The sequence below is a fragment of the Bufo bufo genome, chromosome 8, assembly GCF_905171765.1.
Source record: "Bufo bufo chromosome 8, aBufBuf1.1, whole genome shotgun sequence".
Lineage (NCBI taxonomy): Eukaryota > Metazoa > Chordata > Amphibia > Anura > Bufonidae > Bufo > Bufo bufo.
This window is the reverse complement of record NC_053396.1, coordinates 136,028,127-136,157,726: the sequence shown is the minus strand read 5'-3', so window position 1 is coordinate 136,157,726 and position 129,600 is coordinate 136,028,127. Positions and strand designations below refer to the sequence as shown.

General features: G+C 43.7%; 1 protein-coding gene and 1 long non-coding RNA gene across 2 annotated transcripts; one reads left to right on the top strand and one right to left on the bottom strand.

Annotated features, from left to right (window-relative positions):
• The first annotated feature begins 35,337 nt into the window (after nt 1-35,337).
• Nucleotides 35,338-36,503, top strand: LOC120977113. The gene is made up of 2 exons (XR_005773823.1): nt 35,338-35,877; nt 35,940-36,503. It is a non-coding gene; the product is annotated as an uncharacterized LOC120977113 (long non-coding RNA).
• Nucleotides 36,504-37,840: 1,337 nt separating this feature from the next.
• On the bottom strand, nt 37,841-125,447 carry RNF128 (ring finger protein 128). The gene is made up of 7 exons (XM_040404885.1): nt 124,892-125,447; nt 93,975-94,222; nt 55,803-55,874; nt 44,258-44,340; nt 41,062-41,158; nt 40,775-40,940; nt 37,841-38,597 (listed from the first exon to the last, which is right to left on the bottom strand). Exons 1-7 carry the CDS (start codon nt 125,343-125,345, stop codon nt 38,476-38,478), a joined length of 1,242 nt encoding a protein of 413 aa, XP_040260819.1. The 5' UTR covers nt 125,346-125,447; the 3' UTR covers nt 37,841-38,475.
• Between the last annotated feature and the right edge of the window lie 4,153 nt (nt 125,448-129,600).

Here is a 129,600-nt window from a genome sequence, read left to right as displayed (position 1 = left end):
AGACTTCGCGAAGCAATATCTTCAGTTCATTGGAGACAATACATTCTAATACTGTACGGAGCTCCTGCTCCGTACAGTATTAGAACAAAGTTTTATGCGAAACGACTTCGGATTTTTCATCCGAAGTCGATTCACTCATCCCTAGTTATTTTCCATTCTCTGAATAGTTTTTCCATATTCATGTCATTCCTTTTCTAATACTGCCATCTACTGTACATTTATCTGATTGCAGGCTGTCTTACAGAGTAAGGTTACTTTTATATCTGTGTTGTGCTATCCGGTATTGAGATCCTGCACAGGCTCTCAAAACCGCAGCACAACGCTTCAGTTTTGTCCCCATTTATTGTCAATGGGGACAAAACTGAACAAACCGGAACAGAGTGCACCAGAATGCGTTCCGCTCCAGTTTTCTGCGTTCCCATGCTGGACACAAAACTGCTGCAAGCAGAGTTTTTTATGGGGGCATGGGAAACTGAAGAAGCCAGTTCCAGCACCAAAAACCATTTAAGTCAATAGTGCCGGATCAGTTTTTTTCAGACGGTTCCTTCCTTTTTAAATATAATATAACCGGATCCATTCTGAATAGATGCAGCCGGTTGTATTATTATAATGGAATATACTGTGGTTTTGAGATCCCATGCCAGATCTCAAAACCGGACAGCAAAAACGCAGATGTGAAAGTAGCCTAACTGTAACCTCAGATAAAGGAAACATAAAGCTTTCCCCAAATTGTTGCACATTCGGGTTTTGTACTTGAATGGGGCTGAGCTGCGCTTAGGCCGCGTGACCAATGGTCAAGAAGCAAGAAGGTCGCAGCTCTAACAGGAGCGCTGGGGCTTTCTCAAACAGCTGATTGGTGGGGGTCCCAGGTGTTGGACCCTCACAGATCAGATGCTGATGAACTATCCAGGATAGGTCAACACTTAAAAAGAGTCGGATATCCCCTCTAACAAACATCTTCCCTACCTGTTTCTACCCTTAACCACTTAAAGGGAACCTGTCATCGGGATTTTGGGTATAGAGCTGAGGACATGGGTTGCTGGATGGCCGCTAGCACATCCGCAATACCCAGTCCCCATAGCTCTGTGTGCTTTTATTGTGGGAAAAAAGCGATTTGATACATATGCAAATTAACATAAAAGAGTCATATCTTACTTGTGTGACCAGAGAAGAGTCATATTTTCAAGCTCTGACTCATCTCAGGGTAATTTGCATATGTATCAAATCGGTTTTTATACACAATAAAAGCACACAGAGCTATGGGGACTGGGTATTGCGGATGTGCTAGCGGCCATCCAGCAACCCATGTCCTCAGCTCTATACCCAAAATCCCGGTGACAGGTTCCCTTTAAGGACCACAGGTTTATACCCCCCTAGTGACCAGGCCCTTTTTTACAAATCGGCACTCCACAACTTTAGCGGTTTATTGCTCGGTCATGCAACTTACCACCCAAATGAATTTTACCTCCTTTTCTTCTCACTAATAGAGCTTTCATTTGGTGGTATTTCATTGCTGCTGACATTTTTACTTTTTTTGTTAATCGAAATTTAACGATTTTTTTGCAAAAAATGTCATTTTTCACTTTCAGTTCTAAATTTTTGCAAAAAAAAACGACATCCATATATAAATTTTTCTCTAAATTTATTGTTCTACATGTCTTTGATAAAAAAAAAAATGTTTGGGTAAAAAAAAATGGTTTGGATAAAAGTTATAGCGTTTACAAACTATGGTACAAAAATGTGAATTTCCGCTTTTTGAAGCAGCTCTGACTTTCTGAGCACCTGTCATGTTTCCTGAGGTTCTACAATGGCCAGACAGTACAAACACCCCACAAATGACCCCATTTCGGAAAGTAGACACCCTAAGGTATTCGCTGATGGGCATAGTGAGTTCATAGAACTTTTTATTTTTTGTCACAAGTTAGCGGAAAATGATGATTTATTTTTTTTATTTATTTTTTCTTACAAAGTCTCATATTCCACTAACTTGTGACAAAAAATAAAAACTTCTATGAACTCACTATGCCCATCAGCGAATACCTTGGGGTGTCTTCTTTCCAAAATGGGGTCACTTGTGGGGTAGTTATACTGCCCTGGCATTCTAGGGGCTCGAATGTGTGGTAAGTAGTTTGAAATCAAAATCTGTAAAAAATGGCCGGTGAAATCCAAAAGGTGCTCTTTGGAATGTGGGCCCCTTTGCCCACCTAGGCTGCAAAAAAGTGTCACACATCTGGTATCTCCATACTCAGGAGAAGTTGGGCAATGTGTTTTGGGGTGTTATTTTACATATACCCATGCTGGGTGAGATAAATATCTTGGTCAAATGCCAACTTTGTATAAAAAAATGGGAAAAGTTGTCTTTTGCCAAGTTATTTCTCTCACCCAGCATGGGTATATGTAAAATGACACCCCAAAACACATTGCCCAACTTCTCCTGAGTACGGAGATACCACATGTGTGACACTTTTTTGCAGCCTAGATGCGCAAAGGGGCCCACATTCCTTTTATGAGGGCATTTTTAGACATTTGGATCCCAGACTTCTTCTCACGCTTTAGGGCCCCTAAAATGCCAGGGCAGTATAAATCCCCCACATGTGACCCCATTTTGGAAAGAAGACACCCCAAGGTATTTAATGAGGGGCATGGCGAGTTCATAGAATAATTTTTTTTTGGCACAAGTTAGCGGAAATAGATTATTTATTTTTTTCTCACAAAGTCTCCCTTTCCGCTAACTTGGGACAAAAATTTCAATCTTTCATGGACTCAATATGCCCCTCAGCGAATATGTTGGGGTGTCTTCTTTCCGAAATCGGGTCACATGTGGGGTATTTATACTGCCCTGGCATTCTAGGGGCCCTAAAGCGTGAGAAGAAGTCTGGAATATAAATGTCTAAAAACTTTTACGCATTTGGATTCCGTGAAGGGTATGGTGAGTTCATGTGAGATTTTATTTTTTGACACAAGTTAGTGGAATATGAGACTTTGTAAGAAAAATAAATAAATTTCCGCTAACTTGGGCCAAAAAAATGTCTGAATGGAGCCTTACAGGGGAGTGATCAATGACAGGGGGATGATCAATGACAGGGGGGTGATCAGGGAGTCTATATGGGGTGATCACCCCCCTGTCATTGATCACCCCCCTGTCAGGCTCCATTCAGATGTCCGTATGTGTTTTGCGGATCCGATTCATGTGTCCGTGGATCCGTAAAAAACATACGGACATCTGAATGCAGCCTTACAGGGGGGTGATCAATGACAGGGGGGTGATCAGGGAGTCTATATGGGGTGATCACCCCCCTGTCATTGATCACCCCCCTATAAGGCTCCATTCAGATGTCCGTATGTGTTTTGCGGATCCGATCCATGTATCAGTGGATCCGTAAAAATCATACGGACATCTGAATGGAGCCTTACAAGGGGATGATCAATGACAGGGGGGTGATTAGGGAGTCTATATGGGGTGATCACCCCTATCATTGATCACCCCCCTGTAAGGCTCCATTCAGACGTCTGTATGTGTTTTGCGGATCCGATCCATGTATCCGTGGATCCGTAAAAAACATACGGACATCTGAATGCAGCCTTACAGGGGGGTGATCAATGACAGGGGGGTGATCAATGACAGGGGGGTGATCAGGGAGTCTATATGGGGTGATCAGGGGCTAATAAGGGGTTAATAAGTGACAGGGGGGGGTGTAGTGTAGTGTGGTGCTTGGTGCTACATATTGCTGAGCTACCTGTGTCCTCTGGTGGTCGATCCAAACAAAAGGGACCACCAGAGGACCAGGTAGCAGGTATATTAGACGCTGTTATCAAAACAGCGTCTAATATACCTGTTAGGGGTTAAAAAAATCACATCTATAGCCTGCCAGCGAACGATCGCCGCTGGCAGGCTGGAGATCCACTCGCTTACCTTCCGATCCTGTGAACGCGCCCGCCTGTGTGCGTGCGTTCACAGGAAATCTCGGCTCACGCGAGATGACGCCAATCGGCGTTAGCGTAGCCTGGGAGAGCCGCCGCAATGACGCCTTTCGGCGTTACATGTGCGGCAAGCGGTTAAATAAACTTCCCACCCTGACGACTCTTTTACATTACCATTGAGTAAACTATTCCTGCTTCTCCACCAAGCGCCATCATACTTATTAACTCCAAAAATGTTGAAGCAAAATAGATCCAGGTGGAAAAAGGGCCCTTTGCTATATTAGTGGCCCTGTGCACTCAACTCAAACATAGTTTCCCAATTTCTGCCCCACACAGTACTAAGGCTCTCTTAAAGAGGTTGTCCAGTCATTACTAATGTGATGGCCTATCCTCAGGATTGGCAAGGGGTCTGTGTCACGAGTAATGGGGAGGGGATAACACCAAATGACACACAGAAGGAACAGACCGGAGTCTAGGCCTCAAAGCTAATTGAGAGGGATGGTGATCTCCTAGGAATTCCTAGACCTCTCCCTGACCCCTGCCAGTATGAGTAGACCCTGAAGGTGGAGATACTCATACACCGGAACCTAGGCTCTGAAGACCCTGGAAGGCCCTAGGAATGATGGCAGGGAATGAGACTACTAGTTCCTTCCCAGATGAAGGAACCAGCGTCTCCCTGAGGCCTAGACAACAACACACACACAAGCGAACAACAAAATGCAAGACAAAACACACTTAGCTTTAAGCAGAATAGAGGAGCAGGAGTTCCAAAGGAACAACACACCAGCTCAACCAACTCCAGGAGAAAATATCAACCGCATGGTAAGCAGTGAGGATCAGAACTAAATAGGACTTCAGTAATGTCTACATGCTGCACCTGACAAGAGGTGTGGTCATTACCAAACACAACACTGAAAGGAGAAAACAGAGAGACTGTCAGATACCCTCACATGCCGCCAGTCTCTCCGATTATCTCACCTCTGTCATGGGAGGGATTGTGACAGTAGCCCCCCCCCCCCTCCCTCTACGGTTGACCTCCGGACACCCAGGGCCGACTTTATCAGGATACGCCCTGTGAAAGGTCTTCACAAGGCGACTGGCATTAACGTCGGTCGCAGGAACCCACATTCTTTCCTCTGGACCATAACTTTTCCAGTTCATGAGATACTGAAGAGATTGACGGAGAAATCGTGAGTTCACTGTCCTGGCAATCTGAAATTCAAGATTACCGTCCACCAATACGTAAGGAGGACGGTTCGACATATCTTTTCAGTAATAATTTAAGAAAAACATTATGAATTTTTAAAGCCTGCGTAAGTTCAAGACGAAAAGCAACCAGATTAATAATGGAAGAGATCTTATATGGCCCAATAAACCTTGGCCCCAACTTCCAAGAAGGTACCTTCAACCTAATGTTTCTTGTGGACAGCCACACAGAATCACCCACTCTCAGGTCCGTACCACTCATACGTCTCTTGTCAGCCATACGTTTATACTTTTTGCCCATTTTTTTTTTATTTGCTTCGAATTTTCCGTCAAATAGATGACAACGAAGAGGAAAATCTTTCCTCTTCCTGTATACCAGAAGTCACAGTACCAGAAAATGTGCCAAACTGCGGATGGAACCCATATTCTCTGAAAAACGGCGACTTATCAGTGGACTCCTGCCTACGGTTATTTATGGCAAACTTGGCCATCGACAAAAATGAAAAACACTCCTCCTGATTCTCTGAGACAAAACATCTCAAATAAGTCTCCAGATTCCTGTTAGTGCGCTCAGTCTGTCCGTTCGACTGAGGATGAAAGGCCGAAGAGAAGGACAATTGTACCCCCAGGCGAGTACAGAACGCCTTCCAGAATCTGGAAACAGAGTCCCCCTATCAGACACCACATCAGAGGGGATACCTTGTAGTTTCACTATGTAATTGACAAACACTTGTGTGAGAGTGTTAGCATTAGGTAGACCTGATAATGCTATAAAGTGCGACATCTTGCTGAAGCGATCAGCAACCACCAGAATCACAGTTTTCCCTGAGGAATTCGGCAAATCTGTGATAAAGTCCATGGACAAATGAGTCCACGGTCAAGACGGGATAGACAAGGGAAGCAGAGATCCTGAAGGCCGCGTATGTGTCACCTTGGCACGCGCACAAGTCTCACAAGCTGACACATAGCCCTCAACACATTTACGCAATCCTGGCCACCGGAAATCTCTGGGAAATTAGATCAACCGTAGATCTGCTCCCAGGGTGTCCCGTAAGAACAGTACTGTGATGTTCCTGAAACACCTTGTGCCGTAGTTCCGAAGGAACAAACAACTTCCCTGGAGGACGAGAATCAGGTGTATCTCTCTGTGCCTCCAACACCTCTGCCTCGAGTTCAGGATGAATGATGGATACAACCAACTCATCAGCTAATATCGGGCCAGGATCCTCCGACTCCCCCCCCGGGAAAGCTACGTGACAAATCATCTGCTTTGACCTTAACCCCAGGGCGTTAGATAACAATGAAATTAAATCTGGTAAAAAAACAGCAAACATCTGGCCTGCCTTGGGTACAGCTGACTCCAGATAGGCCATATTTTTTTTACCGTAATGGGATAAATCGCTCCTTCCAACCAATTACGCCATTCCTCAAAAGCCAACTTAATGGCCAGCAACTCTCTATTACCTACATAATAATTTCTTTCAGCAATAGAGAGTTTTTTTTAGAGAGAAAAGCACATGGGCGCCATTTGCTAGGAGAAGGAATCTGCGACAAGACTGCTCCAACCCCTACCTCGGATGTGTCAACTTCCACAATGAATGGCTGTGACACATCAGGTTGCACCAATATAGGAGCAGAAGCAAAACATTCCTGCACAGATGAAAAGACCAGACTGAGAAATCCGCACCTTTCTTAGTCATATCTGTTAATGGTTTAACAACAGTCGAATAATTCAAGATAAATTTACGGTAGTAGTTGTTGAACCCCAAAAATCGCATGAGCGCTTTCAACTTTTTCCGGATCCATGCGAAAACCCGAAGATGAGAGTAGGTAACCCAGGAATTGCACTTCCGGAACAGCAAATACACACTTCCCCATCTTAGCATACAATTTATACACCCTTAGGATCTGTAAGATCTATCGGGGGAATAAATTAAAATATCATCCAGATACACCACCACAAACCTGCCTATCAGATGATGAAAGATGTAATTGATGAAATGTTGAAAAACAGCAGGAGCATTGGTCAACCCAAAAGGCATGACCAAATTCTCAAAATGACCCTCAGGGGTATTAAAGTCTGTCTTCCATTCGTCCTCCTCCTTGATCCTTACCAGATTATATGCCCCCCTCAAATCCAATTTAGAGAACACCTTGGCACCGACAATCTGATTTGAACAAATCTGGGATCAAAGGAAGGGGATAGGGATCACGGACAGTAATGCGATTAAGCTCACGGAAATCCAGACATGGTCTAAGAGTTCCTTTCTTTTTCTTAACAAAGAAAATCCCTGCATCAACTGGGGATTTGGAAGGTCTAATATGTCCCTTAGCCAAACTCTAGGTGATATACTCTCACATGGCTACTCTTTCAGGTTCAGAAAGATTATACAACTGAAACTTGGGCAATCTAGCTCCAGGAATAAGGTTAATGGGGCAATCATACTCCCGATGTGGAGGTAATTCCTGGTCTCCACTTTCAGAGAATACATCTGAAAAATCCAAAATAAAAGAAGGTACAATTTTAGTGGTTACAACAGAAAGCGACGTGCTAAGACAGTTGTCTATGCAAAAATCACTCCAATCAAGAATCTGTCTCACTTGCCAATCAATGGTAGGATTATGTTTGGATAACCACGGTAAACCTAGCACCAGAAGAGCAGGCAGACCCTCCAGCACAAAACATGAAATGGATTCTTGATGAGAATCTGGCACCTTTAGGCGAATGTCCTGCACTATTTGTGACAGTGGAGCGGAATCAATCACAAACACCGAAATATTTTTGTCAAATGCGCTTGTTGTCAAACCATGCATACGGACAACCCCTACCCCACTGTCAATAAATACTTCAATTCCCACAGTTTTGGAGTCTAGCGCCACCTTGGCAGGCAGGAGATATCGGGTGCTACCGGTAAATGACAAAATTACATTCTCAGATTCCCCACCCACACTACCAAGAGTGAGAAGAGGACTAAACACATTTGTTTTCTTTCTCTCCTTGACGTTTAACATAAGGACATACGTTAACAAAAAGTCCCCCTTTACCACAGAAAAAGCAGTCTTTTCTTAACCCTAACATTTTTATCACCAGGTCCAGGAGTGACTTCTCCCAACTGCATTTGCTCATCATCAGACATGAGCTCAAGTGCCTCCCTACCCAAAGTGTCGGAAGAGGCCGCTTCCCCATATGATAGTTGTTCCTGAGCGAGAGGAACCTTAGAACTCTCCCTCAGGCGTCTATCAATATGTACCGCCAGAGACATGGCCGCCTTCAATGACTGGATATTCGTGAAATGCCAATGCGTCCTTCAGGTTCTCGGATAACCCTTGATAGAATTTACTACGGAGGGCTGGGTCATTCCAGTCAGTATCAGTTGCCCGTCTCCTAAATTCAGAGCAATAGATCTCCGCAGAACGCTCTCCCTGCCGTAAGCCACGCAACTTAGCCTCGGACAGGGAGACCCGATCTGGGTCATCATAGATAAGACCTAGAGCTCTACCGACCGGAGGGACTGTGATCCTGTCGGCAGCGAAAAAGCCCAAGACTGAGCGTCACCTTTCAGCAATGAAATAATAATCCCCACTCTTTGACTCTCATCCCCAGAAGAGTTAGGATGTAGTCTAAAATATAGTTTGCACGACTCCCTGAACCGAACAAAGTTGTCACTTCCCCCGGAAAACCTATCCGGGAGAGCGACCTTAGGCTCCGGGCAGGCCTGGTTCCCGCTGCTGGAAGCCGCCGCCTGTGATCTCTGAAACAGCAAGACGGGCGTGCGGAGGTCAGCCACCTCCAAAGACAATCCCTGCATAACATCGACCAGTGCAGAAACGGTATACATTGCTGCACTGACACAAACAAAATTACTTTTTTTGGGCGGTGTATAATGTCACGAGTAATGGGGAGGGGATAACACCAAATGACACACAGAAGGAATAGACCAGAGTCTAGGCCTTATAGCTAAGGGAGAGGGATGGTGGCCTCCTAGGAATCCCTAGATCTCTCCCTGACTCCTGCCAGTATGAGTAGACCATGAAGGTGGAATTACTCATACACCGGAACCTAGGCTCTGAAGACCCTGGAAGGCCCTAGGAAAGATGGCAGGGAATGAGATTAAGGAACCAGCGTCTCCCTGAGGCCTAGACAACAACACACACACAAGGATCAGAACTAAATAGGACCTCAGTAATGACTACAAGCTGCACCTGACAAGAGTTGTGGTCATTACCAAACACAACACTGAAAGGAGAAAACAGAGACTGTCAGATACCCTCACGTGCCACTCGTCTCTCCGATCTTCTCAACTCTGTCATGGGAGGGACCGTGACAGTCTGACACCCCGCACCCCCGCCGATCAGCTGTTCAGGTATAGTTCCGTCCCCAGAAGTCAGAATCGGAATTACACAGTTGGCTGTTAAAGGATAAATGTCATATTTTTTTTATTTGCTAGTTTATTAGAGCTAGGCATGTATACCTGAATTAGTCTGTCAATGATTGTCAAAAGATCTGTAATTACCTTATAATAACAGCTTTCATTAATGTCTCCTGTCCCTTTACACTGCTCCCTTAAAAGACAGTTGCTAGGGCTTGTCTGTCTCCGGCTAGGAAGACAGAGGGGCGGTCCTTCACACTGCATACCTGCATTAGGCTTCAGAGTGAGGAGGCGTGTCTCTTAGTAGTGACTGCTGCAGTCCCAGGAGAGACCAGAGTGGCGGTGCTGGAGCGGGACATTCCAAAAGGTGAATGTAACAGCGGCTGCTGTGCGTCGCTGTTCCCCTGCTTACCGCCACGGTCCCGGTCGCCGTGTTCAGTGGTGATCTGCTGCCAGTGCTTCCCATTCACCGCTGCAGTCCTGGGCTCTGTCTGTGTAGGTACTGTTGTTCCTGCGATCTGCTCCACAGTTTCCTCTCAGCCCTGGCCACAGCATGCTTGCTACTTTTTTCCTGCAGCACTTCCTTAAGGGCCAGCGCGCGTCTCTTCCTGTGCTTTATGGGTTGGTTCATGTGATCTCGCTGACCAATCTTAGCCCTCCTGCACATATTCAAGTGGCTCAGCCCCCTTCCCAGATGCCTCATTGTCAAGGTCCTTGTGTCCTGCTAAGGTTCCTGATATCCACTTGTGTTCCTGACTCGTACCTGTATTCCTGGACTCTGCTACCTGTTTGATCCCTGCCTGCTTGCCTTGACTCTCCTGTTGCCGACCCAGATTGCGTGACCTGTACCTAGCTGTGCCACCTGCCCTGACCTATTGCCTGTGTGACTTTTCCTCTGTCTCCTCCTTCGGTCCTGCACAGGTCAGGCTGTGCAAAAGATTATTGCTGTATTGATATGCTGAAAAATCTTTTTATTTCTGTGAGTATAATAAAACAGAATGTTTTAACTGTGCCAAGGTACTCTCACTATTGTGCGGTTTATGACATCTTGCAGAGAAGCCTATGACGATCCAGCATAGAGGTGTGGGTGCTTTTAAGCCTTACAAAGATGACATGCTGAGTCTTTCAATCTGCGTAGAAGCACACTGCGATTCAATCGAAGGGTGTCTGTCTTGAGCCAGATAAAGTGAATACCTGCATTTGCGGAAAAATGCTCTGTGTGTATGAGGAGCAGCGTGGTCCCACTATACTGACATTGGTCCCACTGGACCAGCTGCCTCGTGTGGCTATCCTCCTCAAGAGGTAGCGACCTGGTGTTCCCCTCGGGAAAATCTATCCCCACCATCAGGGGTACTGTGAAGATCGAGGGGTTCACTTAGACAACGCTGTTAGAGGAGGTAGGACACGTGGCACAGTGGGTTTACACCCGTTGGTTCATGACAGTGAATACATGTTTTTTTGTGTAACAGTATTTTTTAAAGCAGACTGCTCAGTGTTGAGATTTGAGGTTTTAGTTAACAAAATATCTTAGTCACCATAAATTATGTTCTCTTTTACTTACAGAATGTAAAGAGCAGAAGCTGGAAGTCTCATCATATGGTTTGACCATAGAACCCAAGAAATACAACCCTGGGCAGCACATGGATAGTCAATGGAAATAAAACCAGGAACACAAAGCTATGGGGCATAGAGAAGGTTATTTCATGTATAGTTTTATTATTGAGAGGACAGTTGTCTTGATGTAAATTCTAAATCAAAGTGGGAAGGTAAAAAAAACTGTAAGGCCTCTTTCACACGAGCGTGTCCGGATGCGTTGCGGAAAACCCGCGCGAGTAGGTACGCAATTGCAGTCATTGTGCCGTGCCCGCCTTACACCAACATGTGTCCCGTAACATCACACGTGCCCAATTGCGTTCTGTTGTTCAGTTTTTATCGCGCGGGTGCAATGCGTTTTGCACGCGCGTGATAAAAAACTGAATGTGGTACCCAGACCCTAACTTCTTCACAGAATACAGAATGCTTAGTACTATAGGGCTGGAGGGGTTAAAAAATAATAATTTAACTCACTTTAATCCACTTGTTCGCGCAGCCCGGCTTCTCTTCTGTCTTCATCTTTGAGGAATAGGACCTGTGGTGACGTCACTGCGCTTATCACATGGTCCATCACCATGGTGATGGATCATGTGACGGACCATGTGATGAGCGTAGTGACGTCATCAAAGGTCCTATTCCTCAAAGATGAAGACAGAAGAGAAGCCGGGCTGCGCGAACAAGTGGATTAAGGTGAGTTAAATTATTATTATTATTTTTTTAACCCCTCCAGCTCTATTGCACTAAGCATTTTGTATTCAGAATGCTATTATATTCCCTTATAACCATGTTATAAGGGAAAATAATAAAGATCGGGTCCCCATCCTGATCGTCTCCTAGCAACCGTGCGTGAAAATCGCACCTTATCCCGATTTTCACGCAGCCCCATTCACTTCTATGGGGCCTGCGTTGCGTGAAAAACGCACAAAATAAGCTTGCTGCGTTTTTCACGCAACGCACAAGTGATGCGTGAAAATTACTGCACATGTGCACAGCCTCATAGAAATGAATGGGTCCGGATTCAGTGCGGGTGCAATGCATTCATCTCACGCATTGTACCCGCGCGGAAAACCCGCCCGTGTGAAAGGGGCCTAAAAATTATTTCCCCGGGTCAACTATTATTAATCAATGGGAAGGTGAAAAAACCTCATTGAGCCATCTGACAATTCAGGTTAAAACAAGGAAAATGTCCTTACTGACTCCACGTATGGCAGTCAGATTGTATTATTGATTAAGGCAAAATTGGGTAATGGGCAACTGAGTTGATCCAGAGGAAAACAGAAAGCAAATATATTCCCTAGAAGATCAAATGCCCATTTATATACTTATAAAATAAACAGGCAGATAGTTGTCGACCTGCATTATCAGAAGTTACAGCAGGTATGTATGGAGGTTCTCTGGCTTCCTCTATGCTCACAGGACACACTAGGAGTATTCATTATTGGGGATAGATAGATAGATAGATAGATAGATAGATAGATAGATAGATAGATAGATAGATAGATAGATAGATAGATAGTGGCACTGTTCAGCCACTTTATTATAGATGTCCATCTAGCAGCTAATAGCTGATCTTGTCTTCATTTCAGATTGTGTCCACAGGATCCCATGGATGGCCAGTTTAGTGGTAGATGCAAATGAACACATGACATAATAGCATTCCATGACATCACAATGAGTGGCCTTGTATTAGAACACCACACACTATTGGGGCTGCCCATTCCTTTGCAGGAGGACGATCTGCATGGTCAGAGGTTACATGCAGGTATGTATGAAAGTTCTCCAGCTTCCTCAGTGCTCACAGGACACACTAAGGCGACTGGTTATTTTGGAAAGATAGATAGATACAGGCTCGGACTGTGGCACATTGCAAAGTACATTGACTGCACTATGTGCAGATATTCTTTTGACAGCTGCTCATTTCTTTAAATGGACTAGAAGATTCCTGAGAGACTACTCAGATGTTGTTTTTTATGTATATACTAGTGTTGATCGAGCATGCTCGGCCGAACACTAGTTCGGCTCGAGCAGTGGTATTCACCCGAATACCGCATGTGCTCGAGCGCAATGCTCGAGTCTCCTCCCCGCATGTTTCTTGGCTGCTACGCAGCCAATAAACGTGCAGGTAAGTACTGCCCTTCACTGTAATGCCGTAGCCATGTTGGTTACTGGCATTACAGTGATTGGCTGGCCGGAACGCGTCATCGGGTGCTATATAGCACCCGATGATGCATGTTCAGCTCAGTCTTAGTCAGGGAGAGCTGTGCTGAGGAAGGGACAGACAGTGTAAGGAGTTATATAGGAATTTTTTTAATTAGAAAAACTTTTCAGAGACCCAAAAGTCCTTTTAAGGACTATTGTTGTGTGTGGCAGCAGCAATATATATTTTTAGCGCATTCTGCGCTAAATTGCTAAAACCTAACAGACCCAAAAGTCCTTTTAAGGAATATTGTTGTGTATGGCAGCAATATCTATTTTTAGCGTGCAATAGTTAAGCCGCTGCAGACAGCGACATTAGCTGCGCCACATCTCCAGCGTAAAGTGTGCGCATCCAAAAAATATCTGTGACATCCAGCATACTTTTTCCATAGACAGTGTCCGCTGTGGATAGTGACATTACCTGCGCCACATCTCCTGTGTAAAGTGTGCGCATCCAAAAAATAGCTGTGACATCCAGTGTACTTTTTCAATAGACGGTGTCTGCTGCGGACAGTGACATTACCAGTGCCACATCTGCAGTGTAACATGTGCACTAAAAAAATGTATCTGTAACATACAGTGTACTTTTTCCGTCGACGGTGTCTGCTGTGGACAGTGACATTACCAGCGCCACATCTGCAGTGTAACGTGTGCGCTGAAAAAAAATTATCTGTGACATCCAATGTACTTTTTCTATAGACGGTGTTCGCTTCTCACAGTGACATTACCAGTGCCACATCTGCAGTGTAACTTGTGCGCTGAAAAGATTTATCTGTGACATACAGTGTACTTTTTTCGTAGATGCTGCGGACAGTGACATTACCGGTGGTACCTCTCCTGTATAACGTTTCCTCATCCCAAATACCTGTGACATTCCCTGTAATTTTTTATTAGCCGCTGGTGACAGCATTGACATTATCTGCGGGATATCTCCTGTGTGACGTTTACACATCCCAAATACTTTTTAAATTTGTTTGCGCCTACACTTCCAAATCCTGCGCTATTGTACGTGTGACAGAATTTCAAGCATATATAACATTTAATATGAAGAAGGCAAGCAGTAAGGGACGGGGCAGTGGCCGTGATGCTGATGGTGCATGCAGAGGCCATGGCCCTGGGCACAGTGAAACAGTGCCTGCTGCCAGACCACAAGAAAAACAATCACGATACCTAGCTTTATGTCCCAGTTTACATGGCGGTGCAGGACACCACTCTCGAAGTCAGACCAGTGCGACCAGGTGGGCGGTTGGATTGCAACAGATGATGCTTCCAGTCGGTTAAGCACCACCCTGTCTTCCATCAAGTCCAGTCTCAATAGCCAAGAGTCTGCTCAACACAATCCTCAACCTGATCCTTCTTCCTCCCACCATGGAGAGTCTGGGCAAACAAGTGATCCCACACTCGGATTTTCCAAAGGAGCTCTTTTCAGCGCCATTCCTTGATTTGGCCCTCTCGCCAAGCACGCTTGAAGAGGGACAGATCTTGTGCCCTGATTCCCAAACTCTTGAGCATCCACAGTCACAAGAAGATGGCGGTGGGGAACGGCAATTACTGTTTAATGAGGTGGATGATGATGAGACACAGTTGCCAATAAGTCAACGGCAATTACTGTCTCAAGAGGTTGATGAAGAGGATAAGACACAGTTGTCAGTCACTGAGGTTGTGGTTAGTTCAACAAGTCAGGAGGATGAGCAGAGTGAGGAAGTGGAAGAGGAGGTGGTGGACGATGAAGTCACTGACCCAACGTGGAAAGGTGGAAAGCCGAGCAAGGACAGCAGTATAGAGGGGGAGGGATCTGCTGCACTGCAACAGGCTGGAAGAGGCAGTGGGGTGGCAAAAGTGTGTAGGCGGGCCACACCAAACAGGCCTGCAACTGTTCCACGGAGCACCCCCTTGTGGAAATCTCCCTTGCCAAGGGGTAGGTGTTCCGCAGTATGGCGCTTTTTTGAGGAAAGTGCGGACGACAAAAGAATAGTAGTTTGCAATCTGTGCCGTACCAAAATGAGTCGGGGCGTGAACACTAGCAACCTCTCCACCACCAGCATTATCCGCCACATGTCATCCAAGCACCGTAATAAGGCCTCATGCACACGACAGTTGTTTTTTGCGTCCGCAAATTGTGCGTCCGTCAAAAAAAACAGATGCGGCATCCGTTTTTTTGGGAGGATCCGTTTTTTTCCACAGATCCCTTGTAATAAATGCCTATCCTTGTCTGCAAATGTGAAAAAAGTAGGACATGCACTATTTTGTTTGCTGAAGGGAAACACGGACAACGGACGCGGAACACAAACGAATGAACTATCAGCATTTTTTTGCTGACCCATTGAAATGAATGGGTCCCCATCCTATCCGCAAAAAAAACGGAACGGAGGCCGAGAAAAACAACTGTCGTGTGCATGAGGCCTAAGTGGGACGAATGCCTGTGTCCACAATCTGTGTCTGCGGGTCACACCACTGCTTCCTCTTCCCCTGTGTTACGTGCTGGCCAATCCCCTGTTTAAGGCGCAGGCCCGGATGCCTCCCACCCTGCACTTGGACCTTCGCAAGCACCATCAGCGACCACATCCACTTCCGTGTCCCAGCGCAGCGTACAAATGTCCTTACCCCAGGCATTTGAACGCAAACGCAAATACCCAGCCACCCACCCACAGGTCATAGCACTAAATGCGCAACTTTCTAAATTACTGGCCCTGGAAATGTTGCCATTTAGGCTTGTGGATACTGAGGCCTTCCGCAGCTTGATGTCGGCGGCCGTCCCGCGTTACGCAGTCCCCAGCTGCCACTATTGTTCAAGGTGTGCCGTGCCCGCCTTACACCAACATGTGTCCCGTAACATCACACGTGCCCTGACCAATGCAGTTACTGGGAAGCTCCACTTAACCACGGACACATGGATAAGTGCATTCGGCCAGGGACGCTACATTTCCCTGACGGCACACTGGGTGAACGTTGTGGAGGCCGGGAGCGAGTCGTACCCTGGGATGCCACAGGTGCTACCAACGTCAAGAATTACGGGCCCTACATTGATCAGGGTTTCCGCCAGCACCTACGTTAGTGGCTCCACTCCCCACTTCTACTCCTCCTCTTCCACCTCCGAATTATCCGCGTGCAGCACCAGTCAGCCATCAGTCGGTAGCTGTAAGCAGTGTAGCACTGCAGTGGGGAAGCGGCAACAGGCTGAAGCTGATATGCTTAGGAGACAAACAGCACACCGCCGCAGAGCTGTGGCAGAGTATAAGAGACCAGACTGAGCTGTGGCTCTCGCCAATCAACCTAGAACCAGGCATGGTTGTGTCTGATAATGGCCGTAACTTGGTGGTGGCTTTGGAGATCGGCAAGCTCACACACATCCTATGCCTAGATCGGCAAGCTCACCTGCATGCCCTCACCTATAATCCTTTCCAGGGTCAGCTCACCTGCGGGAGCTCACCTACAATATTTTACAGGGTCAGCTGACCTACAGGCCCTCGCATATAATTTTTTAGAGGGTCAGCTCACCTGTAGGCCCTCGCATATACAGTGGGATGCGAAGGTTTGGGCAACCTTGTTAATCGTCATGATTTTCCTGTATAAATCGTTGGTTGTTACGATAAAAAATGTCAGTTAAATATATCATATAGGAGACACACACAGTCATATTTGAGAAGTGAAATGAAGTTTATTGGATTTACAAAAAGTGTGCTATAATTGTTTAAACAAAATTAGGCAGGTGCATAAATTTAGGCACCACAAAAAAGAAATAAAATCAATATTTAGTAGATCCTCCTTTTGCAGAATTTACAGCCTCTCAACGCTTCCTGTAGGTTCCAATGAGAGTCTGGATTCTGGTTGAAGGTATTTTGGACCATTCCTCTTTACAAAACATCTTTTTTTCATTCAGGTTTGATGGCTTCTGAGCATGGACAGCTCTCTTTAAGTCAAACCACAGATTTTCAATTATATTCAGGTCTGGGGACTGAGATGGCCATTCCAAAACGTTGTACTTGTCCCTCTGCATAAATGCCTTAGTGGATTTTGAGCAGTGTTTAGGGTCGTTGTCTTGTTGAAAGATCCAGCCCCAGCGCAGCTTCAGCTTTGTCACTGATTCCTGGACATTGGTCTCCAGAATCTGCTGATACTGAGTGGAATCCATGCGTTCCTCAACTTTGACAAGATTCCCAGTCCCTGCACTGGCCACACAGCCCCACAGCATGATGGAACCACCACCATATTTTACTGTAGGTAGCAGGTGTTTTTCTTGGAATGCTGTGTTCTTTTTCCTCCATGCATAACGCCCCTTGTTATGGCCAAATAACTAAATTTTAGTCAGTCCACAGCACCTTATTCCAAAATGAAGCTGGCTTGTCCAAATGTGCTTTAGCCCACCTCAAGCAGCACTTTTTTGTGCTGTGGACGGAGAAAAGGCTTCCTTTGCATCACTCTCTCATACAGCATCTCCTTGTGTAAAGTGCGCCGAATGGTTGAACGATGCACAGTGACTCCATCTGCAGCAAGATGATGTTGTAGATCTTTGGTGCTGGTCTGTGGGTTGACTCTGACTGTTCTCACCATTCGTCGCTTCTGTCTGTCCGAGATTTTTCTTGGTCTGCCACTTCGAGCCTTAACTTGAACTGAGCCTGTGGTCTTCCATTTCCTCAATATGTTCCTAACTGTGGAAACAGACATCTGAAATCTCTGAGACAGCTTTCTGTATCCTTCCCCTAAACCATGATGGTGAACAATCTTTGTCTTCAGGTCATTTGAGAGTTGTTTTGAGACCCCCATGTTGCTACTCTTCAGAGAAAATTAAAAGAGGAGGGAAACTTACAATTGACCCCCTTAAATACTCTTTCTCATAATTGGATTCACCTGTGTATGTAGGTCAGGGGTCACTGAGCTTACCAAGCCAATTTGAGTTCCAAGAATTAGTTCTAAAGGTTTTGGAATCAATAAAATGACAACAGTGCCCAAATTTATGCACCTTCCTAATTTTGTTTAAACAATGATAGCACACTTTCTGTAAATCCAATAAACTTCATTTCACTTCTCAAATATCACTGTGTGTGTCTCCTATATGATATATTTAACTGACATTTTTTATCGTAACAACCAATGATTTATACAGGAAAATCATGACGATTAACAAGGTTGCCCAAACATTCGCATCCCACTGTAATTTTTACAGGGTCAGCTCACCTGCAGGCCCTCAGATATAATGTTTTACAGGGTCAGGTCACCAGCAGGCCATCAATCATAATTTTTCAACGGTGCCCTCCTTTATGTGTAATAAAGGGTGTATTGGAGTTCCGGTTCCTTGTAATTTTTGGCAGCACTTTCCCCCTAGTGCATAGGCTTTATGAGTGTAGGAATCCCACTACCTGAACAATTGTACCACAATGGGAATGAGGCCCTCCTTTATGTGATATACAGGTTGTATTGGAGTGCCTCTTTCTTGTAATTTTTGGCAGCACTTGCACTTTATATACAAGTAAATATACAGGAAAGAATGTTTCCCAACAATTTTTCCTCTAAAATCGATTTTATCTTTGGTTTGGTGCATATTATTGTCAGTCTGTAAAAGTGGTGTACTACTTGGACAACATCGTTCCCAGCAGCAACCTGGGAGTCCAAGATGCATCCAGACATCCTCCCCATGCTGTTCCCAAACCATTTCAGTGGTGTTTTCATCAATTTCGGACCTTTTCGTATGAACCAGACACCCTCCCCTCTTTAGAGCAGGGGGTGCCTGGTTTAATGCTCGGGTTCTCCCATTGAATTCCATGCATTCCGAGGTGTTTAGCCCAAGCACCCAAGCACTTTGGTGCTCGATCAACACTAGTATATACACTCACCTAAAGAATTATTAGGAACACCATACTAATACGTTGGACCCCCTTTTGCCTTCAGAACTGCCTTAATTCTACGTGGCATTGATTCCACAAGGTGCTGATAGCATTCTTTAGAAATGTTGGCCCATATTGATAGGATAGCATCTTGCAGTTGATGGAGATTTGAGGGATGCACATCCAGGGCACGAAGCTCCCGTTCCACCACATCCCAAAGATGCTCTATTGGGTTGAGATCTGCTGACTGTGGGGGCCATTTTAGTACAATTAACTCATTGTCATGTTCAAGAAACCAATTTGAAATGATTCGAGCTTTGTGACATGGTGCATTATCCTGCTGGAAGTAGCCATCAGAGGATGAGTACATGGTGGTCATGGAGGGATGGACATGGTCAGAAACAATGCTCAGGTAGCCCGTGGCATTTAAACGATGCCCAATTGGCACTAAGGGGCCTAAAGTGTGCCCAGAAAACATCCCCCACAACCATTACACCACCACCACAAGCCTGCACAGTGGTAACAAGGCATGATGGATACATGTTCTCATTCTGTTTACGCCAAATTCGGACTCTACCATTTGAATGTCTCAACAGAAATCGAGACTCATCAGACCAGGCAACATTTTTCCAGTCTTCAAGAGTCCAATTTTGGTGAGCTCCTGCAAATTGTAGCCTCTTTTTGCTATTTGTAGTGGAGATGAGTGGTACCCGGTGGGGTCTTCTGCTGTTGTAGCCCATCCGCCTCAAGGTTGTGCTTGTTGTGGCTTCACAAATGCTTTGCTGCATACCTCGGTTGTAACGAGTGGTTATTTCAGTCAACGTTGCTCTTCTATCAGCTTGAATCAGTCGGCCCATTCTCCTCTGACCTCTAGCATCCACAAGGCATTTTTGCCCACAGGACTGCCGCATACTGGATGTTTTTCCCTTTTCACACCATTCTTTGTAAACCCTAGAAATGGTTGTGCGTGACAATCCCAGTAACTAAGCAGATTGTGAAATACTCAGACCGGCCTGTCTGGCACCAACAACCATGCCACGCTCAAAATTGCTTAAATCACCTTTCTTTCCCATTCTGACATTCAGTTTGGAGTTCAGGAGATTGTCTTGACCAGGACCACACCCCTAAATGCATTGAAGCAACTGCCATGTGATTGCTTGACTAGATAATTGCATTAATGAGAAATAGAACAGGTGTTCCTAATAATTCTTTAGGTGAGTGTATATTGTGTTACATTGGTGGGATGTCAAGCATGGTTGTATGTATGATGTTGTGCCTCAAAAAGCAATGATATTCTTCTAGGTAACTGTTGCAGAAGAGGTATGGAGGACAGGCTGGGTCACAAAAGAGCTTGGTGAGGGATGGAGCATGATGACGTTCGTGTACTTCACCACCCTGATATTTTTAGGAGGCAGCAGGAAACCCATATAAAATGGAGGAGGGAATGTGTCATCAGGAAATGACCTATGTTTTTAATTACATTTTTATGTTAAACAGTTATTATTTCCATATCACAATCTATATTTTAAAAAATGTATACAATCCTGCAGTTTTCACACTGGCCACTGTTAAGACTTCCTGCCTTTGAGAGCAGCTACAAGGGCCATAGAGACAATGGGGTAATTTACTATCAGATATATGCAGATTGCAGCGCAAAGGTTTTTTACGCCGCAACCTGTGACTTTTCCCCTCTCACGCCAGGTCTAAAAAAAGTGGCGTGGTGTGGGTGGGCTGGCCCCGTCTCATCATTTTCTACACCTGTTTTAGGCATAGGAAATGGTCTAAGTTTAAGCCAGCAAGGGAGCTGGCATAGATTTAGTTTTGCGGTTTATGTACAGAAGTTATGTAAAGGCCAGTGCCTCTACATAACTTCAGAGGATCCCCCGCAAGTGCAGGGGTTAAGACCGGCATCTAAACTGCCGGTTTTAAAAAAATAACCCACAATGTACTGGAGGGGACCTTATTGACTTCTATGGGAGATTTTTGTAGGCATGCTCTGTGACCTGTGCAGCAGTCTGGAGGGAGCAGATAAGCTGTGATATCACCTTTTCTGAAGAGTGGATGCTGTGTTATCTATATAGAGGTGTTCCTTTTCATTGTAATTCTGCCTGTGGTGATAATGATCATAGCTACTGAAAAGCTATCTGTACAGATCAAGAAATTATGATCTATTATTAGGCCTACTGGCCAGTGTGAAAATTGCAGGATAATATACATTAATCTAAAAAAACTAACAAAACTGCCAACAATTGTGTATGTTAATTTGCAAATACACCACATCAAAAAAACACTGAAAACCAGTGTCACTATTCTCACCTATTGGAAAACAATATGACCATATAGAATGTATTAAAAAAAAATGCCTTTGGCAACATATCATACAGCTAAACCTACAAAAATTGCCAGTCCGCATAATTGTCATCAAAATTACTTTGTTAAACAATACATAAAGAGAATTAGAAAGGTTTAAAAACAACAATGTAGGCAAGATGGTGACATCACTGGAGGGGACCACATGGGCAATATCATTTGTGTTAGGTGCTTACGGTAGTACAGTGAAGAGCCCTGGGATGCAGGGAAAGAAATGCAGTCGGTTATGGTGTGCCGAAACCGAGGATGAAGTAGGCCTGAGAAAGAAGAGGGCCCACCCAATGAAAAGACATAGAAGAAATGAGTTATAAATGAGTGGAGTGGTGGGAGGGACAAAGATCAGACCTCAGACGGTGCAGGAGCCAGGTAAGGGGGGTGCCCTAAATAGGCTGGAGGCGGACCTCAGCCCCTCCCACAAATCCAGGCAAATACTTGTGTTAGGTGCTTACGGTAGTACAGTGAAGAGCCCTGGGATGCAGGGAAAGAAATGCAGTCGGTTGTGGTGTGCCGAAACCGAGGATGAGGTAGGCCTGAGAAAGAAGAGGGCAAAAATGGAAATAAACCAGTTTATTGTAGCCAATTAATACATGAATAGCTCAACCCGACATGCTTTGGAAAGCCACTCTCAACTCTTGTGCTGGATTGGGAATGTATCGTGCATAAGCGGATGACTTCCAGCGCCCCAATTTCTTGATGACATGAGTAGGGATGTTGGCACTGGAGGCCGTGGATGCAGCTCCGATGCGAAAGGAGTGCCCTGAGTAGTTGGCTGCGTTGAGGCCCAGTTGGGTGAGAAATGACCTGACATGGGTCATGAACGTGGTGGTGGTGAGTACCGACCCATGAAGTTGAAGTAGCGGTTGAGAGGGTAGAAACTTGTGAAGCTGACTGTAGGTGTCCAGAACCCTTACTGGACACCATTTGTTGTGCGTGGGGTAATATGAAATGTTGACGGGTGAATGCTGACTATTCTTGGAGTGAGGTATGGTCAGGATGTAATGATCCAGGTGTTTTGTCAGGTGGGAGGCAAGAAGACAAGGTGAGGTTTGGGTCGTGGAGGTTGTAGTGAATTCCCCGGGTCTCAGGAACCCGTAGAAGGCTAAGTAAATTGCAGTTTTGATGACGGAGTTGGTATCTGTTTCAAAAGGCGTGGCGTCCAGCAAGTCGGATAATGCTTTGAAGATATGACTGTTGATGGGTAGCCTCTGAGCTGGACGTGCGGGTTCTGTCTTCTGAATGCCTCTGAGTATTGTTTTGATCTGGTGTGAGGCCATGAAGCTGATGTTGTTGGGATGCATGATTAGCATATGATGTTGAATGCCAGTAAGATATAGTTTGATGGTGTTGTATGACATTTTGAGTTTGAGGTGGCAGAAAGAAGCAAACCCCAAAAGAGACGTCATGACGAAAGGGTGCGTGATGTTGTGTTCCAACAGGAACCTGTTGAATAGTGTGAATGCTCTGTTGTATGTTCTATGTGTATTGTCTGACAGCGCTAAGTGGGACAAAGACTGGCTATGCCGCATGATGACCTCTAGTCCAGAATGAATTGTTGAAATGATGGAGTGCTGGAGGCCGTGGGTGATGCTGATGGGAGAGCCTGATGAAAAGCCTGAAATTTGAAGCGAGACAAATTGTCAGCTGCCGAATTGCACACCCCTGGGACATGGAAACAATGCAAGAAGAAATTATTGCAGGCGGCCAGCCAAGTAAGTCTTCGCATAAACCTCATGATTGTGAGGGATTTAGAACGACCTTTGTTGATGATCTGGCAGGTTGCTTGGTTGTCTGAGTAGCACCGGACCGACATGTTCTCCCATAAATGACCCCACGCCACGGCAGCCGCTACGATGGGATAGATCTCAAAAAGCGCTGAGGTAGTGGAGAATCCTTCCAGACCCTGGACCGCAGGAGGTTAGCTGCCCCACAGCCAATCGTTCCCAAATATGGCCGCAAAGCCTGTGGTAGATGCCGCATCTGACCAGATAGAGGGGGAAGAGTCCGACAGCTGAGGGAGAAACAAGCTCCTGCCATTCCAGGTGGACAGAAATCTCCTCCACATGCCCAGATCCGCCGCAGCGTGGGCATCCAGGGACAATCTGTGCGAGTCGTGTAGGAACAAGGGGAAGAGGTGCAGAAGCCGTGATATGAATGAGCGACCCTGGGGTATGATGCGCATGGCAAAGTTCAGGGAGCCCAACAGGGACTGTAGTTCTTTGCGGTTGCAGGTGCCGATTTGAAGATAGTCGTCTATGTGGGTGAGAATATCCTGGATCTTCCCGGATGGCAAACTGGCTTGCATTGAGGCTGAATCCAACTGGATACCCAGGAAGGTGATGATCGTGTCTGGCCCCTCTGTCTTCTTGGTGGAGAGGGGTACCCCCAGTTCCTTGAACAGCTCGATGGTGGCTCTGAGGCTGGAGGGGGGGGAAGTGTTTTCCTCCACCAGTAGGAAATCATCAAGGTAATGTAATACCAACGGGCACCTTGCTACATTCAAAAGCAACCAGCATAATGCTTCTGCAAATATGTCGAAGATGGCCGGGCTACTCTTGGAACCGAAAGTCAACCGGGAGAAAAAATAATAGTCCCCGGACCACTTGATGCCGTGAAGGTGCCACAGTGTAGGGTGAATCGGTAGCAATTTGAAGGCGTTGGCGATGTCGGTTTGCTGAGCCATGCCCCCACCCCTGCTTGTATGATGGCGTGATCTATGGTGGTGTATTGCAGAGAGAATTCCTCCGAGGGAATGAGGGAGTTGAGACTGGGGTTGGCTGAACCGTGTGGCGCCGATAGGTCGATGATGAGCCTCTGTTTCTGGGAAGATTTTCCAGTGACGATGCCAATGGGGTTGGTGCGCCATGTGGCGAATAGGGGGGTTTTGAAAGGTCCTAACACAATGCCCTCCGTTACTTCTTGGGCTATGAGGGCGTCAATGGCGGTGGGGTTGTGTAGAGCGGATAAAAGAGTGGGACATTCCAGGGTGCCCGTTGGCATGTACAGGATGCCCGCGTGAAAGCCTTCTGTCAACCCTGAAACAAGGAAATCTGAGAGATGCCTGGATGGGTGTTGTGACATGAACGCGGTAAAAACTGGCATGTTGATGGTTGTCAGATACGGTTTTGCAAACATTTTATTTGGGCACATGGACTTGGCATGCGCCCGGAAACATTTGGTACATATATGTAACAACTTACACCCGCTGTAATTGCAGGACCCCTCATTGAAATTATTGCAAATCTGGGATTTGCCCAGAAACTTGATCGGCCGACCCAGCTTGTCCTGGGCTGACCTTTCCGGGACCCCGGAGGGACCGGCTGTTTGTGAGAGGGCCTGTCTGTCCGACGTGTTCGGGCAGAAATTGGTGGTGTGGGCCGTGGAGGAGCAGTGTGCACAGGCTGGGGTCCTAAGGCCTGCGAAGTGGCGACAGAATATGACCGTGTCGATCCTCGCCCAGTTGGAGCGGACTCCGTACTGGGAGAAAGCCCCCGCCACTTTCGCCGAAAAAGACCTGTGATAGTCATAGAACGCTGACCCTCCGTATTTGTTGCCCAGGTCCACCAGTTTGTGCATGTAGAGGTCGAATTCCTCCCTTCTGTTGGGGTAGACCGCACAGATGACCTCTCTATAGATTCCGAAAGCCAAAACGAATTCGGGAATGGTCAACTTCCTATTGAGACGGGCATCCCTGGACTTGACCACTACTGAAACCGCGTCATAGGCATAAGTTGTGTTCTCGACCACGTCCTGGGAGGCAATCAGAAGGGAGGCCAGGTTTACATCCTTACCTTCCAGGATATCCCTTTTCAAGTGCTCTGGTATCATGTGCGCCGGGTTGACTTCCTGGTCCTCCAGGCTAACGGACGGCGTGATCACCGGTAATCCAGCCGGTGCCGGTGACGCCGCCGGTGGCGGACCTGCCAAGGAAAGGGTCGTGGTGACCGATTCTAGCCTCTCCAACCTGGCGTTGACTGTAGACATGGATGTCATCAGAGAGGCCAGCATGGCATGAATGTCCCCGGTGCTGGACTGGCTAGGTCCTTCCCCTGCCTCCCTATTATCGGTTGATGCGCGTAGCAGCCGGAACAGCTCCGCTTTCCTTGCCGTGGCGGGAAGGGAACGTGCCGTTTCCTCAACTCCGCCGTAATGCGCGGAATTGTCCAGGATCTGATGGATGCTGGACTGGCTAGATCGTCTCCCAGGGTAGCAGTGACGGATCTAGCAGGGGTGCCAGGCAGGGAGAAGTTTTCTAACCCATCCAGAGACATACTAAAATAAAACAGTTGATTAGCTTGGGGAAACACAGGATCGTGCTGGCAAGCTAGCTAGGCCGGACGGCGAAAAAATTATACTTGCATGGTGACAGATGAGGCCCTGCTAATTTGCCAATCGGCTTGAGAGGCTCTACCTATGAGTTGGCGCGAGGGGTTAATGAGGCCACTTGTTGCAGTGGCAGGAGCGTTGGCCTCTCGGTGACTGTAAGACAGGACTAGGGGAAGGGAGTGACAGGTGAGGCCCTCTCTATGCAACACGCGAGGCGGCTTACTAACAAGTGGCGCGATGGGCGGCTGCCTCTGAACGTTTGAGGCGGGGTGTCGGCCTCGCGGGACCACTAACTGATGGCGAAGCCAAGAAGGGGGTAACCTAGTGGGATGATGGTGCCCCTAAAGCCAGCACGCTGACCCTAACGGGACCATCCGAAATGTAAGGAGAACCTTTGTTAATGAGCAGGTGAACGTACCTGGTAGCAAGAAAAATTTCTCCGGATACACGCTGTGCAAAATATATTATAGGTTGACCGCCTAAAAAGGGGAGGGCAGACATAAAATAGTATGATGAAATGTGAAATGTATTTTGCACATATAGCATGACCCAAGAGGATCATGACGGTTGCCTGCGAAATGACAGCTTGCACATGGTGTGAAAAAGAGAGACCTGCGGCGTGGCCGTATGCCCATGCAACGTGGGAACGTGCGGCTTGACATGAAAGTTTTTTTTTTTTTTTTCATGACATGCGGCGGAATACCAATAACCTCCTTTCCTCTGTGTTGTTTTTATTATTTTTTTATTTTTTTTTGACATGCGCAGGATACCAAATAATATCCTTTCCCTTTATTTATTTATTTATTTTTCTCTTGGGTTCCAGTTTAATGTGGGGGGCTGCTGGGGTGATTATGATATGGAGGGTGCATGTTTGGGGCGTGCTGGATGTCCCCCTTGACTGTGCAGCCTGCGCAGGAGGGGGTATGCTGAGGAAACCGCCCATCCCGGAGTACCGCCGGCCAGCCGCACCAGACTACCCGACGGCGGCCCCCCCACATCAGATGCACCGCGGACGGCCGCCGGGACACCGCGCATGTGCCGACATATCGCCGCGCATGCGCAGTACCCCGGCCGCGCGTGCGCAGACCAGGCACCGGGACGCGGCCGGCCACCATCGGCCGCGCGGCAGGAGGAGCGGCGGAACAGACCGGAGGCGGTGGGGAGGGGATGCCTGGAGCAGTGGCGTGCCCAGCGAAACTGACATGGAGGGAGGGTGTGTGCCGTGCACCCCGCCTCTGCGCTATTGGCAGCTGCAACCTGAAGCATGAGGGGGGGGGGGGCATGAATGTAAAATGATTGTGGGGTGATGGAATGAACAACATGGGGGATGAGCCCGGAAACCACTGCTTGCAGCGCCGGGGTGTTTGACCGGAGGGGTGGTACGGTGTATGTAGATTTATGCCTGAACAAGACATGACAGAAATGAGTTGCTGGTGACTTATGCGAGAAAGCCGTGACATTAGTGCAGCGTTTATGAAATGAAATGAACAGAAATGGGGGATTAGCCCAGAAACTACTGCCCGCATGCTGCAGGGGTGTTGACCGGAATAGTGGTACGGTGTGGACAAATTTGTGCATGAACAAGCGTGACAGAAATGAAATACTGGTGACTTGTACGAGAAAACCGTGACATTGGTGCGGCGATTTGGTGAAATGAAATGAACCGGTACAGGGGCAACCGTGAGGCCCCGGCTGCACCGTATGAATGACTCACAGTTTAACGGGCAAACGCGACCCACAGTGAACCGAGTGAAAGCCGGAAAATAGAACAGAAATGCTCCAAATCCAGAAACAGACGGCAACGAAAAACTCTCAGAAATTCAGCGGCTCGCAGGTAACTCTTCAGAAACTCCACAAGCGACTTCCTCTCTCAAAGCTCAGACCTCAGACGGTGCAGGAGCCAGGTAAGGGGGGTGCCCTAAATAGGCTGGAGGCGGACCTCAGCCCCTCCCACAAATCCAGGCAAATGCCTTAATACATATCAGTAAGTTATCAAAATACCAGAAAAAAAGTGCAAGTGCAAATACTGGCTATAGTAACATTGAAAAAAACTGAGGTTACCCATAGTGTCTCTAACAGCATGTCCTCTCTGTATCATCTCTAACATCATGTCCTCTCTGTATCTAAAATTGAACCTGCATCGATCAGGTAGTATAAGGGTTACGCCCCCTTTACAAGTGACAGACCAAACTCTGACAGACCAAACTCCCCGTTTAACGCACCACAAACAACCGCAAACAGTCCATTTGCACAACCGCAAACTCCCCATTTGCACAAGGTTGGATACCAAGCTAGCCATGTCCCGTTCCTTGTCCTCACTGACGTCAGTGAAGGTCTCTTCCTCCACCCAGCCACGTACAACACCAAGGGTCCCTGAAAGGGGACAACAAGCCCCCTGGGATGCCTGCTGTGGTTGGTCTTTCACCTCCTCAAAGCCACCTTCCTCCTCTGACTCCTCTTCTTCAGACTCCTCTCTCTGCGTTGCCGCAGGTCCAGCAATCGACGACGACACGGCCTGATCTAGCACTCTTCGCAGGGCACGCTCCAGAAAAAACGCATATGGGATGAGGTCGATGATGTTGCCTTCGGTTTGACTGACCAGGTTTGTCACCTCCGCAAAAGGACGCATGAGCCTACAGCCATTGTGCATGAGCGTTCAGTAACGCGGCCAAAAAATACCCAGCTCCGCAGAGGCTGTCCTCTTTTTTTTTAAATTAAAAAAGTCTGTTCTTACCAGTTTATTCTCTGTTTTGTCCCATATCAGGGGCCGGTGTGGTGTATGGAATAGATTTTAGGAACCAGGAGATGGAAAAAGATGCTTGGGCGGTCCTCTTACTTCCAATTTGGGGCACTGCGCGTGCGCCGTGCAATGTACTGTGCTACCCGATATGAGTGGTATGTTAAGTAGTACTATTCCTATCAGTTTAATCCCTGTTACGTCCCCTATCAGGGGACGGTGTATGGAATAGATTTTAGGAACCGGGAGATGGAAAAAGATGCTTGGTCGGTCCTCTTACTTCTAATTTGGGGCACTGCGTGTGCGCCGTGCAATGTACTGTGCTACCCGATATGAGTGGTATGTTAAGTAGTACTATTTCTATCAGTTTAATCCCTGGTAGGGGACGTGTATGGAATAGATTTTAGGAATCGGGAGACGGAAAAAGATGCTTGGTTGGTCCTCTCAGTTCCAATTTGGGGCACTGCGCGTGCACCGTGTAATATACTGTGCTACCAGATATGAGTGGTGTGTTAAGTAGTACTATTCCTATCAGTTTAATCCCTGTTACGTCCCCTATCAGGGGACGTGTATGGAATAGAGTTTAGACAACCGCAAAGAGTTGTCAATAGTTGACACACTCATGACATAAATTTTATTCCTCTATGCGTCAATCTTGGTGTAGTGATGACTGTGCTCGTGCGCACGTTTGGGAGATTGCAGTCGATGGCGGTTTTTCAAAGCCTATGGTCGTGCTGAGGTAGTTCAGTGACAGTTAAATGACCCAAATTGGGATAGCTCAGGCCACAGGTCAAGCCTGAGTAGTCAAGGGGTTCATCGCTCCTCAGAGTGTCGATATCTGCAGTTAAGGCGAGGTAGTCTGCTACCTGTCGGTCGAGTCGTTCTCTGAGGGTGGACCCCGAAGTGCGGTGGCGATGCGTAGGACTTAAAAAGCTCCGCATGTCCTCTATCAACAACACGTCTGTAAAGCGTCCTGTCCTTGCCGGCGTGGTCGTGGTAGGAGGAGGATTACTTTCACCTCTTCCCCTGTTAGATTCCCGTTGTGCTGTGACCACCCTTATACGCTGTGTAAAGCATACTTTTTAACTTGTTTTGGAACTGTTGCATCCTTTCCGACTTCCGGTAATTCGGTAACATTTCAGGCACTTTCTGCTTATACCGGGGGTCTAGTAGCGTGGCCACCCAGTACAGGTCGTTCTCCTTCAGCCTTTTTATACAAGGGTCCCTCAACAGGCATGACAGCAGGAAAGACCCCATTTGCACAAGGTTGGATGCCGAGCTACTCATGTCCCGTTCCTCGTCCTCACTGATCTCATTGAAGGTCTGTTCTTCCCCCCAGCCACGTACAACACCACGGGTACCAGATAGGTGACGACGAGCACCCTGGGATGCCTGCTGTGGTTGGTCTTCCTCCTCCTCAAAGCCACATTCCTCCTCTGACTCCTCTTCCTCAGACTCCTCTTCCAGCGTTGCCGCAGGTCCAGCAAGCGTAGCTGATAAGGCTGTTTCTAGTGGTGATGGTGACCACAACTCTTCCCCTTCCTCTTCACACTCATCTACGGCCTGATCCAGCACTCTTCGCAGGGCACGCTCCAGGAAATAAGCAAATGGGATGATATCGCTGATGGTGCCTTTGGTGCGACTGACTAGGTTTGTCACCTCCTCAAAAGGATGCATGAGCCTACAGGCATTGCATATGAGCGTCCAGTAATGTGGCAAAAAAATACCCAGCTCCGCAGACGCTGTCCTAGCACCCCGGTCATACAAATACTTGTTGACGGCTTTTTCTTGTTGGAGCAGGCGGTCGAACATTAGGAGTGTTGAATTTAAATGTGTCGGGCTGTCGCAAATCAAGCGCCTCACTGGCATGTTGTTTCGCTGCTGAATATCTGAAAAGTGCGCCATGGCCGTGTAGGAGTTGGTGCGGAGTCAGCCACTGATCCACCTGTGCGTTCAGGGCAGACAGGAGTGCTGGTCCGGTGTGACTCTGCTTTCAGGCAAGTCAACCCCAAGACGGCGTGACACTGTCGTATCCGGGATGTGGAATAGCAGCTGGGGGGGTGCAGTTGATGTGGAGCAAGACGCAGCAGCAGAAGAGGACTCAGCCGAGGAGGTTATGGAAGAGGATGGAGTAGGAGGAGTAGAGGAGGTGGCAGCAGGCCTGCCTTCAAGTAGTGGCGGTGTCACCAACTCCTCTGCAGAGCACTCAACACTTGGACCACAGTGATAGTGTGAATAAAATTTAATTAAATCACAATCATATAACACGTGTATAATATATAATAAAACTACAATTCGCATATAAAATCTATCAGGTTAAAATGAATGTTAAATTCCACACAATGGAGTTGCTGGATAAAATCGGTCCCTTGTATTCACAAAAAAACGCTGGATTACAGATGTATCTGAATCATATGGCTTGTTGGTAATATTATACTTCAAAGTTCAGTGCGCACACGCCAGTTGTTAATGTGGTTTCCAGCTCTTACACACTGATCCAGTATTAGTATAGTCTGGCAATTCACATATGGACAATACGGTTCCACCTAAAAAAAATCCTGCTCATATAAGGTCACGTACCTCAGTGTCCTTGAGCACGAGTTATATAAGGTTAGGTAATAGTACTTGTTAAAGTGTCATGCCCATCACATGGATTTCACAAACAGAGTCTTCCTACCTTCCCATTAATGGATCCCGTAGGCGTCTTTATGGACGTGAGAAGTGGGTAAGCGGCGTGGGACACTGCCGGCGTCTCGCTTGTAGCTCCTGTGGTTTGCTGACCCCAGGTCTCGCGGGATTTCGGGCGTGATCGATATAGGTAGATACGTGTTCCGACGCACGCGGGCTGGCGCAGTGACGTCATCTCACTGCGCCGGCCCACGTGTCCCTGATGGTGGTGCGCGCCACAGTGTGGGCGGTGCGGGCCGCCGGACATAAATATCCGGCGGCCCCTGTACTGGGGAAGAAGAGCTGAGCCGCCCCCCCGGAAGAGGATCTCCCCTGGACAACGAGCAATACCCGGAGGGCTGAGTACCACTACACCACCAACGATTAACCCTTATTTTCCCCATACCACCAACGATCCTATTCCCCATACCACTATTTTCCCCATACCACTATCCAACCAACGATCCTATTCCCCATACCGCTATCCCACCAACGATCCTATTAACCTCTACCAGCCCATATTCTCCCCTACCTCTAACCACTATCCCACATCTCCCTTGAACCAGCAATCCCCTTTCCTATTGTAGGAACATCCCTGCTCCCCTTTACCCCTGCTGCAACCCTGTGTCTGTGGCCTGCATTTACCCTTGCAGCGCCAAGTTTTTTTTTTTTTTTTTTATAAATTCTTTATTATTTTTCTGAACCGAAAAAATGTGAATTACATTACACAGTTTAAAAATAACAAATAATCATACATCAATCCACATAGTTGGCCCCGTTATTCCCACCCCCCCCCCCCCAACCCCTTGATTCACTGCTGCGGGATCCAACCGTCTCCCATTGTTTCTCATGATCAGTACATAAGGGGTCAGGCTGTTTGGGGCAAAGAGGAGGCAAAGAAGAGGCGTCAAAGACCCACCCCTTCCAGGACTAGTCTGTTTTTCTTACCATTCTTCTATAAACCTCAATGGTTTCTATCCGGGCCCTCCACTCAGAGTAAGTAGGACTATTTTTTGTGCCCCAATATTTAAGGATCAAGGCCTTTGCGGCCACAAAGATCTCCAAGGAGATTTTAATCTGATAGGGCGTTAAATCCACATGGGAGATAAGACCTAATATTGCTTGCTCAAAGCAGCAGTTCAGTTTAATCTTATATCTACTGTATAGTTCTTCATATATTCTGGTCCAGAATCCATTTATTTCTGGGCAATCCCATAGCAGCGCCAAGGGTTTTAGTCCAGGTTGGGTGGGTTGCTAGTGTGTGTGTGTGTGTGTAAGTGTATTATAGATAGTGTGTGGGGTTGAATTTGTGGATTAAATAGTGTATTTATGGTGCTGTATTGTGTACTGTAGGTTGATAATAAATAGTGTATTTTTTATATTATACCTACTGTGTAACGTGTGTTTATTACCGGTAGTTAGCTCAGTTAGGCGCTTGCAGCTAGTTTAGTGATCAGCGTAAGGTAAAGGGAAAGTATTGTGTTATTTATTTATAAAGGTATAAATAGGTGGAGTCATCACTAGACTATTCCTCCTATTTATGAATATTAATTATTGATATTTGCATAAATATTGGTAATTAATATTCCCCCTTTACATGGTGGAAACTGCAAAAACTCTTGTGGTTGCCTTGATTCATTCTCATCTTGACACATTACTAATCGGTCTCCCTCTCACTAAACTCTTCCCCTTTTCAGTCTGTCCTAAATGCTGCAGCCAGGCTCATCTGTCCATCCAACCGATACGCTGATGCTACTAGTCTGTGCCAGTCACTTCACTGGATGCCCATCCACCACAGAATGCAGTACAAACTTCTCACCCTCACCCACAAAGCTCTCCACAGTGCAGTGCTGCACCTCCATATATCTCCTGCCTTATCTCCATCTACCACCCTACTCGTGCTCTCTGTTCTGTTAGCGACCTAATATAAATAACCTCCATAATTCGTACCTCTCACTCCCGTCTTCAAGACTTTTCTCCAGATGCACCTACTCTCTGGAATACTCTGCCCCGGAATAATAGGTCAATTCACAACTTCTCCGAACGTGCCTTAAAAACACATCTTTTAAGGAAGGCTTATCAAGCTACCTAAAATGACTTTTCCCAGACTAAACCTCTCCCCAACCAACTCCTATGGCCTAAACTCTATCCCCTAGCAGCACCCTTACCCAAAGCAGATTGGCCGGCACCACTCCTGTCAGTTCAATAATGGCTCAAATCCTACTTATCACAATCAACTACCTAATGTGTCACCCACAATCTATTAGGAATTGTGGGTGACACGTAAGGTAGTTGATTGTGATAAGTAGGATTTGAGCCATTATTGAACTGACAGGAGTGGTGCCGGCCAATCTGCTTCAGGTAAGGGTACTGCTAGGGCAGGCATCCTCAAACTGCGGCCCTCCAGCTGTTGCAAAACTACAACTCCCAGCATGCCTGAACAGCCTACAGGTATCAGCCTACAGCAGGGCATTTTGGGAGTTGTAGTTTTACAACAGCTGGAGGGCTGCAGTTTGAGGATGCCTGTGCTAGGGGATAGAGTTTAGGCCATAGGAGTTGGCCTAAACTCTTGTGAGCAGGGCCTTGACTCCTAGTGTTTCAGTTGCATATTAACCAGTTACTTTTGTTTTGTACATAAACCCTATGAATTTTTAAAGCGTTACGGAATAAGGTGGCGCTATATAAATACATTTTATTATTATTATAGTGCATCTCCGTCCAGGATGGAAATGAAGCGTAAAATTTGTTGATAGTTGCCTTCATTTGACTTCTGATGGCCACCAGAAGGAGATGGCATAGAACAAGCTGCAGCGATCTTGAGAAAATGAAACATATGGTAGATCTAATATTCTAAAGGGAATCTAAAAAAAATGAGATTTTAAATCTGATTGGATCCCATGGGCATCTTCTTCACATTTACTTTGAACTAGTGATGGCAACTACAACCTCCAATTAATGCCTAAATTATGGTGCAAGTTATTTTTGCACAAAAAGTAGCTACCTGAATGCAGGGGCGTAGCTAATGGCTCATGGGCCCTGGTTCAAGAGTTCAGCTTGGGGCCCCCCTTCCCTCAGTGCTTTGTGGCCAGGGGCAGGAAGCATAAGGCCTTAGTGCTGCCCGAGGCAAAAATTTAAACGGCACCCCCTTGAGCCAGAGGTGTAACTTGACCAGCATGCACCTTCTATAATACTGATGTCTTCTTATGCACAAGGGTCTTTGGGCCCCCTCAGGCTCCTGGGCCCGGTAGCGACTGCTACCTCTGCACCCGCTATAGCTACGCCCCTGCCTGAATGTGCAGTTTCACACCATGGTAGTGTGGCTTAGAAGGAGGGTGTAGCCTTCTGGTGTAAATTATAGATTTGCAATTTATGGCGCACAGACAGGCAAACCCTCCGTATCCTTTTTTTCCCCTTTAACATGCCTGCAATGAAGTGGACACTGGAAGTTGTATCTGCTAAACCCTATACGGAGACAGAGGGGTTGTACGAAGCCGAGATATGCTTTACATGCAGACAATGTAAAAATAAAGCAACTACACATCAGAACCATTTGAATATGATTTATTTACACAAGTATTTGACAATACAAATCTTGAGACATATTTACAGAATTTTAAAATTTTCCAGGTACAGGTTTGCTAGAAAGTTAAAATGTCACTATTTTGTCATTCACATGCATTTCTTTTCACATTAAATTATACACAAGTTTACTGCAATAAAAAACATAAAGTGCGTTTTTTTCCTGTAGATTTACACCCGATGGAGAACATCTGAGCTCAGCGTTCGCGCCACAAAAAGGTGGTTAGTAAATGTAAAATATATTAAATGTGCTGACAAGATTATGGCTCTAATAATCCTGTATTCTAATTTCCTCATTCAAAATTAACCATAAAAAGACATTAAAATCTGTTACATTTTCCCGGTCAACACCAAGTTGGGTCAAGTACATCGGTATTGCTGAACAATGGATAGAACCCCGACCCCCATTCATACTAAGGCCTCATGCACACGACCGTTTGTATTTTTCGGTCCGCAAAAAATACGTACGATGTCAGTGTGCATTCCGTATTTTACGGAACGGAACAGCTGCCCCCTAATAGAACAGAAATTAATGGTTCCATATATACGGTCTGGAAAAAAAAACGGAACGGACACTGAAAGAAAATACGTTCGTGTGCATGAGGCCTAACCCAGTGTTTCGGAAAGCTACCAAGAAATACAGAGCACCCTTAGTGTATCCCCCTCAACGGACATCCACAGATATATAGGGGACCACGATGCAGATCATTGTAATTTATTTTAAAGAATTCTGTAAATATAATATAGATTTTCTCCTCCTGACTAACATAAAGGTTACAAATTAGGCCACACAGACATTAACTAAAATTATCCAGGACTGGAAAAAAATAAATTGTTTTTCTCCCCCCAAAAAAGTACCAGTTTCACCCATAGGTTGTATCTGCTATTGAATCAAATCCCTATTCCAGTCAATGAGACAGACCTGCAACAGAGACACTCTAGAGACAAGATTGTGGGAAAGACAGATTTTTAAAATCCAACACAGCCCCTTAAGTTTTCTCATTTAAGCATGTGCGGAATAATTCATTTTTGAGAAGTGACAATATATGGTGCTCGTACACACACATTATCATCGTGCCCTGTAAGTGAAGAGGTTGTCACTGTGGTTCCCAAGGCATCCTATTCCCTAGCTTACTACTCGGACACAGGGAAAAGATGGCATGTAAAGAGATTTTATTCTACAATAATATGGAAACATCATAAATATCTAGTTTAATAGTTACATTGCATTAGATCAGAAAATAATTATTTTCATCTGCTCAATCTATTACTATAGTCAAAAATATTCCCTTTATGATACATTCATGGCAGAAATCTGTGGGGTTGTTTGTGCAGCAGGTACATGGATTTTATAAGTCGCAGAAATTTTTGCAACAAATCTGACATGTGTAAGTACACCGCTAAGCTGACCATACCCGTTGGCTGATGTTTGTTTGGCTGACAACCAGGACCCCCTCCCATCAGCTGTTTGATTGTGGCTGAGCTGCAATACCAAGCACAGCCACTATACAATGTACGGCGCTGTGCTTGGTGAGCAAGGAGAAGGCGGCCGCGCTCACAGGAGCGCCAATGCCTTCTCAAACAGCTGATCAGCAGGGGTCCTGGGTGTCGGACCCCCACCAATCAGTGATAACTAATCCAGAGAATAGCTCATCAGTTAAAAGTGTCGGAAAACCCCTTTCATCTAATATGTATGGCTAACTTTGAATTCCCCTTGTGCTATAATTTAATTCTTGTGCCTATGCAAATTTGCCTTAAGATAATAGAGAAAACTTAAATTGCACTTAAAGGGGTAATGTAGTATCATTACTAACAATCTGGGTATGTTTCGGTAAAGTCTAGATGAGTATCCATGAAAGTCAGCAGTAATGATTGTAGGCTGAATGAACATGGTTAAGTTAACCGCTCAGATAGCATGTCTATTGCAAGCTGCCAACCAATCAGAATAGGTCCTAGGACATGTACACATGTAGGACATGTACTGTGTGCCATTGTATTAGCAAGTAGCAATAGAATTTGTACCACGTACACACACTTCTAAATTACTTCTGTGTCTGGCAATTACGCATTATCCTTTTGTATTGCTGAATTTGATAGGAACAGATACTTTGCATCTTTGCAGTAGAATATTACCTAGTCTAGCAACATCTACTTCAAATGCTTTTACAGGTATCTCCCATAAACTTAGACCCCGCGGTGGACTTGTCTCACATTTTTCAGTTTCTGAGCTGAAAATCTGCAACAAATACACACATAGCAGATTTTTCCGCTGTGGATTGGAGGGCATGCTATGGATTTTCAAGTCCACAATATGACTTATTATATCACAGATTTACCTTGGATTTCACACAATGCAAAAGGGTGAAATCTGTGCAAATCGGTGGCGAAATCCACAGGAAGCCTCAAGTCACCCTTTGGATACGGTCTCACATAGCGGCCATAAAACAGTATGGCCATTAAAGGGGTTGTCCGGCCTTGGAGCCGACAAACCCCTTGTGTCCTCACCTATCCCCGGAACATAAAAATCCCCCCTCAACTGTCTACAGTGCCTCTGCTGCTCTGTTTCTGGCCCCCAACTCTCTCCGCCAGACCAGAAAGTGGCTTGTTCCCGGGATCGCTTTGTCCAATCACAGGCCTCAGCGGTCACAGAGGCTTGAAAATGACATCACTACTGTGATCTAGCATTCAAGCCACTGTGACCGCTGAGGTCCTCGATTGGACACAGTGATCATAGGGCCAAGCCGCTTCCTGGTCCTGCAAAGAGCGGTAGTGGGCGGGAATGGAGCAGCAGCGGCCCTGCAGACATGATGGGGGAATCGGGGAGAACACCAAGGTTTTTTGCTTCCAATTAATCAAGTAACTACCAACTTTTAACAATCCATTTGACTTGAACGTCAGTGGGGTTTTCAGACACATTGTGGCCACTTCGTAAGATCGTACCCTCTCTGCATTCTAATTTAACCGCAGTTTAAATTAGAATGGGTTGAATAAGTCATTTATTTTTAATTGGTTGTATAACTAACAAAAATCTGTTTCCTCTTTGTCTATTTTTTCCCCCAGAAATCTTCCTTGATCTTTCAAAATTTAGAATAAAAACACCAAATAATACTGTGTGATAGAGGCAGGCAATATTTGGGCTCCTGTGCACCAACTCTCAACATGCTTTACCACTTTTAATTAACAGGGGGACCTCCAAAGTTTCTGGACAATCGGATCCTGCCGCAGTGTGGGAAGAGAGAAATGGGTCATTGTCTACATCTTGACAAACAATGCATACTAATTACTGTGAAGTCTTTTATTAAGGCGACAGCAAAAGGGATCTGGGAAATCTAGGAAGACAGATTTAGTGAAGTATCTAATGCACGATAAATTAACATGGGATAATTTAATATAGATAAAATTTGTTATATAAAATGTTATTTTGTGTCATTATAATAAAATATGAACTTTGTCAAGGTTTTTAATTTTAATTAGATCCTGTTTAAACAAAACTGAGTAAAAAGTACTTAAAACTGCAGTACACGAGGCTGTAAGAACCAGCTAGCAATTAACGTTAATGCCTGTCATCTCCATTTCTTTAAATTGTAGGGGTGATGCCTTCTAGAGTCTAGGTTTCCTTTTGTTTAAAAAAAAAAAAAAAATGGGATTAAAACTATGCAGGAAATTGGACTGCATTGTCTTTCACGGTTTCTCAAGATTTTACACTCTGAATGTGGGACTCCTCTTCAATTTCAAATGTCGGATTATCCACTTGCGGAAGAACTTCAATTGCTGTGGCCGAGGTATCATTGTTTACAAGCTCTACGTTCTCGTCTAGAAAATAGAAGAGATTAGGATTAGCGGCACCAGGAGACAAATTCACTTACCAAAAAAATGACATGCCATAGGTTTTCAGTACTATATGAATATGGTGGCATTAGATTATCTTTATGGTTTACAGCGCTTGCAGTATTTCAGATTGGTTGCAGTAGTGGGAAGACTGAGCGTAAATAACACAGTGAGGGGAATGTCTTAAAGGGGTATTTTTAAAGTGAATATTCATAAAAAACTATTTTTTGGAATTTTGTCTTTTTATTTTGCCAGTAATTTACCTTTGAAGATTAAATAGAAAATATTGCCCTTCCATAGCAGTCAGCATAGAGAGATAAATCCCCTATATATGTAGGTAACCCATTATTAGTTTACTGCTGATGTGAGAGAAATGGGTTATCTGCTAGTATAATAGTAGATTCAGAAATTGGGGTGACAGTGACAGCTCTGATGTACTCTTAATAGGCCTAGATACAGATGCCCACAGAAGAGCACTGCACTTATCAGTGGAATGTGTGATGCTCTAAATCAGTCACCCATCCCCTTCCCTCTCTGGTCAGAGTGATGGTCTGACTGAGAAGGAAGTTAAAGAGCCAGGACAGGAAGTAGAATACATGGAGTGATTTAAAAAATTATATCCAGAAAACCATCCACCGATTTTTTGTAAGCAGAAAATTATTTCACATATATGCTGTAAATATGATGTGCTGTTGATAGGATGTTTTTAACTCTTCTTACATGCAACAACCAATCAGAGCTCATTTTCTAATGTCTCACATATCACATAGTAATATGCTAATGTACACAGGGTGGTATAGGTGCAGAAATAAATTTTAAGGCCTAAGGATTGGGGCAATTTTTGGGTACTAGCATTTACGCTAGTTCTTGATAACTGGCCCATGTAAATGTGCTGCCGATCACCTGACAAATAAACCAAGAGTCACTCGTCTGGGAATCGCATATTTTATGCAGCACATAAAATTTTTGTTTGGCGGCAGTGAATCATCCTGTATAAAACAAAAGTGGAATGTGTAGTGACCCAGAGGCATCTGCTAATAGGGTTTTGTAATGTATGGTTAGGTATAATACTATGTTACGTGAATGTTATGTCCTGGCTGAACTAGAGGGGTGGACCCCACCCCCTTGGTTTGTTTTCTTCCTATGTGTTTGTGGATGGATGAAGCAGTCTGCAGGACCCGGAGTCCTGCGAGCATCTACAGTCAGATTTGGGGGCCCAGAGAGGAACTCCAGAGAACTTACCAGACTGAGTGAGGAAAAAGATTATTCAGAAGGTTGGGCAGCCAAACTGGAGGATGCAAGGAAACAGACTGTGGAGGTAATGTTAGTGGCCACTGGACTCCGCAGTCCTTGATTGAATTTAAAGGGCTTCAGGTTCCCAGCCATACCAGAGGGACAGATTCTGAGTATGTCTTCAGATCTATACACCACAGTGGGCATTGTACCTCCACCATATGGATTAAAATAATTATTGGATTTTCATGCGTTTGAAGTGCTGCTTTGCATTTTGCTTTGTTAGAGCGCAGCATTGCCTGATATATAAGAGAGTGAATCTTGATAAAAGGTACCTGGAGACCACCCTCCTGATTTAGCCTGGAATTTATTAAGACTGCCTAAAAACTGTGCCTACATTGAAATGTGAATGTATGTGGAAAACCTCTCATTCGTTAGTAAAACCTTGGGTATTGAACTGCACTGGCCTCTCTCTGTTCCATTCACTGAGGGTTCCTGCCTTGGACCTCACAAACATTCAATATCAAGGGCATCCAACGTTCCAACAGTCAAGTGACCCTGACCACAGTGTGCCCTGGGGAATACAGGTGCACCCCTCCTCACTGCACGGCCAAGGGGAGCTCTGGAGCAGGACCACTGCCACCGTAAGTTGACCCACCATCTGCCACTACTACCACTCCTGTCCTCCTCTCCACCACATGCCTTCCCCAACTGGACGTGTTGAAGTTAAAAAAAAAATAGCAAGGAGGAGTTTTTTTTTACAATTTTTTATTTTTAGTCAGGTGGACAGGAAAAAGAAGTCAAGCACTGCAACCTCGAAAATGCAGCAAAACCAAAATAAAACACAGCATTTCATTACTTTCCATTTATGTGCAAACGTTTGTTGTTTTTGAACAGATAAAGGTTTACATTTATACAAGGATACTTACATAAGTTTTCAGGTTCTTCTGCAAGCTCTTCAATGCCTCGCACAGAGGCATATCCAGAAGATGCAATGTCACTATGGTTCTCTTCCTCTACCTGCATTGTGGTCTGCTGAAGCTCACTAGATACAGAAGATATTGCCATAGTGGTATCAGTTTCTTCTTCATCAGCCTTCAAATGGAGGAGTTGAAAAACAGATTATAATAATCAGGCCATTGTTATTTTCTGTAACTTTTTATGTATCAGAGTATAAGAAAAATACATTGGTTAAATTTTGTTTGGTGTGACTTACTACAATTCCTAGTGATTTCAGAATGTCGCACTTGCACATTGGACATGTTCGGTGTTCCAGCAGCCAGGGATCAATGCAATTCTTGTGGAAGAAATGGCTGATAAAAAGAATACAAAAGACTTTAAAATTTGCATACACATTTTTGGAAACCTATATATATTTAGTTAATACTATTTTAATGTAACCATGCTTTCTACTACTATAGAAACCATTACCCATTATGGAACCCTCTGCTGGTTCAAAAATTAAGTCATTTCTTTGTGTTTGGCCCCAAAATCATTTTGGTGTATAGAGGCTAATATCAGTACACAATGCAACAAAAACCCCATCAAACTGTGATACAAAGTTGGTGGTCCACAGATCAGCGACTTAGTACTAAAATTTAAGATGTAACTGCTGGAACATGGTGTAGGCACACAGTTTTTTTTTTTTTTTTTTTTTATCTAAAATGGTATTTGCGGCCTTCATTTTCCTAAGATATTTTATTTACAAATTTCAACAAAAAATAAATAAATATTAAAGTAACTGTTCCTATATAAACTACAAGAAAATTTAGACTAGCACATTCATATTCATAGTCACAGGTGCATATCCATCAAGCAAACATGGCTGATAAAAAAAAAATGGCTGCACAACATTTCACATACAAACAATAGAACTGAGAAATGGGGATCATTCTAAATTAAAGTGGTAATATACCTACTATGAAGGGAAAAATAGAAGCTCACAAGAGGACACAGTTTTAAATTAGAGGGGCAAAGGTTTAAAAGTAATATAAGGAAGTATTACTTTACTGAGAGAGTAGTGGATGCATGGAATAGCCTTCCTGCAGAAGTGGTAGCTGCAAATACAGTGAAGGGGTTTAAGCATGCATGGGATAGGCATAAGGCCATCCTTCATATAAGATAAGGGCCGGGGGCTATCCATAGTATTCAGTATATTGGGCAGACTAGATGGGCCAAATGGTTCTTATCTGCCGACACATTCTATGTTTCTATGTTTCCATGTTTCCATGTTTCTATGTTTCCATGTTTCCATGTTTCTATGTTTCTATGTTTGCGCACATTTTTTGATCAAACATGTGTCAGGCCCATTTACCAGGCATCAAGGTGGCTTTCGCAGATGGGTACCTAACACTAATATACCGCATCCCTTGGACTTACCTAAGCCTACAATTTTTAGGGCAATGTAGGAACCAGCTACATTTATACTCTGCTCCGAAGCCCCAGAAAGATGGGCGCTGCCCAGTCTAAAAGAGGCGCTACCCTCAATATATACACTACAAGAAAATTTAGACCAGCACATTCATAGTCACAGGTGCATGGCCATCAAGGAAACATGTTTGTGCAGCCATTTTTTTTTAATCAACTATGTTTGCTTGATGGATATGCACCTGTGACTATGAATATGAATGTGCTAGTATATATTGAGGGTAGCGCCTCTTTTAGACTGAGCAACGCCCATCTGTCTGGGGCTTCTGAGCAGAGTATAAATGTAGCTGGTTCTTCCATTGCCCTGAATATTGTAGGCTTAGGTAAGTCCAAGAAAGGCGGTATATTAGTGTTGGGTACCCATCTGCGGAAGCCACCTTGACTCCTGGTAGATGGGCCTGACACATTTGATCAAAAATGTGCGCAAAGAGTTTCTATTTTTCCATTTATAGTAGGTATAATATCACTTTAATATAGAATGATCCCCATTTCTCAGCTCTATTGTTTGTATGTGAAATGTTGTGCAGCCATTTTTTTTTTTTATCAACCATGTTCCTATATAAATGCAGTAAAAGTGAAAGGAACATAGGGGAAATTTATCATTCCCGCTATACCAATTTTCTGGCGTCAAAAAGTTGTAAACATTGTGTTTTCAACTTTTTAAATGCTATAGCACTTAAATTTAGATGCACAAAAACACAATAGAAGATTGAACTGTGAAGGCTGTATTAGACTGGCAATCTGCCAGATCATCGCTGCGTTGATCTGGTAGTGTAATACTGCCGCCCATTACCCAATGAACAAGCAAATGCTCATTCATCAGACAATCCAGGTTTTTAAGCTGGTTTAAAAATCATTGTTTGCCAGCGGAAGATCATACTGTCTAATCACAATCTGCTGCCCGCAAACAACTCGTCAGTATGGGGACAAGCAATGGCATTAGCAATGGCTCCTCCTTATACTGTGGAAGAGATTGTTGCATATAATGGCAGTGGTCTCCTCCAGTAACAAGCAGGCAATTGCTGGGAAGTTGACAATCGCCTGCTGTATGTAATACCTTAAACCCTTACATGCAGGGCAAACTCTCCTTGGGTCTCATTGTTTCATGGCACACCACAGTATTATCCAAAATTATGTAATTACTGTTCCCTGCCTGCAGATGGCACTGTTCCCACAGCTTCTTATGGAAATGTGCATCTGTAGCCAGATACTTGGGAGCGATTTATTTTTCAGTTCTTTTTAATCAAAGTTTTATACAATTTTCCATAGAGCAGGGGCTACAAGACGATCTTGCCTGTATCACCGATCACATGATTGAAGACCGTTGTGTAGCCATGACTCTGGAACTTAATGAGGAATTACCCCAGAATTTTAAAAATAAATAAAGCAGTTTTTTTGCAATTCTGGGGTTCGACAACTTGTGAGTCACACTGCGACCCCAATTCAATTTTTTTTAAAAAAAATTATAAAATCAGGGGAACGTATATTTTTTGCAACTTTTTGGGTCTATAGAACCAGTCAGGCGGCTTCTTTCAGATTGTTTTGAACAACTGCTTGATTTTTCCTTTGCATTAATTTTGGCAAATCTCCCTATCTGTGTCCTCACATTACAAAAGGCCCACATTCACTCATTCAGCAATTTCCATCTGAACCCGCATGGTCTTATTTTTCCAAAATCAAAAACTAGAGGTCACTTAAAATAGTTATGCATTACACAACTAAAGACCTCTTTACACGGGCTGATCATTACTAGGATAGATCACACCTTGCGCAGTTTGCATTGTGTCAGCATCGCATCCCCTGTTTAGATGGACAGATGTGCTGCCAACCTGCAAGCATTTTTATGTCCACGTAAAGCATCAGCCAACAATCCACAGTTTGCCCATTTTGTTGGCTGCCCTGTTTACATCGGGCAACAATTGGGCCTGTCCTAAGGATTGGCAATCAATTCTGTAAATGCTCTTACTGTTGGTGGATATACTTACTTGCATGTAAGGATGCGCACAACATCATTTGCTTTGTATGCGTCAATACAAACGGCACAGCTATCACCATCTGGACCAAGCACCTGAGGATAAGAAAGCAACAATTATTAGATTATAGCTCTGCACTGGAAATGAGTGAATTGACTACCAATTCAGAATTTGTCCCATTCCCCAAAAAATAAATAAAAAAATGGACAAATGAACGAGAGAGACTAGAATGCGCTCTGGGAAATAAATCTATGCGTTGTCTGGTGGGTACCATTTCTCCTTATGGAGAGCACCTAGTATGCTTGATCAGCATTGTAATCCTGCCAACGTTGCTCTGCATTTGAAAATCTTGTTATGAAAAAGCACTGATTAAACTGTTTGAGGCTATGACCAGGGGAAAATCTGGTGGTCATGTCGTACTGTTCAATCAATGCATTTTCATAAAGGAAAGCCAATTTGCAGACCTTTTGGTTCCTAGGATATTCAAATTAGCTTTTCTTCCAAAAACCATGCATACAACTAGCCATACTAGGTGGTCACCCTAATGGCCCTGACAAATTCCATTACTACAATCCCCATCTATGCCACTGCTACTACTTTCATCCTCTTCACCTCCTCACTAGGCCCCTGCACCCATGACATTTCGTGTGAGTGTGCTTTTCATACAACCTTCTTTTCAGCTTTTCTGATGTTGTGTACCAGTCATGAAAACAAAGTCTGATCAATGTGCCAGTGGCATAAGTTATATTATAATAATAATAATAATAATAATAATAATAATAATAATAATAATAAAAAATAATAATAATAATAATAAAAAAATAAATGAGCGAATTAAAAGCTGACGTAGTGGAATTCGATCCGAATTTCAGGGAAAATTCGATTCACACCGAAGCCGAATTTCCTTGCGCTTCATGGTAACGAATGGCATTTTTTCCTAAAATGGCTGCTGCACGTGTGAGGACATGGAGAACGGAGCTCTGGGAAGGCGTGATCACCCACAATGCCATGCATGCAGCCAATCATCAGCCAGCCAGCCCTGTGATGTCACAGCCCTATAAATAGCCTCAGCCATCTTTGATTCAGCCATTTTCCAGTGTACTTAGTGCAGGGAGAGAAGTCAGCAGGCGCTAGGGACAGTGTTAGAAAAAAAAACGTAATTGTGCTAAAAAAATTATTTACAAGTGCAGGGAAAGATTGTTCAAGTGTAGGGAAAAGATAGGGAGGAATCATTTCAGAGCATTTCTGTTGAACAGGGTTCAGTCTGGGAGGTGACAGCCTGGGTAAAAGGAACAATCCTATTACACCTTGCTGCACTGACTGGGGATCAGAATTGCCATTATATAGCTCTGTAATTCCAGCAAACTGTTCTTATTAGGGTGCAAGTGCTGTTTGATACAGGCATTAACAGGGTTTATTTCCAGGAAATATTTCTACATCTTATTTGACCTTGTGCAGTGCAGTTATATGTTTTTAAGCATTTTTTGGCTTGTATTAGTGGGAAAAAAGGACTTATTAGCCATTGTGTGGTGAAGTGCAAAAATTACAGCCCTTTGTCTTGTATTAGTGGCAAAAGTAAAATATATTTGCCGTTCAGCGGTGCAGTTGCATGTTCTAAAGCCTTTTGTGTTGTATATAAGTGGAAAAATAAATGGCCTATTTGCCGTTCAGCGGTGAAGTTATATGTTCTAAAGCCCTTTTTGGCATGTAATAGTGGCACAAAAAAGTATTTGCCGTTGTGTGGAGAAGTGAGAAAATTGCAGCCCTTTTTGGTGTGTATTAGTGGTAAAAAAAAGGGCTTATTAGCTATTGTGTGCTGAAGTGAGAAAATTGCTGACTTTTTTGGGGTGTTTTAATTTCTTTTTTATTTATTTATTTGATCTAACAGTATGTCAGACAGAAGTGCCAGGCCCAGCACAGGGGGGTGGCAGAGGCCTAAATGTTTCTGGCGCAGGCAGAGGTTGCAGCAGAGTAAGGGGGTGTAGCAGCAGAGGTCGCAGCAGAGTAAGGGGGCGTAGCAGCAGAGGTCGCAGCGAGAGGTCTAAGCTCCTGGAGTCATCTAGCGGTCGTGTTTTGACCAGCAACCCAGCGGTTCTTAAATGGTTGATTCGGTCATCTCTGTTTTGGATCCACTCCTGTTTTTTTTGGCATTAGCAATACTGATGGATTACTGACCAAATGCTGACCGAGTGAAGGCGGATGCTCCACAGACCGGATCCGTTTTTTGGGGGTTATTGTTCTGACGGATCAGAGGAAGGGCAAAATAATCTGTGACGTCAACACAAACTTACTGCTGACACCCTCTCCACTCTGTCCGGGGGCTCTACTTGTATAAGCGTTTAATAGAACAGGTTCTGTAGACATCTATGTGGAATCAGCTGACGACAGTGTAAAAGGAGTGCACTTCTTGGCGCTAACATCAACCTGTAAAGCCGAGTTCATACGTGAGTTATTTGGTCAGTTTTGGCCCCGTGACTGCCCAAATAAGTGAAGTGTGCAGTGATTCTAAGAGCAACCCCTTTCATCTGCATGTCATACAGAGTCACAGTATTATTTCACTACCACAGCAGACTCCCTATGCGTGTTACTGCAAGGCACAGTGTTCTACACCACTATAAAGGCTCTCTGCAGCCCGGAAATAGACGTTTAACAAAATTCTCGTCAAATATATTCGGATCGAACCAAATTTTTTCCCAAAAATTTGGCCAACCGAATTTTTTAAAAACTCGCTCATCTCTATTATAATAAAGTGTCCTTTCATTTTTTCCCCCAAATTTAACTTGTACTACCCTTTAATTTAAAAGGGAGACATCCAAATGGAACAATCCATTAAGGCCTCATGCACACGACAGTATTTTTTCACGGTCCGCAAAACGGGGTTCCGTTGTTTCCGTGATCAGTTTCATTTTTTTTTTTTTCGTGTGTCTTCCTTGATTTTTGGAGGATCACCAGACATGAAAAGTGAAAAAAAAATCTAAGTCAAGTTTGCCTTGCAAATGATAGGAAAAAAGCGGACGCGGATGACAATCTTGTGTGCCTCCGTGTTTTTTCACGGACCCATTGACTTGAACCGTTGTCCGTGAAAAAAATAGGACAGGTCATATTTTTTGACTGACTGGAAACACTGATCACGGACGCGGATGACAAACGGTGCATTATCCGAGTTTTCAACGGACCCATTGAAAGTCAATGGATCCGCAGAAAATCACGGAAAACGGAACAACGGACACGGAACACAACAACGGTCGTGTGCATGAGGCCTAAGGCTAAGGAAAACCTAGATTTTTTCTAGTACTGCTTCAGGAATGATTTGAACTAGTAAGTGACAGTCACTGTAGTTCACAGAGTTGCATGCAACTTACTGGGGGGAAGGGGGGGGTCATTAACCAACCTTATCCTGATTTTCTGGCATATGAAAGTCACAAATATTTGCATAATTGGCATTTGGCGACTTTTTATGTTTCTCGCCACCATTTTAAAAAGTGGGTGGAGCAACACAACACAACGTATTTACAATAATGTATAACAGAAAATTGATGTAAAGGGTAATGGATATTTAAGCCAGCTTTTAATACTGGGGAGGGAGGGAGGGGGGGCCGCACTGGCCACCAATGAATATAGAGGGAAGGGGGCCGCACTGGCCACCAATGAATATAGAGGGAGGGGGGCCGCACTGGCCACCAATGAATATAGAGGGAGGGGGGCCGCACTGGTCACATTTAATACTGGGGAGGGAGGGAGGGGGGGGCCGCACTGGCCACCAATGAGTTAAATACGGGGGGGGGGGGGGGGGTCTGCCCCCTGCTGCCTGGCAGCACCTGCCTGGCAGCAGGGGGCAGTCATGTACACAGTTCTCAGTATATTTTAACTTGAAGCGTCCCCATCACCATGGGAATGCCTCTGTGTTAGAATATACTGTCGGATCTGAGTTTCACGATCTAACTCAAATCCGATGGTATATTCTAACATAGAGGCGTTCCCATGGAGATGGGGACGCTTCAAGTTAAAATATACCATCGGATTGGAGAAAACTCCGATCTGATGGTATATTAATAGGGGACTCCTGACTTTACATTGAAAGTCAATGGGGGACGGATCCGTTTGAAATTGCACCATATTGTGTCAACGTCAAACGGATCCGTCCCCCCCATTGACTTGCATTGTAAGTCTGGACGGATACGTTTGGCTCTGCGCGGCCAGGCGGACACAAAAATGCTGCAAGCCGCGTTCGGGTGTCCGCCTGCTGAGCGGAACGGAGGCCAAACGGTGCCAAACTGATGCATTCTGAGCGGATCCGCATCCACTCAGAATGCATTGAGGCTGTACGGATCCTTATCCACTCAGAATGCATTGGGGATGTACGGATCCGTTCGGGGCCGCTTGTGAGAGCCTTCAAACGGAACTCACAAGCGGAACCCCGAACGCAAGTGTGAAAGTAGCCTTAGCTGGTTCAGCTTCTGGCGTACAAAGCATGTGTAATGTGATCCTTCTGCGGAGCTAATCTGTCCCAGAAAGGTTTAAAGGCTCTTTCAGGTGATTGACAACACGAGTGACGTACCAACACAACACCAATGATAACGACAAGCATTTACATGTGAGTATGGTGTACAAATTCTTTCATATTCAATCATACTTGCTTAAACGATGATCATTGACTGTTTAGTCACGATGACTAGACCGGTCTGAAGTCACATGATGCACACTTACATTACCACAATTCATCAACAACAAACCATAATTTACTCATTGGCATCAATTACACAAGCATTGAACGCGCGTTTTAGTAAAATCGTTCAGTCACTACATACATTCACATCACCCGATTAGAAGATTATCGTCCACCATCAATCTCTGACCAGGGGCGGATTGCCCATAGACCCTACAGGGAAATTTCCCGGTGGGCCAATGCCCCAGAGAGAGCTGCCCAAGTCCTCCTCTCTGAGCTGTCAACAGTAATTAATGCTGTGAGAATCAGGTACCCATGTACCCAGCCGGCAATCGCACATACCCTCCTAAATTCAACTGCTGTGGTCCGCACCTCACTTCCTAAGCCCCCTTCTCCATAGACAACTGGAGGAGGAGGACAGAAGATGGCAGCTACAGATGGCTAGCTTTTGGGGCAGTATATTGTGCTACACTGTTATTTGGTTCTGCTGGGATGGTATTTTGCCTACTTGTGTTGCCCCGCCTTCTGTTAATTTGGACCTGCTTACAAAATGAGGCCACTTAGTTGTTTTTTTAGGGCCACTTTAATTTCCCATCTGCCCCTGTCTCTAGTGTTCAAATCATAACGATTATCTAGATTAGATAAACAGCTGATAACATAAAAACTAGAGAGAGATATTTCTCACTGATCAAACATATTACAAAGTTTCTTATGGTCTCTTGTACTATTGATTTATGCGAAGTTGTGTGAAAAGTTATTAACCATTTAGAAGTGGTAAAATCGCCTCACTGCAAGACGCCTGTTTGTAGCCTCAGCCTAAGACAGTGGAGATATAAATTTGTCTTGGTTTTGTTATTTTCAGCTTTTATAGCATGTTGCCTTTTTTTGAAGCAGCTTTCAATCCCAGAAATATTTGCTTTTTCATATACAAATATAAACTTTGCATTGCCAATAAGAAAAATTAATTAGCTGGCTATACTTGTGTCAGCATCTTCTTGGTTGCACACCCTCATGGGTTATGTATCTTCCGTCACATGTATCAGTGTGCCATTACTTGCTCTTATTTATTCTCCAGGGCTCAACAGCTAACAACACATGAAACTGTTATGCACCGCATCTCACCTAGCGCTCGGGTTGCCATATGGCACCATGTGCCGTGACACTAGTGTCTTATTTGTGCCTTTCCGTAGGCATACTTTTAGCTGAGGGAATTATTATGGTGCACACAAAAAAAAAAAAAATATTGTACATTCAGCTATTATGTTCTATTCTGCTCTCTGGTTTCTTTAATAGCATGTTATGCAAGGCAGGTCAGATCTTTCCTTTTATCAGCATCTATTGAATGGTGAGGCATTAGTGCATCAAATAGAAATTGAAGCTTTATCTGAAATCTTAATGGGTGAAGTTTTGCAGGCAGCAAGAAACTAGTTGAGCAAGTCTTGAATAACAAGTGGCCCCTATGTGAATAGAGGAGAAGTAAATCTCTAGAGGGATCGTTTGCTGAGGTCATAGAGAAGGAAAGCTGATAACTGTAGAGGCAGTTTTACTGCGGTGACTCATGACTCTTTTCCCTCTAGAAAAGCTTTGCTGTTGTTTACATGCAAGACACTGTACATTCATTTACTGTCTTTTAGTACCCAATTCTCACTGAAAAGTTGAGTTTTTTGTTATTTTTTATATTTCTTGCACTAGGAGATGGGCAATAAATGATATCCATTTCTTGCAATCGTCTGTTATAAATTTCACTTTGCATTTCACCACCATAAGGCAGATGTGAAGCAAAAAGGCAAGCCTTGGTAGTAAGATCGCTTGCACACCTTCATGAATCCACTCATGTACATATTTTTATATTAAGAGGATCAAATCTCGGCACATGGAAGAAGGGAAGCTCCAAAGAAATATTGAGAAATACAGTATTTCTATCTCCCGTAAGCTGCAATCCAATCCTCCATTTAGGCTGGGTTCAGACCTTAGCGTACGGGATGGAGCGCTCTGTATGCGCGTTTACAGACGCGGCTCCGGAACAAGCGAACGCCCATTGTCGCGCGTTCCCGCTGAAGTCTATGTACGGGAACGCGCGACAAGATGCCCCAAAGAAGCTCCTGTACTTCTTGGTGCGTCGGGCGTTTTACAGCGCGATCGTACGCGCTGTAAAACGCTCAGGTGAGAACCATGCCTATAGGGAAGCATTGGTTCTTGCCTGTTGAGCGTTTTACAGCGCGTAGGAACGCGCTGTAAAACGCTAAGGTCTGAACCCAGCCTTAATTTTAAGAGACACAAAAGGAGGACAAATGTTCCGAATGTGATATACAAGGGACCTCAGGAAAATTGAGAAGATTGCAACTCAATATTCAGACGATACAAACATCTAAAATCAATTCTGATAATCGGCATTACTAGGTTACCAAAAAATATCAGACAGGTCTGTATACACCAGAATGCAACATGTATTCAGATCAATAGTAGTTACAAAACATTCTACGTGGATTGGACCCCTAGTATGTCATCAAGGGACAGGATAATCCATACTAGAGAAATGGAAAACCAAATCACAAATTAAGGCAATGTTAAGATGACAGAAGGCTCATTGGGAAATGTAAAAAAATAAATAAAAATCCTCCCCGGAACAACTTGAGGATGTACGCCACCTCAACCACAAGGTAATCCTGGGATCATCATCCTGTGAGAATTTAAAGAAAACCCCCTAGTCATTATGGGATTTGAAAATCATTATACATTACCAGGTAGCACTAATAATATGGCTTGAAAGATTACAAGGAAGATGTATAAATTTGTCATTTTTCACTTGCGAACCATATTTTATTTTTTTATCTCTAGAATGGAAAGAGCTTAGCTGCCACATGCCTACATACACCTGTAAAGTGTCCATTATGTAAATGAAGGAAAGTAAGGTCTGACAAATGCTGTAAAAGTTCACTGAAGGCAATGGTCACAAGTTGCTATCAGGTAGAAACCATATTGTAACAAGTTTTTATACTGTTCAAATAAAAAAGACATATAAACTGAAAGTCCTATTAGTTGCCAAGCATAACAGACAACTACCACGGTTAGGTAAGCTGTAGATGATTGCATGAGTAATCCAGTTTTTGCAGATTCGTCATCAGTCTGTACTATGATCAGTATGGAGAGTTCTCACTTTGTGTTACAGCAGTATGACTGGAAGCAATCTGTTTTCTGCAGAAATATTCACAGCAGAAGAGTTTTCTAAAGAACATACCAATTTATATATTATCCAAAATTTATAATAGACAACAGGTGTCCTGTTGTCTATTATATAGTGTACTTTGTTGATACATTACACAATAAACCAGTGGAGCTGCCAATAGGACTATATTTTGAAGTGTTATTAAGCAGGTTACAAAATGACATTTGATTTGCAGAATCCAAGAGGTTACATGTGTCCTACTGTGTTGAGCTATTTTGGATTGTTTATGGTGCTCACCGTAGACTGGTGAGGAGCCTGGTCACATGTGGAGATGCAGTGCCACACAAGCTCTGTGCTATGGTGGAGCCAGAGTATGTAGTGATCTGTTTTGATGTGCTGTGTGTGTGTGTGTCTCAGAACTGAATGAGATCTGTGGAGAGGAGATGGACCCCGAAAGCATTTGTTGCTGTAGTGGCAGAGACCCTGAGAATCCTGCTGACTGGTTACAGACTGCTTCCGGTACCTTGATGCATACCTGGATCAAGAGTCTGCTGTTCTGTGACTGGAGAAGAAGACCCTGTGTATAGTACAAGTGGTTTCAGACCACTTTCATTGTACCAAGTGAGGGCAGAAGCCATGCCACCTTGCCTGTATGAACAGAGTGACACAGTGCCAAGCTTCTGGAGGTCCTGTGTGAACTTGTACCATAAGAATATCAGATACAGTAACCAAGTGTGCCCATTGGAGACTGTAACTACCAAGCTGTGTGCCTATTCAAAACTGTAACCGCCAAGCTGTGTGCTCGTTGGAGACTAACTGCCAAGCTATGTGCTTTTTACAAACTGTAACCACCAACACATGGGAGTTACTCCTACCTCCACCTGTCTAAAGCAGTCCATGTGTATATAAAAGATACGCCCCTGAAAGGTGGGACATACTCCCCTGACGAAGCGAAGGTGAAACCCAGGTCGGGCTCTAGATGGGATTCCAGTCCAAGTACTTGATATGCCTGTGTCTTATGATCTTGTGAGTACAATAAATGCTTATTTTCGGATATCTACTGCGGTGCTTCACTATCCCTTGCTCCTCTGTCTAATCATTTATAGGAGAGACAAGTGGAAACGTGATTTGAAGCACTGTTTGAACAGTGATTGGTTGCATTGTGGAGTGTCAACGTCCCTTGGAGTGGTGGGACTCGCATCTGTTGGGAGCAGCGCTGTTTTTACTTTACCTTGGAAATTGAAACTTTCTGTGAACAGGACCCACCACACCCGAAACCTGCAGTGCTCATAGGATTGGTTGAACTTGATGGACTTATGTCTTTTTTCAACCGTATTAACTATGTAGGATTGACAATTTGCAATTTGCCGTTTTATTGGATAGTGCTTCATGTCCACACAACCCTATTAACCATAATGGTATGCGGCAGGGATTTGGACACTCCAAAATATCTGTTGGGATTTGGCAAGACAAAAATTGCTACACGCAATGTTTGTCTGGCCAAATGCCAGCATATATTCCAGGGCGCGGCTGGAACCCAGCCACATCCCATTATAGTCAATGAGGTCTGGTTGGTATACAGCACTAACCAGCTATGCCGGATCCAGAGAACTCCAGCAGGCTGTTCTCTGCCAGATTTCTTTGACACGTGCGAAACTAGCCTAACCACCAAGATGTGTCATCAATCGCTAACTGCCAAAGCTCAGTGGCACTTTTTGTAACCACTATGCCTTGCGCCTCAGTCAAAATTCAGTTGAACTGTGCTATGTACATATCAGTTTCCGCACCACCCTTGAGTGGGGTACTATGTCAGGCTCAAGAGATACACACTAAAAACTGACCTTCTTTCAAGCAACCTAAATTTACGTCAGCAGATGTAACATGATCTCTATGAGTAAAATCCAAAAGGCTGGTTTCTTGTTGTTTTAAGGTTCCAATCAGTTTGTTCCAAATTCAAAGTTTCAGAGATATGGAAATCTCTAAAAGCAACCAAAACATGCCGACAAAAAAATAATAATGACAGTTTACAGGGGTTATCCAAACCCTGAAATGGAGCAGCCTGCCGGAGATGTCTGGATCTGGCACTGCTGGGCGCTACCCAATACCCGACCGCCCCATTCACTATATTGAGGATCGGTGGAGATCTGGCCACAACCCAGCAAACGTGTAGAGATTTGGGCAGATTATTTAGTCCAGCTGATTCTGGGCATATTTTCAGGATTGCAGCTAGATCTCCACCAGTCCCCATTATAGTGAATGGGGCCGGATGGCATGCAGTAGCTTCCCGCAATGCCAAAATGTAGAGTTCCCTGGTGGAACAGCTGGCCAGATCTCAAAGCGCTAGTGTGAAACTAGCCTTAATACATACTTGCCCTTCTGTTGCTCCGCCAATTCTATGATCCGGGCTGGGATCATATGACCGTCCGACTGGCTAGGTGCTCTCCTTCTGACGTTGGGACCGGATGTGCTCCTCTTTCTTCCTGTTCTGCTACATAATGTAGACCTAGCTAAACAGGAAGACAGAGGAGCACATCTGGTCACAACCTAAGAAGAGCCTGCAGCCAGTTGGGATAGATCGCAGAATCAGTGGTGCAATGGAAAGGTAAGTACTGCTCAAAGTGTCTTCTGTCCATAGGTTAGCTGAAACAGACTTTAAAAGGTACAAGCCTGGAGAACTCTTTTATGTCATACAGCACTGTGGCATATGTTGGTGCAATGTACGAAATGAAGCAATGAGGAAAAAAAATAAAAAATAAACATGTTCAGACCCCTTTACATTGCTCAGCAGACAATTGTCATGAAGGAAGCGTTTCTTCCTGTCAAGCTCCTGCTCGTCAGTGAAGACCTCTGCATTTACATGCAGCGATCTCCTCCACAGTTTAGAGAGAAGTGATCGCTAATGCCATCGCCAGTCCGCATACAGAATCATTATTTGCCGGCAGCAGAGTGCCATTTAGACACAGTGATCTGGTGCTGGGAAACAATGATTTAGGTGACCGCACAAGTGATCCTGTAACCCGATGAATGAGCGTTTCACTTGTTCATTAGGTAATCGGTGGCACCTTTACAACGGTAGATAATCGCTAATGAGCTTTGCTACGAATGATTGTTAGGGATTATCTGCCTGATGCTCCGGCAGTGTAAAGGGGCCCTTAGGCAGATGGTAATCTGTCACAGGTCTGTTCATTATGGCGATTTGTGGGGTCTATAAGCAGGAGCCAGACCAAACCAGTAATTAAAGCGGTTCCGTGTTTTTATCTGATATGCAGTATCTAATGGCCAATACAATGCAATGCCGAGGTAACCAGATTCAAATTTTACTGTAGAAAATCCTGGATTCCATGATAACATGCATTACATAGACTAAAACAGAGGTTTTACAGGTTTAGCTAGTCTGACCACAAAAAAAAACAAAAAAACTTGCAATAAATTGCTGTCATAAATCCCCGTTCAGAGCTCTCAGCATGGGTCTCAAAATGCGCACAGTGGACACATTTTATATAGATCTTCATATATAGGTCATGTACCCAGAGCCACATGAAGCAGACACAGAGACCTCATCTCAGAAACAGAACGGCTAAAGCTTTAGTAACAGATAGCAGTGATCCAGTCAAAATGATTTAAATATGCATGGACTACGTGTATATGAATTGTGATATGGGAAGAATAATGGGTTTTTAACATGGCATGCTCTAAAGGTCTACCATCCTTCCAGCCAATATTACCTTATCTCCTTGCTTGATGGTGCGAAGCTGCAGTCGGCCAATTGCTTTCTTTGCTTCGTCTTTTAACTTTTTCTGTAGGAAACAAGCAAATCAGTTAAAAAAGGAGCTAAACATTGTACGCTGAAGACAGTCTGTACGTACAAGATTGCTTTACACCCTTCTAAAAAGTCCTGACATTTTCAAGCAATACACATCAAAACACTATCCCTAGCTACAGAAACCGCTGTAGACATCTGTTTGGCTTCCTTGTGGTGAGCTGAGAGGTGAAGTTAGGCCTCTTTCACAAGACTGCCATTTTTTAACAGCCATTCTAAGAACCATTATCTATGGGGCCATTTCCATGACACATGGCCATTGTCTTTTTGTTTTGTTTTTAAATGCCCAGTAAATAATGGACATCCAAAAATGGGACATGTCCTATTTTTGACCACTAGACAGACCCCATTGAAATCATCGGGCCCCATTTTTAACAGCCGTTTTAGACAGAAGTGCAACCCTCTAATGACCGTTAAAATGGGTATGCTATGAAAAAAAATAATAATCTAACATACTCACCACACCACAAGCACACATGGGAACACTTGCTCCGTACTGCAGGCAGCTGCACATGACACTCTCAGTGTGATCGTGGGACATTGCTAAGCTGGGAGCATCAGGTCCTGCTGCCTCCAGTGTAGAGTAGAGCAAGAGAAAGTGTTCCTGCACTTCACTGTGGGGATTTTTTTTTTTTGGTCAACACTACCAGAGATGGGGAGCCGTTATTTATACTGGGGGCACTATGAGGGGCACATATATATTCAGAGGGCACTGCGTTGTGTGGTCTAAAAAAACAGATAGATGGCCAAAAAAGGAATGCAAAATGGCCATGAAAAATTGACAGTTTATCTGTTTTTAATGGACATTTTTTCCAGTCGTATGAATGAAGCCTTACACAGATTGAAAAGAAGTTACGGTTAAAAAGAAATCTGCAGTAGAAAATATTTTATTCCGTCATGTCTTCAGCATGACGTCCATTGACTGGTGCTCAGATTTTCTTCCATAGGTCAAACACACTGATGCACCAATAACCTTCCTATGAAATGAGGCTCAGTCTGTCTGTACAACTTTCTTGACTAGAATAGGGTGCACATGATTACCAGAAATTGGAGTCACTGGATATGGCATATGCCGGACACCAGTGGCAATATAACCATTGGCTATAATTGGGGTCATTACCGGTACAGTATGGATTCTAGTATCCTGCATTCAGCAGTACAGTGATTCCTCAAGATACAATATTTTCAACATACAATGGTCTTTTCTAACCCATCGTAAGTTGAAACCAGACTCAACATACAATGTCTCAGCCTCAGAGCCATGTAATTAAGGCCACTTCTCTGGTAAAATAGCTAGATTAGTTGCTAGTTAGCAGCTATTCCTGACGTTTATATGTAAGGACTTGATTTATCTGTCCTAGTTATCTGCTTATATTTCTTAAATCTTCATTTTCTCATCTTGGATGACATTTTGGGGCTTTGGAACCGATTACTCAACTTAAAAATGGTTTCAACATACAATGGTCATCCTGAAACCAATTAATATTGTATCTTGAGGGACCACTATTTTTGTCCTTTTTTGCCTGCTGGAAAACTTTGGTGCAGATGTTAACCTAGCCTTACAAGTGAATAGAAAATGTAACTATTAAACTTATCCAACTCACAGGGGGCCAGAGATCAGTGACATGAAGTTATTTAGCACACTTTAGAACTGGTTAGTTGTCCCTCTTCCCACCAGTGACAGTGGGGACAGTCTGGTCACTATACCCACACGGCAGGTGCAAAAAAGACATGGCTACCATTGGTTCTATAAGGTCTATGGACCTATAAAGGTCTACGGCAAGGGTTAATTACTATTAATAGTTAATTCAGTTAAATCAATGTCAATTTATATAATGTCCATCTGTAGACTCTACCAAATGAGGGTCAAGCACCCTGAAACAGATGTCTATGGATGGATATTTGGTTTGGCTATTTTCCCTTGTCATGGTCTACGTTCAAAAAGTCAGACTTTCCCTAGGAGAGCTCTCTTTGCTATATTTTTTTTTTTCATGGAGAATTTCCACTACGTCTCCATACCATGGAACACTGCAAAAAGTCTCCATACTGGTTCTTTTTAAAGGAGAGCCAACACACTGCCAATGTCCCATGTGAACAAACTCTTACACAGCAGTCCTAATACGGTATATAGACAAATACGGTAAATTACTAGCCTCAAACGAGCTTGACCTACCATCAAGTGGGCATTAAGTAGACACTGAAAGCTTCCAAGACATGTTCCAGTTTTTAGATTTTTTTGTGCCACAGTGCCCTCTTAATTCTGAAAGAGAATAGTCCTTCTGTTCCCTATGGTTTGGCAGAAGGCTCCTACCTGATCATTACCATAGGAAAAACAGCTGCATCCTATGTGACTGCCTTCCCCAGGGTCACACACACAGCCCCTGTGGACATCTTTGTTATAAAAGTATAGGGATGAGCGGCATAGGCAATATTAGTTTTCGCAATATTTTGCAAATTTATGGCCTAATGTGCCATAAATATGCAAATTCTAGAATTCGCAATCTCCGGTCATTATTTTCCGGATTGCTAAAATTGGCAATGTAATTTGCGCATATTGCGCGTGCAATACAGGTGTGGCTCACTTTTGATACATTTATCAAGCTGCTATAAGTTTCCTGAGACTGGAGAAAAAATAGTCCCGAAAGTTGCTGCGAACCGAGGAAGAACTCCTGATGGAGTGCTCCAATATATTCGCAATTGCGCAAATCGGCACTAATGATGCACATATTTTTGGCGCAATACATGCAACTTCACATTTTATCAGGTCTGAGTAGATCTTACTAATTGGTGGACTAAGTATTGTTGTGACATCACAGCACTATGTCTGCAGCATGTATGTATGTCTGCAGCATGTATGTATGTCTGCAGCATGTATGTATGTCTGCAGCATGTATGTATGTCTGCAGCATGTATGTATGTATGTATGTCTGCAGCATGTATGTATGTATGTATGTATGTCTGTCTGCAGCATGTATGTATGTATGTATGTCTGTCTGCAGCATGTATGTATGTATGTATGTCTGTCTGCAGCATGTATGTATGTATGTATGTATGTCTGTCTGCAGCATGTATGTATGTATGTATGTATGTCTGCAGCATGTATGTATGTATGTCTGCAGCATGTATGTATGTCTGTCTGCAGCATGTATGTATGTCTGTCTGCAGCATGTATGTATGTCTGTCTGCAGCATGTATGTATGTCTGTCTGCAGCTATGCATGTATGTATGTCTGTCTGCAGCATGTATGTATGTCTGTCTGCAGCATGTATGTATGTATGTCTGTCTGCAGCATGTATGTATGTCTGTCTGCAGCATGTATGTATGTCTGTCTGCAGCATGTATGTATGTCTGTCTGCAGCATGTATGTATGTCTGTCTGCAGCATGTATGTATGTCTGTCTGCAGCATGTATGTATGTCTGTCTGCAGCATGTATGTATGTCTGTCTGCAGCATGTATGTATGTCTGTCTGCAGCATGTATGTATGTCTGTCTGCAGCATGTATGTATGTCTGTCTGCAGCATGTATGTATGTCTGTCTGCAGCATGTATGTATGTCTGTCTGCAGCATGTATGTATGTCTGTCTGCAGCATGTATGTCTGTCTGTCTGCAGCATGTATGTCTGTCTGTCTGCAGCATGTATGTCTGTCTGTCTGCAGCATGTATGTATGTCTGTCTGTCTGCAGCATGTATGTATGTCTGTCTGCAGCATGTATGTATGTCTGTCTGCAGCATGTATGTATGTCTGTCTGCAGCATGTATGTATGTCTGTCTGCAGCATGCATGTCTGTATGTCTGCAGCTATGCATGTCTGTATGTCTGCAGCTATGCATGTCTGTATGTCTGCAGCTATGCATGTCTGTATGTCTGCAGCTATGCATGTCTGTATGTCTGCAGCATGTCTGTAGCATGTCTGTATGTCTGCAGCATGTCTGTAGCATGTCTGTATGTCTGTATGTATGCAGCATGTATGTATGTATGTATGTATGTATGTATGGGCAGCAGAGAAATCTCTCTCTCTTCAGAAAAACAGACAGCAAATGACTTGACTGTCTTTCGTCTTTGGGAAAAATAATTTTTTTTTAAAAAAAAGACACTAATCCCTATCACAGCACAGTATTTCCTATCACACTACCTAATACCCTGCACTGGAACCATCAGCTACACTATATCACTATCTAACCTACACTGACTATCTGTAATATTAATAAATATATATATATATATATATATACACACACACACATACACACACACACACACATACACACTTATACACTAACTATCTAATGTAATTGGATAAGGAATAGGACCCAGGTGAAAGCACAGAGCACAACAATGTCACTGCTGTCGCTCTCAGAACTGCAAAAATACAGCAGAAAATGGCTGCTGGGAGTTCCTTATATAGTAAGAGGTAGGCAATTTTCCTATTGGTTGCTAGGGATGTGGCCAAGCTCTGACCTGTTGCAGGGAGCCAGAAGGTGATGTCGACCTCTATTCCCTTCATTACTTTTTCACAGGACAGAGGATCCCAAAAAGTGCCATTGAAAACACTCAATTTTACAGACAATGCAAGTACAACTATGTATACTGTACTTAGAATTTCTCCCCAGGTATTGCAGAAGTCATTCATACCATTTGCTTCAGCGGCAGAAAACTCAAATATGCAAAGTATGGTAGAAGCGGGTAGATGGGTAAGGCTCGTTCAGGTGAGCACTATCACTTGCTGACACAAGAAAATCATGAGGGCTAAGTAAAGGTAATGTGATGAAGCGATAGAGATCTTTTTCCCAAGGTCTTCTGCCTCCTCATCCATGGCAATATTATTATTATTATTATTATTATGCCACAACTCATGGGTGGTCATCAGTTCCAATCGAAGCGTTGCCTCTCGCCATTTCCCCTCTCAATGCTCCCGTCTCTGTAGGATAGCTCACCCCACGCCGTTTCATGTCCTCAAAGTCGGTTATTCTTGCCATTAAACTTTGCCATTCCTTTATTGTTGGGGATCTATCTTTCACCCATTGTCGCAGAATCATTACCTTAGCCAACAGGAATCCCTTCAGCCAGTAGATCTGTTCATTTTTGGTAGCTCTTTTTTTATACTCAGGGGGGAGAAGTCCTAGCACGACTACTTCGATAGTTAAGGGGGGGCTATTCCCACTTCGTACCGCCATCTCCTGAAATATGCTACCCCAAAAGGTCTTAATAACTGGGCAATCCCACAGCATATGCACAAAACCGGCAGCGACAAAAGAGCATTTCAAGCAACTAAATTCCTGACCCTTATTACTATACATTTTAGATAGGAGACTCGGAGTAACGTATAGACGATGTATTATTTTGAATTGTGTCAACCGGTGTTGTCGTGAAAGGGAGGCCTTCTTGATATTTTGATATATTTCCCGCCATTGTGAAGGGTTACATTCCCCTATATCCGCCTTCCATTTATCTACACTTTTAAATTTAGTAACCGTGCTTAATTCCTCAATAAATCTCCTATATATTAGTGAAATCTTAACTTTATTCCCGACTATATTATAGCAAAGTGATAAAAACCTCTGAATAACTATTGTCAAAGGTATTTTTTTAAGCGTGCATGCTAATGCATGTTGTAATTGATAATATCTATAGTGTTCTAATGCCGTTATTGGTGTATGTTGAAACAGTTCCCCTATTAATTTAATTTTCCCTTTTGTGCATATATGTGAGATTAACGTAATACCTCTTCGAGTCCAATATTCATTTTCATTAAGTGTCGAGAATTCAGTTAACGCCGGGTTATCCCATAACGGGGAAAAATCCAGCACTTGAGGGGCCTGGATAAGCACCTTAAATTTTATTCCAGGTCTTCTGTAGCGCCGCCCCGATGGGGCAGGGAAAATCCACACGCTCGAGAAGCCCAGATTCCAGTATACTGAATATATTATGTGTATGCTGTTGAAGTTGCCCTGAAATATGGGATAATAATACTCCATCCCCAGTATTGATGCACCACTGTAGTTGTGAAGACAGGTAATAAATTTGGAAATGGGGTAGGCCTAGGCCACCATTACCTGCCGCCATTCGCAAATATTGTAACTTAATACGGACCCTTTTTCTGCCCCATATCAGGTCATTTATCAATCGATCAATCAGATTGAAAACACTATCCTCAATCCAGGCAGGGCAGGAACCAACAGTGTACAATATCCAAGGCAACAGCCCGGCCATCAGCATCTTTGAATACACATTGTAAATCTTCTGCATTCATAGCATTAGTCCAGAGTTCCTCTGTACTACAGAAGATTTTTAGATTGTGTATTTGTTAATGAAATGACAAGCATACAACTGTGATATGAATGCAGGACATACATATCCATACACAATACAAATCTACATCTTATAAGACCTCATCCAAAATTGACTTCATAATATATCTTGATTAAGTCAGAAGAATTGATTATTCCAATACAAAGCAGAAAATTCCTTGCATAGATCTTGACTTAAAAGGGGTTGTGCAGGGGTTTTATATTGATGATGTATCTTCAGTATAGGTCATCAATATCAGATCAGCTGGGGCCCAGCACCTCAGCAATCAAATGTTTGAAGAGGCAAAGCTCTATGCGAGCGCTACTTCCGCTTCATTATACTACCCAGCGTCTCTGAAGCAAATGTAATTCACTTGAATGGAGTGAGTACTTGTAATTGTACTACGCCACTGGATTACACCTAGTTTAATGAAGAGGAAGCAGTGCTCAAATGGAGTGCCACCTCCTCTTCCAACAGCTAATTGGTGGGAGTGTGGGTGTTGGACCCCCACTGATCAGGTATTAAAAGGGTTCTCCGGGAATTAGGAAAATGAAAATACCTAAATAATCTAATATATAAAGCTGAGAGTGTATGTATGTGTGTTTGTACAGTCCTGATCAAAAGTTTAAGACCACTTGAAAATGGCAAAAAAAAAATCATATTTAGCATGCTTGGATCTTAACAAGGTTCCAAGTAGAGCTTCAACATGCAACAAGAAGAAATGGGAGTGAGACAAAACATTTGAGCATTCAATTTAATGCAATTAAGCATTCAATTTAACACCCCCAAAACAGAAATCCAACTTCCAAACATGAACTCAGTAATGAGTAGCTCCGCCGTTATTGTTTATCACTTCAAAAATTTGTTTCGGCATGCTTGATACAAGCGTTTCCATGAGGTGAGTGGGAACATTTCTCCAAGTGGTGAAGACGGACGCACGAAGGCCATCTACTGTCTGGAACTGTTGTCCATTTTTGTAAACTTCCCTTGCCATCCATCCCCAAAGGTTCTCAATTGGATTTAGATCAGGGGAACACGCAGGATGGGCCAAAAGAGTGATGTTATTCTCCTGGAAGAAGTCCCTTGTCCTGCGGGCCTTGTGTACTGTAGCGTTGTCATGTTGAAAAACCCAGTCGTTACCACACAGACGAGGGCCCTCAGTCATGAGGAATGCTCTCTGCAACATCTGGACACAGCCAGCGGCCGTTTGACGCCCCTGCACTTCCTGAAGCTCCATTGTTCCACTGAACGAAAAAGCACCCAGACCATTATGGCACCCCCTCCACTGTGGCACGTAGAAAACATCTCAGGTGGGATCTGCTTGTCATGCCAGTAACGTTGGAAACCATCAAGGTTAAATTTTCTCTAATCAGAGAATAAAACTTTCTTCCACCTTTGAATGTCCCATGTTTGGTGCTCTCTTGCAAAGTCCAAACGAGCAGTTCTGTGGCGTTCAAGGAAACGAGGCCTTTGAAGACATTTTTTGTTTTTGAAGCCCTTCAGTCTCAGATACCGTCTGATGGTTATGGGGCTGCAGTCAGGACCAGTAAGGGCCTTAATTTGTGTCGAGGATCGTCCAGTGTCTTGACGGACAGCCAATTGGATCCTCCGGCTCAGTGCTGATGAAATTTTTGTTGGGTCTTCCACTTGACTTTTTTGTTCCATAACCCTCAGGATCATTTAAAAAATTCCAAATGACTGTCTTACTGCGTCCCACCTCAGCAGCGATGGCGTGCTGTGAGAGACCCTGCTTATGCAGTTCAACAACCTGACCACGTTCAAAAAAGGGAGAGTTTTTTTGCCTTTGCCATCACAACGTGGGACTACCTGACAGAAAATGACAATGAATCCACATCTTTGCACATATTTGGCCTTTTAAAAAAAGGCATGTGATCCTAAAATTTGGATCAGCTGAAAAACTGCCTGTTTCAGTTTAATCGTTATTTTCAATTAATTGAATGCTCAAAAAAAATGTGGTGTCGCACTCATTTCTTGTTGTGGCATGTTGAAGCTCTACTTGGAACCTTGTTAAGATCCAACAATGTAAAATATGATTTTTGCCATTTTTCAAACTTTTGATCAGGACTGTATGTCCGCTAAAGGAATCCACACCGTCGCATTTACAATCACGAAACTTGGCACACAAGTACATCAGGTGTCCGGGAAGGTTTTAGACCGGGTCCCCGCTCTCTAGGACGTACCTTTCCTGAAATATATCCCCAAAAAATGCAAATATGGCACATCACATGACCTACATTAGCCAGGTCTTTCTCCTCATATCCCAACTGCCATACACACGGTCACATGTCCCTTATCAGCCAATAGAAGCCCTCAGATCCTTAGTCTCCACATAGTGCAGTGCTGCTGTCTGAGAGTGAGCTGTTCAAAAGGACATCCCTGCATGAGATATTACAAAAAAATGCATTAGCCAATAAGGGTCACTTGACTCTTATCAGCCAATAGAAGCTCGCAGCCCCGGGTCTAAGGTCTCTTTAGATCCTTTGGCTTGGAGACTAGGGTCATTTGAGGGAAGCTTTAGGAGGTGACCCGCTCCCTTTTCCCTGCTTATGGTCTAGTAATTCATAACATTGTAAGGTGGGGAGTTTCCCCCACTCCCTATCGGGACCATATGTCAAACTTGGATGGCCCTCAGATCTCATCCATGCACAGAGCAAGCATCTCACATGCAAGGCAGACAAACCATTTGATCTCAGTCTCCAAGCCAAAGGATATAAAAAGAGACCCGAGACCACACCCAACTCACCACTTTGCTCTAAACCAGCCAGTGAATTAACCCCACGCACAGCAGACAGGGAAGAGAAACAACTAAAAAGGGTAGAGAAAAAAAAAAAATATATATATATATATATATATATATATATATATATATAAAAAAAGGAAAATAATGGCGGCACCGGAAGAATAACACAAGAAGGGTGCTATGTCCAGGGATGTAGTAGCTTACCCCGTCAATGGAAGATGAGAAAACGGACAGCACTCCAGGTAAAAGTAAGTGGTGTTTTATTCACCCATGTGGATGGCAACGTTTCAGCTCATACAAGAGCCTTTGTCAAGCTTGACAAAGGCTCTTGTATGAGCTGAAACGTTGCCATCCACATGGGTGAATAAAACACCACTTACTTTTACCTGGAGTGCTGTCCGTTTTCTCATCTTATATATATATATATATTTTCCCATATATCTTTTATTAGTTATAATAGCTCGTTTTGTCTAGGGAACAATCATTAGCAGAAATAAAATGGCCGACGTACACACAAAACATGCCCTAATCACATAGGACAAGTCAGTTTGGAACCCTGAGCCAAAGAGCTACCTTATCCTCCTCTCCTACCTGTTAGGGATTATAGTCTTCTATACAGATGATAAAATCTTCAGATGAATCTCTGTTAGAATGGAGTTCATGATGAGACATGAAGTATAGAGAGGGTAGGACAGATTGTGGTAATGTGGGGCTGTGGTAATGGAGACAAGTGCTGCTGTTTATTAGCGACATCCCCACCTCCTCTCTGTACTTCATGTCTCCTCATGAACTCCATTCCTACAGATATTCAGTTGATGATCACAAACTGTATTCAGGATCATAATCCCTGACAAGCAGGGGGAGAAGGATGAGGCAGTAACTTGTCCTCCTGTGTGATTAGGACAGGTTTTGTGTGTACTAATAGGACGGCGGCCATTTTATTTACCCCGATTGCTCTTTAGACAAAACGAGCCATTATAATTAATAAAAGGTAATATATATTAACAAAGTAATATTTACATATTTTTATTTTCTTAATTCCTGGAGAACCCCTTTAATATCCTGATTAGTTGCAAGAAAAAGTATGTGAACCCTTTGGAATAATATGGATTTTGGTCTGCTTTGCTGCGTCAGGGCCTGGATGGATTGCTATTATCGAAGGAAAAATGAATTCCCAAGTTTATCAAGACATTTTGCAGGAGAACTTAAGGCCATCTGTCCACCAGCTGAAGCTCAACAGAAGATGGGTGTTGCAACAGGACAACGACCCAAAGCATAGAAGTAAAATAAACAACAGAATGGCTTAAACAGAAGAAAATATGCCTTCTGGAGTGGCCCAGTCAGAGTCCTGACCTCAACCAGATTGAGATGCTGTGGCATGACCTCAAGAAAGCGATTCACACCAGACATCCCAAGAATATTGCTGAACTGAAACAGTTCTGTAAAGAGGAATGGTCAAGAATTACTCCTGACCGTTGTGCACGTCTGATCTGCAACTACAGGAAACGTTTGGTTGAAGTTATTGCTGCCAAAAGGAGGTTCAACCAGTTATTAAATCCAAGTGTTCACATACTTTTTCCACCTGCACTGTGAATGTTTACATGGTGTGTTCAATAAAAACATGGTAACATTTAATTCATTGTGCTTTATTAGTTTAAGCAGACTGTGATTGTCTATTGTTGTGACTTAGATGAAGATCAGATCACATTTTATGACCAATTTGTGCAGAAATCCATATCATTCCAAATGGTTCACATACTTTTTATTGCAACTGTATAGGTCATCAATGTAAAATCCCTTCACAACCCCTTTAAAAAATATAAAGGGGCACATTTTTTTCAGTCCGGTGTTTTAGACGCCGGTCTTAATAAAGCCCTGCACTGGCAGTGGAGCCGCCGAAGTTATGAAGAGATGCAGGCCTCTCCATAACTTCGACGCCTCCACCGCCACTTCTAAATGTAAGACAGCTTCCGAGCGGTCTTCTATTTTGACCTTTATCTACACCTGAAACAGGCGTAGAAAATGGTAAATGAGACGGGCCTGCCGGCACCTCCCTTTTCCTTGCCCACAATTATAAACCTGGCGTGAGTGCGGCGAAGTTGCAGTTACCGGCGCAACTAACCATCGCGCTGCCATTTTCTCCTGAAATAGGCATATTTCAGTATAATAAAATCACTGCCAAAGTCTTGTCTGCAGCCACCACTCTGGGGAGCTTTACAGCTTACTGCATGTTGCTTTATTATTAGATTCAATGAATAGCAATATTTATATTGGCAAATCCATATCATATAACCGATACCCAAATCAAGGATGTAACTAGAGTCATATGGGCCCCAGGACAAAATTTGTAATGCCATGCAATCCGGATCGCCATGAATACTTCTTCCATCCATGACTCATTTGCACTGAATATGCCAGATATCAGACTCCGCACGTTTCCAGCCCTAGCCCACCATTACGCTGCCTCTACACCATCTATAGTCCCCCATATGGTAAATGCCTCCTTTTTTTGCCCCACAGAGTAAGTCGTGTAGCCGACTCGGTTTACCTCCGATTCATAGCGGGGAGGTTTGGTTCATATATGGGTTACCTGGGACTCACAACAAACCAAGGGTCTACTCAATGAAAGTGCACTAATTGTCATTTACACTATTCAGAGAAGATACTTGTGCGAAGGGCTAATATAGGGCTACAATAGCCTGGTGACTCTGTGCAGCTATATACACTTATCCTCTCATCGCTATGAACCTAAACCTATCCTGGTAGACGATCTAAGGGGAAGTAGGTTGGAGTCTGGTAATAGTGTTTGGCGACTCTGCCCACCACGTGCTTGTGTTGAATTTAGCACGATTATATACTACTTTTGGGATAGGGATATATTTATAATTGTACCTTTGGTTTATGCTCTTATTAAATATACTATACTGAAATACGGAAAAAGAATTACTAGTTTCTACAAATCAATTCCAGACAGGACCAGAATTAACCAACTACTGTTTGTGGACAGGTGCATACAACCCAGGTGTAAATATGGATCTGTACAAATGGTCAAATTCCACAAGCGCAGAAGAACGTCCAGAGATAGTCTGTGCCAGTCACTCATATTACAAATCAATCAGTTGTGCTTGTATAGTCTGATATCAGCTGGCCAGCTACCTAACAAAAGCATGACAGATAGTGAGTTTCTTCATCACAGGAGGAGTCAAGCAGTACTTCTAGACAGAGCCGTCTCTGGTCGACACATTAAATATTGCTTTAACAGATATGGTTAAATTACCGGTTAAATTTACCCAGGATTTATCAGTTTAAACAGCACAAGCAAACTGGAAAAACAAATAGGCGTATTAAAAAGTAATAAAGAAATGGGATAGTTATGTATGAAAGTGAATTCTGAATGTCACTTCTCTAATAAAAACACAGGTTTCATTCACATTCTGGATTGTTCCAGAAGTGCCCTGAGCAGTACCACCCTTACAATTGGCAAAATAGCCATACCATACAGTAACTATAAAGTGCCAAACAAAAGGTGCCCATTTAATTGGGTCATACAATGGCAAAATACTTATTCTATACTCCTTAATGACCAGGCCTGAAAAAAAATCTTAATGGCAAGCAAAAAATATTTTTTTTATTTGTGTGTGTGGTTTTGCCTCTTAGCATGCAGGCAGCATTAACTGTTTTATATTTTCATTGACTTAGTGGTCTGAGGCCTGGTTACATATAAATGAAGGTGTAATTTGATTGTTTTTCCCCTGCAGAAAGAGAATGTTATGCTGTTCATGTTTTACACTAAATAACCTGACAATTGAAATCTTCTGGTTATTATGGCTGTGTAGATTCCTAATGTGTATTTTATTTTATTTTTTATAAATATTTAATGTATGCACGATAACATTTTATATTATATCCTATTTTATTTGTGCTTTTTGTACAGATATACACTGCTCAAAAAAATAAAGGGAACACAAAAATAACATCCTAGATCTGAATTAATTAAATATTCTTCTGAAATACTTTGCTCTTTACATAGTTGAATGTGCTGACAACAAAAATCACACAAAAATAAAAAAAATGGAAATCAAATTTTTCAACCCATGGAGGTCTGGATTTGGAGTCACACTCAAAATTAAAGTGGAAAAACACACTACAGGCTGATCCAACTTTGATGTAATGGCCTTAAAACAAGTCAAAATGAGGCTCAGTAGTGTGTGGCCTCCACGTGCCTGTATGACCTCCCTACAACGCCTGTGCATGCTCCTGATGAGGTGGCGGATGGTCTCCTGAGGGATCTCCTCCCAGACCTGGACTAAAGCATCTGCCAACTCCTGGACAGTCTGTGGTGCAACGTGACGTTGATGGATAGAGCGAGACATGATGTCCCAGATGTGCTCAATTGGATTCAGGTCTGGGGAACGGGCGGGCCAGTCCATAGCATCAATGCCTTCGTCTTGCAGGAACTGCTGACACACTCCAGCCACATGAGGTCTAGCATTGTCTTGCATTAGGAGGAACCCAGGGCCAACCGCACCAGCATATGGTCTCACAAGGGGTCTGAGGATCTCATCTCGGTACCTAATGGCAGTCATGCTGGAGGATGTTGCAGGCAGCAGAACGTTCTCCACGGCATCTCAAGACTCTGTCACGTCTGTCACATGTGCTCAGTGTGAACCTGCTTTCATCTGTGAAGAGCACAGGGCGCCAGTGGCGAATTTGCCAATCTTGGTGTTCTCTGGCAAATGCCAAACGTCCTGCACGGTGTTGGGCTGTAAGCACAACCCCCACTTGTGGACGTCGGGCCCTCATAGAGTCTGTTTCTGACCGTTTGAGCAGACACATGCACATTTGTGGCCTGCTGGAGGTCATTTTGCAGGGCTCTGGCAGTGCTCCTCCTGTTCCTCCTTGCACAAAGGCGGAGGTAGCGGTCCTGCTGCTGGGTTGTTGCCCTCCTACGGCCTCCTCCACGTCTCCTGATGTACTGGCCTGTCTCCTGGTAGCGCCTCCATGCTCTGGACACTACGCTGACAGACACAGCAAACCTTCTTGCCACAGCTCGCCTTGATGTGCCATCCTGGATAAGCTGCACTACCTGAGCCACTTGTGTGGGTTGTAGACTCCGTCTCATGCTACCACTAGAGTGAAAGCACCGCCAGCATTCTAAAGTGACCAAAACATCAGCCAGGAAGCATAGGAACTGAGAAGTGGTCTGTGGTCACCACCTGCAGAACCACTCCTTTATTGGGGGTGTCTTGCTAATATCCTATAATTTCCACCTGTTGTCTATCCCATTTGCACAACAGCATGTGAAATTGATTGTCACTCAGTGTTGCTTCCTAAGTGGACAGTTTGATTTCACAGAAGTGTGATTGACTTGGAGTTACATTGTGTTGTTTAAGTGTTCCCTTTATTTTTTTGAGCAGTGTGTGAGATTATATATATATATATATATATATATATATATATATATATATACATACATACATACATACATACACAATGGGATTATGAGATTACTATTTTATTTCACACTTTTAATGTATTAGCATACCCCTGTCACTATGACACAGGCCGCTGTTAGGGCACACTTGGGTTGCCCTAACAGTAGGCTTACTAAACAGTCACCCAGGGGTCCTTTGTAGGTCCTCAGGGCTGACTGCAGATGGCACCCCCGGTCTCCGATCAGGTCACTGGGAAAACTGGTGAGCTGACCTTAGGGGTACTCTCCTTTGATCATGCTGTGGTATGGACCATGGGTAACAACCAAGATTGGTGCTTCCTCCATCCTCTGCTGTGAAGAAGCCTGTGCTAAAGGTGTCCGTGCACATTAGCCTAAAGTGGATCAAAACTGATGATTTCAGCCAAAACGAACATTCATCGTTGAAATTTAACAAACAATATTTTTTGCCAACCAATGACAGATCATTTGCAAAGAAGTCGGCCATGTTTAATAATTTTGTCCGATAGTCTGACAAAAGAATTCTCTTTGAAAGAACGTTCCCAGAAAGATCTTTTGTCATTTTGTCCTAGTATAGCCAGTTTGAGCAACTGTAATGGCCAATATGGGCTAAAACGTGTATAGTCGCATCTGTGAAACAAATAATCACCAGATGTTGCTTGTTTGTTTAGCCAACCAAAATTTGGCACCTTTAAGATCCTATTCATTTTAGATCTTAGAACATTTTCACCTAAAATATAAAAATGGCCAACATTATAATTGCAGCCCGAGACCACATATATATATATAAAAAGGCCCGCCAAAAATTCTGAAAAAGAGGGCCAGCCTGTATTATATATGTGTGTATATTTGCCCAATTTACAAGTCACAACCCTATTGCCACCCATGTTACCAGCAAGGGCTAAAAGGAACATAGTAGATGATTTCAGAAATCCCCTTCCGAGTACCCCTTTTTTTTCAAGTGCAACGCCCTGTTAGAGATCAAGTATTTCTACCCTGATTGTGGGGTGTATATTGTATTCCTGTTCTTTTAATAAATTGCACAATATGAGATTAAAATTATCTTATCTAAAGTATTAGTATTTTGCTGCACTGTACAAAGGTGAGAGTACAGAGGCTTATAAGGAAATCGTAAACATCACGACATAGTACATTGACTTCTTAACCTACATTCCAGTGGTTTCACCAACAATGAATCTTGTGACAGAATAAAAAAAAAAAAAACAATATACAAAATTACGCCTAGGATATCACAATAGTAGCCAAGATTAGATGCACATACAGGTTTCTCAGGTGAATAGATTTTTGGGTGGACACCATTCCTATGTTACTAGCTAGGCAGTCAAATTAAACTAGAAGAGGGTAGAAAAAAAATAAAAAATACTAGTTCCAGCTGTCTTGTCCTGCTCCCATAAATCTTGAAAACTCTAGGTAACCTCTTATTTTCATCCTAGCAGAGGTTTTTTCATATTTTAAGATCAGGCCTCCTCAACATTGAAACTACCTGCATCACATTTTGCGAACCCCTCTTGCGGCGCCAAAACAGCTGTGACCCATCAGGTCAAGAACTCCACAAGACCTCTCAAGGTGTCCAGTGGTATCTGACACCACTATGCAGCAGATCCTTTAAGTCCTGTAAGTTGTGAGGCGAGGCCTTCATGGATCAGACTTTTTTTTCCCAGCACATCGCACATATACTTAACTGGATTGAGATCTGGGGATGCTTTGAAGTCAACATCTTGAACTCTTTCTTATGCTCCTCACACCATTCTTTATGTGGTGCAAATGGTCTGCAACAATGTTTTAGGTAGGTGATATGCGTCAAAGTAACATCTACATGAATGCCAGGAGCCAAGGTTTCCCCAGCAGAACATTACACTGATTCTGTCAGTCCTGCTTTCTTCCCATAGTGCATCCTGATTCCAGCTCTTCTCCAGGTAAGCAACACACATGCGCCCAAACATCCAATATGATGCTCATATGGCCATTATAGGCACTTAACAGTGGTCAGTCTGGGCACTATAACCAATCTGTGGCTAAACAGCCCCATACACAGCAAACTGCAATGCACTACCCTGTTCAGTCACCTTTCGTCAATAGCTAAAACTAACTATTTCAAGCTTTTTGTTTGATAGTAGGTTTTCTGTGGATCAGACAAGATGGGCTAGCATTTTATACCAATGTGCATTAATAAGCCTTGGGTATAACGTGGGCATCCTCCCTTGTAGGCAAGTACTAACCACTGCATATTGGGAACGCCCGATAAGACCTGCTATTTTGGAAATGCTGTGACCCAGTCATCTAGCCATCACAGTTTGGCCCTTGTCAAAGTTGCTAGGATCCTTATGCTTGCCCATTTTTCCTGCCGCCAACAAATTGACTTGAAGAACTGACTGTTGGTGCCTAATATACCCGACACCTTGACAGTTTCCATTGTCCCAAGATAACCAATGTTATTCACCATATCTGTCAGTAGTATAATGTTGTGACTGATGGTTCTCAACTCTCTACATGGTCTACAACATTTATCCCTTCACCGCTAGTGGAAAAATACACTGCACTGCAGAAAATCTGGCTTATGTATACAAATTACATTAAAAGAAGCTCATTATTAAATGTCATCTTACAAAAAATAGTTTTTGGAATACCTATTTAGCTTATCTGAGGTCACAATGTTTTATGAACCAGTCTGAAATATCAGCATTTTCTAAGAAAATTTAAACCTTGCTGGCCTTTGCAGATTTCCCCTCAAACAATATCAATTACTTTTAAAATAAATATGAAGAGGCAACAGAGGCCAACAGGAATACATAGAGGGAGAGCAGTAGTGTACCATGAATCAGTTGCTTAAAAATGTATTAGAGAACGTCTTGCTAACAGTTTTGTAAACCACCTAATCTGAAAATCTTGTTTTCTTGGCACATACACGCTTGGTCAAATCATTTTGCCAACAGCTATTGAAGGTATATAGGCACCTTCAGGAAACCATTTTGTTGGTGTGTAGAGATAACACATTGCTTTTATAGTTTTATAATTTGGCATCAGTCTTAGAATTTCAGAGAATTTTCCAGAGCACAAGGGAAACATCCAAATCTATCCATGACCTGCAGGTAAAAGAACAGTGAATACACTACTAAGTACCACAGAGCATGCATTAAAGTGGAACTGTCATGTTTTCATAAATTTTAGCATACGTTACTGCTGCTGCAGCAGCATTATGCACAAAGCAACCTTTAGTTTCTTCACAGGTCACCATTTTCCTTGAGTTGTTCCCTTAGTTACGGCTGTTTTAACCCCTACAATATGAAGATCTTCTCAAGATGGCTCCTCTGCCAGGTCTCTGAGGTCAAAACTGCCTTCCCTCACTTCACATACACACTTGCTGTAGCCAGCAGCTTCCCGCCAGCCAATCAGATTGGATTACTGAGAGACACGCCTCCTCACTCTGACGTCTAATGCAGGTGTGCAATGCCCCTCTGTCTTCTGTTTATACAAAAGGGAAGACAGACAAGTCATAGCAACCATCTTTTAAAGGGACCAGTGGAAAGGGACAGGGGACATTGATGAAAGCTGTTATTATAAGGCAATTACGGATCTTTTGACAATCATTGACAGACTAAATCAGGTATACATGCCTAGCTCTAATAAACTAGCAAATAAAATAAACAAACACACTTTAATATGAATGGTAAGACAAGCAATCTCTGTATGCTTTAAGTCAAAAACAAAATGTTAGATATTATTAGTTTAGGTAGCTTGCTGGGTAACAGTTCGAAATCGGGGCAGAGGGAAGAGTGCCAGGGAGGCTAGCCCTGATCTGACACACCCCAACAAGTTTGCAAGGTTGGCAGATGAGGGGGATGTCAATTCAGAGAGCACTGCTGCAGCCGAACACTCCAGTAAGCAGGGGACCAGGAGAGCAGGCCAGACAGGTGCTGGTAGTGGGAGACTCAATTATTAGGGGTACAGATCGGGCGATCTGTCACAAAGACCGGGATCGTTGAACGGTGTGTTGTCTTCCTGGCGCTCTAATTCGACACATCGCGGATCGGGTTGACAGATTACTGGGAGGGGCTGGAGAAGATCAAGCGGTTATGGTCCATATCGGAACCAATGACAAAGTTAGAGGTAGGTGGAGCATCCTAAAGATCTTAGGGATTTAGGTCAAAAGCTTAGGGCAAGGACCTTAAAAGGTAGTATTTTCCAAAATACTGCCTGTACCACGAGCCACACAAGAAAGGCAGCGGGAGATTAGGGAGGTTAACAAGTGTCTCAAGAACTGGTGTAGGAAGGAGGGGTTTGGGTTCCTGGAGAACTGGGCCGACTTCTCTCTCGGCTACAGGCTCTATCGTAGGGATGGGCTGCACCTCAATGGGGAAGGGGCAGCTGTGTTGGGGGAGAAAATGGCTAGAAGGTTGGAGGAGTGTTTAAACTAGGGACTGGGGGGGGGGGGGTAATTACGTTATAGGAGGGGGAAGATAGTGCAGATAGAGACCGGGGGAGGAAAGGATGGAGGGACTAGAACAGTTCAGAAGGAAAAGGTGTAGGGTAAAAAATATACATAAACCTCCTAAATGTATGTATACTAATGCCAGAAGCCTGACTAATAAAATCGGGGAACTGGAATTAGTGATGTGTGAGGAGAACTATGACATAGTGGGAATAACAGACATGGCTGGATGATAGCTATGACTGGGCAGTTAATGTACAAGGTTACAGTCTGTTTAGAAAGGATCATCAAAACCGGAGAGGGGGAGGGGTCTGCCTTTATGTAAAGTCCTGTCTAAAGCCCACAGTCCGAGAAGATATAAGTGAGGGACATGAACATGTGGCGTCACTGTGGGTAGAAATACATGGAGGCAAAAACAATAACAAAATACTAATTGGAGTTTATTATAAACTACGTAATATACCAGAGTCCACAGAAAATCTACTACTAAACGAGATAGACAAGGCGGCAAATCATAATGAGGTCGTTATTATGGGGGACTTCAACTACCCAGATATAGAATGGGAAACTGAAAGCTGTACATCTCATAAAGAAAACAGGTTCTTGGTAATACCCAAAGACAATTACCTTTCCCAAATGGTTCAGGACCCGACTAGAGGGACGGCCATACTGGACTTCGTATTAACCAATAGACCTGACGGAACAACAGATGTGCAGGTCAGGGGACACCTGGAAAATGGTGACCATAAAGTAATAACTAGGGATGTCCCGATACCACTTTTTTAAGACAGAGTACGAGTACCGATACTTTTATTTAAGTACTCACCGATACCAATTATGGTGTGGTAATGTTTTTACAGCAAATTCTAATTTAATCATAGGGGAGATTTATCAAACCTTGTACAAAGAAATAGCGGCGCAGTTGCTGATAGCAATGAAAAAAATCTAAAGCTGGAATTTGGTTGCTATGGACAACTGCTTTACTTTTCCTTTGTACAAGGGTTAATAAATTAATAAATGGGCATATGAAGGGAGAGAATGGGCATATGCAGAGTTTCCTAACCAGCGTTGCAAAACTACAACTCCCAGCATGCCCGGACAGCCTTTGGCTGTGCAGGCATGCTGGGAGGTGTAGTTTTGCAACAGCTCGAGGCACACTGATTGGGGATCACTATTATATGCCCATCCCCCCCACCTTATTTTATTATTCACCGTTTGTCTAGTGTAACGTGAAATGGAGAGAAATTAACAGAATTTCTCCTCCATTTCATGCACCACACCCACCTGGCCTGCTGCAATCCTTCCTATGCAGATGCACCAGAGTACTGGGAGGAAGTGGCTTCAACCTTCAACTTCCTCCCAGTGCCAGTGTTCCGGCAAAACGGATCCGGCATTGTAGTCAGACCGCAAAAAAAAAATATAAAAAAGTGAAAAAAAATAAATGCCAGATCCATTTTTCTGGGTGACAACGGAAAGGCGGATCCAGCATTTCAATGCATTTGTAAGACGGATCACAAATGCCATCAGTTGGTATGCGTTTTGACGGATCCGGCAGGCAGTTCCGGCGCCAGCATAATGAAGGCGACTGAGTAGTCACAGACTGTAGGAGTGCTTCCAGTCTGGTAGATCCTTGGTGACAACCACAGCAGCCATCATCACAGCAGTCACAGGGGTTGTCACCCACTTTCCCTGAAGTTCTCAATGCCAGCTCCTCCCACTTCTGCTCTGGATGGCTCCGCTTATGAGAGGCAGTTATTGGCTGTCACCCAGCTTTCTCAGAATCAGATGCGGCTGGCAGACATAAGACTGGACTGCAGTACCTGGGCTCCGGCAGCTCCTGCCATCTCTCCACCTCCGGCCCAGCTTCTTGCAGTCCCCTGAAGATAATATCCAGAACCTCAGCCAGAGGCGGCCTCCTCCTGCCGCTGCCAAGCCAGCACGTCCCCAGGTGGATAATATCCACTGCCATCCCCAGGTCTGTGCGTAGTTGACATGAAACCGCATGGAACGTGAAACACCGCCGCAAAGAAGTCCCGCCCACACGCCGATCAGCTGGGAGCAGCGCCACCGCCGCCCGGAAGGAGATGGGACACGCCGCCACCTCCACCGCTGATCTGGGCCATGAGGTATCGGCGACATTCGCACTAGTACAAGTACTCGTGCAAATGTCCGGTATCGGCCCCGATACCGGTATAGGGACATCCCTAGTAATAACCTTCCAATTATCATTCAAAAGAGCGTTTCTACAGGGAGGAACAAAAATACCAATTTTAGCCAACTAAGATAGGCCATAGGCCTAACTAACTGGGACAAAGTCCTCAAAAATAAATAAAATACAGCCACAGAATACAACATTTTTAAAAGCATCCTAAAAGCTCATTGTGAGAGGTACATACCGTATGGGAATAAAAGGTTAAGGAACAAAAAGAAACCAATGTGGATAAATAGAACTGTAAAGAAGGCAATAAATGACAAAAAGAAAGCATTTAAAACAGGAGAGTAGTGAGGAAGCACTGAAAAACTATAAAGGAAAAAAAATGGAATATGTAAAAAACAACTAAAAGCAGCAGCCAAACTAGAGACCAAGAGATTAATTGCCAAAGAGAGCAAAACTAACCCTAAAATGTGCTTCAATTATATAAATGGTAAAAAGTATAAATCTGAAGGTTTCGGCCCTTTACAGAGTAATGAGGGGGGAGTCGCAGAGAGCGACGAGGAGAAAGCAAAACTATTAAATATTTTTTTCTCCACTCTATTCACTGAAGAAAATAAACTGTCAGATGAAATGCAGAATGTAAAAGTAAATGCCCCATAAAAAGTGCCCTGTCTGACCCAGGAAGAAGTACAACAGCGACTTAAAAATTATAAAAATAGACAAATCGCCAGGACCGGATGGCATACACCCCCGTATCCTAAGGGAATTAAGTAATGTCATAGCCAGACCCTTATTTCTGATATTTAAGGACTCTATACTGACAGGGAGTGTCCCACAGGATTGGCGCATGGCAAATGTGGTGCCAATATTCAAAAAGGGTCCAAAAACAGAGCCCGGAAACTATAGGCCGGTAAGTTTAACATCTGTTGTGGGTAAACTGTTTGAAGGTTTTCTAAGAGATGCTATGTTAGAGCACCTCAATGAAAATAAGCAAATAACGCCATATCAGCATGGCTTCATGAGGGATCGGTCATGTCAAACTAATTTAACCAGTTTCTATGAGGAGGCAAGTTCTAGACTTGACAGCGGCGAATCAATGGATGTCGTATATCTGGACTTCTCCAAAGCATTTGACACTGTACCGCATAAAAGGTTAGTATATAAAATGAGAATGCTTGGACTGGGAGAAAACGTCTGTATGTGGGTAAGTAACTGGCTCAATGATAGAAAACAGAGGGTGGTTATTAACGGTACACACTCAGATTGGGTCACTGTCACTAGTGGAGTACCTCAGGGGTCAGTATTGGGCCCAATTCTCTTCAATATATTTATTAATGATCTTGTAGAAGGCTTGCATAGTAAAGTATAAATTTTAGCAGATTACACTAAACTGTGTAAAGTAATTGACACGGAAGAGGACAGTATACTACTACAGAGGGATCTGGATAGATTGGAGGCTTGGGCAGAGAAGTGGCAGATGAGGTTTAACACTGACAAATGTAATGTTATGCACATGGGTAGGGATAATACAAGTCACCAGTACATACTAAATGATAAAACACTGGGTAACACTGACATGGAAAAGGACCTAGGAATTTTAGTGAACAGCAAACTAAGCTGTAAAACAAAAACAAAAAAAACAAACAGTGTCAGGCAGCATAGTCCTGCCACTTTACAAATCACTGGTCAGACCACACATGGAGTACTGTGTACAGTTCTGGGCTCCTGTGAACAAGGCAGACATAGCAGAGCTGGAGAGGGTTCAGAGGAGGGCAACTAAAGTAATTACGGGAATCAGGGAACTACAGTACCCTGAAAGATCAAAATTAGGGTTATTCACTTTAGAAAAAAATTAAAATAAAAAAAAAACAAAAAAAAAAACACTTGACTGAGGGGAGAGCTAATTACTATGTATAAATATATCAGGGGTCAATACAGAGATCTCTCCCATCATCTATTTATCCCCAGGACTGTGACAAGGGGACATCCTCTGCGTCTGGAGGAAAGAAGGTTTGTACACAAACATAGAAGAGGATTCTTTACGGTAAGAGCAGTGAGACTATGGAACTCTCTGCCTGAGGAGGTCATGATGGGGAGTACAATAAAGGAATTCAAGAGGGGCCTGGACGTATTTCTGGAGCTTAATAATATTACAGGCTATAGCTACTAGAGAGGGGTCGTTGATCCAGGGAGTTATCTGATTGCCTGATTGGAGTCGGGAAGGAATTTTTTATTCCCATTAAGTGGGGAAAATTGGCTTCTACCTCATAGGGTTTTTTGCCTTCCTCTGGATCAACTTGCAGGATAACAGGCCGAACTGGATGGACAAATGTCTTTTTTCGGCTTTATAGAGTATGTTACTAGGTTATTGCCATTTCAACATGTTCCGTGCCTCATACGTATGCCAGGAATTCTAATTGAGATAAGTTACATTATTTCCCCTCATGAACTGTAATTAGAGGGATGGTTTAAGTTTCTGAATCACGATGCAGTAGTCCAGGAAAGCGTAGACTTCTGTGTTATCCATCTGAAAAATTACATTTCATAGCATGGAAATTGGATTTCTTTTTCCACAGTCAGTATGATATCATTTGCATTTCACTTTCAAAATCACTTAAAGGGGTTGTCTCACTTCAGTAAGTTGCATTTATCATGTAGAGGAAGTTTATACAAACCACTTACTAATGTATTGTTATTGTCCATATTGCCTCCTTTGCTGGCTGGATTCATTTTTCCATCACATTATACACTGTTCATTTCCATGGTTACGACCACCCTGCAATCCATCAGTGGTGTTCATGCTTGCACACTAAAGGAGAAAGAGTCAGCCTCTCTGGTGGCCGGGACCATGGGAGCTCACATAGGCTAGTGCTTCTTCCAAGCACGTGGTCTGTAACCATGGAAACGAGCAGTGTATAATGTTATAGAAAAATTAATCCAACCACTAAAGGAAGCAATATGGATAATACATTAGTAAGTGCCTTGTATTTGTAATGCCCCAGAGTGGCATTACCACTTCTACACCCTGCTACTATCTCTAATGGGCTAACAAAACGTCATTGTCTATATTTTGTTCAGGTCCTATACACTGTGCATTTCTAATGTTTGTAACCGTTATGTCCCCATGTAATGTGCCTGGTTCACCATCAGGTGGCAGCAAATATGGCAGAGCTACATTTAGATAGAATGGAACCTTCCATTCTAAAAACCCCTCTGTGGAGAAGTGGGCAAGTCCTACTTCCTGCAGGAAGGGTGGGGACCAGTTCCTAGTCAGTTGGAGCTTACCCCCTGCTTGAGGAAAGGTGTGCAGGGCACATCTCTGCTGGATGTGCCCAAGCTAGCCAAAGCACCCTAAGCTCTGCTGGCCATGGAGGCCAAAGCTTAAAGCCTCAGAAGCCAGGTGCATAGTTCCCGGTCATAACTTAAGAGTCAGACTACAGAGAGAAGGTGCAGCAGACAGAAGCAGCACAGTTATACAGCCAGCCTGTCAGTACAGCAGAGCCAGAGAGAAACAGATGTAGCAGAGACGAGTTTGCCTGCCAGTTTTAATGCTAAAGCTGCTGGGACAAAGAAAGTCTGTAAACAGTGTTTGAGAAGGTTTATTCAAGTAAGGCCTCATGCACACGGCCATTGTTGTGGTCCGCATCAGAGTCGCCAAAATGGACCCATTTACTCCATTCCGTGGCCCCGCTAAAAAAATATAACATGTCCTATTCTTGTCCACGCTTTGCGGACAAGAATAGGCATTTATATTGAAGGCTGTCCGTGCCGTTCCGCAAATTGCGTAACGCACACAGACGCCATCCGTGTTTTGCGGATCCGCGATTTGCGGACCACAAAACACACCATGGTCGTGTGCATGAGGCCTAAAGCTGCTGTTCAACTTCATCTCAAGGTCTGGACTAAATTTTTCTTCCAATCCCTCAATCATTCCCCCTATTTATTGCTTCGGAGCCAAAGGCTGGGGTCCAGCCATATCCAGGTAGGAGCACTGTGACACACAGAGACATTTTAGGCCGCAACATACCACTCGGCATTCCTACACCTGGGCAGAGTTATAGGAAGCCCTAGGGGGAGGCGTGCGTTGCATATTAACTTTCTCTACATGACAAATGCCACTTGCTGAAGTGAGACAACCCCTTAATTGCATAAATCAGAGCTCTTAGAGTGGATCTCTACTCACTGCAATGCAAAGTAATGTAGAAGTCAATGCATTTTCACTGCTAGGCTGTTGAATTTTGTTTGGTGTGACAGAAAAGGAAAGGGCAGAGACTCTGCTTCTTTATGAAACACAAGTGACCCTCCGACTTAATGGTAGCACTGCAGCTGCTAGAAAGGGATCTGTAACTTAGCTACGCAGCTACAAGAGAAAGATGTAGATATTACTTAGTGTTGGTCGAGCACCAAAGTGCTCGAATAGAACACGTCGGGATGCTCGGGTACTCTACCGAGCACAATGGAAGTCAATGAGAGAACCAGAGCATTAAACCAGGCACCCCCTGCTCTAAAGAGGGGATGGTGTCTGGTTCACAGGAAAAGATCAGAAATTTATGGAAACACCACTGAAATGGTTCGGGAACAGCATGGGGAGGATGTCTGGATGCATCTTGGACTCCCAGGCAGTAGCGTGCCCAGGGTGTTTGGCACCCGGGGCGGGTCATTTCTCTGGCACCCCCCAATACTTGACCACATACCTCTTACATCCAGGGACATCTCCTGTCATGTAGACCTCCTCTTTCCTCTTCTCCTCCGTTAGACCGCCATGAGAAATTATTTCAGCCGCATCTCGTCTCTACAGAGTTTGTAACAGACACGTTAGATTTCTCAATTTTTCCCATCAACCTCTCCATCCTGGTGTCCCCACAGTGTCATCCTGCTGCCACCCCCAATACCTGTGCCCGTTGTGCCCCCCCAATGCCCCAGGTACTATACTGCTGAAAAAAATAGTGACCCTAATAGACATAATTGGAGTCCTTTATCAAACTGGTGTAAAGTAGAACTGGATTTCCAAAAGAGCTGTCAAAAATGAAAGGTGGAATCTGATTGGTTGCTATGGGCAACTAAGCCTGTTCTACTTTGCACCAGTTTGATAAATGACCCCAAATATTCCTATAGTGTCTACAGCAGCTATAACGTCCCCTAGAATGCCCCCAGTAATAATAATAATAATAATACCCTATATTGTGCTCCAGGTAATAATCCCTCTATAGTGTCCCCAGAAATAATAGACTGGCCTCTACAGTGCCTCCCCAATAGCAATGCCCCCATGCTGCCCCCACACGGTAGTGTCCCCCACGCTACCATCCCTCCCATAATAAATTGCCCCCCCCATTGTACCACACAGTATCCCACCATATTCCCCCCCCCACGTCCTCCTGTGTGCACCCCCCTCATGTCCCCCCAAAGTTGGCACATAAAAAAGGAAACCCTAAAAGCTAAATACTTACCTGCGCTTGCTTGCAGAGTCCCGGCACTGTGCTGCCGAGTCCTGGCACAGGCGCGCGATGACGTCATCACGCGCGCCTGCGCCGGAATTTCACTACCGCATAGGCTTCAGGCCTAGTTGGCCTGAAGCCTATGGCGGTGATCGGCGGCGGGGCAGGGAACTATGCGCTCCGCTCTCTGCCCTGCCGCAGTATGCGGGACTGGGTCAGGGGTGTCAGCGCTTCAGCAATGAGCGCTTCCATCTGTATTGATGGAAGCACTCTGCTTCTGGGCCCGCTGGCACCCCCGTCAGAGCTGGCACCCGGGAGAAGTTCTCTTTGTAGCGGGGGTCGAGAAGGGTGAACAACCAGTAATCTGTGTTCGCCAAAATGCGTACAACGCGAGGGTCACAGGAAAGGCAACCTAACAAAGTCAGCCAAGTGTGCCAGAGTCAAGTCAGCTAAGACTTTGCGGTCCTCATCAGGAGGATGACTCTCGATCTCCTCATCCTCCTCTACCCATCCACACTGGAATGGAATAAAACTTCCATGGGTACTACCCTCTTTAGCGGAGGCAACGTCTCCTGCTCCTTCCCCCCCCTTCCTCATAATTCAATTTGCGCCGAGAAGACGAACGGAGGGTGGTCTGGCTATCACCCTGTGTACTGTCTGCCCCCATTTCCACCTCTTCCACATGCAAAGCGCCTGCCTTAATTGTGAGCAGTGAGCGTTTGAGTAGACACAGAAGTGGGATGGTTACACGGATAATAGCGTTATCGCCGCTCACCATCAGTGTTGATTCCTCAAAGTTGCGTAAAACCTCACAGAGGTCAGACATCCATGCCCACTCCTCGCTTGTGAATAGCGGAATGCTGACTGGAAAGACTACGACTATGTTGCAGCTGGTATTCCACTACTGCCTTCTGCTGCTCACAAAGCCTGGCCAACATGTGGAACGTGGAGTTCCAGCGCGTGCTCACGTCGCACAACAGTCGGTGAGCTGGCAATTGCAAGCGCTGCTGCAGCATTGCCAGACCGGTGGAAGCTGTCGATGACTTGCGGAAATGGGCACAAACGCGGCGCACCTTCACCAGTAGCTCAGGCAAATTGGGGTAGGTTTTGAGAAACCACTGAACCACTAGGTTGAACACGTGGGCTAGACATGATATGTGTATGAGCTTGCCGAGCTCCAAAGCAGCCACCAATTTACAGCCATTATCAAACACAACCATGCCTGGTTGTAGGTGGAGTGGCTAGAGCCACAGCTCAGTCTGGTCCCTTATCCCAGCTCTGTGGCGGTGTGCTGTTTGTCACCTAAGGAGATCAGTTTAAGCACGGCCTGTTGCTGCTTCCCCACGGGAGGAGGAGGAGGTGTTGGGCGCAGAGTAATTTATTAGACTTTTGACATAGGTGGATTTGTGTAGACTGACTCTGCAGTGACCTTTATGTTCTCTTTTGGAGTATCAACTGCCATTATATTTATGTCTATGTATTTGTTTGTATTCATTAAAGCTTAGATTAAGCTATGTGGAGGTATTTTTGTATTGGAGGGTATTTAAATTTGACCTCTATTCCAAATGCTACCATAAAGCTTCCTTTTGTTGCACCCTAGTGCACATGGGCACATATTTCTCATTAAAAACAATGGGAAGCATTATTTGCACTTCTTCAAGCAGTTCTATGACTGTTCCCCATTAAATTGAAAGGAAAAAGGGGTAAACTACATTGATGTGTACTTAGGGAGCATTTTCTTTCTTTTGTACCTTGTCCACATGATTACGTTTATGTTCAGACATGAGATTTGTTGTAGATTTTCACCCATTTGGACTTTGCCACGGAATCTGCTACGTCTACCCATAGCTTGAAGGGTTTTTTCAAGATTTTAATATTGATGATCTATCATTATCGGTGGGGGTCCAACACCCGGGACCCCTGCCGATCAGATGTTTGAAAAGGGGCCTGCAAGCACCACGGCCTTATTGCAGCTTTGCCTAGGCCATGTAATGACACGTTCATCTGTCACGTGGCCTAGGAGCAGCTCAGCCCTATTCAAAAGAAAGGGGTTGAGCGCGATATCAAGGACAGCCGCTATGCAATGTATGGCACTGAGCTCTGTAAAGCCGTGAGAAGGCTGCTCTGGTACATTCTCAAACACCTGATCATCGGAGGTCGGACCCCCACGATCAGATATTGATGACCTATCCCGAGAAGCAGTATAAAAACCTCAGAAAACCCTTTTAATGGTTGTTCCTATCAGACATTTTGGTTGATGGAGAAAGTTATCAAAAATGATCAACAGGATTTTGACTTTCAGCCATAACAGCGCTAGTTTTTCTGGGTGTGAGGAGGTATTCATAAGAGCATGCTATTGCCACTTTCAAGTGGCCCAGACTGGCTTCTAGTCAGAAACCACAGCTATGGAAAGTCTTTAGTTTAGATTTCTTCTATTGACCCTTGACAACAGTGGAGCAGCATAGCAGGAACAATACAGGCGATAGTTATAGCTGGAAGAAGCCATGAAGAAATTCTTGACCAGATGAAGAGGCAAGATAAAATGGAGTACAGTAATTGAAGACCATTGAACCGATAAATTAAGGCTGGCACGTAGAACGTCAGATAATGAGCTGGCATAAGATTTATCAAATTTATTAAAAAGCTTACAACTCCTAATATTTTTGGTGCGTTTGTGCCAGAAACTGAAATCTACTCCCAGTGTCATGCTTTAAGCCTCATTCACACATCAGTTTTTGGGTCAGTGGTTTTGAGCCAAAACCAGGTGCAGATCTGTCTTATACCTTATGTCTGTGGAGGCTCAGAACCTGGTTTTGGATCACAATCACTGATGGAAATCACTGACGTGTGAATGAGGATTTGTTCACACATCAGTGTTCGTTCATTGATTTCAATCAGTGATTTTGAGCTAAAACCATTTGTGAGTTTAAACACAGAACAGGAGCAGATCTTTTCCTTATACCTTTTCTCTTTTAAGGATCCAATCCTTGCTTTGACTCACAATCACTGATGGAAATCACTGACCAAACATTGACGTGTGAATAAGGCATTAGGGCTCATGCACACAAACTTATTTTATTTTCTTTCTGCGTCCATTCCGTTTTTTTTTTTTCGTGGAACCATTCATTTCAATGGACACGCAAAAAAAACGGAAGTTACTCTGTGTGCATTCCGTTTCCATATGTGTCCTCCACAAAAAATACATACGGTCATGTGCATGAGCCCTTAGACTGAGGAGAAATATAATATAAAATATATAAATTATTTTATTTTATTATAAAGGGGCCGTTTCACACGAGCTAGTCCATTGCAGGAATCGCGCTCCGTGTGTGAGTGTGATCCTCCGCTCTGGACTTGCAGGAGCGCACGGCATTATCATGATTTATAATGCTGTGTGTCTCTGCATGGCCTTTTTTCCACAGAATCATAGTGACTTAAAGCTGTCAGTATGATTCTGTAGAAAAAGGCCATGCAGAGACACACAGCATTATAAATCATGATAATGCCATACGCTCCTGCAAGTCCAGAGCGGAGGATCACACTCGCACACGGAGCGCGCTTCCAGCAATGGACTCGCTCGTGTGAAACAGCCCTTAGTCAATGAGTAAAATTGTGCAACCAGGTATGTAAAAGGCAATGATGCAAGAAGAAATGCAGGTTAGTGAGAAATGTCACCTAGTTGGCTTTCAAAGAAGTTGGTTCTCTTCAGAACAATATTGCCACATAACATGAACATATAGTACGTTTTATTATACATAATGGGTGGATCGAGTTTTTCAATCCATTCATTGTCACATTACAATTAAGTAATTAAAGGGGAAGGGTAGTAGAAATGTGCTTGTGAACTCTGCGTTCCCTAATGTATTCACCAGGTGTTCCTGGTACAGCAGATCGGATTAACCGTGGTTATTCTAAGAAATCTACTGGGAGCGGATACTACGAGCAATATATGCAAGTGCTCGCCTTTTATATAAACCGATTGATTAAGTGAGTTAGAGCAGTAGATACCCATCAAGTCATGCTTGCCATTAGCTATATATCACTTAGCTGAAAAACCATGGTCTAGGCCTGTGATGGCTGACCTTTGGCACTCCAGCTGTGGTAAAACTACAACTCCCAAGATGTACACTATTGGTTGTTTTCAGAACTCCATAAGAATGAATGGAGCACGCTGGGAGTCATAGTTTCAACAAAGCTGGAGTGCCGGAGGTTAGCCATCACTGGTCTAGGCCCTTCTAGATTATATTATGTCCTACAGCAGTAGCTGCCTAGCATGTGTGTAGTGTACGGGAACTGTAATACCCGTCACTACCAAAGTGTCACTTGGTGTGCTGTCATCCCTCCTAATTATGGGAAGTTGCTATATGTCAGTTTTATAAAATGCCATGCAATGTTATGTATTTTCCTGTTACTGAAACTTGCATGTACAGGCTTGCTAGGGGTGTCATTCCAGCTCTTAGGCATTAGAGGGAGCTAGGGAGCCCTAGTTTATATAAGGCCCAGACAAGGAAGGGAAAGTCAGTGTAACCTGATCTAGTGTGGAGTGCAGAAGCAGTCTAGACTAGAGCTCAGAAGTTTCTAGAGCCTGAGGAAGCATGGAGAGACAGAGGCAAAGATCAGGAAAGCAAGAGGTACTGAGAGAAACAGAGGAGGTACTTATTTAAGCCATAATCAAGGATATAAAGCCAGACTTAGGTTAATGGGCCTTGGTGAAGAATTGCTACATTCCAGGATCAGACAGAGTTAGAGTGCAAGCTCCTTTGCTGCAAGTCCTGTGTTCAACACTCTGTAATTACCCTGCTGTACTGAATTGCCTGCATCGACCGAATTGCAAAATCGACTGTATGCTGAGGAACTGCATTTCCTTTATTGTCTCTGCTTGGAAAACCTACTAAAGTTTGAGTTCTGTTTTAATCCTACGTTTCCTCAATTTATTCCTGCATCCGCAAACGGCGTGCCACCGTTTACTTGGCACTGGCGTCACGAACTATTTCTAATTCTATACCTGCCCTTGCAGAGAGTCAGCTGTACCAGGTTAGTGTATATTGCACTACTACACTCAGAAACACCTACTACGCACAACTTGAGTACACTGCACCTCTCTTTTGGCGTCACGAACAGGATACGCACGCTTTCTAGTGCAAGAAGCGTGAACTTTGTGCCTTATACCGTTGCCCTGTGACCAAAGTGACAATTTTCCTGTTTTATTTAAGTGGACTTTGTGGACTTAAAATCATACCCAAAGTGTACCAAAAACCTCTAAAAAGCGCTGTGCAGTGTTGCGCTACCCAGAGGAAGAAAATCGCCGCATTGGAGTGTGGTTTTGTGGACTTTAAACATTCCTGCTTGCTGTCAGTGAATAGACAGCGTTTGTACCTAAAGATGGCCGCTGAGCTTGCTGAATTTACTGCTGCGTCACCTTCATCCCGAAAAGGCGGGAAAAGTTGGCGCCTTTCTGAGAAAAAAGCGTGAAGAAGGTCAAGGGCAGGCGCCACGGCTTATCTGGACATTTGCATGTCTGCCAGAATGGACACCGCCTTCCCTATACTGGAATACCTGGGGGGCGGCTCCCCAGTGCAATGGGAGGAGCTGGCTACTCTAATTGACGCGACCCTATCGCTCTCCTCAGTAGGATCGAGCATGTTGGATTGTGAGCAGAGTGTTGCTGCAGCGTCCGTACCTGAAATTAAAAAGATGACTGACATCGGTGTAGAGCCAGAGGAGGCTCCACCGGCCTACGCTCCGGGACCGGAGCAACCCGCCTGCCGCACAAGGGAGAAAGAACCCGAGCCCTACTATGGCTCGTGGAGGGACTTTTTCCAGCCATCTTTCAAATGGTCTTCCCTGATGGCGGAGATCCGAGAGGCCGCTATCAAGCGGAACACAAAGACTAAAATCGTCTATGAGGAACTGACCAAGACCATACATGAGAAACATACGCACACCCAACCCCGCCTGGAAAGGAGAAAGGGAGTGGTGCTGTCGTTTGACAAATCCCGTGGCTACGGGTTTATTCAGGACTATCTAACTGGCAGAGACCTCTATGTCAATCGAAGGTCTGTCAAAAGAGACTACCTCCCTTCGTACCAGCACAGCCTCCGCGAGGGAGAGGAAGTGGAGTACACCCCTGCCGAGAGCCTGCGAGGCCCCTATGCGACTGCTGTGACCCGTCCGAAGCGAGGACCTGAGGATTGGGAGGCAGAAGAAGGAGAAGACTACTCTGGCTGCGAGCGAGAACCTGAACGCTCTCCAGAGCCGGCCCATCATGCCTTTCAGGAGCGGAGCTCCTTCATTGGGCCAAATGTCTTCTGGCAGCCAACCGTGTTGGAGAAATGGGTGAGCCCCTATCCTTCCCCCGAGCTGCCTCGTCGGGAGAAGACAATATCTGAGCTGGAACAGTTAAAAGGACTTAGTGCTACCTTTCAGAACATCCGGATGGGACGGAGACCAGACGCATCGCCAGTACCTGCAAAGGCCGAGTCCGCGCCATCGATAACTGTACCTGCGCCGGCGGCGCCAGCAGAGGACAGCGACTCCGACACAGAGAGCATCGGTGAGCAGATCGTCCGGCTGGAGGAGAAGTTGCGGGAGTTGCGCAAGACATACACCGCCAGGATCCAGACGCCGCCGAGGAAGGATGAGGTAAGGGTGCCTGTCACCACCCGCCGACCGCCTTCTGTTGTCACCGCTCCGTCAGTGCCCCAGACCAGAGCCCCGGACCGCTTGCTGCGGCGGTGCCAAGCACGTCACACCCTGCAGTGATCATGCCAGGGCCGGCACGGTCCATCAGAGGGTTCACCCCTAGGCCTATGGGGCCAATACCTATTAGGGGCCCCTTTACCCTACAGCTGCCCCCTGATACAGTTATGTGGGCACACCCTCCTGTAGAGGAATACTACAGACGATACTTGCCAGCAGAGCCAAGTGGTTATGATGTGCCACCGTGAATCAGCCTGCTAGGCCTTTGATTTATTTCTTCTGAAGTTTCATGTTAACCCTTCCAGGACAGGAGTCCTATGTTGCTGGTCCTTTGTTGCGGCTGCCAGTTTGTCCACGGCTCAGTGGTAGGTGTTGACCACTGAAATTACAAAGTCAGCAAGGCCAGGCTTGTTTTCCAGGACCCCCTGCCTGCTTTTGTACCCCACACCAAGTTGTGCCTGTTCCTTTGTTGCACCTTTTACCCTTCACCCCCTTATCAGGTTGATCAGGGGTTTTACAGCACTTTTCTTGCTGTCATTTTATTGTGCAACTTCATACAAAAGTAATGTGCCCAGAGATGGACTCCACCGCATGAGAGCCTCTGTGATTTAATAAGAAATAACCTGGGTACGGACTCATGTTTGTTATTTGAGCCTCCAAGAACTTTTATACCGTTTTCTACTGTTCTATCATGGACTTATTCATTGTCATGGACTATCCTGGTTATAATGTTACGCTGTGCCAGGTCAGCGCCCCCGTTCCATTCATTATCCTGAGAGAAGAGAACGACGCCCCTTGTCACTACCCTGCACCTTTGCCAATTGGACCTGATGTAAATGTAAATGCAGATGAATTACATGTATGTATGCCTGCATGTCTCTATTTTCTATTTCAGGTAGAGATTCCAGTTGGGCGACCCAAGATGGAGTACGAGGTCGTACTCAGCTTAAAGCAGTGGGGTATGTAGTGTACGGGAACTGTAATACCCGTCACTACCAAAGTGTCACTTGGTGTGCTGTCATCCCTCCTAATTATGGGAAGTTGCTATATGTCAGTTTTATAAAATGCCATGCAATGTTATGTATTTTCCTGTTACTGAAACTTGCATGTACAGGCTTGCTAGGGGTGTCATTCCAGCTCTTAGGCATTAGAGGGAGCTAGGGAGCCCTAGTTTATATAAGGCCCAGACAAGGAAGGGAAAGTCAGTGTAACCTGATCTAGTGTGGAGTGCAGAAGCAGTCTAGACTAGAGCTCAGAAGTTTCTAGAGCCTGAGGAAGCATGGAGAGACAGAGGCAAAGATCAGGAAAGCAAGAGGTACTGAGAGAAACAGAGGAGGTACTTATTTAAGCCATAATCAAGGATATAAAGCCAGACTTAGGTTAATGGGCCTTGGTGAAGAATTGCTACATTCCAGGATCAGACAGAGTTAGAGTGCAAGCTCCTTTGCTGCAAGTCCTGTGTTCAACACTCTGTAATTACCCTGCTGTACTGAATTGCCTGCATCGACCGAATTGCAAAATCGACTGTATGCTGAGGAACTGCATTTCCTTTATTGTCCCTGCTTGGAAAACCTACTAAAGTTTGAGTTCTGTTTTAATCCTACGTTTCCTCAATTTATTCCTGCATCCGCAAACGGCGTGCCACCGTTTACTTGGCACTGGCGTCACGAACTATTTCTAATTCTATACCTGCCCTTGCAGAGAGTCAGCTGTACCAGGTTAGTGTATATTGCACTACTACACTCAGAAACACCTACTACGCACAACTTGAGTACACTGCACCTCACCATCCCAAAACTGCAACCCCCAGCATGCCCTGATTGCAGCAGGCTGCGAGTTCTAGTTTGGTGACCACTGGGAAGCCACAGGTTGGACAGTGTCCTGCATGATCCTAGTGGCAAGAGACTGTCAAATATCTAAAATTATCCTGATCCAAAGTTTAAGAGCAGGTGAGGAATCCTTATCCATTATCATGTCGACGTCTAGATGGTCATAGAATTACACCCATGGAAACTTTTACTGCACGTCCATAACGGCAGACGGACATTTTCACACAAACAGCTGATCCAAGAATAATGTTTATTAAAGATGTTCAGGGGCTCGGAGCATTAGTGTCAGGTCCAAGAACGGCCGGAAAGAAGAATCAATGATTTCTTGAATAAATCAGAACAAATGTACCCTTTCATCCATCAGCAGGAAAGTACCTTGCTAATAGTCAGGCCAAATAACCCTACAGTAGATGAAGCCCACATACTGTAAATAGACTTTAAAGGGGGAGGGGGGGGGGTACACCAATCAAGCTTCAATTTTAGGTTAATTACACCTAAAATTAGTTTTATTATTCTACTTGATCCATGTCCTTTCATTTATATTACACTGAGCCTATATTCACATGACCATGTGCAACAGCTGACCTTTAAACATCCATCAGGCGGCCATTTTCAGAGCCATTTCAGTCTATGGTTCTATTCACACAGCAGTTTTTCTTTTTTTTTTTTAACAGCCTGTGAATAACAGAAGTAAAAAAAATAGCACAGGTCTTATTTTGTCAATTTTCATGGCCCTTCAGCCTCATACAATTGAAAGGGAGCATTTAAAATGTCCGTTTTTCACAAAGGCATCAGCCAAAAAAAAAAAAAAACACCTTTATAAATTGACCTTTTGGCCATCGCGTGAATGTGGCTTGACATGTAAGGAGTTCTCTCCCTGCCCCATAAAATTTAGCTTATCTGGGCTTTTGTAATGCAGGCTCTCATTTGTCTTACTTGGATCCAAACTCTGCTTCGGTTCGGACTGGTACCTCGGAACCGAAGCATAGTTGAGATCCAAGTTTTAAAAGAGTATTTCACTCTAAAAATCAAAATAACAAAGTTATTCACGGAAGTCTCGGGAGAATTCGGGAATAACTCAGTTCGCCGGTGGGAGGCTGTACATTTTAATGCTGTATGGAGACGGATCTCTGTACAGCATTAAAGCGAAGTTTTGAGCGAAGCGACTTTGGATCTAGGATTCGAAGCTTGCTTTACTCATCTCTAACTGTATGTATTAAATATATATATTCTTATTCACACAGATAGTTTTGTGCCTCAATTCTTCACGATTTTCAAGAAATGTATTTTGTGTCAATGACAAGTAACATTTTTGATTACTTGCAGATGCTAAAAACCCGTACATACCTTATGTGGCGGAGTTACTATTGAAAATGTGCCAGTGGATATAGATATGCTGCCACCATAGGTGTATGGCAGCGGTTTTCTCTCCTCTTCCCATTGAATACACATACAGTACATGCTTGGCTGAACTGAATGTGTATGTTATGAGGGTATTGAGATAGATAGCTGGAGGCCGAATGACTGTTCGGCCGACCGCTATTGAGTTTGTGTAGCAGCCTTTAGACTTAACAGTTAGAAGATGTGACAGATTTATCGTGCAGTATCAGCCACTGTGATAAATCACATGTAGTTTAGAAGGCTAAGGCTGGGTTCACACCTGAGCATTTTACAGCGCGTTCCTATGCGCTGTAAAATGCTCAACAGGCAAGAACCAATGATTCCCTATGTGCATGGTTCTCACCTGAGTGTTTTACAGCGTGTACGAACTCGCTGTAAAACGCCCTACGCCCCAAAAAGTACAGGAGCTTCTTTGGGGCGTATGGTCGCGCGTTCCCTTACATAGACTTCCGGGAACACGTGACAATGGGAGTTTGCTTGTTTCCGGAGCCGCGTATGTAAACTCCAGATACATGCGCTCTGTATGCGCGATTTTAAGTACGCTCATGTGTGAACCCAGCGTTCGGCTAGTTTCACACTAGCACTTTTCTATCCGGCATTGCCAGAAGCTACTGCATTGCCGTCCAGCCCCATTAACTATAATGGGGACCAGTGGAGATCCAGCTGCCACCCGGCTAATATGGCGAGAATTGGCCGTCCAAAGTCTCTTCCGCGCAGTGGTTTTTTTAGCCAGCTGATTCTCAGCATACTTGCCGGGTTGTGGACAGATCTCTGCCAGTCTACATTATAGTTAATGGGGCTGGCGGTTATCAGGTAGTGTCGTCAGCGCCAGATCCAGACATCTCTGGCAGGCTTCTTCCTGCCAGAATAGCCTGCCGGGGTTGTCTAAGGCTAGTGTGAAAGTAGCCTAAAGCTGGCCATGCACGTTCAATAGCTGTTGGCCAAACAATCTTTGTCTCCTTCTCAGCTTCCTCATGCACATACACGTCTGGCTTGGTCGAATGTGTAGGTGTATTCTATGGGGAGAGCAGAGAAACCTGCAGCATGGCACTTCTGGAGGTGGTTTATCTCCCCAGAAAACAAAAGAATCAGGGGAAAATCTTCATTTTGCCTGATACTTGTCAACCCCAACATCATCAATTGGGAAAGTCGGAGGTTCCCAATACACAGTGTGTCGGTCGAGTCCACCATTCTCAAAGAGTTGGGCTGACAAATGTGTATGGCCAGCCTAAGTTTACACAGTCATACTATTAGACACCATTAGTAAATCTACCCCAGTAAGTCAGCATTGATAATCTGCTACCATTGTATGAAAATATAACATTGTAGAGGATAGTATGAATAAGCCTTCTTGTTACGTCATACTATCTACAAAGTGTTGCTAGAGCATAGAGAAAAGCCCAATATAGCCCTATGATTGATCTGTCCTTGAAGCCCAGGCATTCGGCATCTGGTATCAACGCTGTTACTCTGCAGGAAGGAATTGTAAAAATGTTAGTACTAAGGTAGTTCCCTTGTTTGTCAGTGAATTATCCAGCTGTAAGGACACATTTCTGTACTTTCAGGGAACTTGATATTTTGTTGGCTGCTGTTAGGTTTCTCTTACCATTTTCTGGTTCTGAGCCCTTGTGTGTCTCCACCGGCGAGCAGAATAGAAGATGAAGTAGCCTACAGTGGCGGCTGTCACCACGAAGAAAGATATGGAGACAAAGAAAATGGAATAATGGTTCATCCAGGATCCATGCTTTCTTCCAACTTCGATTACCATGGTCACCTGGATATTACTACGAATGAGTTGTACAATCTCCATCCCTTTTATGAAGCCGATCATGATGGCAATGGTATCCTTTGTGCCTGTCAGAAAGTGAGAAGGTATGTCTTTAGAGAAAATAAAAATGCCAGCTGATCAAAAGTAAAGCACTAGCTTTTGGCCTTGTAATGGCCATAACCTATTAAAATTAACTGAGTTGGATTTTTTTTTGTCAATACATTTTAATTTATTCCCCCCTCACTGTTCTGGCTTCTTCAAATGGTTGATTGGCTGGGTTTTGGACCCCCCCCTACCAATCTGATATAAATGACCCATCCTGAGGATAGGTCATAGATATTCTGTTCCTTGAAAACCCCTTTAAGAATACATGTAGAAAAGTAAAACAAAGCCTTTTCCAATTTACTCAACATGTTGCTTCAAATCACGGAATGTTGTTCAACCAGTTTACTCAAAGCTTAACTACAAAAACCACCTAAAAGTTCTTTCAATTATATGCATTATAAACATAATCTGCATACAAAGAGGATAGCTCAAACCATATGTGACTATATGACATCAAGCATTGCCGATATCTAGAGGCAAGCATACTATGCCCAGGCTCATACAGAGAAACTAATTGCCCCACCAGAGTACAAGAGGATCCTTCAGTGTGGTGAAATAGAAAAAGACGATTCCGGAATCTTCTTTTTCTATTTCACTTTGTCTACGTCCAGGAACTTGCTGGCTTGACTCTGCACACGGGATATTACACGCCGACCAGGTGAGCTGGATAACATTACCTATGATCCTTCAGTGTGCCCATGATCTGACAAAATATGGGTAGATCCACATGGGCTTTTGAGCAGATTATGTTGCACATTTCCCTGCATTTTTTTCAGCAAAAGGTCAGAAGACAATTCAAAAGTAATGGAAAATATAAAAAAGTTCTTGTGAACCTACCCTAATATACTTGTAATGCAACGGGCCTAGCAGAAGGAGCCAGGCACATACACACATTAGGCCTTATCGATGACATGCCCTATACGCAATATCCAAAAGTAGACATGTACCGTACTTGTTCTGTATAAATGGATGGTCAGGTCCCTTTCCTCTGGTGGACCCAAGTAATCCCAGCCCTACACAGATCATAACACTTATCAGTCTCAATGTTTTGCAGGCTTCCAATATTACCAGGCCTAGATGTTACTAAAATACACCATAGGTCTTCTGTTATCTAAATTGGTCTTCTTGTGACTGATTTCTGGGGTAAACTGGCTTTTGGAAAGAATACATTAGTGGCTAGACACACAGAGCATATATACGAATGCAGCAATATGAATGGATCTGCTTTTACAGCCGGTTCAGACCTGAGCATTTTACAGCGCGTTCCTACGCGCTGTAAAACGCTCAACAAGGAGAAACCAATGCTTCCCTATCGGCATGGTTCTCACCTGGGCGTTTTACAGCGCGTACGACGCCCCAAGAAGTTCAGGAGCTTCTTTGGGGCGTAGTGTCGCGCGTTCCCGTACATAGACTTCCGGGAACGCGCAACACTCTGCTTTGGCTTGTCTCTGTATGCGCGATTGTAAACGCCCGTACAATCGCGCATACAGAGCGTACGTTCAGTACGCTCTGGTGTGAACCCAGTGTCAGGGCTAAAACTCCATAAAAACCATGGCTTAGCTTGAAGGTCCTCTACCATTCTTAAAATAGGGACCTTTAGGGTCCTGCAAGCATAAGGGCCCAGGTGTGACTGTCTGCTGCCTCTGTATGCCCTGTAGCTACACACACACACAAAATAAAATGCACAATAACTAATCTCTTTCAAGCTATAAGGGTAGTCAGGTTAAAACCATAGATCTGATGTATTGCATTATTTTGAAGGTGCAAACCTGTTTACCAAATGATTCCTCCCAATAATTACCTTTGCCATAATCAATTGCTAATTACACAGCACATTAGTTTTAATTAGACCAATTATACACTTTCATTTTGGCTTTTATGCAAAGTATGTGATGACTATGTGGATTAATAAAACGTAAATCAGAAAAGAGTGATCTAATCATGCTAATCACGTTTTGGCATATACAATGGTAACAAGGCCAAACACTTAAAAGGGTTTCCCAACATTTTAATTCGAATGACCTTTCCTCAGGATATGTCATCAGTATCTGATCGGTGGGGGTCAGACACCTGGGAACCGTGAGAAGAGACTGGCATTCCTGTGAGTGCTGTGGCCTTCTCCGTGCTCACCAAGCACAGCGCTGTACACTATCAGGCTGAGCTGCTCCAAGGCCACATAACCGATGAATGATTTGTCACTTGCCTAGGAAAAACCATGAGAAGGCTACAGGAGCACTGGCGCTTTCTCAAACAGCTGATCGGATACTGATTACCTATCCAGAGGAGAGGTCATCGGTAATAAAATCTCAGAAAACCTCTTTAAGTGGAACCAGTTTTCATAAAAATTTTATGGAAATTCTCGCTCCTTTCAAGTGCTTCTACCTTGTCCCTTTGGCAATTGTGTACAAAGTTAAAGTTTTCAACAAAAAAACTGTAAGAATGGCATTGATAGAAGGTTAAATGATTGGAGACTAATGTATAAGTGATATTTTTACATATTCCAAGAAAGGAATAATGTAATTATGCAATTAAGTAGCAGAAGAGCTAACCCACTGGAACTGTCCATTTCTAAAGAATAGGGTCCTCCTGTGAACAAAGAGCGTGTCGCACACACAGGGTGTCCTTTCTACTCACTGCTATGTGACTCACGAGAATAGCCAAGTCAGGTCCAAAGCAATGAGTTGAGAAGTCCATGCATGTGCAGCTTGCTTTCAATTCACGTCAGGACCCAGTTCTTCAGATTGGAGCTTGTCTCAGTTGATGGAACCAGCACCTATCAGACAGACATTTATGGCATATCCTATTAATATGCCTCAAATGTCCAGAAGCGAATACCCCTGATGGAGGAAAAAATAAAAGTAAAAATTTTTTTTTTATAAAATCACATTTCTACTGAAAGTAGGTAAAAACTATTTCTTTATAACCTGAAATGTCTGGAGGTAGGAATTCTGGCCGACGTTTACCTTTAAAAACAGAAACACGCTGGCTTCTACTGCATGTGTCCCTAATCAGAGAATTAAAGAAATATTCTAGGTAGAACGAATAAAGAACTAATACACTGAAGAAACCCAGCAGGAAATGGACGTCCCCTGCAGCTCCACTACAGGACAAATGAAGCAACGCACAGTTTCCATTCAAATCAGTTGGCTTTCTGGACACACTCAGGAGCATGAAATATTCTTTATAGCTGCCCTTCACTCAATCTAATTGACGAGGATCATGAGCAGAGACCCTTTCTCTATTAGCTCAGTATTTCCTTAAAATAGTTTTCTAAAGCTGACAACGCTTTAATTACTGTATCAATCTTACCCAAAAAGTGTTTAACATTTATATATTAACAGTAGTCAGGCATCAGGGTACATACATCCCTTGGAGGAACAGGAAGTGGGGAGAATTGGGGCAAGTATGAAGATGGAAGGAGAAAAGGGGAGATGGGTGGGTCATGGACAGGAAATAGGAAAAATACAATTTATTTTTATAATGAATGGACTTCACCAGAGGCTTGAAGTTTACTGGAGTAATTTTTCTAGGTGGGGACATTGGCCCACTTGTGCTTAAAGAATTAATATTCTCTGATCTGTTAGAAAGGTACATAGTATATATTGTAATGAGGCTTATCTTCTGAGCAGTGACTGTATATGTGTATTATAACCTCCCTTCTGATCCTCAGCTGTGTCATGTGACCAACCTTCCTACTCTTCAAATAACGCAGCATCTTACGTGTGGGACAGAAATGGACAGCAAACCTATGGGAGCCTATGCGAGTGCTTCTTTAATTTAGATAATCATTACAAGGAAAACCATTAGATCATTTCAGAAATCTTACTTTGTCCCTTAAAGTAGGCAAATTATTCATGTATGGGACATATCCTGGTTTGAGTGCCAATGGCACAGACACCTAAAAGAGAGGCTGGCTGGCGTCAGAGTAAAATAATTAACACTTTGTGCGACGTGCCTGGGTATACATAAGCAGCAAAAGAAAAAAAAAAAAAAAAAAAGTGTCACCAGGGATGTAACAAGGACCCAGAATGGGGTCCCACCCCACCATGCACACCTTTGGTACTATGAATGTGAGAATCTAATGATTATGTCGGGTTTCCTAATGCACAGCCACAGGGATAATGCACACAGTTATGTCACAGTAGTGGGATAATGTACACAGTGAAGTTTCAGAGCAGTCATAATGTTCACGATAATGTCACAGCACAGTAATAAGGCTCACAGTTATATCACAATAGTATGATAATTAGGGATGAGCGAATAGACTTCGGATGAAAGTTCGATTCGCATAAAACTTCGTTCTAATACTGTACGGAGCAGCAGCTCCGTACAGTATTAGAATGTATTGGCTCTGATGAGCCGAAGTTATTGCTTAGCAAAGTCACGCAAGACTTCGCGCAATGACTTCATAAATTAAATTGTACTGTAAAAAAACATTTCCAAAACTCGGGTTCAATTCCAGGGTACCACTCCTGAGATAACAAAAAGATCAGTCGTTGAGATTGAACACTGAAAACTTCTCCCCAGAGATCATCTTATGGGGAGAGTTGCGAGCTCTCCATACACATTAGACTGTCAGACAGCACCACTGAAAATGGCGGGTTTGGCCAACATTATTATAATATATAAAAGAGCATTTAGGTTCTCGGTCTGACTACACTTGGTAATTGAAAGTAGTCAGTCCATATCATATTTTACCACAGCAAACAATGTGGTCAAAGTTTGATAGTCTAATCCTAAGGTCTATTGCTTAACTATTAACTCGGTTATGAGTAATGCTTATAGATTAGCAGAAGAAAAGTCTAAAAGCAAAAAAAGAAACTTTATAATTTCCAGACTTAACACACATGCTAGGCCTGGGATTTGTGAGGAACATCTAACAATTCATTCATCCTGCACTTCTCTCACACAGAGAATGACAACACTGGGCCCTCACAAGACAAAATTGGTGAGGTCACTTATGGGCCATGTGGTCCGTTACTTAGTGATGGTACAAACACATGCAGATGCCGCTTCAGAAACCGTGCAGCTAGGAAATTATTTGTGAAAAACATTTACATGGATAGTGCACCACCTCATAGTGTAGATGGTTATGCACACCTTCAGTGTGGGAGCTGCCATTTGCAAAGACAGTCTGTTCTGACGAATGGTTGTGGGACCCCTCTATTAAATTGTGATGGACATAGGTAATCTTAATGGAAAAAGACCAGTAAAGGGGGTTCTCTCACTTCAGCAAATAGCATTTATCATGTAGACAAAGTTAATACAAGCCACTTACTAATGTATTGTTCTTGTCCATATTGCTTCCTTTGCTGGTTGCGGTAGTGGGTGTAGGCCAGTGCTTTCTCCTATAGCAGTGATGGCTAACCTTGGCACTCCAGCTGTGGTAAAACTACAACTCCCAAGATGCCCCCCTTGCTTGGTTGCTCTCAGAACTCTATAGAAATAAATGGAGCATGCTGGGAGTCGTAGTTTCACCACAGCTGGAGTGCCAAGGTTAGCCATCACTGTCCTATAGTATGCCAGCATGGTCATCAATGCTGGATTTCAGGGTGGTCATAACCATGGAAATGAGCAGTGTATAATGTGATAGAAAAATGAATCCAGCCAGCAAAGGAGGCAATATGGACAATCACAATACATTAGACGTGCCTTGTATTAACTGTGTCTACATGATAAATGCTATTTGCTGAAGTGAGACAACCCCTTTAAAAGGAAAAATGATCACAGATTGCTAGTATTTTTATACTCCCTTATATAGCGTTGACATATTCCGCAGCATCACACTGTCCCCAATGTGGCTCACAATCTCAATAAGGTCCCTATCAGTATGTCTTTGGCGTGTGGGAGGTAACCAGGGTACTTGGAGGAAACCCACACAAACATGGGGAGAACATACAAACTCCATGCAGATGTTCTTGGTCGGACCCCAGCAGTGGTAACCACTGAGCTGCCCATGGGCCTGTAAATTCTATTTTAATTTTTTTTAAAGAGAGTACATCTATATTCTCATTTCAGGCAAGCTATACGCATAATATAGCTTGTTCAGCCAACATCTCTCTCCCAATTCTCCTATACATAGGCATGCTTGGACTGGTGAGCATGTATATGTAGTCAACTGGGGACAAAGCTGTGGTTTGATGGGGACATATCTCAAGAACAAAAGAGCCAAGCAGCTGAAATGCAACTTATCGATCCTCATCTCACCACAAATCTAGAGTTGGGAGGCTACCTCAAGGGCTCTTGCACATGACCGTTGGTCGGCCGTGCCCGTATTGCGGCCCGCAAACAGCAGGTCCACAATATGCGGGCACCGGCCGTGTGCTCCCCGCATCACGGATGCAGTCCGAGACTTGAATGGGTCCGCAATCACGAACGTAGGTGCAAAACGGAGGCACGGAACCCCACAGAAGCACTACGGAGGGGTTCCGTGGGGTTTCTCGCCGTGCCTCTATTTTGTAGTGCGGAAGTATCACGGACCCATTCAAGTTTAATGGGTGTGAATCAGTCTGCTGAATCTGCACAGATGTTGCCTGTGCATTGGGGACCACAACTTGCGGCCCCAATGCAAGGAAGGGCTGACCAATGGCTGTCTGCATGAGCCCTAAAGGACATGTATCACCAAATATTTTATCTGCCAGTAAAATCTGATTACAGATTTATTTATTCTATTTCCTTATTGTGGCAGTCATCTTACCCCTGAGCTGTTCTTAAAGAGGACCTTTCACCGATTATTACACTATGAACTAAGTATACATACATGTAGAGCGGCGCCCGGGGATCTCACTGCACTTACTATTATCCCCGGGCGCCGCTCCATTCTCCCGCTATGCCCTCCGGTATCTCCGCTCACTAAGTTATAGTAGGCGGAGATTCCAGTCACTAAGTTATGGTAGGTGGAGTCTGCCCTTGTTCTGCTCTACCGCTGGCCAATCGCAGCGCAGAACTCACAGCCTGGGAGGTTATTTCCTCCCAGGCTGTGAGCTATGCAATGCGATTGGCCAGCGCTACAGAAGAACAAGGGCAGACTCCGCCTACCATAACTTAGTGAACGGAGATACCGGAGGGCATAGCGGGAGAATGGAGCGGCGCCCGGGGATAATAGTAAGTGCAGTGAGATCCCCGGGCGCCGCTCTACATGTCTGTATAGTTAGTTCATAGGTGTAATAAATCGGTGAAAGGTCCTCTTTAAAAGCATTTAGAAAGCTTTAAGAAAATTGCTTTATGGCAGCCCTATAGTCCATAGACATAATGGGGCCCTATTGACTTCTATAGATGAGTTTTCTAGGCATGCTCTGCGATCTGTGCAGAGGTAATTGTACAAGAAAAAAAATATATATGAGCTCTGACAATCACCTATTGTGAATGGTGGATCCGGTCTTATCTATAAACAGAGATGATATCATTACAGGCAGAATTAGAATGACAGATAAGCAGATAGCTGCAATAAAGTGATCTGTACAGACCAAGAATTGGCACCCATTTGGTTTAGTGGCCAGTGTGAAAACTGCAGGATTTACTGTATTTTTCGCTTTATAAGACACACCTTTATCCCCCCAAAAGTAGGGGGAAATGACCATGCGCCTTATAAAAGAGAATACTAGTGAGCACTTCCATTATGGAAGCGCTCATTAGTATACATTAGGCGACGGGAGCGGGGAAGAAGCGCTGCAAGCGCTTCCGATACTCACCCTCTCTGGTCTTCTTCCTAGGGCACGCACTCCATTGTCCTAACCCCGGACAGAGTCAGGACAAAGTGCGCACACTATGACCTGACACTGAACGCAGTCAGGTGACAGTGCAGCGCAGCCCGGAGAAGACAGGAGAGTGGGACGCTGGACCCGTAGCAGAGCCGCAGCGCAGGAGAGGTAAGGAAGTTTTATATTTTTTTAATCTGATAGGGGTCTGAAAGAAAAGGGCTGATCTGAGGTCTGATGGGGGTCTGACATGGAGGGATGATATGGGGGTTTGATGTGATGTCCTGATGTTTATGAGGGTCTGATGAAAAATATATTTTTATTTTTTCCCCCCTCTAAAATCTGGGGTGCATCTCATCATCGGGTGCGTCTTATAAAGCAAAAAATATGGTAATAGTTTTTGTTTAAATATAGAGATTGGCATGGAAAATTAAAAACATAAAAAATTCTTTACAAATATGTTAAACATTAAAATGTGATTTAAACAATACGTCATTTTCTGACACATTCCCTTTAAGGTGGATTTGCACAGCACAATTGTTGGGCCAATTATCAGGAAAGAACTACCAGGAATGCTCATTCCCGACAATAGACCTGTTCAAATGTGCTGCAGATCGCCTGATGAACGAGAGAAACACTCGATCATCTGATGAAATTGTGCTACATCAAAATAGCGATCTGCCCAGAAACAATGAATCTGCTAGAGGATGTGCAATGACCGTGTCATCATAACACAGTGGAGGCGATTGTTGCATGTAAATGCACCTCTACTGATGAGCATGTAACTATTATCGGGGTGAAACAGTTCCTTCCCAATAATTGCCTGCTTGGTCGGCACATGTTTACTTAGTCAATGGTTGGCTAGTCCCACCAAAATCAGTAGGTTTTGCCTAATACATCTAGTTGTATTATTTCCACTGCCAAAGATTGACTTAACATCTACAGAACATAGAATCCATTACTCATGTGCGCTTTAGTTTCGGTTTGTTCTCAAGCACTTAACACTATTTACACTGACCACTCCTCTGAAAGCAAATATTAACAAGCCACCTTCACCTGTTCTTTTCTAGGGGTAAAGCACTATTTTAGATGTTGTTGGACACACCCAGTATATATATATATAGTAGGTCATCTAAATCTAGACAAACTAAGATTAAAGCATGGATTCTAAATCTATAGAATGAGTCATTTCCAAACCAAGTAAACATCAGTGTTGAACGTCACCGCTCACAACATAACAAATGGTTGGGTGTAGTCCGAGTAGTATAATTGAATGAAATATTGTTCATTTCCTCTGTCCTTATTAGCAAGGTACCTGAACATCGGAGAGTCGTTTTGGCTTTTCTTGGCCTACTAAACAAGCTTTAGTAGGCATCGCAATTAAAATGGACATGTTAACTACAGGCTGAAAAACCTAAAAGCTGGCCATAGACTTTTTTTGCCAATGGATAATAGCAATTTCCATAGGCTCCATCTCATGGTCTGTGGTGGAAAAACAAAATCAGAAAGGAAAGGTTTCCAGTACCAGTCATAGGTCATTCCTTCAAAGAATCATCAACATGAAGGCAGTGAGCATCATTACGATTATTATTTTCCTATACGGTATTCATGAATTTCAGATTTTTTTTTAAATTAAAATTCTTTGCATCACATTTAGAGTATGTTTTAATAAAATTAAGGCAAGGTACACTTTAAAATTTATGTGAATTTGTATTACAGCTAACCTACTGTTAGAACACATTTGGAGACTAGCCAGTCCTATAATTCCAACTATACTATTAATCTGAGGCGTCCAGCATTCCACAGTTGCTATAGGATGCAAGACCACCTACTCTGTCACTCAGTGGCAGTGCAGCATCCGCAAATGTTTGTTTTGTGTTGTATTGTTATGCGTTTTTATTGTTTTGGCCATGTGTACCAGCAGAGCCTGTTTCACATCTGCATTTTACAGATCCGACAGGCTGTTCCCGGACAAAAACTGCTGAGTGCAGTGGTTTTTGGCCAGCCAATCCTCTAAAGGCCTTCCGTTATTCATTCAGTCATAGAATTGCATTATGGTCCGTGGTAACGGAATCCATAACGCAATTCACCTTTCACCAGTAAAGGATGCGTGAACGAGTTTCATAACCTGAAATTCGCTCATCTCTAGTTGGCAGGAACAGGGCTAACCAGCCTGTTCTTCCTCTCTTGGTGGGAGTGGGCTGTTCCTGCTTCCTGTCAGGAGGGGGCGTTCCTTTGTAGTCTTAGAAAGGAGAGGAAGCACACGCTTCCTCCTACTCCTGGGAACGATATATTCTCCTGTGACACCAACACTCCAGAGAGATCAGCAAATGTACAAAAAGACAGCAGAGAGATCAGTAAAATACAGCTTTATAGACACTGCTGCATGGTGAGGGACCAGGGCTCAGACACCCATCACCTATACTACCATTAGGTCAGACAAAGCTCAAGTTTTAATCCTACAGTGGACACCTCTCTCTACAATTCCTTGCTATTGCCAATCAGTCATCTAACTTGACACCATACCTCCTCTTCTGGTGCCAGAAGCTGCACTTTGTATTCACTGCTGGGTGTACCACAAGTTATATTCTGCACTGAGTAAAAAGAGACTGTTATACATTTACTTCCGACCTAATTATTCAAACTACATTTTCACTTCAACAATCCCTAGGAAGCAACACCATGACAACACCTCATCACGGTCACTACCACTCATTCTCTGCACTGGCTCCTCAGGCAGGCAAATTTAGGCTACCTGCACATGGGTGCTTCTTTACGGAATACAGAACAGAATATCTGGATTTATGTGTAATTTCTCAGTTTCTTCACCAAAAAGCCACATGCGTTAATTACAGATTTTGTGGTGGTCTTTCCCAGATCTCACTCTTTGCATTTAACTGGTGAAATCAACACAAACAATTGACATGCAGCGAATTTCAAAATCCTCATGGAAAATATATACAAAGCGTACATGAGATTTGTTAAATTTCAGTCACTTGGAATCTGACTTAGTTCATAGGGGGAGAAAGAACAGTCTAACTCAGATATACCAAAGATCCCATGGGTTTTCTAAATGCATCACAATACAGGAACACTCATTCAAAACTATGACTCGCTGGTATAATGACCCGTTCAAGCTTTTCAGAATGGGACTTTCAATGAATGATCTGTGTTGGCGATGTGGGGGGGGGGGGGGGGGGGGGGGGGGGGGATTCTTGAGTTCATATTCTATGGTCTTGCCCAAATATTCAATCAATCATTCTGGGAGCTGGTAGAACGCCAGGTGAATGTAATATGTAAAACTTCAATTAAGCTATCCCCTACATCAGTGTTATTATGGCTGCCTTCCGACACCTGGCGACCAGCTTTATCGGACCTACCGACCTCATTAGTACAAGCAGCTAGACTATTAATCCCACTAAATTGGCTTTGGCCTACATCTCCTTCCTTGGAGGAGTGGTACACAAAAATAGACCAAATATTTTTGATGGAGTTATTTGTAGGTTGGGCCAACAGGACACATAATAGATTCCTTGAATTGTGGGCTCCTTTGAGAGAGTTTAGGGCGAAATAATGTAAGACTTTGGTGTAGAGAGAGAGTATTTGATCCATATATTCCGCATATCTGGACGAGGAGGGCATCCGGAGCTGGGCACACACATGAAGACTTATAACTGCAATATTACCTATAGAAACAGCCGAACCGTTGAAATTTTTTGTTTTCTGCCTTTCTTTATTTCCGTGTTCACACAGAAATATGTATCTATGTTCAATCTGATGTTTCGGTTATCTGGAAAATGTCGGATCATTCCTGTCTTGCTTCTAATGTATGTATTATCCCTGCTTATATCTCATATGTAATGGTCTGATATTATTATTCTCTTAATAAAAAGATTTGTTAAAAAGAAAAATTGTCACTTTGCTGGTACTATATAAATTCTGTGTTTTTTTTCAACACTTGAGAGCGCCAAATGTGTTTTAACTGGAGGTACACTTTCATTTTGTAATTTACTGTGTTATTTTACATAGCTGATCTAAACAAACTTTTGTTATCATTTTAACATGCCCTAGGTCTGTGTACAAAACACATAACATCTGCTATGTTGCATCAACCGGGCAATATTCAGAACAGGATTCCTATGTACGCAACAGGATACGTACACAGGAATGCAGACTATTACATTTTAAAAGCAATACGTCATCAGCAAATCTATTGTTTAAATCCCATTTCTATATTTAGCAGATTGTTATAAGCATTGATGGTTTTTATTTTCCTGTTCATATTTTATATAAAAAAAAAAATTAAAAAAAAATTAAATTCTGTAAGTTTACCACTGACCGCTAAGCCTAATATGCGGACTTCTTCTGTTGAAATATTTTTTCAGCATTCATCTCATTACCATATTAGAATGACCCTATAAAAGAGTGATGAATATATCCCCCCCCCCCCCACACTGTATTTACTAAGGAAACCAGAATGTTAAATGAAATGCAGAGTGTCAAAGTAAACTCCCCATTAAATGTAGACTATCTGACCGAGGAAAAAGTGCAGCAGTGTCCTAAAAAGATTAAACTAGACAAATCCCCTGGTCCAGATGGCATATACTCCTGTATGCTAAGAGAATTAAGTAATGTAATAGACAGACTATTTCTAAAATTTAACCAATCACAAGAACGGGGACCCTGTATCCTGTGGAGCCTTTCAAAATGAACAGAGCGGCTGGTCATATAGGCACACATCCACTCCATTCATTTCTATGGGAGTTCCAGAGATACTCCCATAGAAATGAACAGAGTGACTGCAATGTCCTGTTGTTGATCTTGTAGACAGGTTGCATAGTAAGATATCAATTCTTGCTGATAATACTAAACTGTGTAATGTAATTAACACAAAAGAGGACAGTCCACCGCTACCGATAGATGTGGATAGATTGGAGGTTTGGGCAGAAAAGAGGTTTAACACTGACAAATGTAATGTTATACATATGGGAAGGGAAAATACAAGTTACCAGTACATACTAAATGGTAAAACACTGGGTAACACTGACATTGAAAAGGACTTAGAAATTTTTGTGTACAGCAAACTAAACTGTAGAAACCAGTGTCAGGTGGCTGCTGCCAAGGCCAATAACATATCTGGTTGCATCAAAAGGGGCATAGATGCCTGTGATGAGAACATAGTCCTACCACTTTACAAATCACTAGTCAGACTGCACATTGAGTACCGTGTACAATTCTGGGCTCCTGTAAACAAGACAGACAGAGCTGGAGAGGGTTCAGAGGAGGGTAACTAAAGTAGTAACTGGAATGGATAGACTACAGTGCCCTGAAAGATCAATTTAGTGTTATTCAGTTTAGAAACAAAAAAGACGGAGGTGATATCTAATACCCCATGTATAAATATATGAGGGGTCAGTACAGAAATCTCTTCCATGATTGAAATATACCCAGGACAGTGATGAGGGGACATCCTCTACATCTAGAGGAAAGGAGGTTTCTACACAAACATATAAGAGGATTTTTTACAGTAAGAGCAGTGAGACTATGGAACTCTCTGCCTGAGAAGGTGGTGATGGTGAATTCACTAAAAGAGTTCAAGAGGGACCTGGATGTACCTCTGGTTACAGTTACTAGAAATCTGGAGAAGCTTGTCGATTCAGGGAGTTATTCTGATTGCTTGGAGTCTGGAAGGAATTTTTTTCCCCCTCTAAAATGCAGAAAACTGGCTTCTACCTCATGATGGTTTTTGCCTTCCTCTGGATCAATGTTGCAAGATAACTGGATGGATGCATGTCTTTTTTCAGTCTTACAAACTACAGTATGTATAAAAAGGTAAGTCCTCTGTATAAAGAGAACATGAAATCATACCATATGATACAGGCTACATGGTGGTTTTAACCAGGAGGACAGCCCAATGTTTACACCTAACATCAAGCCACCTTCACCCTGTGTATGCCTGTCACATCTAGGGGTATTCATGCAACAGAGGAGAGGAAAGTGTGATTCACTTTAACTTCGTTCCATCTGGAGGTTCATGAAGGTCAATTCCCGTAATGATGCAGCAATTAACAAAAGTGAACTTTGAAACCATTTAATAAGCCTCTTCCTTGTTCTAGTGACGGCTTAGCTCCAGTGTTTACATTTTACACCAGGATTTTCTGTAAATGGACAATCAAAATGCCATAAAAAGTGGAGCCTAGCAAGGTATCAGCTTCTGCTGTGTTCTTTACCTCAAACTCATGGAAAGGCGTGGCATTGGCTCACCAGGGGAGACCATAATTAAATTTTTTCATACTGTCATCATTGTACAAACAGGTTATATGTGAATCAACCCATAAAAACTATCACCATCGGCCAATGAATGGTTCCAAATTAGCTTCAAATGGAGACTTCTTCTCAAGTAGGAGCCTGTATTAAAAGGATGTTCTGGTGGGCCAGTCCCATCCTGTTTACATCAAAAAAGCCATGCTCCTAGGACCCATTGCAAGAAGGTAAAACACGGTCTTCTTATCCATCACACATCATGTAAAGTACAGGTCCACTAATATGGGACATCCCAGACTGCAGGACCCATATGTCACCTCATGATCCATGGTTATAGACGTTTGAGTGTTTGCATAATCTATTACAATATTTTATTTTGTTCCCGCAGTAATTCTCACAACATTCATGTTATGCAATTTTTGTCTTGTGACAGAAGACATGATGGACAAATAGAATTGCTACTGATCACTTCTGCGAAGGTGCTGGGGTACTACCAATTAATATTTAATAGACAAAATATATTTTTCTAATCTAAGGACTGGGAATTTAAAGGATTATTCCGGTGGTTAAACGTTATCCCCCATTATAAATCGGTGGGGTTCCTACCACTGGAACCCCCACCGATCAGAACAGGGGACCCCTACCGATTGGTGGGGATCCCAGCAGTAGGACTCCCAGTGATCTAATAGTTATCCCCATCCTGTGAATAGGGGATAACTTCTAACAACCGGAATACCCCTTTAAAGTGGCCCTGGAAAAAAAAATAATATATTTTTTTTTTTTAAAAAGTGGCCTTAAGTCGTGGGCTAGTCTAAATTGACAGAAGACAGTAACACAAGAAGGTCAACAGAAGTGTCGGGAGGGCAGAAATACCATAGTGCAGCACAAAATACCGCTCCAGCAAAACCAAATACCACAGTGCTATGAGCAGGGAACTGGCAGCCCCTTGGGCATTGGCCCATCGGGAAATTTTCCTGTAGGGTATATGCCCAGTCTACTCCTGCAAATGGACGGTATGGAGAAACAGCACAGTATGGTCAGAATATACAGTGGAGACACATAGACCCGCATGATCGCTGTATACACCATACGGTAGGATTTTTTTTTTTTTTAAACAAGACTATTTTATAGTTGCCGTTTTTAATTCTAGATTCCTTCGAGCAATAAAAAGACACATTGGAAAAGTGCTCCTAGTCTGAGAAACCAGTATTTCCAAAGTGTACCCTGTTCCATAACAGCTCTATACATAGCATGTCGGGTTACAAACCATGACCTTTTATGTATGAATATTAAACCAACACGCGAGCAGTGGGACTGGTTTGGTTTTATAACTGAAAATAGCTGAATGTAAACCCTATTGTATCTTCAGCTGTAAAAGGTTAATCTTAGCACAAACACTTTCCTTACTTGAATAGCAGCAATTTACTGTGAGGCAAGTATTTGGTTTATGAGCAAACTAACTATTCATGAGCCATATAACATATAATCTCAGGCTTTTTATTAGGTCCCACAATAAACCAACATCCATTTTCAAATACTAGATTTATGTAAGTGTAATGTTCACGTGGCCAAAATACATGTAGGAAAAACCTGATGTGTGTATCTCGTGGAGTTTGGGTCTGACCCTTGGATTTCTGCCATGGCTTTGCAGTTTCCGCCATGGCTTTGCAGTTTCCACGCTTCAGATCCCCCACTGGATTTATCCCCCTTCAGTGGGGCCAAATTGCATGTGGACTCCCCCCTGGTTTACACAGAAACACAATCTTTTTGATTTACAATATCATGTTAGATATGTATACCGCAGATGTGAACATACCATCAGGCTGTTCTGGCAGAAAACAGCTTGCCAGAATCCACCAGATCCAGCCTAGCCGGATACTGCTGTTCACCGCCGGACCCCATTGACTATACCGGTGTTTGGCAGTGACCAGCAGTATCTGGCTTGGCAGGATCCGGAGAACTCTGGCAGGCCGTTCCAGCGGAGGACTTCGGCAGGCAGTTTGAATACATTTATTGCAGTTGTGAATGCAGCCTTAGGCTACATGCACACGACATGTGATGGACTTTTTATGGTCATCACACATCCATTTTAAAGACAAATGGTAGTCTATATGGTTATTCACATGGCAGTTTTTTTTTTTTTGACAGCCAGTGAATAACAGACATAAAAAAATAGAACATGTTCTATCTTGTCTGTTTTTTCACTGACAGACTGCCCCCATACAATTGAAAAGGCCAATTTTTAACGTCAGTTTCTCAAAAAGGCATCAGTAAAAAAAAAAAAAGTTTTTTAACTGACGTTTTTTTTTCACAGCCGTGTGGCCTCACTGTTATCGATGCGGCGGTGGGGGGGAACCACAGTTAGGTCCATATATATATTTGGACAGAGAAAACATTTTTCTAATTTGTGTTCTGTACTTTACCACAATGGATTTTGAACAGAACAATTTAGATGCAGTTGAAGTTCAGACTTTCAGCTTTAATTCAGTGGGTTGAACAAAATGATTCCATAAAAATGTGAGGAACTAAAGCATTTTTTTGAAACTCAATCCCTTAATTTCAGGGGCTCAAAAGTATTCGGACAAATAATTGTAAATAAAATGCTAATTTCTAATACTTGGTTGAAAACCCTTTGTTGGCAATGACTGTCTGAAGTTTTGAACTCATGGACATCACCAGAGGCTGTGTTTCCTCCTTTTTAATGCTCTGCCAGGCCTTTACTGCAGCGGTTTTCAGTTGCTGTTTGTTTGTGGGCCTTTCTGTCTGAAGTTTAGCCTTTAACAAGTGAAATGCTCTATTGGGTTCAGATCAGGTGACTGATTTGGCAATTCAAGAATATTCCACTTCTTTGCATTAATAAACCCCTGGGTTGCTTTGGCTTTATGTTTTGGGTCATTGTCCATCTGCATTATGAAACGCCGACCAATCAGTTTGGCTAGATTCGAGCACACAGTATGTCTCTGAAAACCCCAGAATTCATCCGGCTGCTTCTGTCCTGTGACACATCATCAATAAACACTAGGGACCCAGTGCCACTGGCGGCCATGCATGCCCAAGCCATCACACTGCCTCCGCCGTGTTTTACAGATGATGTGGTATGCTTTGGATCATGAGTTGTACCATGCCTTCGCCATACTTTTTTCTTTCCATTACTCTGGTAGAGGTTGAGCTTGGTTTCATCTGTCCAAAGAATGTTCTTCCAGAAGTGTGCTGGTTTTTTAAAGATTTTTTAGCAAAGTCCAATCTAGCCTTCTTATTCTTGAGGCTTATGAGTGGCTTGCACCGTGCAGTGAACCCTCTGTATTTACTTTCATGCAGTCTTCTCTTTATGGTAGATTTGGATATTGATACGCCTATATCCTGGAGAGTGTTGTTCACTTGGTTGGCTGTAGTGAAGGGGTTTCTCTTCACCATGGTAATTATTCTGCAATCATCCACCACTGTTGTCTTCCGTGGGCGTCCACGTCTTTTTGCATTTTTTAGATCACTAGTGCTTTTTCTTTCTCAGGATGTACCAAAATCTAATAGTGTAGCAATTTCTCAAATGGGTTTTTTCAGTTTTCGCAGATGAAGGATGGCTCGTTTCACCTGCATGGAGAGCTCCTTTGACCGCATGTTTACTTCTCAGCAAAAGCTTCAAAATGCAAGCACCACACCTCAAATCAACTCCAGGCCTTTTATGTGGTTATTGAGAATGAAATAATGAAGGAATTGCCCATTCCTGCCCATGAAACAGCCTTGAGTCAATTGTCCAATTAGGTTTTGGTCCCTTTAAAAACAGGGTGCCACATGTAAAGGAGCTGAAACTCCTAAACCCTTCATCCAATTTTAATGTGGATACCCTCAAATGAAAGCTAAGAGTCTGGACCATGTCCATTATATAACTATAACATGAATATTGTTTTAGTAAACAGGTAATAAAAAAACCAATTTGCGTCAGTGTCCAAATATATATGGACCTAACTGTATATTAGTAACATACGCATGTCCACTTCCATAGCCTCTTGTAACATATACCAGATGGACATCATTTTAAAATTATGAAACATTAAAAATTGCACTTTGCTCTGAATCTTTGAGGAGCTGGTATCAAATCCTTTGTTACACCACTATTGTGACAATTTTTATTTTATTTATATACATCTTAAATTATGGCGCACGCCATAACCTGAGACTTTTCACTTCTCTTGCCACATTTTAAAAGTGGAGTGAAAAGTGGGCGGGGCTTAACAGTAGGGGTATAGGCTCCACCAAATATCCTGGACTGGAACAGGTTAATCCCGCAGTTTAGAGTACGATGTTTTTTTTTTTCTTCTTCTTGCAAGTGAGCTTATGTGAGGAAAGAATGCAGCACTTGCAGAGGAATGCTGAACACCGGCCTAATGAACTCCCTGCATAAAGCCGGTACAGGATTCAACATGCTTTTTCTGACTTTTGAGGTCAAAATCGTACTTCTAACAATGTATGATAAAACCACAACTAGTGGAAAGAAAGTATCAACGAGGATAAAGGATGGAAAATAAAAATTTAATATACCCTTTAGTGAATCACATTGATGAATGCACCAACAAAAAGTTAGTGGAAGCATCTGCAAGTAATAAACCACCCCAAGTCTCCATCAGACCAGCGACAGCAGGGGGGGGGGGGGGTTTGTTGTTTAGGCTCCATTGATTGCAATCCGGTAACGCAAAATGTCAGTGCTTTAGATGACAGGACAGGGTCCATTTATTGGGGGCAGCAAGACCCACTAAGTTTTTAGATCATCTTATACTTGTCCCAAAATTTAAGGGTCTTTTTGGTGGCATACATTTTGCACATAAAGCAAGCATCATTTAGAGGAAAATGAGATTGGCTGCAATGTTGCCTGAGCTGTTCCTAACAGCATTTAGGGCAGCCACTATGGATCATAGACACAAATGGTCAGGACGGAACCTTATTGATTTCTATGGGAGAGTTTTCTAGGCATGCTATATGACCTGTGCAGAGGTCAGGAGGGAGGAGAGAAGCTGTGATATCACCTATTGTGAATGATGATTCTGTGTTATCAATGTACATGTAATATCTGTCATTCTAATCCATCCTGTAATAATCAGCAGATAACTGGAGGAAAAGTGATCTGTACAGACCAGGAAGTGACGCATGTTATTAGGCTTAGTGACCAGTGTGAAAACTGTTTTAGTGTCCGCCTTCAGAGCGGAATGGAGACTGATCGGAGGCAAACTGAATCATTCGGAGCGGATCCTTTTCCATACAGAATGCATTAGGGCAAAACTGATCCGTTTTGGACCGCTTCTGAGAGCCCTGAACGGATCTCACAAACGGAAAGCCAAGACACGAGTGTGAAAGTAGCGTTCTTGCAAATTTTTTTCATGGACCCACTGTGAATAAAGTTCACTTTTGGATATGCTGCCGTCAACTTGTGTTTGTATGCTGTCCTCAGGATAGGTCATCAATATCTAAATCTGAGACAACCCCTTTAAACAATAGGTCGTTTTCTGATTGCATAAAAAGGGGTTGTGCAATGGTTTTTGTCTGTCCAAAAGCTGGCATTTCACCGGAAAGCGGACAGATCCCATTATAGTCAATGGGTTGTGGCAGTGAACGTCAGTATCCGGCCAAGCCGGATCCGGTGAACTCTGGTAAGCTGTTCCCTGTCAAAACAGCCTGCCAGATCAGTTATACAGGGGTGTGAATCTATCCAAAAGTTATTGTATTTTCATAGAGCTGTCCCATAATCTTTGCAATTGTAAATACAGACAGGATAATGAGGATCCACATGTAATGACATCTGGGGGGGGGGGGGAGATATTTGATAAGGATATTGCTGAAAGACAATGGATCTACAAAGTACAGGAATTCCCCACAAAGTTCACTTCTACCTCCTCCTGCTAAATGTTAGCTCATCTCAAACACTAGGTCTTATTGTCCTGCAATTGGGTTCATTGAATGCTAAGACCATAAACATGAACAACAATAGACCAGTATTCGGGTGCCATCTCAGTGTTTGCCAAAAGTCATTTAAAAGTCCACAGCTTGATTTCTTTCACCCATGCTAGACAAAGTTCATCAAAATGATGTCCACCAATACAATCATTCCTCAGGTCTGTCATCAGTCAGTCATCATTTGAAAAGAGGTCAACTGTGTTTAAAATTTTTGTCTAAATAGTTGGATGAAAGACTTTTGCTTAAAAGAAGGTTGGTCCGTGGAAAAACCGGAATTAGTACTTACCGGTAATTCAGTTTCCATGAGATCATCACGACGGCATACAAGGAGATTGATCCCTGACCTCTGTAGGGGGCAGGAACAGAGAGAGAAAGGATTAAATTCCCCTCTCCCACCACCAACATCATTGTTTCCAAAATCATACAGAGTAAAAAAAGAAGGTGGTAAGAATAAGATTAGTGAAGGAAGATATTACCTCATACCTTCCGGGGGCCTCCAGAACAAAAAATGGGAGGGAATAACGTGCCGTCGTGATGATCTCATGGAAACTGAATTACCGGTAAGTACTAATTCAATTTTTTTTCCCATAGCATCATCACAACGGCATACAAGGAGATATACAAAAAAAAAAAATTATATATCAAAAAAATGGGGGCAACCGCCTAAAGGACTTTGTCCAAAAGACAGATCAGAAGCCCCGGAAAGGTCGAGTCTGTAATGTTGGACAAAGATATGGACGCTGGCCCATGTGGCCGCTTTACAAATGTCATCAAGGGAGGCGCCAGCCCTCTCGGCCTGAGAGGATGACATGGCTCTGGTTGAATGGGCCCTCAGGTTAACAGGACATGGGAGATTCTGAATCTCATAGCATAGAGAGATAGCGTTTTTGATCCAACTGGCCAGAGAGGATTTGGAAGTTTTCTGGCCTTTGTTTTTCCCGCGAACAGGACTAAGATTGTCAGACGACCTTAAATCTTTGGTAGCCTCGATGTAATTTAATGCGGAGCGTCTAACATCTAAGGAGTGGAAGCTTAACTCTTTGCCATTTGAAGGATTTGACAGAAAGAAGGTAAGATGATCTCTTGGCTGCGATGGAAGTTGGATACAACTTTGGGGAGGAAACCTGGATCCAATCTGAGAATTATCCTGTCATCTAAGATACATAGATAGGGTTCTCTGAGGGATAGCGCTTGTATTTCCCCTAGTCTATGGGCGGATGTTATCGCAATCAGGAAGGCAGTCTTTAGTGATAAATGTTTAATTGAGCAGTCAGCTATAGGCTCAAAAGGGAGGTAGCATCAGTCCTGAGGAGTACGATGTGGAGGTCCCAGGAGGGAACTCATGACTTAATAGTTGGACGAATTCTAGAGGCTGCTCTCATAAACCTTCTAATCCAGCGGTGGCCTGCGATATCTTGATAAAAACAGCCAAGAGCAGATACTTGGACTTTGAGGGTGGAAGGTCTCAATCCTAAGTCAAGTCCCTGCTGTAAAAAGACCAGAATTTTCAGGATGTTAGGTTTTAAAAAATTTGGAGCCGCGTCCCCCGACCAGGAACAGAACTTCTTCCACATCTTTAAATAGATTGTTGAGGTCACCTTCTTCCTCGAGGCTTTTAGTGTATATATTACCTTGTCTGACAATCCCTGTCTTTTCAGGAGCTGGGTCTCAGGATCCAGGCAGTTTCAGGAACTGTGGATCTGGGTATAGGACTGGACCCTGACGCAGAAGGTCCTTCCTGATGGGAAGAGGCCAAGGTTCCCGGATGGAGAGTTTTTTGAGAAGAAAATAGCCCCGTTCTGGCCAAAAAGAGGCTGGTTAAGATTAGTGTGGTTCTGTCCTGATGTAACTTCTGGATTACCTTTGGAATCAATGGTAGTGGAGGGAGGCCATAACAGAGTCTCCAATGCCATCTTGCGGCGAATGCATCCAAGGCCCAAAGGTTGTCCCTGGGGTTTAGGGAACAAAATACTTCCGCCTCCGAGTTTGCCCTTGAGGCGAAGAGATCCACTTTGGGATTTCCCAATCTGTCCACCACCATCTGGAACACGTTTTCGTTCAGGGATCATTCGGTCGTCTGCTTCTTGGTTTAATACACCCTTGAGGTGAACCGCTGAAATGGAGCTCACCTTTTGCTCTGCCCAGGTGAAGATTTGGGATGATAGTGACTGAAGAGCCGCTAACCGTGTCCCACCATGGTGTGAGAGATAAGCGATGGATGTCGTGTTGTCTGAGAGTATCTTTACATGGTGACCCTGAAGAATCCTCTCCGTCACTTTTAGGGTCTCCCAGACCGCCTTCAGCTCCCTGTAATTTGACGATTGTGACTTGATTGGGGCCAGGTCCCCTGAAACAGATAGTCTCCTACCTTTGCGCCCCAGCCTGAAAGACTTGCATCTGTAACGACTTGAATGTAGGGGATCTTCTGCCATGGTGTCCCCTTGGACAGGTTTGAGGAGAACTTCCACCAATCTAGGGACTTCTTTACTGGCGGTAGGATTGTCACCTTGCGGTCTAGCGAGGATTGTCATTTGTCCCAGACCCCCAGGATCCAGTTTTGTAAGGGTCTGAAGTGATTCTGACTCCAGGGTACTGCTGGAATGCATGAGGTTAGTAGACCCAACAGGCTCATTGCTTCTCTTATTGAGCATGTTCTCTTCCTCTGGAATGTTCTGATTTTCCTTTGCAGAGCTGAGATCTTGTCCGGGGGAAGAAAGGTAGCCTGGGCCTGGGAGTCTAGGATCATTCCTAAAAAGTGTATTCTTGTGGAAGGTGAAAGGACAGACTTGTTTCAGTCTAGTCTCATCTGATGCGGACTGTCGCTGATTAGAAGGAAGTCGTCTAGGTACGGAACTAGCATCAGGCCCGCTTTCCCTAAGAATGCCACCATTTCCACTATTAACTTTGTAAAGATTCTCGGGGCCGAGGAGATTCTGAACGGGAGTGCCCTGAACTGATAGTGATGGATTCGGCCTCTGTCGTCTCTGATGGCAAACCGGAGGAACTTTTGGGAGTTGGTATGGATTGGGACGTGATAGTATGCGTCTCGTAGATCTATCGTACACATTAGGACATTTGGGTTTAACAAAAGGTATTGTCAACATCAGGGACTCCATCCTCAGTTTCCAATACAAGATGAATTTGTTTAAAGGGAATCTGTCACCCATTTTGGCCACATAAAACCGTTAAAATAGCAATGTGCAATAAAGTACCTTCTTACCTACATGTGTCTTTTCTTTTATTCAACTTTTCATTCTTATAAAAAAGCGATTTTTCTGATATGCAAATCAGGTTCCAAGGTGCCCAGAGGGGCGTTATTACTCTGCTCTAGTGCCCAGTAACACCCCTCTGCAGTGCCCAGCCGGCCTTTCTTCCAAGCCCATCACGCCTCCTCATAAATAAATGTCCTCCCACATACTTGCCGAACGGCGCCGCCCCCTCCCTACCACGTCATTTGATTTATTCATTGCACCATCGTGCTTCCCCCTCTCTTCGCCTACGGCGCTGCCCCCTCCCGATTACGTCATTTAATTTATTCACTTCATCGGGCGTTCCTTCCTCCTCTCTTGGCCTACGGCGCCGCCCCCTCCCATTACGTCATTAAATGTATTCATAGCCCTCTGTAACAGGAGAATCGTGAGTGCCTGCACCGATACTGCGCGGGATTTCGGAGGACAAGAGAGGAGGAAGGGAGGGCCGGTGCTATGAACACATTTAATGACGTAATGGGAGGGGGCGGCGCCGCAGGGCAAGAGAGGAGGAAGCACGATGGTGCAATGAATAAATTAAATGACGTGGTGGGGAGGGGGCGGCGCTGTTTGGCAAGTATGTGGGAGGACATTTATTTATGAGGAGGCGTGCTGGGCTTGGAAGAAAGGACGGCTGGGCACTGCAGGGGGCGTTACTGGGCACTAGAGCAGAGTAATAACGCCCCTCTGGGCACCTTGGAACCTGATTTGCATATCAGAAAAATTGCTTTTTTATAAGAATGAAAAGTTGAATAAAAGAAAGAAGACACATGCAGGAATGAAGGTAGTTTATTGCACATTGCTATTTTAACGGTTTTATATGGTCAAAATAGGTGACAGATTCCCGGGTTTCAAATTTATTATCATACGGAACAACCCCTCCTTTTTCTTTACCAGAAAAAGGTTAGAGTAGAATCCCTTTCCTTGATGTAGTATGAGAACTTGAGTAATTACATTCATTGTTAGAAGGTCTTGAACTTCCTGCCATAGATTTGCCTGGAAGCGCGTTATTGAAAATCTGTTTGGGGGTTTTGAAGACTGCTCTATCCTGTATCCTGGGCCTATGATCTCTCTTGTCCAAGCATTCTGGGAGATCAATTCCCAAGATGTCAGGAAGTTTGAGAGCCTTCCCCCCACTGCGGCGTCATTGTTTTTCGTTTGGTTTAGAGTAGGTTTGCATGGATTATAATTGACAATATGAGGTTGGAACAGTAGACTAATTAGTCAACTGCTGTTACCCTATGACAAACTCCATGTTAAACGGGGTAGTCCAGGATTACAAAAACATACAGTATCCAATTTCTTCCAAAAAAACAGCACCACCCTTGTCCACAGGTTGTGTCCGGTACAGAAGATTTGCCCCATTGACACCAGTGGAGCGGAGCTACAGTACCAGACAGTGGTGAGCCTGTGTTTTGGAAGAAAGCAGATATTTTTTTTCTAATGTTGGACAACACTTTTAAATTTTGATCCTATTTAAGAAACCTATATAATAGTTTTTTGACTCACAGGCCCAACATATAAAGACCAGGGCTTTACTACGTGTAATCTGTGAGCCCTTTCCAGTAGTCAAATGATTAACTGACCTTTGAGGAATATATCTACTCAGCTCCTTCTGCTCTATAACGTGCGGCCTGCAGATTAGACCACCTTTTCTTGAGGACAGGTTCCCTTTAATATTGGCAGACTGCATACAGATAGATAAGCACCTTGGCCTCATGCACATATGTATTTTTCAAATTCACAGAATACAGATACTGTCCGTGTGCCATCTGCATTTTTTTGTGGACCCATTTACTTCAATTCGTGGATCGTATTTTGAAGACCAGTACAGGACATGTTCTATAACTCGCAGCATGCACATACGGATGACACACGGACAGTATACATATTTTGCAGATCCACGGTTTGTGGACCACAAATTACATACGGTCGTGTGCATGAGGACTTATGATTGACCGTTTTCAAATAAACCCCTCTATTGTGTAATATTAGGTTTTTATTGCACACATAGTAAATTCTGTGATAACATTAATCCACAGTGCATATCAGTGGGTCACGATTTCAAAAATGGAGGAATTCAAAGACTGCAGGGAATCTTCGTCACTCGAAATCTGTGAAATTAAACTCATGCTCAAGAATGCACAAAGGTGGCATCTTTTAGAAGAAACACAAACCATTCTGTCGTAGGGTTTGTTCACATCAGATTTATTGCAAAAATTACCATACACCGATAATTGTTTCTACAGTATGGCCAGGGAGGGACTTTTACAAACCCCATTGAGAGGTATGGCACAGTCTCAGAAATGTCTTCAACAAAACGTGTGAACACACCCTTAATATATTTGTCCTTTCACATCTTACGGCGAGTTAGCAGCAAAGAATTAAACCATCTTGGACGCCAAACTTAAAACAAAAGTTCGCACAACACTAGTGGCTAGGCATATAGCAAGTGTTATTTCACTAGAGGAAAGAGATGTCTATGATTCATTAATGTGTGAAAGAGGTACATGTGTCCTCCACAGAGAGCACGCAAACTCATTAACTTTAACAGGTGTATTCATACATCAGTGGTTTTCCATGGACCGTGGGTCCGTGGTCACACCACAGAAGCAGGCCTTATTTTTATCTGCAATTACAGATCCTTCATGCACAATATAGCCTACCAATCTGTCAAAATCAAAACCAAGGCCTCAACACAAATGGCATCCATGTTTGGTCTGTGGTTTTCACAGATAGTTACTAGAAGATGCTCGTGTAACCAGTTTTCAACCTAGCAGTGTCCATAGAATACCAGTGACACACGGAAGGCAAAAGCAAACACATGGACCAAACATGGATCCTTCACAGACACTGATCATCTTGTCATGGATGTCAACATGGACATGTAAGAGAGGCCTTAGGCCTCTTGCACACGAACGTTGTGCATCCGTTCAGTGCATTGGTGACTGCAATCTGCAGTCCCCAATGCACGGGCAACGTCCGAGCGGCGGCTGGGACAGATCGAGACCCATTCAACTTGAATGGGTCCATGATCCGTCCGCACCACCAAAAAATAGAGCAAGTTCTAATTTTTTGCGGTGCGGAGGCACGGACAGGAACACCACAGAAGCACTCCGTAGTGCTTCCGTGGGGTTCCGATCCGTGCTTCCGTTACGCATCTCCGCGATTGCGGACCCATTCAAGTGAAAGGTTCCGCATCAGTGGTTGCGGACCCGCTGTAATACGGCCACACCACATGTGTGCAAGAGGCCTTAGGGTACCGTTTGCTAAAACTCAACGTGCTGTGCCTGATCATGGCTTCTCTGACAGAAGACATCTAGGAACAAATGGAAGACTCCATAGAAATCACCCTGATCAGTAAGGAATATATGTTAGGGGGTTTCACAAATGGGCCATACATTTACCGTATTATTTATTTATTTTTTTTAAAACACCACTGCAGTTTTTGGAGTCAAAGCCAGGAGTGGATCATCCAGCAAGATGGCAAAGTTCTTCCTTTAGATTTCTGTTTTTGTGTGAAACGGAATATGCATGGCCTGCTTTAGAACCGGTCACATACGTCCTGGTTTCAGTATGAGTATTTTTGCCAAAAACGAGTATTGGATCCAATGAGGAACATAGATATAAAGCTTTTCTACAGAACTCCCTACCCTGATTGAGTGGCAAAGGCACTACATTGCAACTAGGGCACGTCACCCTAGCATTATAACTGCCATGTTCTGGTATTTTCTTGGTTCTACTTACAGGGCACTTCCTTGTGGTAAGATATTCAGTATCTCATTATATATGCACTTATGATATTTTAAATAATTATTTAGATGTAATTTAACATTTATAATGATCGGACAATATTTTACAGTAATGTCTAGAGAAGTGTTAATACTTAGCCTATGCGAAGAGACCTACCAACTGGCAGAGGGGCAACCTGGTAACATGCCATGGGATAATAATATGTACCATAGTCAACATGAACTGTAAAAGTGACACCAATCATAAGGGTTCTCAAGTACGAGGCGTCCTCCATAACAATTCTGTGACTATAGCCGCAACATGGGTGCATTTTACCATCTATATCACATCTGCAAGATTAGGACCTACTATGAGCCAAACTTAGATCTCCATGGTAATAAAGTTTAATTAAAGTTGTTGTTTTTTCCCCTTTAGGATTTTAAAAAGTCTTATTTTTTAAAATAATTTCCATAGTGTGGGAAGATGAATGTTCGTACAATACTAAATTAGTTCACGAGTGGCGTAAGGTTAACAAAGTGAAATAACAGTCCATGTATAGCTAGGATTAAAAGGGTGTCTAAGGCCTCTTTCACACGGGCGTTGCGGGAAAATGTGCGGGTGCGTTGCGGGAATACCCGTGATTTTTCCGCGCGAGTGCAAAACATTGTAATGCGTTTTGCACTCGCGTGAGAAAAATCACACATGTTTGGTACCCAAACCCGAACTTCTTCACAGAAGTTCGGGCTTGGGATCGGTGTTCTGTAGATTGTATTATTTTCCCTTATAACATCAGGGATCTCAAGTCTCCCGGACGTTCAGGGAGTCTCCCACTATTAGATAGCGGCTCCCTGACACCACGTGAGACAGGAAAGGTTTACTGATAGCAGAGCAGAGAGATAAGAGAAGTAACAGGACACAGAGTTTAGATTACAGGTTGAATTAACCCTTTAGGGTCAAATTGGCTTCTCAAGGAGATATATATGTTAAAGGCATCCCTTCTTTTTTTTAAATACATTTACACATTTAACCCTCCATTTTAATTATATTATTTACCCCAGTGTTAAATTCACCCCCCTGGATGCTTGTTTTTTTTACTACAGTGGGGTAGATAATTACACACAGGGATTTAAAGAATAAACTTCCTGACTCATGGTGATTCACCATGGTAAAAGATCATGTGACGTACCATGTGATGACCGGAGTGACGTCATCAAAGGTCCTTGACCTAAAATTAATGCTCACCACAGGTCCTATTCAGTAAAGGGGACAGAAGCAGATGCTGGGCTACGCGATCAAGTTGATTAAGGTGAGTTAAATGATTTTTTATTTTATTTTTAACCCCTCCAGCGCTGTTTTACTATGCATTCTGTATTCAGAATGCTATTATTTTCCCTTATAACCATGTTATAAGGGAAAATAATAATGATCGGGTCTCCATCCCGATCGTCTCCTAGCAACCATGCGTGAAAATCGCACCGCATCCGCACTTGGTTGCGATTTTCACGCAACCCCATTCATTTCTATGGGGCTTGCGTTACGTGAAAAACGCACAAAGAGGAGCATGCTGCGATTTTCACGCAACGCACAAGTGATGCGTGAAAATCACCGCTCATGTGAACAAGCTCATAGAAATGAATGGGTCAGGATTCCGTGCGGATGCAATGCGTTCACCTCCCGCAACGCATCCGCGCGGAAAACTCGCTCCTGTGAAAGGGGCCTAAGGGTTCATGCACATGAATCTAAGGGCTCCATGCCCGTGCTGTGGACCGCAAATGGCAGGTCCGCTATATACAGGCACTGGTCGTGTTCACTGCGTGCTGCGGATGCGGACTCCTTGGCTTGAATGGGATCGGCAAGATAAGACCAAAGATAGGACAGGTGCAATATTTTGCTGAGCGGAGGCACGCTTCGGAAGCCCACGGAAACACTACAAAGCTATTCCATGGCCTTTCGGGTACATGCCTCCGCACTGCAAAACATAAGACATGTCCTATCTTTTTTACCATATCTTGCAGAACGCAGACCCATTCAAGTCAATGGATCCGCATCACAAAGTGCACAAGGCTAGTGGCTGCGCATTGCAGACCGCTATTCGCAGTCTGCACCATGGACACAGAGCCCTTACGTTTGTGGGCACAAACCGTTCGGGTATTCCGCTGCGTGAAGGAGTGCCAAGCCCCGTTCTGGACAGCAGAGACACGGAGCATTAACATGATTGGTAATGCTCTTTGCCTCTCTGGGACCTTTTTACTACAAAATCACCGTGACAACTTTATTTTACTGTGATTTTGTAGTAAGAAGATCACATAGAGGCACGGAGCATTACCAATCATGTTAATGCTCCGTGTCGCTGCTGTCCGGAGCGGGGCTTGGCACTCTTTCAGGCAGCGGATTACCCGCACAACATCCACTCCTGTGAAAGAGCCCTTATACTGATGGCTTGACCTATTCCTCAGGATAGGTCATTAGTATCTGATCAGTGGGGGTCTGACTTTCGGCACCCTTGACATTCAGCTGTTTGAAGAGGCTGCGGCACCGCGAGTGCTGGGGTCTGTTTCTAGGACAATGAAGTCACATTTCCTAAGCATAGCGGAGTCTCATTCAAGTGAATGGGGTTGAGCTGCGATACCAAACTCAGCCTCTATTCAATGGACGGGGCTGCGAGAAGCGATCTCCGCTGCCTTTCCAAAACAGCTGATTGAGTTGGACCTCCACTGATCACATACTGATGACTTATCCTGACTAGTGTTGAGCGAACTTCTGTTTTAAGTTCGGCGTCTAAAGTTCAGCTTCCGGTTAGCGGAGAATCCAGATATGGATTCCGAATTCCGTTGTGGTCCGTGGTAGCGGAATCAATAATCGGCCATTATTGATTCCGCTACCACGGACCACAACGGAATTCGGAATCCATATCGGGATTCTCCGCTAACCGGAAGCTGAACTTTAGACGCCGAACTTAAAACAGAAGTTCGCTCAACACTAATCCTGACGCGTCCTAAAATCAGTGGATAGGGCACCCACCAATCTGGCGTCAGTGTAGGTAGATACATGTTTGGCTATACAAGCTATATACAGCCAGACCACCTGATTACACATGACGGCTGAACGGACACATTATGTTTTGAAATTCGTTCACGCTTCGTTTGGTGGTAAAAGCAGAATTGTGTTATGGATTCCGTTACCACTGATCATAACGCAATTCTATGACTGAATTCATAACAGAGGCATTCCTTTATTTATTACGTCATAATAGAATTCTATGGGCTGCATAACAGATCCGTCTAGTTTCTGTTATGCAGGAGAGGACTCCCCTGCATAACAGAAACGAGACTAATTCCATTATGCATTCAGTCATAGAATTGCGTTATGGTCCGTGGTAACGGAATCCATAACGCAATTCTGCTTTTACCGCCAAACAAAGCGCAAACGAATTTCATAACATGAAATTCGCTCATCTCTTATTATGTTCTGTAATTAAAGATTTTATATGTATAAGTGTATATGTATAAAGAGATAAAAAGGGTTTTGTATAATTTTTCCCCCCCTCTCTCTCTCAGGGTTAGGTTGGGTGAGGGGAGGTGGGGAAAGGAAGGAAAATGGGAAAAATAAATTGATTGTGTTGTATAATTTTATATTATGCGATTTTGTAATGTGAAAAAAAAAAAAATATGGATTTTATATGTAGACTTAGTAACCATTAATTATACACCGTAAATTTGTCATAGTTATTGTACAGGTTGTCATTTTTAAGGTCATATACACTTACCCGGATGAGACATTTCAAAAACCCCATTTTCGTTTCCTTCGTTGTTGTATATGACCACCGCTTTGGCCCCAGCCTCCGCCGCAGCTTTGATCTTCTCACTAAATGGACAATCTCCTCGTTGTATAAGAGCAATCCAAGCATTGTTATAGTTCTCTGGGACACTAAAGTTCAGATGCGGTGGACACATACTTGGTGATGATGAAAAGTGGTGCTGCTGCCTACGCCTTGGCAGGACGACCAGTCCGTATGCCCGGTCCACTGGCGAGTCTTGGCCATAGACCCCGATCTCTCCCTCATCCCAGTAGGTCTTGTTTTCCATGACATAGGAGTAATTCACATTGGCTGTCCATAGAACATCAGACGTAGAGCCCTGTATTGCCAGAAGACAGAGCACCAGCACACGGTACGATAGATGATGCCAGGAGGCTTGGGCTCCCCTTAACATGAGCCACATCTCGCCTTTAACAAAAAAGAGAGCAGGCAGGCGCAGCACTATAAAGTATGTCCTGGATCCAGGAAGGCTTCTCTGTTTTGTTTGAGCCAAGCTCTCCCTACCTGCTTTACCTGCTTCCAGGTGCCGCACAGATCCTCCCATATAGGTTGGACTATTACTTAACCCTTTGCAGCACAGTTTCTGTAGCTATTGTTAAGCACTACCATCATTCCTGGTCACAATAGATCTTTACATTGAGTAGAGGGACCTCTGTCCACTTCAATGGACCTCCCTCAAGCTGAAGCTAAGCCCCTATTAGGGTACAACCACACGGCGCGGTCGGTTGTGATGCGACCAAGTACTACGTCTGCATATGGGCAACAGCTGGCTGTTGCTAACTAATAAAGATTGCACCATTGCATTGGGGTCTATGAGAATAGCAAACTATTGATTGCTTGAACTATAAAAAGTGTTAAAAAAAAAAGTTTTTAAAAATTAAAAAACATAAAAATTAAAATCACCCCCCTTTTCCCCCGCAAAAATAAAAGAACAAAAAAAAAAATACACATCATCAGTGTCACGATGTGCGAAAATGCCCATGGTATAAAAATATATTTCCCATACGGCAAACAGAAAAACTGAAAAAAGCATCCAAATGGCCAATTCGCCGTTTTTGGTCACTTAATTTTCTACAAATTTGTTTTATGAAAAGCGATCAAAAAGTCATACACAACCCAGAATGGTATCAATGAAAAGTTCAGATCGCCCCGCAAAAAATGAGCCCCCATACAGCTCCATTCACATAATTACAAAAAAGTTATAGGGGTCAAAATATGGCGACAAAAAAATAAAACTTATTTTTTCCCACTTTTTAATTTTTATCACTATCAGGCCTCCTGCACACGAACGTGTGCGCCCCCTGGTCGTGCTGCACGAACACCGTCCGTGGAACAGCCGCAGCAGATCGCGGACCCATTCACTTTAATGGGTCCACGATCCGGACGTTCCGCAAAAAGATAGGGCATGTTCTATCTTTTTGCGGAACGGAAGTACTCCGTAGTGCTTCCGTAGGGTTCCATTTCGTGCTTCGGTCCCGCACCATTCCGCATCTCTGGATTTGCGAACTCATTGAAGTGAATAGGTTCGCATCCGTGATGCAGAATGCCCACGGAATGGCACCCGTGTATTGCGGATCCGCAAAAGCCTCATTCACATGTCCGTGTTTTGGTCAGTGATTCCCATCAGTGATTGTGACCCGAAACCAGGATTGGAGCCTCCACAGACATTAGGTATAAGGGAAAGACCTGTTCTGTGTTTAGAGCCGCACCTGGCTTTGGCTCAAAATCACTGACCGAACACTGACGTGTGAATGAGGCATAAGGAGTAGAACAGAATGAGGGAGGAACAAATGCATTCAGTTTGCATTGTCCGGTATAATCAGGTGGAAGATCGGGCAGTGTAACACCTGTTGGTGTTTAGGTAGTTAATTTGCTGATGAAACGGCACCCAGATGCAAAGCAGCGAGCAATGGAAACAGGGATGTGAAATGCAGATATATACTGTAGGCAAATGCAGCGTGAGATTGGTTGTAAGTGGAGAAGCTTTACCACAATTTTTGCCACCAAATCTCTGCTGAAACCCGTGCCAAAAAAACCCCCATGTGTGAACATAAGCAGTAGGTCGTGTTCTGATAGAAAGGGATTGGGGCTAACTATTAGATACATAGAGGTCCTTCCACTGAGATCCCCATGGATCATGAGAATGGGGGTCTCATATCCTGCTGGGCCCCCCAAAATTAGTGGAGCTGCAGGTCGAGCATGTACACTGCCGCTCCATTCATCTCCATGGGACTTCTGTAGATAACTGTACAATGCTTGGCTATTCCTAGCAGGTCCCATAGAGATGAATGTAGTGGCAGTCCATATGCTTGACCTGCCACTCTTTTTGTGATTGTTGGTGATCCCAGTGGCAGAATCCCTTATCCTGGTGGTCTTAGCAGTAGAACCTCCACCAATATAATGGTTACTTGAAATTATTGGAATACCACTGCGTCACTATTTTTGATGTTTAAAGGGCGTCTATCAGCAGATTTGTCCCTATGAAACTGGCTGACCTGTTACATGTGCGCTTGGCAGCTGAAGACATCTGTGTTGGTCCCATGTTCACATGTGCCTGCATTACTGAGAAAACTGATGTTTTAATTTATGCAAATGAGCCTCTAGGAGCAATGGGGGGGGGTTGCCGTTACACCTAAAGGCTTTGCTCTCTCTGCAACTGCCGCGCCCTCTGCACTTTGATTGACAGGACAAGGCAGTGAAAACGTGATCACAACTAGCCCTGAACATCAAAGTGGGGAGAGTGTGGCTGTTGCAGAGAGAGCAGAGTCTCTAGGATTAACGGCAACGCCCTTGTTGCTCCTAGACGCTCATTTGCATATAATAAAACATGCGGGCTCATATGAACATGGGACAAACACAGATACCAAGCGCACATGTAACAGGTCAGCCAGTTCAAATCTTCAGACAGATGCCCTTTAAATATCAGAAGCCCAGTTCATCCCATTCAAAAGAATGGGGTTCATCAGTGTCTGTACGGAAGCCATGACACTAGTGTAAACGGGTCGCAATATGTTCTTTTCTGGACATTATAAAAACTAAATATTATAAAACACAGACTGTTGTTTCCTTACTATGACATGCCCCCGGAGCTGCCAGGCTGAAGATAATTTAGCACAGCAATTGGAGCAGTGAATGTGAAGATCTCTGGACCCCTGTGCAGTACAGGGATGGTTCAAGCTTTGCTAGAAGGTATTGTCATGTACTATGTGATGTCTGATTTTCATTTTTTACATCAATCATGGGAGAACCCCCTTAACGCCCCTTTACAGGAGTAGATAATTGTTTTAAATTTTTTTAAAATTTTGAGAAAGTAATCAGTTATCAAGCAGCGTAAAGGCATTGAACGATCCAATGACAAGTGATAATCGTTTAGTTTGCCGTTCTTGCGATGCAGACGCCTAAAGCTTCGCTCTTCACCCAGAATTCCACAAGTGTGAACAGGTATCAGCAGAGACTATTCCACAAGGGGTGGAAATGCAACTGCCTGACAACGGATCTATTACACGATCGCACTTACACAATACTCTGCGCAGCTAAAGGGGTGTTGCCCAAAAGTTAACGACTCGAATAACGACTCGTTCGCTGCTCGATCAAATCAATGATCTGCTCGTGTAAAGGGGGCTTTAACTCTGGGGGTGCATTGTGCCCTGCTAATTCTTGTTCTGAAAAACGACAGAAGGTAAACCGACCCAATCCTGGAAGGTTGCAGAGCTGACAGACGTGTAATTTAATATTTCCTATGATGATGTAGTACACATGTGATGAGTCAATAGAGTTCAGAAAGGATTTGTATGTGTTTCACACCTTCAGAGCAAAAAACAAGTGAAGTTTAATAGGAAGGTATATATTTTATGTTTGCGTAGTAAATGGTGAATCAAAAGTCTCAGGACACCCTTTTATTTCAGAAACAAAAGGGAAAATGAAATATCTAAACACGCCAGCAAGTAATGGGTAAGGGGGCCTATCTTTTAGGTTATGTCCGACACATGGCAGCCATCTTGAAAACCACCATATTGGATTAAATGCAAATCATTCCAATGGGAACAGGGTCATGTAGTATATCAAAGAAGACCAGAATATTCTCAGAAATTGACTGACACAATCAGATTTTCAATATCTCGTGTGGTTCAAAAGTTATCAACACAGAAATTTACAACAACAGCCGAGAACGTTTCCTGCGATGCACAGCTATTTGACGAGTTCAGTGTGTTGTCCCTGGTGCTGAACACAGAACTCTGACCAAATCTGATCACAGCAATCGATTTCTAAGAAGATTCTGGTCTTCTTTGATATGCTACATGACCCCCTTCCTATTGAAAAATCTTTCCCTTGATCCAATATGGTGGTTTTCAAGATGGCGGCCACGTATGTCTTCATATGAAATCAAAAGCATGTGGAGGTACAGTATGAACCCACAGATTTCTTACATGGATCCATAATACAGCTATGAGACCTTCAGCTTCTGTAATCAGCTTTATGGTAGGTTCAAGGTCATAGGGTCTAGATAAAGACAACCTATGGTTGGCGTTTGTCTTCATGGCATATGAGCATAAAAATCTCTCACCAAAAATACAGGGCCCCAGAGGGTTCATTCAATGTTGCTTAGTTAAATGTGGCGATTTGTTAAAGCATGTATTTCTTTATGTGCTATGTATACC

Excerpts from the sequence above, each read along its gene's own strand:
- RNF128 (XM_040404885.1), bottom strand. The coding sequence starts at position 125,345 with ATGTGGCTCATGTTAAGGGGAGCCCAAGCCTCCTGGCATCATCTATCG. Across the intron at positions 55,875-93,974 it reads GGGCTCAGAACCAGAAAATG|AAAAAGTTAAAAGACGAAGC; the intron begins GTAAGAGAAACC and ends TGTTTCCTACAG. Across the intron at positions 44,341-55,802 it reads CCATCAAGCAAGGAGATAAG|GTGCTTGGTCCAGATGGTGA; the intron begins GTAATATTGGCT and ends TCTTATCCTCAG.